A 130,192-nucleotide genomic window follows, 5' to 3' on the forward strand; every position below is an offset into this window, starting at 1 on the left:
AGATATTTCTATATTACTAGGACTGTACTGGAGGAAAACTGAAGGTATTTATAACAAAACAAAGTAAGAATCCAGAAGTCTTAGGAGAAAATCTTGATTGAAATCAAGAAACTTCCATCCATCCATTTTATGTAGCACATATTTATTGAGTACTTCCTAAGTACATAGTTGCATAAATCAAAAACTCTTCAAATAATTTATAACTCAAATAAGAATGTGGGGAGTGGTGAATGGAACTAACATTTATTAAATAAATAAGATACATGTGTCAGACAAGACATATACATGTGAACATTTCAACAGCAGTACAGCAAGAGAAGTCTCCAATTTTGAGATATTTACAAAATACAAAAGTACAAGGTACTGAGATTGAAGTTTCTCGAATTGCGGTACTAGGTACAGTAACAATAGCATAGCTTTTGGAATTTAGAATGCAAAATCACCAGCAGCACCCCAGATCTCCTCCGTACTCAGAGTGTTAGGGCTCAAAATTCTGATTTTGCAAGCTTCCTGGGTAATTCTGATTCCCAGTAAAGTTTGAAAAACACTGATATAAATAAAAAGAGCTCCGACCCTCCAAGAAGGTGAGGGCAGAAGTGGTCAGAGAATACAACTTAGGATCTAAGTTAGACTTGGGAAATGAACCAGAGAAAAGGGCCCCCAAGCAAGGGAGACTCAGAAAGTTCACATGCTATTGAACCCCCGCCAGTGTTTTCTCCTGGATCTTGGAAAACTTGCTTTATTTTCGTAACAAGGCAAATCGCTCATTTTTAGCTGTAAGAGTTGATTAGAGACACTTGAAATGGTTTTAAACCTTTTTTTTTTTTTTTTCACTGCAACAGGTCCTAGTTGCTGCACATAGGATCTTTACCCTCGTGTAGGATCTTTAGTTGCAATACGCAAGTATGATGGGATCTTTCCTTAGCTGAGGCACACGGGATCTAGTTCCCTGAACAGAGATCAAACCAAAGCCCCCTGCACTGGGAGGGCAGAGCATTAGCCACTGGACCACCAGGGCAGTCTCTAAACTGTGGTTTTATTCAGTGGATAACTCAGTCTAGTCCTGGTCCCTGATACCTGATCCAATATAATCTCTCAAAGTAGTTGGAGCAGTTCTTAGCATCTTAACAAGATGACATTAATTCCTAACGCTGCAGATGAAAAGCTCTCCCGGCCAGCCCCTTTCAGGCTGGGATTATCTTGATTATCTTCCAAACTCTCTTCAGTCTCTTTTACTCTCCCCAATAGTGATTTTTTTTTTTTTTTAAGGAAAATACCCTGAAGTACAGAAAACAGACAGCATGAATTTCAATCTACCATCCCAGGCAGAATTACACATTTCAGAGGATTATTTAAAACTTGGATAGCAACTTGTTCTACAGTTGCAGCTGCAACTTAATAACCAATCACAGCAAGACACTGTGTAGGAATTTCCAGCACTTATGCAAATAGTTTTAAGGCTCATCAACCTGCTCCCCCAAAATGCCTCTCTTTTCCCAGCAAAATTTGCGTATCATCTGTCAATACCCTACCCTCCTACACACCCATATTTCTTTCTAGTGCTTCTCAAGGTCCCGGGTAGAGTGAGAACAAGTTACAGTTAAAACTGTATAGTCAGACTTATACAGTATGACAGGAACATGTTTTCCACTCCAAGTTACCCAGTGAAATGGGACAGAGGCCTCCTACATTAGGCAGAGTGCATTATAATTCTCCTTGTTTATTCATTCTATGAACACTTATGAATAATTCCTGTGGGAGAGGCTATCCACCCCTAGTCCCAAGCATTCTGTTTTCTTGCTGAGTTTGCCAGACCACAAGTCTCTTCCCTCTCCTGACACTGAAGATGATGAAGCGGTAACCAAGTGTAACTAACCTGTTCCCCCAGGGAAGGGAAGTAGCTTGTTTCTTGCTGCACTGCTCACTGCTTGCTCAAGAAGATGATGGGTCTTTGGCCCCACGTGCAGTGTGTAGCACCCTTCCTCCTCATCACATGGCACAAGAGCCCTGGGTAACTGGTCCCATCTAGGTAATGCCCCTGCTGCTGCCCCACTATAAGTAATAAACCATATTGCACTGATCCCTGAAGTGTTGTCCACTTTCAGCACCCAGAGAGTGGCAGGAGGTTTGCTCCTTGCCATTTGCTAGGAGACTAGGGCTCCTCTGTGACATCTGCTCTGTACCAGGACCTGTGATAGTCACTGTTTCTCCACATCCCGGCACAAAAGAACCATGGATCCTGTACTCTCGGCTGCACATGGCACTGTAAGGGATGTTGGATGGGACTCAGACTGATGGGCAACATTTTCCAGATCTTCTGGCAAGGCCTTATGACAACATGAGTCCAAAAGAAAAAGAATGAGGAGATGCAGTGGCGTCCATCCTTGCGGGAGACATGGAGATGGGTCACCCAGACTCTCCTTCGAGGAAAGGAGGGAAGTGCTGTCAGCACAGAGACCCCAGCTGTTTGTTCCTCCAGACCTGCTTTAGCTGCAGAGTCACCACCCACAACCCCATCCCCACCCCCGAGACCATGTCCTCCCCCAGGCAGACCATATCCAGTGACTGAGCAGCACTGGGGTATAGATGACAAGCAATTGTAACCCCGTGTGGGACAACAGTGATGGAGAATTTTTAACATTAGGTCCCTAAAACCTGCTGTTATCCACTCTCCACTTAAACCCTAACATGTCCTCTCGACCTGTTCAGTTACCCAACTTCTGCTCATCCTTCATTCATGCCCTTAATTTCTCTTCACCTTTCACCTCAGTTGATCTTAACAGTTCAGTATCCCCATCAAGAATCTACTAGAAAAGAGCCCTTCCAGCTTGACCCAACTCCCACAAGTCTCTTCAGCATAATGACTCGTTCATATATTCATTCAATAGTTACGTAGTAATGATTAAATGCCAGGCAGTGCAATAGGCATACAGCAGATAATCACCTCAGATATGCAGATGACCCCACCCTTAAGGCAGAAAGTGAAGAGGAACTCAAAAGCCTCTTGATGAAAGAAAGAGGAGAGTGAAAAAGTTGGCTTAAAGCTCAACATTCAGAAAATGAAGATCATGGCATCTGGTCCCATCACTTCATGGCAAATAGATGGGGAAACAGTGGAAACAGTGTCAGATTTTATTTTGGGGGGCTCCAAAATCACTGCAGATGGTGACTGCAGCCATGAAATTCAAAGACGCTTACTCCTTGGAAGAAAAGTTATGACCAACCTAGATGGCACATTCAAAAGCAGAGACATTACTTTGCTAAGGTCTGTCTAGTCAAGGCTATGGTTTTTCCTGTGGTCATGTATGGATGTGAGAGTTGGACTGTGAAGAAGGCTGAGCACTGAAGAATTGATGCTTTTGAACTGTGGTGTTGGAGAAGACCCTTGAGAGTCCCTTGGACTGCAAGGAGATCCAACCAGTCCATTCTGAAGGAGACCAGCCCTGGGATTTCTTTGGAGGAAATGATGCTAAAGCTGAAACTCCAGTACTTTGGCCACCTCATGCGAAGAGTTGACTCATTGGAAAAGACTCTGATTGGGGGCAGGAGGAGAAGGGGACGCCAGAGGATGAGATGGCTGGATGGCATCACGGACTCGATCGACGTGAGTCTGAGTGAACTCCAGGAGTTGGTGATGGACAGGGAGGCCTGGCAGGCTGCAATTCATGGGGTCACAAAGAGTCGGACACGACTGAGCCACTGAACTGAACTGAGATATAAGAGAAACAGGATTGCTTTCATGCGGTGGGAGGACAGATAATGAATAAATAAATAAGCAAAATAACTCTGAAGAATAATATGAAGAAACTAAGTAAGATGAAGAAACTAAGTAAGATACTATGAGAGATTATGATAGAAAATAAAAATAACTGGGACAAGGGACATTCAATCCTTTCTAAATGAGTGCAGTTCCTGGAAGGTGGAAGCATCCCAGACCTGTTGAGTCAGAATCTACATTTCAACAAGAAGCTATCAGAGACCTCCCTTGACCAGCACTTGGACTTACACACCTTTAACTAATATAGAAACAAAGGAGGGCAAGAGGAGGTGAAAGCTAGATCATGATCTTCGTTGTGAAAAATATGGAACCCTGCCTCAGGAGGAGGGAGCCCAGAGTTGAAGCTATAGATTTGGGAGCTAAAGTTTCTAGAAGGAATCAGGGTATGAGTTTCTGATCTGCTCTTCAGCCATCTGCCAGTCAGTCTGATGATCTGGTGGTTCTCAACATTACCTGCACATTAGAACCATTTGAGAAGCTTTGAAAGATACTGACTCTTGGGTCTTGCCCCCAAAGATTCCGATTTAAGCAGTGGGAGGTAGAGCCTAGGGATATTTTTAAAATATATATAATTTATGTTTTATTTTTGGCTGTGCTGGGTCTTTGTGGCTTTGCACAGGCTTTCTCTAGTGGCTTCTCTTGTTGTGGAGCACAACTTCTAGAGCAAAGGCTCAGTAGTTGTGGCCCACAGGCTTATTTGCTTCATGGCATGTGGGATTTTCCTAGACCAGGGATGGAACCCATGCCACCTTCTTTGGCAGATGGATTCTTTTCCACTGTACCACCAAGTAAGTCCTGAGCCTGGGGATTTTTTTAGGGCCTAGATCTGATAGATAGACTGCCTGATGAACTATGAAATGAGGTTCGTGACATTGTATAGGAGACAGGGATCAAGACCATCCCCATGGAAAAGAAATGCAAAAAAGCAAAATGGCTGTCTGGGGAGGCCTTACAAATAGCTGTGAAAAGAAAAGAAGCGAAAAGTAAAGGAGAAAAGGAAAGATATAAGCATCTGAATGCAGAGTTCCAAAGAATAGCAAGAAGAGATAAGAAAGCCTTCCTCAGTGATCAATGCAAAGAAATAGAGGAAAACAATAGAATGGGGAAGACTAGAGATCTCTTCAAGAAAATTAGAGATATCAAGGGAACATTTCATGCAAAGATGGGCTCAATAAAGGACAGAAATGGTCTGGACCTAACAGAAGCAGAAAATATTAAGAAGAGGTGGCAAGAATACACAGAAGAACTGTACAAAAAAGATCTTCACAACCTGGATAATCACAATGGTGGGATCACTCACCTAGAGACAGACATCTTGGAATGTGAAGTCAAGTGGGCCTTAGAAAGCATCACTATGAACAAAGCTAGTGGAGGTGATGGAATTCCAGTTGAGCTATTTCAAATCCTGAAAGATGATGCTGTGAAACTGCTGCACTCCATATGCCAGCAGATTTGGAAAACTCAGCAGTGGCCACAGGACTGGAAAAGGTCAGTTTTCATTCCAATCCCAAAGAAAGGCAATTGCCAAAGAATGCTCAAACTACTGCACAATTGCACTCATCTCACATGCTAGTAAAGTAATGCTCAAAATTCTCCAAGCCAGGCTTCAGCAATATGTGAACTGTGAACTTCCTGATATTCAAGCTGGTTTTAGAAAAGGCAGAGGAACCAGAGATCAAATTGCCAACATCCACTAGATCATGGAAAAAGCAAGAGAGTTCCAGAAAAACATCTATTTCTGCTTTATTGACTATGCTAAAGCCTTTGACTGTGTGGATCACAGTAAACTGTGGAAAATTCTGAAAGAGATGGGAATACCAGACCATCTGACATGCCCCTTGAGTAACATATATGCAGGTCAGGAAGCAACAGTTAGAACTGGACATGGAACAACAGACTGGTTCCAAACAGGAAAAGGAGTAAGTCAAGGCTGTATATTGTCACCCTGCTTATTTAACTTCTATGCAAAGTACATCATGAGAAACGCTGGGCTGGAAGAAACACAAGCTGGAATCAAGATTGCCAGGGGAAAGATCAATAACCTCAGATATGCAGATGACACCACCCTTATGGCAGAAAGTGAAGAGGAACTAAAAAGTCTCTTGATGAAAGTGAAAGTGGAAAGTGAAAAAGTTGGCTTAAAGCTCAACATTCAGAAAATGAAGATCATGGAATCTGGTCCCATCACTTCATGGGAAATAGATGGGGAAACAGTGGAAACAGTGTCAGATTTTATTTTGGGGGGCTCCAAAATCACTTCAGATGGTGATTGCAGCCATGAAATTCAAAGACGCTTACTCCTTGGAAGAAAAGTTATGACCAACCTAGATGGCACATTCAAAAGCAGAGACATTACTTTGCCGACTAAGGTCCGTCTAGTCAAGGCTATGGTTTTTCCAGTGGTCATGTATGGATGTGAGAGTTGGACTGTGAAGAAGGCTGAGCACTGAAGAATTGATGCTTTTGAACTGTGGTGTTGGAGAAGACTCTTGAGAGTCCCTTGGACTGCAAGGAGATCCAACCAGTCCATTCTGAAGGAGATCAGCCCTGGGATTTCTTTGGAAGGAATGATGCTAAAGCTGAAGCTCCAGTACTTTGGACACCTCATGCAAAGAGTTGACTCATTGGAAAAGACTCTGATGCTGGAAGGGATTGAGGGCAGGAGGAGAAGGGGACGACAGAGGAATGAGATGGCTGAATGGCATCACTGACTTGATGGACGTGAGTCTGAGTGAACTCTGGGAGTTGGTGATGGACAGGGAGGCCTGGTGTGCTCTGATTCATGGGGTCACAAAGAGTTGGAAACAACTGAGTGACTGAACTGAACTGAAGTGAACTGCTTTGAAGAGAAGATTGACAGACACTGTAAATCAACAACAATAACAGTGAAAATGGGCCCATGCTCAGCATTTGAGACCTGGGGTAAGCCTCTCCTTGTAGGAAATTGCTCTACACGATTTTTACTGTCATTTATGGAGCACACTAATCTGACTAATGTTAATTTCAGTTGCCCAGTCCACAAATATCTCTTCCTTAAAGTCACATAAAAGAAGAATTATTCAGAAGGTTATTGAAAAACCCCTTTCCATGAAAGTAGCCACAGGTAATCATATTTTAACTAATGATATCCACAAACATGGTCATTAAATAAGCAAGGAAGTAAATTAATAAGTCCTTGTTATTTGGTGCAAAGTGATGAACAGTGAAGAGATCAAGTGATTTTTACAACTTGAAATTATGTTGCTTTTGGTCAAGAATTCTTGTAATTGGTTCTTTTCACTTCAAAGCAGCATGTCAGATTTTAGCCTGGCATGAAGAAATAACATCACCCAAAAGGCTTACGGCAGTGTGGTCCCCCATAGCACTACTACTTAAGCAACCAAGCAGTCTGAAGCTAGAATTCTAAATTAACCTTCAATATTGAAAGTGAAAGTCGCTCAGTTGTGTCTGACTCTTTGCGACCCCATGGTCCATGGAATTCTCCAGGCCAGAATACTGAAGTGGATAGCCTATCTCTTCTCCAGCGGATCTTCCCAACCCAGGAGCTTCTAAATCTTGGTTGAGAATAGCCCTCCAAATTTGAGATCTATCTTAAGTTATCCATGAGTAACTTTTAGTGATTTAAGTTCTTCAGTCATTCAAAACTCTTTATTATAGTTTTTTTTTTAACTCATCATCATAGTATACAAGGGATGATATTTGAAGGAGAAAATCCAAACAATTTATATGGACACTTGTACTTCTGGGCTTCTCAAGACCCTTTCTAAAATGGGGATGGGGGACGATACACAAATGGAAGACAGATCTGCATCCTCCTCAAAGATAGAGGGACATTCACTCTTTCAGAAACCTGGCCCCAACGGCTCAGCTAATCGGATGCGCCCACCTGAGCCTGCCAATCTTAAGGGAGTGACTCAAAGGCTCAGGGTTGATCAAATGTGATGAAGCCAAAGGAACCCTGAGATGGTTTTGACTGGTTGAAGCCTGAGAATTGGAGAACTATAGTTATCCAATTCTTCATTTTTTTCTTCCCACACATCCCTTAGGCTGGTGGTGCCCCAAGTGTGATGGGGCTACATTTGGTTTTCTGGCTATGATAAAGCTCCAGAAGCAATGTATACACACATACATACATATATGTATTTATATATATATATATAATATTGAAAGTCTTCAGTATTTGAACCTTGTACGTCTAGGTTTTATTGACATCCAGTTACTCTCTCAGTTGATGTGATGTGTTTCCTGATCATTAACAGAGCTCTATTGTTTAAAAAAGGAATTAGCAAACAAAAGCACTGACACAGTTAAAGTTTGAACCTGCAAAGTCTTTTTTTAAGGAATCTCTGTGTTACCAAATGAGGCCTGTGATTGCAAAATCACAAACAGAACTTCCAACACTACCTATATCTAAAATGGAAAGAACAAAGAGAGAAGGAATAATGGAAGGAAGGAAAGGAGAAAAGGGAGGGAGAGACAGAGGGAGGGAGGAAAAGAGGACAGTCAAAGTCAAAATAGTCATTTATAATGCATGAATAACAGCAGCCTTTTTTCAAAAAAATATATATATATGTCACAAGGTTCGGCTCCTTTTGTTCCTGCCACCACTAAAGCAATCTCCTCTACTTGCACAAAGAGGTTCTTAAGAGAAAGAAAAGCTTCCCTTTAAGCCAGAAAAGCTCTCTCCTGGGTCCTGGTACCTCTCTGTCAAAAAGGCAGCATCTTCTGAATCTGGAAGCTATTCAATTTAAAGGTACCATGTGTTATAATCACAGAGTGACCCTCGGGTATCACCCAGGAGCGAGCAGTGGAATAAGGAGAAAGGGCAATGGTGACTCCAGAACCCAAACAGCGTCTAGCCAGGGGTGTGTGTGTGTGTATGTGTGTGTGTGCATGTGTGTGTATGTGTGTGCGTGTGTGTGTGGTGGGGAAGGGAGAGGTGTCAATTTAAAAGTCTAGGCTTGTGTTCCATTATAGAACCACACTTCTGGGAATATTTTTAAATTTTAACTTATTTATTAAATGTGTAATCCACACTCATAATATCAAAATTTAGAAAGCTCTAGTGAAGCCTACTAGAAAGCTCTAGTAAAGGTTCCCCAGTGGCTAAGCAGTAAAGAATCCACCTGCAATGCAGGAGACTCGCAGGTGACGTGGGTTCAATCCCTGGGTTGGTAAGATCCCCTGGGGAAGGAAATGGCAACGTACTTCAGTATTCTTGCCTGGAGAATCCCAGGGACAGAGGAGCCTGGAAGGCTGCAGTTCATGGGTTCACAGAGCTGGACACAACTGAGCAATTAAACAACAACAAAGTGCAGTCATAAACAATAGGTCTCCTTCTCATTTCTGTCTCCTAGTAATCCCACTGCTTTCCCAAGAGAGTTTGTAAACTTCGGGGATTTTATACATCCGCAGGCAAATGTGTGTGTGTTGAGGAATATACTCTTAAAGTGGAAGTGTACTATACAGATTGTTCTTCATGCTGGTATTTTTCTTCCTGTTTTACTGAGATATAACTGACATACAGCACTGTATAAGTTTGAGGTATGCAGCATAATGATTTGACTTACACACATTGTGGAATGATTGTTATTTTTCCTTAACAAAATATTTTGGAATTAATTCCATACCAATATATAAAGATATACTTCACTTTTTCTTTTTTTAAACTCTTTATTGTATTGGAGTATAGCCAATTAACAGTTTCAAGTGGACAGCAAAGGGACTCAGCCATACATATACATGTATCTATTCTCCCCCAAATTTCTCTCCCATCCAGGCTGCCACATAACATTGTACAGAGTTCCCTGTGCTATACTGTAGGACCTTGTTGGTTATCCATTTTAAATACAGCAGTGTGTACCTGTCCATCCCAAACTCCTTGATTATCACTTCCCTATACCCTTCCCCCTTGGCAACCATAAGTTCATTCTCTGTGAGTCTGTTTCTGTTTTGTAAACAAGTTCATTTGCATAATTTCTTTTTAGATTCTGCATATAAGGATATGCTTCATTTTTAATGGCTGCATCATATACCACTGTGCACATTTGTAATATTTGTTTTAATCCATCCCTTCTTGATAGACATTTAAATGGTTTAAGTATTCTCTGAGGCCTCCCTGGTGGCCCAGAAGGTAAAGAATCTGCCTGCAATATGGGAGACCTGGGCTCAGTCCCTGGGTTGGGAAGATCTCCTGGAGAAGGGAAAGGCTGCCCACTCCAGTATTCTTTCCTGAAGATTACACATTGGTAATATTTGCTTTAATCTATCCCCTCTTGAAAGAGATTTAAATGATTTAAATATTCTCTACCATGCTGCAATGAAGGATTGCCTACATCTGTCGCTTTATACTTGCATGAGAGTAACCGTAGGATAAAGTTCTAGAAGTGGCATATGCAGGCCGGAAGGCACATGCATTTGTAATGTATATCCATGCTAGCAAATTGGTATCTAAGGAGTTTGTACTCCCACCATCAATCTGTAAGAATGTTTATTTCCCACACCTTCTTTAACAGACACTATCAAAACAGTTTTATATTTTCTAATTTAATAGGGGAAAAATGATGTCCTAGAATTCACCTTGTAATTTCTTATTAGGAGTAAAAAAGCAGTGGGCATTTGTGCATATGTTTGAACCTTTTTTATCACCTTAAACAGTCAACTTATATCTTTTGACCATTTTACTCTGGGCTTGTTGCTCTCTCGTTAGATTATAGGGACTTTGAATATGTTAGGGAAATCAGTGCTCAGTCTATGATATGAGTTATTTTCATTTGATTGTCTTTTGATTTTGATTATACAGGACTTTGCCTTGCAGAAATTTAATGCTTTTATATATTTAAATTTATCAACAATATCTTTTCTGCTTCTGGGTTTTTTGTTACATTTTAAAGTCTTTCCCACTAGTAAAATTTTTTTAATTCTTCTGTAGTTTTTCTGAGTACCTTTAATGGTCAGGTTTAAATATTTGCTCCACTGTGAACTGACTTATGGTGTAATGGTGTATCTCAACATACTATTCATTGCATCATCTATCTCTACTGATTAGAACCAAATTACAAAAAACTATAATGTTTTATTAAGTTTATAATAAGTATTATCTTAGCACTAAAACAACTATACTTACATGTGTTAAAGTATTTTATTATTAAATATAAATGTGTGAATTCTACCACAACTTTTAAGATCCTATCTTGGCAAGTCTTTACTTTTAAAGATGCTCTAGCAGGACTTTGAGCTTTCCTGGGGGCTCATTGGTAAAGAACCTGCCCATCAATGCAGGAGATGTGTAAGTTTGATCCTGCAGTCGGGAAGATCCCCTGGAGAAGAAAATGGCAACCCACTCCAGTATTCCTGCCTGGGAAATTCCATGGACAGAGGAGCCTGGCAGGCTACAGTTCATGGGATCCAAAGAGCCAGACGCGATTTAGTGACTAACCAACAACAACAGGACTTCCCTTGTGGTCCAGTAGTTAAGAATCCACCTTGCAACATGGGGGACTTGGGTTTGATCCCTGGTCGGGGAACTAAGATCCCACATGCTGTGGAGAAACTAAACCCAAGAGCCACCATCTGTGTGCTGCAACAAAAGATCCCATGTGATGCAACTAAGACCCAACATAGTCAAGTAAATAAATAAAAATAAATAAAGATGCCCTAAGAACCTCAGATGGAGCTGCACAAGACTTTGCTTCATTGCTGAGGGACCCTGGAAACATAATCAGTTCCCTTGAACTACCACCTATAGCAATATCCACTTAGTTTTTCTTCTTTCTTCTCCTTCCACCAGCTCAGAAACATAGAGGAAGAGTCCAACTGTCTTAGAGAAGAAAGTGTTGCTTCTAGAGACTGTTAAACAAAGATCTAGATATTCATGTCACCATGGTGACAGCTGTGGTGACTCAGAGCCCATGACGGCAAGAGATGATGACATGCAGAAGATGGGAGGGGCCAACAAAAGCATCTGAACTGCTAACTGTTATATCCACCGCTAGATAGTCTTCAGAATCACTGACAGCAGAACAGCGAGGAGAAGATTCTGACAAGCAGGAGAGAATTTGACATGGGAGGTGTTCCAGTCCCTCCCTGGCTCTGGGCTACATCAGTTCCCCAACACAGCACATGCCCCAAATGAGAAAAGTGTGTATATTTGTGTGTGTGCATGTGTGTGTGTGTGCATGTGTGTGTGTGTGTGTGTGTTGGGGTTGGAAGGCACCTGTTTTTGTTTGTTTGGAGGTGGTTTGTCGTCTGGGGCAGATTTGGGGGTTGGATTTCGATCTTGCTGTTTGTTCCACACAGTGGGTTCTGCACCTGAATGTCTTTCTTTCCACCCTGACTTGTTTTGACTGCTTCACAAGATGCTTTCCCCAAGGGAAATTTTGGTAAGGAGCTTAGAATAGTTAAATTGGATCTAGTTCTCCTGATTATTAAATGGCAGAGACAGGATAATACAAACTCGCTTTTTACTTTTTGCTCTCTTGCATCTGAAACAAGTTTACTGCTGGAAATGGCTGCAGATAAAAATACATTCAAGTGACTGGGACTTGGAGTAGGCCACAGAAAAGGTTCTCCTATGTAATGTCAGAATGCAAAACAAGCAAGATGTTGGGGTTTTGGAATGAATGTTCAGCAATGATGTTCATTCCTCTTGGAGGCAGGTAGGTAAAGGAGACAGGTAAATACTCCAGTCCTCACTCCAGGAGAAGTTAACATATAAAAGACTGGTGAACAAAAACAGATAGTGCTCTGACCTCCTCTAGCTTACAGTCCAGAGATTGTTAGGCCAGCAGCAGAGAGAAGAAAAGGCCTTCATTTCTCATAGTACAATAACTAGAGTTATCTATTTGGATGCTTCATTTTTACAGGCAAGGAAGCTACAGCCATCTCCAAATAGTTCATCACCCCTCAACACGACCTCACCACCATGGAGTAGACTGCAGTTAGGCCCATTTTCAGAAAGATTCAGTCTCTAGGTTATCAATAATAACTAATGAATGAATGGATGAAGAATTCTAATGCATTCACTCTGCTGTCACGTGGCTGTCTTATTCTTTCTCCAGGAGCTCTCCTGACAGGTCATCATTCCCTCATGGAGCCTGATCCTCTTCCGGGTTCCCTGTCTCTGTGAATAGCCCACCAAGCTCCACAGGCACAAGCCAGAAACCTGGGCGTCTCCTTAACCCCTCCCCTCTGACACCCACCTTGAGAGTCCTTCACCAAGTCCTGCTAGCCTCCTCTCTCAGAATTCTCCCGAATGCATCCCCAGCTGTCTACCTCCACCACCTCATCCTTGTCCAAGCTGCCACCACCTCTGACCTGATGACAGCGGCCACCTCCTAACAGGATCCCCTCGCTCCATGGACTCTGGGCTCCCTTCAGTTGTCCTTCCACATTATAGCAAGGGTGCCCTTTGCAAAAGACAAATCTCTTCATTCTTTCCCTTTTTCTTTACCTTTCTCTCCTGCACAGTTCAGGAGCAAAGCCGCTAGGTGGGACATATCAAAGCAGGCATCCCAGCTTGAGATCTAAGAAGCTGCTGAAAATGAGACTCTGAGGAGGCAACCTATGGTAATACAGTTACACAGGACCCAAACAAGCTCCACTCAGCTCTTTAACCCCTGGGACTGGGGATTAAAATCAAGAATTCCCATAGTTATGGAATCTGCTGACACACTCTAGTGGGACAAGAGACTGAAGAACCCAGCCTAAGCAAAGTGTTCAACATCGGCTTCTCAGCCTCTAGGTTCTGATGTCATCCATAGGTCCCCATCTTGTGTTCTTCTGTGTTCCCCTCCTTGCCCTTCCCACTGAGCCCTTTGCCAACAGCCTTGCCATATATGGGCTTCCCAGGTGGCTCAGTGGTAAAGAATCTGCCTGCCAATGCAGGAGACACAGGGAATGTGGGTTTGATCCCTGGGTTGGGAAGATCCTCTGAAGAAGGAAATAGCAACCCACTCTTGTATTCTTGCTTGAAAAATCTGATGGACAGAGGAGCCTGGCAGGCTATAGTCCATAGGGTCGCAAAGAGTCGGACATGACTTAGAATGTAGGCACTTGGTTTTAGAGGCTTCCCTGGTGGCTCAGAAGGTAAAGAATCTGCCTGCAGTGTGGGAGACTGGGTTCAATCCCTGGGTTGGGAGATTCCCTGGAGAAGGGAGTAGCTATCCATTCCAATATTCTTGCCGTGGAGAATCTCATGGACTGCGGAGCCTGGTGGGCTACAGCCCATGAGATCTCAAAGAGTCAGACACGACTGAGTGGCTAACACTTTGCCATATTCCCTGGTGGCTCAGATGGTAAAGAATCTGCCTGTAAGGCAGGAAACCTGGGTTTGATCTCTGGGTCAGGAAGATCCCCTAAGAAGGAAACGGAAATCCATTCCAGTATTCTTGCCTGGGAAATCCCACAGACAGAGGAGCCTGGCAGGCTATAGTCCGTGGGGTTGTAAAGAGTCAGATATGACTGCATGACTAACACTTTCTTTCTCTGCCATACATGTTAATTCATCAGAAGGCTGTCCAAGCTCATAGTAGTATCAACACCAGACTGCCCCCAAGCACAGATATTAGAAGATTGCTAAGTTAACACTTAATATGGTCTTCCTTGGTATTCCAGTGGTTAAGAATCTGCCTTCCCATGCAGGGGACACAGGTTCAATCCCGGGTCAGGGAACTAAGATCCCACATGACGCAGGGCAACAGCCTGCATGCCTCAAGTATGAACTGGCATGACGCAGCCAAATAAATATTTTAAAAACAAACAAAAAACACTTAACAGTACATAGTTTACACTCTCAAGGCCTTCATGTTAGGTGTGGGCTAGTGAAAAAGGCAATAATATACTCTCTTTTACATTTAAAAATACTGAAGTATTATCTGGAGGGAGACACAGGAAACTGGTGACAATGGGTGCCTAGAAGAATAGAACTACTGTGCTGGAAACAGGAACTTGGAAACTGTGTCTGTCATTGTTTGCACTTCAAGCAACAAAAACAACTCTGGCTGATTTAAGTCGGAACGGAGTCTTTCAGAAGGATATCAGAAGGCTTAGATATTTTCCGGATCAAGCATAGGGGACTAAAAAGTCAGAAATAGTTCCCTAAATCAATTCTACCTTTTGTGTGAGAAGCAGGCTTTGCCTCAAAAAGAAGACTCCTCCAACAGAGCTGAGTGACTAAGAATCTAAGCAAACAAATCGCAACCCAGCAGTTACACTTACAGGTATATAGCTGAAGAATCAAAAGCAGGAGCTCAAACAGATATTTACACCAATGTTCACAGCAGCAGCACCACACTAGCCAAAAGGTTGAGACAATGCAAATGTCCATCAACAGGAGAATGGGTAAACAAAATGTGGTACATACATACCACGGAATGTTATTTAGCCTTAAGAAGCAATGAAATTTTGATACATGTTAGAACATGGATGAACCTTTAAGGCATGCACAGTGAAACAAGTCAGTTACAGAAAGACAAATAGTGTATGGCTCCACTTCTATGAGGAGTCAAATTCTTGAACACAGAAAGTAGAAGAGTGGTTACCGAGGACTGCAGGGAGGAAGGGGAAATTATTGTTTAATGGGTACAGAGATTTTATTGGGGACATAATGGAAAAATTGTGGATATTGATTGTGGTGGGGCTTCCCAGGGGGTGCCAGTGGTAAAGAACCCACCTGCCAATGCAGGAGACATAAGAGACGTCAGTTTGATCCCTGGGTTGGGAAGATCCTCTGGAGGAGGGCATGGCAACCCACTCCAGTAATCATGCCTGGAGAATCCCCATGGACAGGCTTACAGTCCATGGGGTTGCAAAGAGTTGGACACGACTGAAGCACCTTAGCATGCATCCATGCACACATTGACAGTGGTTTTGATTATACAACCTTATGAATGAACTATATACTTACAAATGGTTAAAATGACAAATATGTATTTTTACCAGAATAATAAAAAGAATTGCAAGTACCCACGACACAATTTTTTTTGCATATTCTTCCATACCTTCATATCATAGGCATGCATTACCTATTTAAAGCACATTTTTAAAATCAAGGAATTAACTTTTATACATTTACAGGAGATGCTTTCAACAATGAAAAAGTATAGTTTCACTGTATCTTAGAAATGGCAAATTATTGAGAAAAAAATCCTAAGAACCCAAAGCTACATCTGTGTGTAAATATATTCATCAATGTAAATAAATTCATCCATCGCTACTGTTCCCTGCAGGAGCAAAGTACAAACTCTCCCCTCTTTCCTCTCTTCACAGCCCAACCCCAGCTTCCTGTCACACACCTCGAGAATTTCACAACTCTAGCTACCTCTCATCCAAAGAAAGGTCCTTGGCACAAGATTCATCACTCCCCCAAATCACAATGCAAATTACATTTTGGATGCTTAGCATATTAATTTGAGAAGGTGAGCAATAATTGCAGAAGTGTCACAAAAAAGACTTTCAGTCTTTTTTTTTTCTTTTTTTCCTAAAATAGAGAACAATGGAGGATGTTGAAGCTGTGACTGGCCGGGAGAGTGCGGACAACCAAAATGGGTTTCCAGCAGCATTAAATGAACCATGCAGGAATGAGCTAGTCAGCCTCTGTTTCTTCCCTGACACTTTGCACCATGATACTATAGCTTTCATCCAAAATATTGGAAATATGGACGCTGAAATAACTTATCAACACACCTTTAAGAACCTGGTAGATGGAGAAGGAAATGGCAACCCACTCCAGTACTCTTGCCTGGAAAATCCCATGGATGGAGGAGCTTGGTGCAGGCTACTGTCCATGGGGTCGTAAAGAGTCAGGCACGACTGAGCGACTTCACTTTCACTTTGAGAATGGAAGAAAATATTTTCGACATATTATGCTTTATTATTTCAAGAGAGGTAAAAATGCAACTGAAATGCAAAAAAAGATTTGTGCGGTGTATGGAGGTGTTCTGACTGATGGAATGTGTCAAGAGGTTTGTCAAGTTGGCGATTCTTGCTGAACGATGCTCCACAGTCGGGTAGACCAGTTGAAGTTGATAGCGATCAAATCGAGACATTGAGAACAATCCCGACATATTTCAAAATATCCAACTCAAATTTGAAAATCAGTTGCACCAGTTTGATTATGTTATTCCCTTTGATGTTTGAGTTCTACATAAGTTACAAAAGAAACCTTGACCGTACTTCTACACACGATCCTCTAATGAAAACATTCATTTTTAGAACAGGAATGGGCAATGTGACAATGAAAAGTGGATACTGTTCCACGAGGTAAAACAGCAGAGATCATGGGGCAAGTGAAATGAACCACCACCAACCACACTTAATTCAGGCCAGTCTTCATCTAAAGAAGGTGGTGATGTAGATATGGTGGGATTGGAAGGGAGTCAGTCCTCTATTATGAGCTCCTCTGGAAAACCAAACAATTCCAAGTGTACCGCTTCCAGTTAGACCAAGGGAAAGTAGCGCTCGACAAATAGTATCTGGAATTGTCCAACAGACAGTGCGTCATCTGCCATCAGCTCACGTTTCTTTGATGATCAGGCAAAACTGACCGCTTGACTGGGAAGTTCTGATTCATCCACTGTACTCACCAGACATTGCACCTCCGGATTTCCACGTATTTGGGTCTTTACAAAATTCTCTCAATGGAAAAAAATGTCAATTCCCTGGAAGACTGTTAAGGTACCTGGAACAGCTTGCTTTGCTTGAAAGGATAAAAGTATTGGGAAGATGGGATTATGAAGTTGCCTGAAAATTGGCAAAAGGTAGTGGAACAAAATAGTGATTGAGATTGTTCAATAAAGTTCTTGGTGAAAACAAAAAAAGAAAAAAAAAAAAGAACCTGGTAGATACCCAGCAAAGTAACTTCAAGTCTTTATCCTACCACATCTATGGTGTCAAATGGAAACAGGAAAAATTTCCAGCTATGCCATGTTCTATGTTGAACTTGACAACAGAACGTATTTTGTTCACTGTTCAATCCCCGACAACAGGAGGCGCTTAAAATATGTCTGAAATGTTGAATGACTGAAGAAAGGAAGGTCCGGAGCCCTTGCCTCATAGGTCTGCGTGCCAACCATTGGTGGCCTCACCTTCAACACTCAGACCACAGCAAGCAGATCATTAGGTCAAGTCGAGCTGTGACCTTGCTGAGTGGTGGGTAATTAGGGATTTCACTCAGAAGCACCTACTGAAAGCCTAGTCTGTTCCAGATACTGTGCTCAATCCTAAGGGCACAAAGGAAATGGAATGCCCCTGAGCACTGGATGCTGATAATCTAGGAGCAGAGACCAGAATGGGAGCCTACAATTACATAAGTCCCTTACATAAGAATGAGTTCTGTTCTGAGAGCTCGTTTGTTAGTCTGACTTGTTTGTAAGTCCAACAAAGTTAGCCTAAGTATCTAACTAAGACAATTAGCTATATAGTACTGTACTATAACGGGTTGATAATACTTTCACACAATAATATTTACTTAAACACAAAAAATGTGGAAAACATTTTTAATCTTTCAGTACAGTGCCTTGAAAAGTACAGCGGTACAGCACAATAGCCGGCATACAGGGGGCAGGCACACCTATTCACATCTTTGAAAATTTGTGACTTGAAAGTTCAAATGTAGGGGACTTACTGTAAGCTGCAGGATGAGAAATGCCACAGGGCAGGGGTGAGCACAGCGCCCTGGGAGCAGCGGATGTGGCCACCCCTGAAGAGCCCCATATTTCAATTAGGTACAGCCCACCTGTGGCGGGGCAGGGACTAGCAGGAGGAAAGGGCCCTCAAGCGGCCTGGAGGGGACATCACAGGAAAGGGGAGCTGGGCAGAAGGGAGCTAGGATGTGACCTGCAGGTGCTGAGGAAGGGAAAATGAATGCCAAGGCTGTGGGTGGGTAGCTAAAGACAAACTCAACTTGCCCTGTGTGTTTCCCCTGGGAGAAGCCTAAAAAGAGGCTGGAAAAAGCCTCAGAGGAGGCTGGGAGGAGTGGCTCATTGTTGGGGGGAGCACCCCAGCAGTGAGCGACGGCTGAGGGTTGGGGAGGCCTCGCCTGGAGTCGAGAGGAACTCTGTGTTATAAGAAAGGAGCCGGATGTCATTGCCCTCCTGTCCGTGGGACACGGTGTCACTCTGAGGAGGTTTCTGACTGACCGACCTCCATCCTCGTGGAGGCATGTAGGGCCTGTAGCTCCAGCCTGGACTGGAGCCAAATGCAGCTGGGATTGTGGGGAAAAGAAGTTGGGATTCCCATATTTTTTCAATCCAGATTTTTCCAGTTTCCCTTCTGGAATTCAGGCTCTGCATCTGTAAATTGGGTGTTTAAATGCCAGTCCATACAACATTTTTCTCCAAGTAAAAATAAATTTAAAAGAAATACTAAAATTATAAAGTCCATTCCAATCCTAATAGGCTCTGACTCTCAGATTTAGTATCCATCACAGGTATAGAAATATATGGTGCCATGGACTAAATCACATCATCTCCCAATACATATGTTAAACTGATAACTCCTGGTACCTCAGATGGTGACTGCGTTTAGAGATAGAGCTTTAAAAAGGTAATTAAGGTTAGATGAGCCACATGGATGGTCCCTAATCCAGTCTGATGGGTGTTCTTATGAAAGGAAATTTGAACACACAGAGAGACACCAGGGATGCACAGAGAAAAGGCCATGCAAGGACACGGGAGGAAGGCAGCCATCTGCAAGCCAGGGAGGGGCCTCAGGAGAAACCACACCCGCCAACACCTTGACCTTGGACTTCTGGCCTCCAGACATGAGACAGAAAATCCCTCTTGTGTAAGCCACCAGTTTGTGTATTTTGTTCTGGCAGCCCTAGCAAATGAATACATATGGTAACAGAACAGTCGCTAAAAACTTTAAAGCATCCAAGAAGAGAACTGCCTCAAGCCAAACAGCTTCTGGTTCTTCTGACATTCAGCCAGTTCACCTGGGCCTCTGTGTCATGACTAATGAGATGCAGCTCCAGACAACAAGCATGGACTGAATACCAGTCACAGTGAGAGGCGCTGCAGCGCGTCTAATCCTCCAAGGTCCATTGGAGGGGATCGGGCAGGGAGGGACGAAGGACAGGTCCATCAGAAATCTACCACCAGGCGGCAACATGGATGGACCTATGGGTCAAACAAAGACAAATATGATGTCACTTCTATGTGGAATCTAAAATATGACACAGATGAGTTTATTTACAAAACAGAAATAGACTTTCAGACATAGAAGACTAACCTGTTGACTAAAGAGGAAAGGGGGAGGGAATAATTAGGAGATTGTGATCAAAATATACACACCATTGTCTATTTAAATATACACACTAGTATATATAAATAGATAACCAAAAGGACCTACTGTGTAGCACAGGGACCTATACTCAATATCTTGTAATAACCTATAATGGAAAAGGAATCCGAAAAAGAATACATATATAGGGCTTCCCCAGTAGCTCAGCAGTAAAGAATCTGCCTGCAATGCAGGAGATGCAGGAACATCCCCTGGAGAAGGAAATGGCAATCCACTCCAGTATTCTTGCCCAGAGAATGCCATGGGCAGAGGAGCCTGGCAGGCTACAGACCAGGGAATTGCAAAGAGTCAGACATGACTGAGCAACTGAACACACACACACATGTAGACATATATACACATACTTAACTGAATCACTTGGCTGTACACCTGAAACTAATACAACATTGTAGATCAATGATATTTCAATAAAATTTTTTAAATGATAAATTTTTAGAAATCTAACACTAGCCAAAACACTCAAATCCCTCCCTCCTTCATGTGTGACCAGAGTCGCAAACAACTGATGGATTCTCCATGCTCAGGACTAGCCCAGTTTCTCCCAGACATGCTGATAAGCCACAAGTACAAAAAGGAAGAACGTATAGACATGCATAAACTCAGAATAGCCATCCGGACAAAGGGGAAGCTGGGGCTGCTCCCCATGAGGGATTCTCCATCTCAAAGTGAGAAGACAATTCAGGAAGAGTAGAGACCTATGACAGCTTCCCAGTGTTTATCATCAGAATGGCTTACTTCACTAAGGCGGGAATTCATTGACTAGGAAAGAATTGTTCAGAAATCCCTTAGATCATTTTCTCAGATATGCCCAGAATATGATGAAGAAAGAAATTTCACATCAGACCTCTTCCTTTAGATAAAAATATGATGAAACGGAGACAAAGGGGACTAGAAAATGGCAATAAGGAAAGAAAGACCTGGGATTTGTTTTATTCTTATAATTAATGTCCTGCCAGAGATGAGCATCTTCAGAAGCCATTCTATTATCACAAAATTTTCAGCCGTCAACAATGTTAAGATGAAATCACAGAGGCTAAACATTCTATCTCAACATCCTAAACATCAGAGTCCCACACATGCCTCTGAAAGTCACACCCAGTAGGAACCTCGGCTCCAAGATCTCAAGAAGGTGACCTCTCATCTCTTGCTTTTCAGTGACAAAGATCTAAGGTCAATTCTAGGAGCTTGGTCCTAGCAGAAGAGCATAGAATAAAGATTTTTTTCTAAATGTTCCTCTTGACACTCTCTGTCTTTATTTATATCCTTTCCTAGCAGAGAAAGACAGCTGCAGTCCTTCTGGGGACCTCTCTCATTTCTCAAGGGAAACTGACAGTCACTTCCAAGATCTGGTCTGTACTTCTAGAAGGTAGCCTCGCCCCACAGTTCAGGCCAGGACCTTCAGCCAAATGAGCAGTCTCAGGCACTCAGCAACCCCAGGCCAAACCAAGGTAGCCACCCACCCATCACTGGCCTGTAGCCTCAGGCATGAAGTCTTCATTTGCCTGAACCTGGGCAGTAGCAAGTGGGCAGGAGAGGCCCTGTGGACAAACCTCTTAGAGAATCAGAAATAGGGTCTGGAATTTGTATAAATGCAAAGGTGGTGGTTGGATCTGAAAGAAATCAAATTGCTAATGAAATATATAACAGGTAGGAATCCTCTCTTGCAGGATTTACTGCTGAAACTAGGTACTTCCCTGTCTGTTCACCCAGAATCATATCAAGCTCCACATCATCCCCACTGAGAATGGAATTAAGTCCACTGGAGCTCCTTCCTGGCCTGGCCTGGATGGGGTACATCCCTTCTCTGGACCTTGGTTTTCTCACAGAGTGAGGAGCCCCTGCTTTACCCTGCCTGGTAGCTGTTCTTTTTCTTTCTTTCTTTAGGGAAGAGCCTCTGATGCTTATCCCTTTTATTTTATTTTTTTATTTGGCTGTACTGGTCTTAGTCTCAGCAAATGGGATTTTTGTGGCAGCATTCAGGATCTGCAGCATGTGGGATCTAGCTTCCCCACAAGGGATTGAATCCAGGCCTCCTGCATTGGGAGCACAGAGCCTTAACTGCTGAGCTACCAGGGAAGTCTCCACCCTGCCTGACCTTTGAGGCTGAGTTGCTTCTGCAAGTTCTGAACCCCTTCTGAACCCCTGCACGTTCCCACAGACCTTCCAGTTAAACCACCGTTTAACTCCTAGTTACTTCCCTTCCTCATCCCTCCCCAAGCTCTGGGCTTGGATGTATCATGAGGAAGTTGAGAGTTCTCAAGCTCAAGGAGGCCAAGACTCAGAGCTCAAGGTTTTAAAGAGCCTCAGGGAAACTGTATGAATCTACTGAAGCGAAACAGAAGTTAATCCCATAACCTAGTGATTCTAGTTTCCCGCACCGGTTCGCTCATCTGCAAAGTGTGGATAATATTACCTACCTCGTGTACTGGGGCTTCCCAGGTGGCATAGTGTTAAAGAATCTGCCTGCCAGTGCAGGAGACGCAGGAGACCTGGGTTCAATCCCTGGGTCAGGAAGATCCCCTGGAGAGGGAAATGACAACCCATGCCAGTATTCTTGCCTGGGAAATCCCATGGACAGAGGAGCCTGGCAGTTTATAGTCCATGGGGCCACAAAGAGTGGGACATGAGAAGATGAAGCAAGAAGCAATATGTAAAGTACTTAGCACACCACCTAACACACTTAAGAGCAAAATAGGTCTAACCTTATTCTGAAATCAAGGCCATCAAAGAGGACTGAGTACCTTGCATACACTGAGTTGTTTTGCTGAAGTGGAGGTTTTCGTGTGCTATGCAGCCTGCTAAATTAATGGCATTTCACTGGGGCATCTCATGCTCTCAAAAGTTTGTTTTCAAAAAAATAACATGTAGGATACTTTAGTGCTTATTGCAAAGAAGTAAGAGGCTAAGAGTGTAACGTGCTGCAGGTACCCAAGCTAACCCCTCCCTACAAAGCAGATAGCAGCAAACTTCATCCTTAGGCTGTTTGGATTTGTTGAATGATAAGTGTGGACAGTTATCAGTGATAAGCTATAAGTAAGAAAGTTCTGAAGAGACCAAAAAGCTTATCAGACTATGTAGAGACTTTCTGGTTGTCAGGAGAGGCAGGTGGGAAATATTCCTTTCTTTTTCTCTCTTTTCATAGAGCAAAGGGAACCATTTCTTACTTTAGAAGTCCTGAACAATTTCCTTCTAGGGCTGATTTAACACCTTGAACGCATTGGCTTCATGTTATCAATATCAAGGTGGTATTTTTAGAAAACAAAGACAGCAAATAATTGATATTGAACACATGTCAGGGCTTTGAGAAAGTGTCTTGTTAAGAGAAAAGGCCAGTTTCTTAAAGTTTATCAGTTTGACATATCATGGCTTAGAATTCCCAGCACAGTCAATAACCAACTTCTTGCTCACATCAGGATCTGCAATAATCCCCATTCTCTAAGGTCAGAGAAATCATTCCATCTACAGTTGTTCAGTTGCTCAGTTGTGTCTGACTCTTTGTGACCCCATGCACTGCAGCTTGCCAGCTTCCCTGTCCTTCACCATCTCCCGGAGCTTGCTCAAACTCACGTTCATTGAGTTAGAAAAAGGCAGAGGAACCAGAGATCAACTTGCCAACATCCGTTGGATCCTCAAAAAAGCAAAAGAGTTCCAGAAAAAACATCTACTTCTGCTTTATTGACAATGCCAGAGCCACAACAAACTCTGAAAAGTTCTTAAAGAGATGGGGATACCAGACCACCTGACCTGACTTTTGAGAAATCTGTATGCAGGTCAGGAAGCAACAGTTAGAACTGGACATGGAACAACAGGCTGGTTCCAAATAGGAAAAGGAGTACGTCAGGAGTACTGTATATTGTCACCCTGCTTATTTAACTTATATGCAGAGTACATCATGCAAATCACTAGACAGGATGAAGCACAAGCTGGAATCAAGATTGCTGGGAGAAATATCAATAACCTCAGAGATGCAGATGACACCACCCTTATGGGAGAAAGTGAAGAAGAACTAAAGAGCCTCTTGATGAAAGTGAAAGAGGGGAGGGGGAAAAGTTGTCTTAAACCTCAACATTCAGAAAAGTAAGATCATGGCATCTGGTCCCATCACTTGCTGGCAAGTAGATGGGAAAACAGTGGAAACAGTGACAGACTTTATTTTGGGGGGCTCCAAAATCACTGCAGATGGTGATTGCAGCCATGAAATTAAAAGATGCTTTCTCCTTGGAAGGAAAGTTATGACCAACCTAGACAGCATATTCAAAAGCAGAGACATTACTTTGCCGACTAAGTTGCGTCTAGTCAAGGCTATGGTTTTTCCAGTGGCCATGTATGGATGTAAGAGTTGGACTATAAAGAAAGCTGAGCACTGAAGAATTGATGCTTTTGAACTGTGGTGTTGGAGAAGACTCTTGTGAGTCCTTTGGACTGCAAGCAGATCCAACCAGTCCATCCTAAAGATCAGTCCTGGGTGTTCATTGGAAGGACTGATGTTGAAGCTGAAACTCCAATACTTTGGCCACCTGATGTGAAGAGCTGACTCATTGGAAAAGACCCTGATGCTAGGAGGGATTGGGGGCAGGAAGAGGAGACGTCAGAGGATGAGATGGTTGGATAGCATCACTGACTCAATGGGCATGAGTTTGAGTAAACTCCAGGAATTGGCAATGGACAGGGAAACATGGCGTGCTGCAGTCCATGGGGGTCACAAAGAGTCAGACATGACTGAGTGACTGAACTGACTGAACTGAGTGTCATCTGAGACCATCCGAAGCCACTCCATCTATAGAGTTTGCTGGAAACTGGTACATGTGCATCTGTGATGTTTCCATTTAGAGTAGCATTTTCTTTATAAAAGCTTATATACAACCCACAAATATTAACATTTTATATTGAATAGTTTTCCCTTGAGCAAATGAGGAATATATCCACAACCTAAAACTCTAGCCCAAATTTTATGATGTGAAAGGACTTAAGTCTTCTCTAAGTTTACCATTTTAAACTGAAAAGGCGAGAATTTCCTTTTTTGTTGTTGTTTGTTGTTAAGTCATGTCCAACTCTTTGCGACCCTAAGGACCGTAGCTCGCCAGGCTCCTATGTCCATGGGATTTTCCAGGCAAGAATACAAGAGCAGGTTGGCATTTTCTTCTCCAGGGGTTCCTCCTGATCCAGGGATCGAACCTGCATCTCCTGCATGGGCCTCATCTCCTGCATTGGCAGACAGATTCTTTACTGCTGAGCCACAAGGGAAGCCCAATATTTCTTCGTTATCATCATGAAAAACAGTGTGTTCACATAAGAATCACGGAGACCCACCCAGTACAGGAAAACCCTTTACAAAAATCCTGCAAATGGTTATCTAGCTTCTCACTTAATGCTTTGAAATGACAGGGAGCTACTCACTAATTTACAGGTATCCTTACGATTGTTTGCCATATTTATACTTATACCCCCTTGACAATTATTATGCTTCTGAAGTCAAAAGAACCATTTCTGATGCTAACCCCTGGATTTAAAAGAGAAATATAGTTCAGTTACCAGCTTACCCAGATGATTTGTTTCAAGGAAAGACACAGTTACAGAGACTGGTTTTGTAATCAACTTACAGATAATGTGGCTGACATAATCCTGCAAAAGATTTATAGTTCCTGGGAACTGGTCTTCAATTTAAAAAAAAAATGACTACCTCTCATAACAAAATACCTTTTCAAAGACATGACAGTTGTCATCACATCCACCCTATCTTTTCTATACCCAGCTAAACTTTTGCAGTACTCTCAGAGATTTTTTCCAGCCCCATGAATATCTGGAACATCTTCTATTTTGTCAGCATCTCTCTCTCTCTCTCTCTCTTTTTTTTTTTTTGATGAGTTGGCATATGGGGTCTTGGTCCCCTGGTCAGGGATCAAACCCATGCCCCCTGCATTGAGAGTGTAGTCTTAACCACTGGATCACCAGGGAAGTCCTGTGAGCATCTCTCTTGACTCTTCACATTAGGAACTGAACTGAATAACCCAGAACAAGATACAGAAGAACTTTCTGGTCATGGGATGTGGCCAGTGGCTTCCAAGGTGGTGTGAGCTTTTTTTGGAGATCATACCACACCATCGGCAACTACTTTAAAAACGTCAGAAAATTAACTGCCTTACTTTGAGATGTGAGATTTCACTTACAGTCTCACACATGATCTCCATTTTCTATAAAGCTACATTTACTGAAATGTTATATTGTGGGCTAGCACTGACCTTGTTGTTGTTGTTTAGTTGTTAAGTCATGTGCAACTCTTTGCAACCCTATGGACTGCAGTACGACAGCTTCCATCCTTCATGTCCCCCAGAGTTTGCTCAAACTCATGTCCACTGAGTCAGTAATGCCATCCAACCATCTCATTCTCTGTCACTACCTTCTCTTCCTGCCCTCAATCTTTCCCAGCATCAGGGTATTTTCAAATGAGTCAGCTCTTCACATCAGGTGGCCAAAGAATTAGAGTTTCATCTTCAATATCAGTCCTTCCAATGAACACCCAGGACTGATCTCCTTTAGGATAGACTGGTTGGACCTCCTTGCAGTCCAAGGGACTCTCAAGAGTCTTCTCCAACACCACAGTTCAAAAGCATCAATTCTTCGGTGCTCAGCTTTAGTCCATCTCTCACATCCATACATGACCACTGGAAAAACCATAGCCTTGACTAGATGGATCATTGTTGGCAAAGTAATGTCTCTGCTTTTTAATATGCTGTCTAGGTTGGTCCTATCTTTCCTTCCAAGAAGTAAGCGTCTTTTAATTTCATGGCTGCAATCACCATCTGCAGTGATTTTGGAGCCCCGCAAAATAAAGCCAGCCACTCTTTCCACTGTTTCTCCATCTATTTGCCATGAAGTGATGGGACCAGATGCCCTGATCTTAGTTTTCTGAATGTTGAGCTTCAAGACAACTTTTTCATTCTCATGCTGTACAGAGTACATCATATACATACATGACCGTTGGAAAAACCATAGCTTGAACTATACAGACATTTGTTGGCAAAGTGATGTCTCTGTTTTGACCTTAAACAGAATCAATTGTAAGAAGTTAATTGCTAATGCTGGACAGGAAATGGTTCTTTTGTTGGCAAGCAGAAAGGTCACTAGATGTCTTGCATAGAAGTAAACTAAAACTGTCTTTCAAATTGGTCATTTTCTATGAGACAGAGAAAGAATGAGAAATGATGTGTACAGCAACTTCCTAGACTGGAGGAAAAATAACAAGCCATGAAAAGCAGGAAAGTCATATAAAATTACACTCACTTTAATTAAGTGACACACTGTGCAAAGACTGGATAAAATAAAAGAGAAGGAAAAGCAACATACCATTTTTGATGTCAACACCCTGATTTCAGAGGGACAGCTCAATCACTGGCTACCCCAGAGGATTTGCTCCAGGGGAAGATGCAGTTAGATAAATGGGTTTTTTAAGTCAACTAGTGGACAATGTGCCTGACAATAATTCTGCAAAAGATTTATAGGGAGAAGCATGTTCCTGGGAAGAGGGCTCCAATTTTTTTAAAAAATTTTAAAACATCCTCATTTCTGTTTTCTCTTTCTTTGAATATATCTCAACTATAGTTGTTAAAACTGTAGGTTGAAGCAGGACAATTACTCTTTAAAGAAGGGTAGCTTACAAAACATGAGCACGTGGCATTAAAATGAGAATGATTATTGTTAAGCAAGGGTCAGAAGCTATGTACTTTCTGATGATGATGTTGACTGGATGTTCTGTGTGTACTCAGTAGTATCTGACTCTTTGGGACCCTATGGACTATATAGCCTGCTAGGCTTCTCTGTTCATGGAATTTTCCAGGCAAGAATACTGGAGTGGATTGCCATTTTCTCCTCCAGAGGATCTTCCCATCTCAGGGGTAGAACCCGAGTCTTCTGCCTCTCCTGTGTTGGCAGGCGGATTCTTTACCCTTGAGTCACCTGTGAAGCCCTGACTGGATGTTTGTGTCCTCTCAAAATTCATATGTTAAAATCCTAACCCTCAAAATGACGGCATTTGGAGGTGGGGCCTTTGGGTGGTGCTTAGGTCATGAGGGTGGAGCCACCATGAATGGGATTAGACACCCTGGAGAGTTTGCTCTGTGTCCTTGGGAAGACACAAAGAACCAAGAACAAGATACCCTTTCCAAGGTCCTCACCAGACAATGAATCTGCCAGCATCTTGATCCTGGGCTTCCCAGCCTCCAGAACTGTGAGAAAGAAATGTTTGTTATTTAAGTTGCCAGTCTATGTTATTTTTGTCATAGCAGTCTGAGTTAAGGCATGATAACCAAGTGTGCTATGAAAATGTTCCAGAAGAGAACCATGAGGTAAGTACTCTAACCATAGTCACACCCTTCAGAAATAAAGATAAGTTTCTTACATTATCAGAGGAGCTTCTGTTTAGTATAACTTCATGTGAACTCCCTCTCCCCACAGGTACCCAAAACCACTGTTTTTAGCCTCCATGGATTATTTGAAGCTTAAGAAGAACATTTGTACCTGACTGATTTCAATAAGTGTAATTATGAAGCACACTATTTGACGTAGGTATTAAGCATGAAGCGTATGGTCTATATCCACTCTGAGAGTTCTCGGACCACTGTTCTTTTTCCCATTATTTTCTCTCCCAAATATCACCATTTGATCACTTTCCACTAGCTCAAAATCACCTCCTGCCTGCTATGGGACTAATCTTCTGGTTGTATGCCTGTATCACAGCTTATTACATACTATTTCTGTTCTCTTGTGTACCTTAAGTGTTAAACCAAGATATTCCCAGTTACATCTCTGAAGCAATGGATTTCAGGCCTACCTGCACATTAGAATCACCGGGGAAGCTTTCTTATAATTCAAGTACCAAGGCTTCAACCTCAGAGATTCTAATTTAATGGAAGGCCCTGACACCAGTAATTCTTAAAAGCTTTTTGGGTGATTCTAATGTGAACCAAGGTTAAAAATTATTGTGCTACTGCTTTAACTTACCTGCAAGCTGTGATGTAAGCCATCAGTAAAAGAATCTCATGATTGCAGTTACTTTAGGGCAGAGAGAGGGATATTCCTAGGATAGATAGTTTCAAAAAGAGTCCCAGAACACCTCAGGAATAAACAAAATCAAGAATTAAATGTCTCATAAAAGATGATCCTAAAAGGCACACGGGAAAATAAAGGCTAAGAAAACACTAACAAGGAAGAGTTCTGGGGAGGATTAGCCTGATCAGATATTAAAACAAACTACAAAGCCTCTGTAGTTAAATCAGTGTAGTACTGGTACACAAATAGAAAACAAATCCAAGAAATGGAATGAAAAGCTCCCAAACAGATTCAGCTACATATAAAAATCAAGCATATGATAAAGATGGGATCTCAAATCACTAAAGCAAAGATAGTCACTTTTAATAAATGAGATTGGGACAATTGGATGGCCATTTGGAAAAAAATTAGATTCAATGCTTATACTAGAGAAAAGAATAAATTTCAAAAGGATCAGAGACCCCAAAAAGTGAAACTACACAAGTATGGGGAAAAAACATGAGTGAATCCTCTCTAACTTCAGAGCAGAGAAAGATTTTCTAATCATGACTCAAAATTCAGAGGCAATCAAAGAAAAGATTGATAAATTTGACTACATAAAGAAAAGAATAAAAACTTTTGCGTGGTCAAAAATACTGTAAGCAGTCAAAAGGCAAATGACAGATTGGGAATGAATATCTGCAATATACATCAAAGCTAATATCCCCAATTTATCTTTTTAACTTTTTAAGTTGAGGGGAAATGTCCAAAAATAAGTAAAAGGCGTGAACAGACAATTCAAAAAAAGATTTTAAAATAAACTTTGAATAAATGTTCACTTACAATAAGTGAAATGCAAAACTTTAAAACTTTACTGAGATCACGTTTATCACCTATCAGTTTGAAAAAAATAATAAAATAAAAATGTTGCAGTGTCCTCGCTGGACAAGACTGTGGGGAAAACAGGCACTCCCACACATTGTTGAAGGAAAAGCAAAGTGAAATAGTCCCCAAGAAGGGAAATTTGGAAATATCTTTAAAAAACGACATCAAACCAGTAATCTCATCAGTGGGAATTTATCCTAAAGATACACCTACAATAATACCAACATATACATGCACATGATTATTCATGACAGCATTACTTGTACCTGCAAAATATTGGAAACTTCCTAAACGTCCGAAACAAGGGAATTGGTTGCATACGTTATGGTACGTACAACCAAGGGAGTACCATGTAAAGAAGAAAGAGGAATCTCCCTATGAACTGAAGCAATTTCCAAGAGACATTAAGTTACAAACATTTTTTAAGGAACTTCCCTGGTGGTCCAGTGACTAAGACTCTGTGCTCCTAATGCAGAGGCCCTGAGTTCAATCCCTGGTCAGGGAAGTAGATTCTGCATGACACAATGAAAACCCAGAGTGGCCAGATAAATAAATAAAAGGAAGTACTAAAAAAAAAATTTAAATAAGTTAGCCTTCATAGGTGAAAAGTAGAAGGGACTTTTCATTGTGCTGGCATTCAAGAACCATTCATATAGTTCACTTTCTCTATTTATATTTATGAGTCCAAGTGGTTACCAGTGGGGAGAGGGAAGGAAAGAGGAGCAGACAGGGGTGTGGGATTAAGAGGTACAAACTACTAATGTATAAAATAGATAAGCAACAAAGAAATATTGTACAGCAACAGGGAATATAGCCATTATTTTGTAATAACTTAAATGGAGTATAAGAATATTGAATCACTATGCTGTACACTTGAAACTAATATAATATCTTAAATCAACTATACTTCAATTTTAAAAAAGAGAGGCACTAATAAACATCCTTTGAACCCTGGACTTTACAAGTTGCCAGGAAGCCCAGAGACCCATCAAGAAACACAGTTACCTTAGTCAAATTTGTATTCCCTGTGCCTGCTGAAGAGTCTAGCATTTGACAAACGTTTGTTCAACTCAACTGAATTGCATGTCTTTTGTTATAAGTCACCCAAGTCCTTTTGTGGAGTGAAGAGGATGAATAAATAGGAAATGTGAAATTTTGTGGGTAGAAAGAAGTAGCTCTACTTCTCGGGAAAAGGAACAGTCCTTCTTAGAAATTCCCTTTTGTAAATCGTAGGTGTCACAGTAGTGAAAAAAAGGCAGGGGCTTTATCTGATAATGAACTGGCTGGTTTGACTTGTGGAAAATAAACCTCTAGTGCCATCTTTCAGGGTGACTGGGATTTTCATGTGAGAAAAAGCAGCTAATTATTCACTGCTTAATTATAGCACTGTCTTGCCTAGAAATGGGAAAAGTAATATATTGAGCTGTGTTGACCTAAGGTGACAGCTTATAGGAACATTAAATTCAATGTAAGGAACAAATCACATTCCCTATAAGTTATATATTGCCCAAACTTGTGTTCTTTGTTTCATTATGGCAGTAATGAGCTACTTGAGTTGTGTTGTTGCTGTTGTTTAGTCACTAAGTCACGTCCAACTCTTTGCAACCCCATGGCCTGTAGTCTGCCAGGCTCTCTGTCCATGGGATTCTCCAGGCAAGAATACTGGAGTGGGTAGCATTTCCTTCTCTATGAGATCTTCCCGACCCAGGGATTGAATCCTCATCTCCTGTGTCTCCTGCATTGGAAGGCAGATTCTCTACCACTGAGCCACCTGGAAAGCCCAACCTATTTGAGTTGTTTTTAGTCGGACACAGAAGAGATTTCTTATCCTTGAAAATTAAGGGGTGAAATGTTCATTTGATTTTGTCACCTCTGAGGAGTTCGTATCTCACTCCTTTTCACGAGGTCTGGTGTTCTTTCTATTCCTATACAGCATTGACAGCTTTTTTGGAATGTGATTATAAAGGCACCACCCCCTTATACATTTGCTATCTGTGTTCTTAACTAATGCCCACTCTACCTTTGCTATAGTTTACCAAGTAGCCTATTTTCCTTTGGGTGAGTGTTTCTCAGTGCCCTAACTTAGGGCATAAAATCTAGTCCAAATATTGATACATTTCAATTCGATGAATTATGCAGTCTGTTTATCTTTGCACCCCAGAGTGTGCAGGTTCAGGGGTTCTTAGAGTCTGACCCCTGCTCCTACCAATGATAGAATGCTATAGTTGTGAGGTCATCTACCTTTCGAGAATTTCCCTGGTGCCCGCCAATGCAGGAGACTTGAGTTTGAGCCCTGGGTCGGGAAGATGGCCTGGAGGAGCAAACAGCAATCCACTCCAGTATTCTTGCCTGGGAAACCCCACGGACAGAGGAATCTAGCCTGGCCGGCTACAGTCCATGGGGTCACAAAGAGTTGAATATGCCTGAGCGACTCAAGAAGAGCAACAACATCAACCGCTCCAGTCTGAGAGATTGAAGCCTGGGCATCAGCAGAAAGGAAGAGCAAAAAGAAAAGGACAGAGAGGAAAGATGGGCAAGCAGAAGGGAGGAGGGGAAAAGGAAGAACCGAAACAGCACAAGGCTGGTGAGGGGCAGAGGAATCCCACCAGGAATGGCCCCTGTAAGAATGCTCCTATTCAGAAAGGGAATCTGAATTGACTTCTTCTAGCAACTACTATCAAATGGCAGAATATTCTACAGCCTAACATCACCTTCACTTTAAAACCAGCAACATATAGAGGAAGTGTGTGGAAATATAGTTTGGAAAAACATGGAATTTGAAGCCAGAAGGCTGGGTTCAGTTCATACTGACCTGACCGTGCAAAGATGCAATAGTAATATCAAGGGTTTGTTGGTTTTCAGTTGCTAAGTAGTGTCTGACTCTTTGTGACCCCATGGACTGCAGCACACCAGGCCTCCCTGCCCCTCACTATCTCCTGGAGTTTGCCCAAGTTCATGTCCATTGAGTCAGTGATCCCATCTGACCATCATATCCTCTGCCACCCTCTTCTCCTCTTGACCCCATGGATTGTAGCCTGCCAGGTTCTCTGTTCATGAGATTTCCCAGGCAAGAATACTGGAGTGGGTTGCCATTTCCTTCTCCAGGGGATCTTCCCGACCCAGGGATTGAACCTGCCTCTCCTGCACTGGCAGGTGGATTCTTTACCACTGAGCCACCAGGGAAGAGGGAAAGGAACTATAACAGGCATCGAATGTCAGGAATGCTGGGTCAGAGGAAAGAGTCAGATATGGCTCCTTATGTGGTCTTCTTGGAAGAAAAGCATTACATTAAAAAGATTCAGATCTATGTTTTCCCACTTCACAAGAGTCTTGGCCCACCAAACACAAAGTAACTCATCACTCAAACCAGTATTTCCATTTCTTCTTGTCAGCCCACACAATCTTATACATTTGGTGTTAAATATTACAGTTTTTTTCCTCTAGTAGAATCTGAATCATCAGAAAGAGGAAAGTTAAAATATTCACAAATAAACAGTGATGACTTTGACAGTAAATGACTGAAGGGAAACTCCTTTGCCTGTGACATCCTGTGCCATGGTTTCCTACCCTAAATAAAAATTAAATAAAGAGCATGTCTTTAAATGCTAGTTTCATACATACATGTATGTATGTATGCATATATATACATATATGCATACATGTATATAATGTATACATACATATATACACATATATACATATACATATATACTGAGGCCATCATAGCTCAGTTGGTAAAGAATCAGCCTGCAGTGTAAGAGATCCCAGTTCGATTCTTGGGCTGGGAAGATTCACTGGAGAAGGGATAGGCTACCCACTCCAGTATTCTTGGGGTTCCCCTTTGTGGCTCAGCCAGTAAAGAATCCACCTGCAATGCCGGAGACCTGGGTTCAGTCCCTGGGTTGGGAAGATCCCCTGGAGAAGGGAAAGGCTAGCCACTCCAGTGTTCTGGCCTGGAGAATTCCAATGACTATACAGTCCATGGGGTTGCAAAGAGTTGGACACGACTGAGTGACTTTCACTCACTTCATATACACACAAGAACACATAGGAAGTTGGTATGTAATAAAGGCAACATTCCAAACTTGGTGAAATGGATGAAATAATAAAAAAACTGTGTTTGTAAAGTTGGCCAACAATTTAGGGGGAATAAATATCTGCATTCATAACTCAAGTTCAGACCTTATAGCAAATAAATGAAATTATATTATAAATTAAGTCTTTCAAAATATGTCATGAAAATCAGAAACCACAAAGAATGCACATTTGAGTATATTAAAAAGTACATATGAGAAAAATACTGTATGATTCCACTTACATGAGGTATCTAAAATAGACTCACAGGAACAGAGTAGAATTGCAGTTTTCCAGGGGCTGGGGTCGGGGAAATGAGCTGCTCTTCAACAGGCGTCAAGTTTCAGTTATACAAGATGAACAAGTTCTAGAGATGTGCTGACCAACGGGGTACCTATAGTTAAGAATCCTATCTATGTACTTAAAATCTTGTTGAGAGGGTAGATTTCCTATTGCGCTCTCACCACAATTTTAAAAAACTACATGTGATGAAACATGCAGTATATAACAAATGTGGCTAATCTCAAATATGTAAAAAGTTCTTAAATATCAGTAAGAATGAATAATCATTGGAAAAGTAGTCAAGGAGCATGAAGTGGAAGTCACATACACAAGCTTCTCCACAAAGGACTAGTAAACAGATGAAAGCCCAGTCCATACTAAACAGGAAGAATCTGTTTTTTGCCCGTTTGGAATTAGGGATGCACCATTGTCAAAACCTTGGAAAAACCATATGCACTGCAAATGGGTGAGTAACCAGTACAGATTTTCTGCAAAGGAGCTCAGTAACCGCCATGAAAATATTACATATAGTTATGCTCTGGGGCTTCCTCGGTGGCTCAGTCAGTAAAGAACCTGTCTCCAATGCAGTAGACCCGGGTTTGATCCCTGGGTTGGGAAGATCCCTAGAGAAGGGAATGGCAACCCACTCCAGTATTCTTGCCTGGAGAATCCCATGGACAGAGGGGCCTGGTGGGCTACAGTCCAAAGGGTGGCAAGAGTTGGACATGACTAAGAGACTAAACCACCACCAGTTACGCTGTTACACATCTCTTCCACCTACAGGCTTTCACCTGAATTAACCACGTGATGAGAATATGCACCAGAGCATTCACCTCTGTTATTTATAATGTTAAAAATGCAAAAACTGGACTTCCCTGGTGGCTCAGTGGTAAAGAATCCACCTGCCAATGCAGGAAACATAGGTTCCATTCCTGCTATGGGAAGATCCCATGTGCTGTGGAGCAACTAAGCTCGTGTGTCACAACTCCTGAGGCCAGAACTCTAGAGCCTGGGAACCACAACTACTGAAAGCCCGAGCACCCTAGGGTCCATACTCTGAAACAAGAGAAGATACCTCAAAGAGAAGCCCACGCACCACCTAGAGAAAAGCTTGTGCAGCAATGAAGACCCAGCAGGGCCATAAATAAATAAATAAAATTAGTTTTTAAATGTAGAAAGTAAATGCCAATAATACAAGACTAGGTTATGTAAAATGATAGTATGTGTATTCTTCCATGTGTGTAGCCATTGAAAGTGATGCAGACCTATATCGGACACCAGGGAAAGCGGTCCAAGTGTTTTACTGAAGAAAAGCAAATTGTAGAACATTATATATAATTTGATCCCATTTATGTAAAAGTATCAGAGAAGGCAATGGCACCCCACTCGAGCACTCTTGCCTGGAAAACCCCAGGGATGGAGGAGCCTGGTAGGCTGCAGTCCATGGGGACTCTAAGAGTCGGACACGACTGAGTGAATTCACTTTCACTTTTCACTTTCATGCTTTGGAGAAGGAAATGGCAACCCACTCCAGTGTTCTTGCCTGGAGAATCCCAGGGACGGGGGAGCCTGGTGGGCTGCAGTCTCTGGGGTCACACAGAGTCAGACACGACTGAAGTGACTTAGCAGCATGAAAAAGTATGTGTGTGTGTGTGTGTGTGTGCACAAATGTTCATATGTAGAGAAGACCAGAGGTATGTTTAGCAAACTTAACAAGTCATCTCTGGGATCTGGCTTTGGCATTAATCTTTTACTTGTCTTGTACTTTCTGTATTGTTGGGGGTTTTTGTTTTTACAATGAGTGTGTATCATTTTCACTTAACCAAAGGTCTCTTTTTGTAAGAAAATGCTAGTTTCATCAAGCATATAATATCAAAAACAGAATGAAAGGATGCTTTCTGCTTTTGGAGTTCATCAGAGAAATAATCATGCAGTATTCAAGGTTTGTCTCCAGTTTCCTTCTTACGAAATGTCCACCCCATCAACCTGGAGCATGTTGCCTGAACACGCACGATGTCAACTGGTGGTCAGGTAACTAAAGATGTTGATAATGTCAGGGCTCAGTTAGCATCATGAAACTCAGGATACTCCTGGCCCTTTCATTGCATTCCCCTCTATTTGGCTAAACAGATCAATTTCCACATAAAAGTCAACTAGATTCTAGGGCATAAAGAAGGCACGTGGCTTTTTTGATGAACTGCAATTGCTTCAGAGATTTACAAAGCTGTAAGTATCATAATGTTCACTAGAAACTATTTAGTTAAGCCTCTCAACCCTAGATGTTTGTTTACATCCCACTTCCAATTCCTGTGTTTACATTCTTACAAACTGGATGTGATGGAGCCTCTCTCAGTCCTACTGAAAATGTGATCTGTGTGGACTAATGCTGATCCATGGACAGTTCACAAACCTCAAAGACAGAAGCAGATATTTTAGGGTAAGCATTTAGAAACCTTTATAGCAGTTTGAAAGAGCAATTTTACGCTGTTGAATCAAAAATAAGTAAAAGAATCCGGGCTTATATTTTGCATGCTTTTTAAAATTTTATTTCTTCAGTAATAGTTGTTATTACTAATAGTGTGTTATAAAAGAATCAGTCCATGATAGATTAAAAAGGTATAAATTTCTAATTTTTAAAGAAAGCTCCTTCACCTCAGTTTAAGGGGTGAAACTTATTTCCAGCAGTCTGAGTATATTAGCATATTAAGTTTCCCATTGCTGCCATAACAAATGACCACCAATTTTAGCAGCTTAAAACAACACAAATTTATTTTCTCCCAGTTCTATGGGTCAAAAGTCCCAGTGGACTTTTCTAGTTTCTCAGCTCAGCCTCACAAAACTAAAATTAAGGTGTCAGCCAGCTACGTACACTTTCATTAGGAATGCATCCAACTGTTAGCAAAATCTAATTCCTTTCGCTGTGGACTGAGCCCTTTCCTCACTGTCAGCTAAGGGCCATCTTCAGTTAAAGGCTCCTCTCCAGTCCTTGTGCTCTGAATTCTTCTCATGTCTGGAATTCTCAGCTTCTCCTTTGAATGCATCTCTCTTGCTTCCATTTGGAGGCTGTTCTCTGCTTTTAAGGGCTTGGGCCTTGCTGTGGACCGAGTATCTGTGCCCCCCAAAATTCATATACTGAAATTTAATGCCCAATATGATAGTCTTAGGAAGTAGGTCTTTAGGAGGTGTTCAGGTCATCAGTGGAAAGCCCCCAGGAACTAAAGGATTAGAGCTCTGATAAAAGGAACCCCATGGAGCTCCCTTACCCCTTCCAACATGGGGAGAAGGTATCAACTATGAACCAGGAAACAGGCTTTCACCAGACACTGAATCTACTGGTGCCTTGATCTTAGACTTCCCAGCCTCTAGAGCTGTGAGAAACACTTTTCTGTTGTTTATAAGCCACCTAGCCCGTGGCATTTCACTATAGAAGCCTAAATGGACTAAAAGAGGCCCACAGGGATAATCCTGGATAATCTTCCTCTTTTGAAAGCCACAGCCTTAATCTCATCTGCAAAGTCCTTTTGTAATGTAACATAAGCACAGGTTAGAGGGATTAGGATGTGGATGTCTGCGAGGGGCTATTATTCTGCTGACTGCAGACAGGGCAAGGTGAAGTCCAGGAGAACTCACATATTTGCTCTTCAAGCAGAGAACCGAAAGGCTAACATGACAGGAATAGACTATAACGAAGGAACGGCAAACAGTGCAGGTGACTGTGGAGGACTCATCAAACTCCTCCAGGAAGCTGCCTGACCGGATCCTGACAAGGTGGACCCTAACTGTCTTGTGTCTCCAAGATGGCTGCTTACTGAGCACTTTGCTGCCGCTGCACCATCAGCGGAATCGTCAAGTGAAGGCAGGCAAATGGGGGTGGCTCCCCTTGACTACCTGAAGGGGAGGCAAGACGCAGGAATACAGCAATGTACACACACGATTGAAACAAGTGAAAAATGGAAAGAAGCTGGTTATGTGTGAAGAAACAAAGAGTTGTCCATGATCTTACCTCCTTATGAGGCAAAGTTGTGAGTAAGAAAGCCCTTCAAAGTCTTCAGAGCAGAAAAAGATGCTGTCGGAGCTGGCTGTTTGAAAAGGAGAACGAAGACCGCCACAACCTCAATTCCGAGAACATTCAGACGGTAGGTCAAATCCTGGTGCTCAAGGACACTCGGCTTTATCCCGTCCCTCCTGCATCACTGCAGACAAGCCTTCATTGCCCAGTTCTCGCCTCTCCAGGCTGTTGCTTAGACGCCCCCGTTTACATCATTGTTATTTCATCCCTTCACGTTCACCACTTCGTTTTAAATCAAACGTGAAACAAAAATTGATTTCCCAACCTTTCATCTTCCTTCATTTTATATTGCAAACCTCTAAATCTCATTTCAGGTTATCACCACACGATAAATTACATACATCTGAAAATTGATTTTTCCAAAGGTCTTTTCTCACCCTTTACGTTTCAACATGACCAAAAAGCATGATTCTAATTACAGCCCTGCACACCTGACCCTCAGCCTGCTAACATTTACGCCCATGATGTTTTAACTTTTCTTTAAATAGAATTCTCAGCCAGGCAAAGCACTCACTAAGCAGCTCACTAAAATGTGAATAGCTTCAATGTCCTGCTGGAGTTGTGAGTGTCACTTCTTTTTGGTTTTTGCTTGCTTTCTCCCTTAACATGTGTGGGTTTTTAAAATCCCACCTGCTACAAAGCACCAGTATCTATCAAGCTTACTGCCCTAGGTTCTGTAGCTGTAAAGTTGATATAATAGTCAAAATTGGCTATATTCTATGGAGAAACCGGAGAAGTTTATATGGTAGACCCATATAATTGTAACTTAAAGAAGTCAAATATTAAGGTAGGTTTTCTTTCCACATGAAGCAAGTAGGGCTGTAAGGAAGGAAGCCTCAAGACAGAACATTCATGAGTATCACAGGCACACCGCACTTAACTATACTTGACTTCATTGTGTTTCACAGATTCCATGATTTTTACAAGTTTAAGGTTTGTGGCACCCATGCTTATGGGTGCCATTTTTCCAACAGCATTTGCTCCCTTAGCGTCTGTGTCACATTATGGAATTCTTGCAATATGTCAAACTCTTCCATTTTTATTATGTCTTAATGATCTGTGATCAGTGATCTTTGAAGTCACTAATATGACTCATGGAGGGCTCAGATAATGGTCTGTATTTTTTAGCAATAAAAATTTATTTTTATTAATTTTTTGATGTGGACCTTTTTTAAAGTCTTTATTGAACATGTTACAATATTGCTTCTGTTTTACGTTTTGGTTCTTTGGCCACGAGACATCCCCAGTTCAGTTCAGTCGCTTAGTCATGTCCAACTCTTTGCGACCCCATGAATCACAGCACGCCAGGCCTCCCTGTCCATCACCAACTCCCAGAATCCACCCAAACACATGTCCATTGAGTTAGCGATGCCATCCAACCATCTCATCCTGTCGTCCCCTTCTCCTGCCCTCAATCTTTCCCAGCATCAGGGTCTTTTCAAATGAGTCAGCTCTTCGCATCAGGTGGCCAAAGTATTGGAGTTTCAGATCAAACCCACACCCCCTGAAATGGAAGGTGAAGTCTTAACTGCTGGACCTCCAGGGAAGTCCCTGCAATATAAGTTTTTTAAATGAAGGTATGTACATTGGTTTTTAGACATAATGTTATTGCACACGTACCAGACCACAGTATAAAAATATCTTGGGAAAACAAAAAATTGGTATGACTCCCTTTATTGGATATTGGCTTTATTGCAGTATTCTGGAACCAAAGCCACATTATCTCCAAGGTGTGCCTGTATGTGTGCTTGCGGGATGAGGAAGGAGGGTGTATAAGTAGACACCAGTCAGTTATCTCCACTCTCTCTTGTCCACAGAACTGACTTCTTCCCCCACCATTACATTATAATCATTCTTATCAAGATTAGTTATAGCCTGCTGCTTCAATTCCACTAGTTTTTGTCCTGTTGGGCTTCCCTGGTGGCTCAGACGGTAAAGCGTCTGCCTGCAATGCGGGAGACCCGGGTTCGATTCCTGGGTCGGGAAGATCCCCTGGAGCAGGAAATGGCAATCCACTCCAGCACTCTTGCCTGGAAAATCCCATGGATGAAGGAGCCTGATAGGCTACAGTCCATGGGGTCGCAAAGAATCGGACACGACTGAGCGACTTCACTTTCTTTACCTGACTTCTCAGCTGTAACTGATACTATCAGGGTCCACCATTCAAGCAGGTTTGAACATTAGCAGCCAAGACGCTCTCCTCTCAGTGGTCCAAGCCTCAGAACTCTTCCAAGATCCTAGATGCTGGCTGCACTCACCTTCTGTGATGGCCCACACTGTCTGTGGAATGTTTCTCTCTGAATAAATCCACTTCTTACCTATCAAAAAAAAAGACCCTAGATGCTCATTACATCTGTCGGAACAGCTATGGATCTCTGAACTCAGCACACAGTTTGCTTTCAGTACCCAGCACACATTGTGATTTAAAATATGTCAACGAACTCCTTGATATTTCCCTCTTCAAGAATGGAGATGAATTCCCTTCTTGTAGACTGAACTTAGTGGTTCTTTTTTTCTTAAGGTCTTTTTAAAAATATGTATTTATTTATTTAGCTGTGCTGGGTCTTAGTTGCAGCACCCAGAATCTTTTAATCTTTGTTGCAACATGCGAGATCTTTAGTTGTGTGCAGCACGAGAACTTGGTTGCGACACGTGGGATCTAGGTCCCTGACCAGGGATGGAACCCGGAGCCCCCTGCGTTGGAAGCTCGGAGTCTTAGCCACTGTACCACCAGGGAAATCTCTGGACTTACTGATTCGTTTCTAGTAGTGTGTCACACAAGGGACAATGAGATGAGAACACAAATATCTGAGGTTAGAACACAAAAGGCAGGGCAACTTCCTTCTTGTTCCCTTGGATCACATGCTCTGGAGGCAGCCAGCTGCCCTGTCACAAGGACACTCAAGCAGCCCTGAGGACAGGCCGACACGGGGAGAAACAGAGGCCAACAGCCGTGAGTGGGGGCCATCGTGGAAGCAGTCCTCAAACCTGCAAGTCAGTGTATCACCAGGACCACCACCCAGATAAACTACTTCCAAATTTCTGACACATACAAACTGTGAGGTTAAAATTTTGTTATTTGAAAATCACTAGTTTGGGGATAATCTATTATGCAAGAATAGAAAAAACAAGTATTACCAGGAGCCTGTATTACATCCTCTCTGAAATACCAAGCTGTCTTTAATTCCTGACTAGACCCAACCAAAACAAATGCCAGTATTTTCTGAGCTAATCACTGGCTGGCATTTTTGGGAATGATTTAATTAAAAGCTAAAGGCTTTGGACTTTTAATTATAACTTTACCACAATTCTAAATGGTTCGATGGCTCTGATTTAGTCTTTCAATGTGTAGGCTGGGAAGACAGATTATATGATATAGGTGGTTTGAATGCAGGTATATTCCATGTGTTCTCCCTATACAATTGCCTTCCCCCTCTTTGCCTCTGTCTCCCTCTCCCCACTAAGTAATTCTAGCGAGGATGAGAACGGGGCTAAGGAAACTGAGGTACACTGAAATTTAGAAACTTGACCAGCTTATACTGCTAGTAAGTAGTGGAACCAAGATTCAAACCAGATCATCTACTTTCAAATCCTGTGCTCATGATCATTGTGCTATGCTGCCTCGTGTGTGTGTGTGTGTGTGTGTGTGCACGCGCACGCACGTGCGTGTGTGATCACATTTCAAGAAATAGGTAGAAGTTCTCAAATTCACCAGTATGTTTACATACGTGGTCTACTCCTTAGTTGATATTTCCTCCCATGGTGCTTAACCTGTTAATAGTTAAATTATTAACTGTTTTATGCAATGAAGATGGACATCTACATACACACACATATACGAATTGGGACACAAAGGACAGTGTAGGCTTTTCTGGAGAAGAGTACCAGATGGCAAACATATAAACAGTGGAATTCAAGTGAAATATCTTTAGATTGCTTTATTATATGCAAATATCATTCCTAGTACACAATCTATGAATCAGTTCCTCAGAGGTATTTAGTGCAATGATAAACACATCACTTTTTACTGTGTTTACTTAAAAAGGAAAAAAAAAATCCAAATCACATTGGGAGATCTTTATTAATTTAAATTGATATTGTTAATTTTGTCTGCCAAGTCCTTAGTAAATAGACCCTTATTTGATACAAACTTCCAGGTTCTGCATAACACAGGATCATCATGAGGACTAGCAGTTATCAAGAGTTTTGTAATGATTAAAATAATGTTCAAACAATTCATAAGTTACTTCACCGAAATACTTAAAAGAATATTCTGGGGAGTGTTTGAAAGATCTGCTTATAAATAGTGACTGATATACTTAGTTAAGTATTTGGTGCTGAAGATAAACACTTCTTATATAAAACATTGTTTTAATACATTGCTCTACTGATGAAACTAGTTTATTAGATATAATACATTTCTAACACTAAAGAATAAAGCTTTATCTTCATATTTACTTTATTCATAAGACTCTTATCAATGAAGAATGCTGTACCCAACAATAATAAACTGGCATACTGCAATAATAAACTGGCATATTCTGTAAAAGTGAAAAAGAAAGCTGCAACAGAACAGACCAGATAACTGCCTTACACATTCTTTACACAAACAGCCCCTTTCGAATAGAAATAAACGCGGACCAAACGCTTTTAGTTTTTATGCCTAGGTGGTAATTACAAAGCTGCACACGCTTAAGAGAAAAGGAACAACAGTGATACAGAACACAGTATTTTTAACAATTATAACACATTTAACATCCTCAGTCGACCACTGGATTCTCAGATCAGATTGGCAACTGAAATTTCACATCCACCTGGGCTTGCTTGGCTAAGGTCACTATCTCAGAGAGCTTCACAACCTGAAAGGAAAAGAAGACAATCTTCGTCTCTATTTTCACAAGAACACGGAATCAGAACAATTGGTCAATGCGAAATTAACTGCATCTTCAATCCTTTTCATTTAAAACATCTGGGCTACTCTGATATTGTTATAAACTACTTCACAGTCTCAGAAGCATCTGCCACTCTGGCATGCATCCATGCTAGGCTGCTTCAGTCATGTCCAGCGGTTTGCGACCCTATGGACTGCAGTCTGCCAGGCTCCCCCGTCTGTGGGATTCTCCAAGCAACAATACTGGAGTGGGTTGCTGGGCCCTCCTCCAGGGGATCTTCCCAACCCAGGGATTGATCCCATGTCTCTCACCTCTCTGGCGCTGACAGGAGGATTCTTTACCACTAGTGCCACACGGGAAGCCCTTGCCACTCTGAGGATGACAGTCAAATCTAACACTTCATAACCTGCATATTATAACCCACACTAGATTCTATTCACATATATAAAATCAGAAGGTATTAGACACATGTCTTATATATGTATATCTCTTTTTCATTGCCCTATTTATATCTTTAATTTTTCCCTCTTTTTAAATTGAAGTTTAGTTGATTTACAATGTTGTGTTAGTTTCAGGTATACAGCAAAGTGATTCAGTTACTCATATATAGATTCTTTTCCAGATTCTTTTCCCTTATAGATATTGAATATAGTTCCCTGTGCTATACAGTAGGTCCTTGCTGATTATCTATTTTATATATAATAGTGGATATATGTTAATCCCAAACTCTCAATTTATTCCTCTCCCCCTCCCTTTTACCTTTTGTAACCCTGCGCTTGTTTTCTATACCTGTGTCTGTTTCTCTTCTGTAAGTTCATTTGTGACATATTTTAAACTCCACATGTACATGGTATCATACAGTATTTGCCTTTCTCTTTCTGACTTCCTTCACTTAGTATGATGATCTCTAGGTCCATCCATGTTGCTGCAAATGGCATTATTTCATTCTTTTTTATGGCTGAGTAGTATTCAATTGAATATATGTGTATGTATATATACTGCATCGTCTTTATCCATTCATGTGTTGATGGACATTTAGGTTGCTTCTATCTCTTGGCTACTGTAAACTTGCTGCTATGAAAACTGAGGTGCATTTATCTTTTCCAATTACAGTTTTCTGCAGATATATCCAAGAATAGGATTGCTGAATCATATGGTAGTTCTATTTTTAGGTTTCTGAGGAACCTCCATACTGTTTTCCATAGTGATTTCACCAATTTACATTCCCACCAAAAACCTGTAGGACGTTTCCCTTCTCTCCACACCTTCCTCAGCATTTATTTATAGACTTTTCAGTGATGGTTTTGCATTTCTCTAATAATTAGCAGTGTTGAGCATTTTTTCATGCGCATGTTAGCCATCGATCTGTATGTCTTCTTTGGAGAAATGTCTATTTACATCTGCTGCTCGTAACTATCAGAGAAGGCGATGGCACCCCACTCCAGTACTCTTGCCTGGAAAATCCCAGGGATGGAGGAGCCTGGTGGGCTGCAGTCCATGGGGTCGCAAAGAGTCGGACATGACTGAGCGACTTCACTTTCAGTTTTCACTTTTATGCATTGGAGAAGGAAATGGCAACCCATTGCCTGGAGAATCCCAGGGACGGGGGAGCCTGATGGGCTGCCATCTCTGGGGTCACACAGAATCGGACACAACTACACAATGCAATACTACACAACGCAAAGCACACCTAAATAAAAGTTTGGGGAATTCCCTGGTGGTCCAGTGGTTAGGACTTAGAGCTTTCACTGCCAGGGCCCAAGTTCAATTCCTGGTCAGAGAACTAAGATCCTGCAAGCCACATAGCATGGACATAAATAAATAAATAAAAGCTGATTTTTAAAATATGTATATAATCCTAGAATGTTGGGATAGGAGCTTGAATCTAGAAGTTACTATTTTACTTCCTGTCAGTAAGTTAACAATTATCAACCTGAATTCCAATGTTCTCTCTATAAATCTATCTGAGAATATTCAGCTGGTACCATACAAAATATACAAATTAAACATATCTAAAACCAAACAACAAATTTAGCTTCTCTCCTCTCCAGCAGAATAGTTAGGAGAAGGTTTTAGACACCTTGAGTTCAGATCCCACTCTGACGTTTACAACATGTGATCCTGAATAAGATTAACATATCGAGCTTTTGTTTCTTCATCTATAAAAGTGGATATTATATCAGCGAACTTACATTAAGTCAGGTAATAGTGGAAGGGGAAAAAAAGGCTTAGAATTGCATGCATAATAAATTATAAGTGGCAGCAACTGCTAATATTATCATCATATTATTAATACCGTCATGACTTCCATAACCTCCTACTCACTAGAAAAACACTACAGACACAACTTAAATCAACTGTTCACTTTTATCTTCCACGGTTTATCTGATCAAGCTCCTACTGATTCTTACCCTTTCTCGCCATGTCCAAAGAGCTTTTCCTAATTCAGGCTCTCACTGCAAACAAGCATATTTTCAGAGAAAAGTTCTAACCTACTCATTCCCTTCACCTCACCTCACATCTAATTACTGAACTAGCCAGACTCCTACTATCCCTCACTCTTTCCTTCAGCAACTGATCCCACATCTCAGTGTCAAAGCAGGCTTTCTGAAACACTTTCTCCCTACCATACCCTTACTCAAAATCTTAATTTAAACTCAGGATTGTGTGTAAGTTCACAATGAACTGTCCATGAACTTCAGATAAAAGTCAAAAGTTGGCATTTAGAAACACCTCTGTTTCCACTACAGAGTATTCACCAAGATATAGTATTAAATAAAAGAAATGAGGTAAGATACATGTTACCATGATGTAATGTGGGAAAGTGGAGAGATATATGTATACACATACATACATACCGTATTTGTGTTTTTAAAGAAAGTGAAAAGATGAACTAAGAAATTCTAATAAAAAAAATAATCTGATTACCTATGGGGAAGGAAGAAACAGTAATAGGTATAAAGGCTAGCTTCTCTGAATATATCTTGTTTTATACTTTGACTTTGGAACCATGCAAATATTTGCAACAAAAAAAAATTAAGCAATTACTTTAAAATAAGGAAATGAAACTGCATCAAAGTGGGATAAAACAAAGAACTATTTCACAAGAATTTTAGAATCCAGCAAATTTGGGGAAATACTTCAAAGGACAAAAAGAACTGTGGACACAAATCTACTACTCTACTTTCAGTAGACATATTGTTGGTATCATTATTATAAAACTGTTCTGTTTGTATTGAGGGACAAAGCAATGAATATTTATGTTAGCATGGAATGGGAAAAAAAAGAGAAACACATCAGATAAAAAAAATAAAACTGTACTCCTGGATTTGGAAATATCAGTACGTGCTCATGTATTTCTCTCTTTAAAAAATATGTATTTTCCTAGACTTGTAACTTAAAATCTAGAAACCATGAACAACCCAAAAGTTATAAGTACCCTTAAGGTTTAAATTGTGATATATAAACACCATTTGGCTGATTTCAGGTCAGCAGCAAGAAATGTAAAAACGAGCCTGAAACACCTCATTACACCAGAAAGCATATCATAGGACGTGTGAGGAGTCAACGTGAAGAGGTTCTCACTGACCACAGATGGGATAATCTAAGAATCAGTAAAAATAACTAAAATGGACTGAACCACATCAAATGTATTGAAATCCATGAGTTCAAAATAGGATGTGCATACATGCATGCCATGTAACACACAACACACACCTAAAAACAAAAACTAAGAAACAAAAAAGCCTGTGTTACTGTCATAAGCCATACTGGAGGCACTGATACCATCAGCGCCTTAGCATCATCAACTCATGTACCTGAAATGATTTATGCAAATTTAAAGGTTTTAAATATCTACACAAAATCATTTAAAATTTACTTATCAATAAAAGCAAAGAATCAAGTAAGTATCCTGCCTTTTCTAGGCAAAATGGGCACCATGACAATAAAATAATTGATACAAGAAAAGTTTCACTTTTTATATGTATTCCATATAATAAATAATTACAGAATTAGAAAAATCACCACTTTTGCATAAAATGTTACATCTAAGTTATAAGTGTCAAGGACTGCTAGTATTATCTGAGCAGTTACTTGACATTTATATACCTCTTTATGTACTTACACAAAATCAACAATAAAATATTCTTGCTTCCCGCTCCCCAAAATCAAATACATATACGATCAAGCCTACAGACTGAACTACCAGTTTACAGGGAGTATAGGAGCAAAGGAACATGTTAACACATTACTGACCAGGGGATTTTTTGCAGAAACTAACACCTGTGTCAGACTTTATTTTTGGGGGCTTCAAAATCTCTGCAGATGGTGACTGCAGCCATGAAATTAAAAGATGCTTACTCCTTGGAAGGAAAGTTATGACCCACCTAGATAGCATATTCAAAAGCAGAGACATTACTTTGCCAACTAAGGTCCATCTAGTCAAGGCTATGGGTTCTCCAGTGGTCATGTATGGATGTGAGAGTTGGACTGTGAAGAAGGCTGAGCACCAAAGAATTGATGCTTTTGAACTGTGGTGTTGGAGAAGACTCTTGAGAGTCCCTTGGACTGCAAGGAGATCCAACCAGTCCATTCTGAAGGAGATCAGCCCTGGGATTTCTTTGGAAGGAATGATGCTAAAGCTGAAACTCCAGTACTTTGGCCACCTCATGCAAAGAGTTGACTCACTGGAAAAGACTCTGATGCTGGGAGGGATTGGGGGCAGGAGGAGAAGGGGACGACAGAGGATGAGATGGCTGGATGGTATCACCGACTTGATGGACATGAGTTTGAGTGAACTCCAGGAGTTGGTGATGGACAGGGAGGCCTGGCGTGCTGCGATTCATGGGGTTGCAAAGAGTCAGACACGACTGACCAACTGAACTGAATGCCTGTGGCCAGCAATATATTATGTAAGTTAATACTGAAACATTCCAGTGAATAGTGTTCAGGTAACAATGTATTAATACAACTCTGGTCAATAAATTGTTAAATGTCACCCCATAGATACAATCATTAAAATCCAGACTATAGGAGACACTACTAGCCCATCAGCCTGTTTTGTTTTCAACAAATAAACTTAAAAAGGGGGGTGGGGGTGGGCAAGGGGGAATCTATAAGGAGAAATTTAGTGATATATTAACCAATTGCAAGCATAGATTTATTTTGATCCTAAATCTAACAAAGATCGTAGGCAAAGTATATTTATGAAAATCAGAGACGTTTCAACACTGACTCGATTCTTTTTTATAAAATATAAACCTAATACCACTATCCCACCTGAAATAACAATAATTCCTTTATATCATCAATACTTTTATCTTTTATAGGCACATGATGGTATGTATGAAATGATACAGTGTCTGGGATTTGCTTCAAAATAATCATGGGCAATGGAAGGAAGTAGGTAAAAATTAGATGAGACGAGGTTGGGCATGAGTTGGTAACTGTTTAGGATGTTGGGATATGAAAGGTATATGGGATTCAATATTCCTAGTATTTAAGTGAAACACTAATTATTAGCAGTATTAGCTGTTCACTTTAGAATCGAAGTGCCTGTTAACCTTTCAGACACTGCAAATTTTTCCTTAGATCAACATAACCCGTTTACCATTTTAGCAGCTTCGTCCAAGTCATCACAAGCAAGAATTTTAAGTCCACTGTCCGCTATCAGTGCCTTAGCATCATCAACTCGTGTACCTGGAAATGATTTATGCAAATATAAAGATGCTTTAAATACATACACAAAATCATTTAAAATGTTTGTCACAATATACTACAAATATAAAAGTTCAACCAACTTCTGTCATTTAATACAAATGCTTCTAAACCAAAGAAAATACTGTAAAAACCTGGAGCCATCTTGTAAAATACTTTGCCTTATCACATTAATGGTAATTCTGACAAGTCGGAACTCAAGACAACGCATAGCAAATAATGTATCAATTTATACCAAACAAAACTATCAATAATTTTGTCCCAATGTTAGATTTTTTTTAACTCACATTTTAAAAAGTCTCTATTATACACTCTTATTTTTAAAATACAGCTATTTATTTTTAATAGCTTCAACTGTAGGGCTGACTTTTTTTTTTTTACTTTATTTTACTTTACAATACTGTATTGGTTTTGCCATACATTGACATGAATCCGCCACGGGTGTACATGAGTTCCCAAACATGAACCCTCCTCCCACCTCCCACCCCATATCATCTCTTTGGATCATCCCCGTGCACCAGCCCCAAGCATCCTGTATCCTGCATCGAACATAGCCTGGCAATTCATTTCTTACATGATAGTATACATGTTTCAGTGCCATTCTCCCAAATCACCCCACCCTCTCCCTCTCCCTCAGAGTCCAAAAGTCCGCTCTACACATCTGTGTCTCTTTTGCTGTCTCGCATCAGGGTCATCATTACCATCTTTCTAAATTCCATATATATGTGTTAGTGTACTGTAAAAATACAGCCATTTAAAACTAAATTTAAATGAACTAAACTCCCTGGAATTACGAACTTTTAATAATGAACTTTTAAAAGTTTAAATAAAAGTTTAATTATGAACTTTTAGAGTTAGTGAAACAACTACAAGATACCTTTTACACTCACCTTGTAACCGTACCACGATCGGTATTTTAATTTCCAAATCCTTTACTGCCATGACTATACCCTGTGCAATAACGTCACACCGCATGATTCCTCCAAAAATGTTGACCAAAATAGACAGTACCTGTCAATAAAATGTTTTGGGAGGTTAAAATTTTAAAGGAATGACTCTTTTTCCTTCCTTCTCAGGAACACACTCATATCTGGGCCTTGTGTGTGTGCTCAGTCACTTCGGTCATGTCTGACTCTCTGCAACTCTAGGCCTACAGCCCACCAGCTCCTCTGTCCATGGGATTCTCCAGACAAGAATACTGGAGTGGGCTGCCGTGCCCTCCTCCAGGGCATCTTCCCCACCCAGAGACTGAACCTGCATCTCCTGTGTCTTCTGCATCACAGGCAGATTCTTTACCACTGAGCCACTGGGAAAGCCCTATCTGTGCCTTACAGAAGCTAACCCCACAGAAACATTTTCAGACCAAACAGCCATACTGTCTGCGTGCAGCTCTCCTCACTGAAGTCTGGCAGTCCACTACCCACCAAAATTTCCTTCCCCTCCTTGGGTAATTTCAACACCTAGTTCACAGTTTCTTCTCTCCTGTTCCACATTATGGAGAAGGCAATGGCACCCCACTCCAGTACTCTTGCCCGGAAAATCCCACGGACAGAGGAGCCTGGTGGGCTGCAGTCCATGGGGTCGCTAAGAATGGGACACGACTGAGCGACTTCCCTTTCACTTTTCACTTTCATGCATTGGAGAAGGAAATGGCAACGCACTCCAGTGTTGTTGCCTGGAGAATCCCAGGGACGGGGGAGCCTGGTCTATGGGGTCGCACAGAGTCAGACACAACTGAAGTGACTTAGCAGCAGCAGCAGCAGTTCCATATTAACAAGACCTCCGGATTCCGTTTACTTGCTTCCTATTAAGCAAAGCCATTAGTCCAGGCCACGTGGTAAGACAACGTTATGTGCAAGATCTCCAGCTTAGTCCTCACGATTTCTCTTCATTCTTCCCCATCAACTCTACCAACTTTCCACAAACACCCCATCCCCCAAAGCACTCAACAATGTGGCCACTCTTTGAATACAGGCCACATTCAAACCTCAGGGCTCATTTGGGTCATCATTCTTTCATGATCACATAGTCAGGCCACGCTGATTCTCCCAGTTTATCAGCTCTGTCTTCTGTTCTTCTATAGCACTACATTCAATTCATCAGCCTCAACACACTACAGAAGGCCTTGAAGGGAAAAACCATGTGTTCCTAAATCCAAGCCCAGTGTCCAATACAAAGGGACAGATGTATACAGCTACTTCCATGCTATCCACGTTGTCACCCCGGGCTCCGGGCCTGCTTCCGACTCCAATGCCCCAGCACAGGAACTCTTCATGTGCTTCTCTCCATTCTTGTACACAGGCCTCAAAAGCCATGCTTAGAGATATAATAAGAACTCTAGTTCACATTATTGGGATTCCCTGGTGGCTCAGACAAGTAGTCAACGGTTAGGTAATTAAATAATGCTCTGCTTTTAGAGTTTTTGCCAAAGGAAGCTACAGGAATATAGTTCCAATAAAATTTATTTTAAAAAGAATAATTATAAAACAAAAGAAACAAAGCACATTTTGTATCTCATTTTAGTTTAATGCTCTTTATAACGTTGAATATGGCAAATAAGTCCATAGACTCAAAGGGAAAGGGCAATAAAATGAAAAATTTTATTAAACAATTCTAGAATCTAACACCAAGAAAAAATACACAGCACCATCAATAACAAATATTTATTAATGACCTATGTATGCTCAACAAGTAAAACTATGTACTCTACTAATTAATCAAGTTACTTCTTACCATTCAAATCTAAAACACAGGTTCTGCCCTTACCTTTTTATCTGAAGTGATAAGTTTAAACGCTTCTGTTACTTGATGGACTGTGGCACCACCACCAACATCAAGAAAGTTAGCTGGAGTCCCTCCATGGAGTTTTATTATATCCATCGTAGCCATAGCCAAACCAGCACCATTCACTATCAAGAGAGGAAAATGATTTGTGTACGCGACAAACATAAAGAAAAGAAGATTAACCAGTCCACCTCTAACATAAGAACACGTGGTACCGAGACAGCCTATATTTCCGTCAAGGCCAATGTAGTTGAGATCTGCCTTAGCTGCATCTTTGTCCCTTTCATCTTCCTGGGTCCAGTCCTGCAGGTCAAAGATTTTCTTCTGTCGGTAAGCTGAATTAGCATCAAAATTGATCTTTGCATCCATACACAGCACTTTAAAGGAAAAAAAGAAAGCGATTTTAATTTCAAGATAGGAAAAAAAAACTATACAATAACCAAATTTTTTTTTTACTTTAGGGGAAAAACACATTTTGTTACTTACTGAAAGTTTTTCAACTCATGTTCACAACCGATTCAAACTATCTCCTGAATAAGAATATGTGAGAATTTAAAACTGTCCCATCAAAGTTACTGCTTCTACATCTGTCCTAAGCAACAGATAAGGAAGAAAGAAAAACCTCAGAAGCATTTAATGTTCTTTTTAATCACCAAGAAATAACCGTCCATGCTCTTAGCTAATTCTATTGCTTGGGTTCTGGGTCCCAACTCAAGGGCACTGTCACAGCAATTCTGCTTTTCCAGCACCATAAATTTCACTCCACTTTTCCATGGGCTAAATTAAACTGGCTTGCAAAAAAGGCTATCCTTTCCCCCACCTAATGAAAAGAAAGAAGAAACTCTTTTACCCACTACCTCCCTGCTTACTCTCCTCTTCTTATACAGCATTATTCACAGAAAAAGTTAGCTGTTTAAATCTGGAGTCAGCAAACTATGGCCCATGGGCCAGAATCAGCCTGTGCTGGTTTTTTAATGGCCTGTGAGCTAACAAAGGGTTTTACACTTTTATGAATAAAGTTATCAAGAAGAAAAAACAAAGGGTAAAGGAAGGAGAAAAACAGCAGCAACTGAGACTATACACGGCCCACAAAGCCTGAAATACTTATTTTCTGCCAATACCTGTGCTTAACTCACTGCACCAAGTTTTCCTCCTGCCATTCTCTCTTAAATTCACTCTAGTCAAGCTTTTACCTGCAGCGCTCTACCAAAATGGTCCTTACGAAGGCTAATTCTCTGACTTCATCTTTCAGTATTTTATCCCTTCCTTGCTCCAATCTAACTACAACATTGTCCTTATTCCTGAATGGATAGAGATGAAAAGAACCAAGCAGTTTCAGCTGCTGCCCAAAACAAGAGACAAAGTTCGGAGTCAGCCAAGTTAACTAACAACAACAAAAGCCAACCATTCTTTCAGAGGAAGAAGACAGAATTCAGCCTCCCAAAATGTCCAGTATAAAAATTACTACATCTCTTAAGAAACAGGAAAATGTAACCAATGGCAAAAAGGAAAAGCAGTCAAAAGAAATAAAACCCAAGACGACTCAAATTTTAAATTATCAGAGAACTGTGAAACGGCTTTTTTAAACATGTTTAAAATGACTTAAAGGAAAATATGTTCATAATAAAGCACTAGATAAGAAATATCATCAGAAAATAAAACTATGAAACGAACCATATTGGAAATCTAAACTGAAAAGTACAAGATGTGAAATCACTGGTGAATGATAATATATATGTTTCTCATATGCTTCAGATCCCTTGTATTTTCATAATCACTTACAAATTTATAAACTGTGGCATATCTATATATGTTTCTTATATGCTTCAGATCCCTTGTATTTTCATAATCACAAATTTATAAATTGTGGCATATCTATATACGACAGGATTACAAACATTAAAGTAAATGTTTTAGAATATTTCAGTAAACACAAAAAGTGCTCAAGGTACGTCCCCCCAAAAATCTGCATATAACTTTATAGACAGCCCTCCGTATCTGTAGCTTTGCATCCACAGATTCAACCAACTACAGAATGTGTAGTACTGTTGTACATAGTTACTGGGGAAAAAAAATCTGTATATAAGTGGACCCTCACAGTTCAAACGCATGTTTTTCAATGATCAACTGTGTATCTATTTTTTTTTAATGAGGATTACATGGATTACATTACTAAGGAACGAATCCTTAGTAGGCCTCCAAGGCATACAGACTCAAGAAGATCAAGACAGGCTCACTAAGTTGAGGGTGATTCTCCAATAAACACAACCTGGGGTGAAATACCTAGGAAGCACATTTCCTAGGCCTGAGCTCTGTAACAGTCAGTAGAACCAGCCACTGACAACTGTGCTAACTAAGCAAGGGTATGTGTAATAGCAGCAAACAGAGCCCACGCTCAATTCATAGTGTTCAAAAGAGGGAAAGCTTTTAAGAGATGTACATACGGTTTTTCACCCCTATAAATCACAAATACCAAATTAACTGCCAAAATCACTAGGCCAAAATTAATTTCCTGCTCAAAGATTTCTCTCAACTGATTTAAAGTCCACAAGTAAAATAATCACCCGGCATCCTGGTAAGACTAAAATCAATCCACTCTCCTTTATTCAGCTTTTGCTGAGTCCCTGCCATGTGCTGTGCTGTGCTTAGTCACTTAGTCATGTCCACTCTTTACAACCCCATGGACTGCAGCCCACCAGGTTCCTTTGTCCATGTGGATTTTCCAGGCATGAATACCAGAGTGGGTTGCCATGCCCTCCCCTTCAGGGAATCTTCCCAACCCAGGGATTGAACCCAGGTCTCTCCACATTACAGGCAGATTCTTTACTGTCTGAGCCACCAGGGAAGCCTGAGTTTCTGCCATGACCCTTCATAAAGCGAAGTACATGGTTCTGAGAAATAACTGTGCCTGAGATCACTGTTCCTGGCAGTGGGAATGGCCTGGGTTTGTTTTTTTTCCAAATTTGGTAACGGAGGGTCAAAGCTGTGATAAACTTATATGTATTATTAACCTTTTGTACACCATTAGAATTGAGGTCCATAAGAGACCTGAAATTCAAATAATGCAACTTCTGAGACTACAGAGAAACTCGACCTATTCCTATGGAAAAAAAAAAAAAAAATCCAAACTGCCCTGGCTGAAAGAATTTAAACTGTATCTAGAATTCACAGCCTCTTGTTCAATGAAAATAGTCAAGAAATTAGCAAGAACATTAATTCCTTTGAATTTCTAACTCAGATAAAAGGATCTGACTTGGGACTTCAGTTCTCTAAGTCCTCTGGACTTCATCACATTTGTGTCTTTATGTTTCAAGTGTGTCTTTATGCAGTTTACTATTAAAGTATTTCAGGGAATTTTAATGCTATATAATCTAATCTCACCCATGAACTTCTGATACTCCAATAGATGACTGGACATAATCTGGAATCAGAAACAGAAAAGAGTAAATTTCCAGAATTAAGCCTAACACCTTCTTAAACAGCTGACACTGGTATACTGTTTTGACCCATTTTGGAAATTTCTGGGGGTAAAAATTCAAACTACCTATAAGGGAACCCATAACATCCAAAGGAACAATGGCTGGGACTGGAATGACAGCCTCAAAATCAGAACAAGACAGCAAACAGACAGCTAATCTCTCTCCCTCAAAATTTCCACATCCACGCTGATAGATCACAGGCTTGATGGCTGAGCTCAGTGGGTAAAGAAAATACTGTGGAATGTTTGGGAGCAGGTGAGCAAATCCCCCCACTCTGGATGCTTCCTTTCACATCCGAAGGGCTCACTTAGTGTAACATCTGTCTTGTCACTGCCTCTTTACTTACTTCTTCCCAGAGGAAGGGAAGTAAATTAACTGTCTAGTTAATCTAGATATTATAAAACCAGACATGCATAATTTAGCTCAATCTTTCTTCCTTTTGGGAGTAAGCTTCCCACAGGGAACAAGCATTTCCAACTGCTATTTCCAAGGCATAGCCTATCCCTGAAAGGACTGCCCTGTTAAAGCCTCATATGTAAATAGATTTATTAAGTCTGTCTAATTGTAATTTAGCTGTCAGATCCATTTTAATTAGAACTCAGGCAGGGAAGACGGGTAGTCACTGGAAGATCTCTCAGAAACCCCAATGACAGCAATGGTATGTCAAGCTATTTAAGCAATTCTATTCAAATACATATGTATATTTTTATATTATCCTATGTTTTCAGAGCATTACTAGGAAAGTAAGTCTACAGTCTACAAGCTTGCATCTTAAAATTATTCAAACAATTAAACCAGTACAAATTAACAGGTATACTTCAATTCTATGCAGCAGATATGTTCCAAAAGAACTGTGCACAAAGGAAATAATTCCAAATTTAGTCATTCAAAATGTCCTTAAACAACTATTTTAGAGAATACTATGATAATTTCCCCAAATGTATATACTATCTTGTCATATGGTAGCTTAGTACAAAAGGAGATAAATATCTTTATTTCCTATTTTTTTAAAATATTACTTTCAAAACTCAGTATGTACCTCATAAATAAAACATATCAATCTGTAGATGTTTAAAAACTACCCAGAGTACACTGATCTGAAGCCTCCATTCAAAATACATAAAAGAAGGTACCATGAGAAATGTAGATGTGTTAACAGAGCCTGAGCTTGAACTTGTCTGTAAAATAAACCCTTCTCTCCACTCCCACTGCCTCTGTTACCTTCTGTTTGGACTACTACTAAGCTTCTCAGCCTAAAAGACTGCTGTTGTTTAGTCGATAGGTCGTGCAACCCCATGGATTTTAGCCTGTCAGGCCCCTCTGTCCATGTAATTTCCCAGGCAAGAATACTGGAGTGTATTGCCATTTCCTTCTCCAGGGGATCTTTCTCACCCAGGAATTGAACCTGGCCTCCTGGCTCAGTGGTAAAAAATCTGCCTGCCAATGCAGGAGATTCAGGAGATGTGGGTTCAAGAAGATCCCCTAGAGAAGGAAATGGCAACCCACTCCAGTATTCTTGCCTGGGAAATCATGGACAGGAGAGCCTGGTGGGGGTCTACAGTCCATGGGGTCACAAAGAATTGGACTGAGCACACAGCACACATATTCTCCTGCATTGGTAGGCAGATTCTTTACCACTGAGCCACCAGGGAAGTCCCAGCCTAAAAGATGACCCCAACAGCTAATCCCTTACTACTCCAGTACTGCTGATAGACTACTCTCTACCGAAAATATCCCTGTCATACAACTGTGTCATATCTAAGAGTACAAATTCTGCAGTGGACTATTTGGATTCACAGTCCAGTGCCGGGAGCCAGCATGAGGAATCCCACCCGTGACAAGGTCATGCGGCAGAGATCTGATGGGCAAGGTCGAGTCAGATCTCAGGTTTTCCCCCTGGTATTTCCTGAGCGTGTACCCCCCCAAAATAAGAATATGCCTGCCTGGAAAAAGTCATCTCAAGGCTTTAGTCTTCTGCATTTGAAAGGGTGTTTCAATCCAAAAACCCCTCTGATGGCTTTTTAGCCTGCCTGCAGGACTCCTATAGCTGCGCATGTGATTGTTTGAGGCCTCCTGACTGCAGGAGGCACAGGAAGCTTAAAACATCCTAGGAATGAAGGGGCTTCCGAGGAGTCAAAATCATCAGAATAGGACTGATTAAAGGTTTCATTTGTTGAGCCAATACTTGCTGCCAAATTTTCATATCTTTTACTTGTTGATAATAGTTGGTATATAGAAAAAACAAGTAGCAACATTAGATCTTTGAGTTAAGTACCTTCTTTGTTATAACCCACTGCGCCTTTGTTCTATAGAGATGTAACTTTAGTGCTTTAAGGAGATGCAGATTAAAGAAAAACACTTCAGGGGAAACAAAATTAACATTCATTAAGGAAGAGAGCCAAACAGTGTTAGCAAGCCTCTCCGCCAGAAGATAATGTAAATCACCTGAGACCTTTTGTATACAAAAAGATATACAGAAAGAGTCTGGGCTGCTAAGGCTACATAATTTTGTATTACCCATTGATCTCTATGTATAATCAAAAGTATAAAAGGCCTTGAAGGAAAATAGAGGGGGGGCCAGTCATTGGAAGGACTGGTTTCCCCCGTGTCTCCTCTTTACTCTAATTTCAGGCTGAATTCCCATCTGGGGCATGGAGGCTCACCATGTATACTTACTTGTCCCCCGGAAGAGAGCCCAAGGCGGGGCACTCTCCGATATTCAAACGGACGGACGCCGGCGGCCTAACGTAGATAGTGCAAGTTCCTCGTCTGGAACTTTATTGGTTTTCCACGTAAATCAAGTTAATCAGCCTCTTTTCTCCACTTAATTTTCCTACTATACTATTTCTTCCTAATCTATCTTATATTAATAAATAAATAAGTCTTTCCTCGCCAACGCCGTCCCCACTTCGAATTCCCTGGATCCACCGGGGCTGGCCCCTGGCAGTCCAGCTCTACCATTAGCCATGTGTCCCTGGGTAAGTCACTTAAACCTCTTGATAACTCAGTTTCCTGCCCTATAAAGTAAGGATAGTAATAGTACCTACCTTGCCAGAACTGTTATAAACATCTAATGAACTACAGGGTCTATATTTGAAAAGCTCTTACAATAGTGCCTGGCACTAAGTATTTCTATGTTTTTGTTTATAGAGGGAAAATATTTTAAAAAAAGAAAAAACTTTACTGTAGGAAACTAAATTATACTTAAAATGTCTATTTTGCATGGTCAAAATTCAAAACTATATACTATGAAAGAAGAAATTGGGAACAAACCAAAACATGGGAGACAAGCTGAAACACAGTAGAGATATTTTTCACAGACTAAGGAAAACAAATAAAATGACAGAATTAAAATCAACAAATGAAGAACAAAATCAAAAGCCTCTGTATAGCAACAATGAACAGTAAGAAAATACAATGGCAGAAAAAAATCCTATTCAAAATAGCAACAAAAAATATATTTCTACAAATAAATCTAAAAGGAAATACTTTCCAAAAGATGCCTTATTTTAAAAAATATAAATGGAAAAAACTGTATTTCTAGTTGGAAAACCTGACTTTTAGAAAGATGTCAATTTTCCCCAAGAATTTATAGGGATGATACAATTCCAATAAAATTCCAGCATGATTGGTTTTGAAACATGAAGAAAAGATTCTAAAGGTTGCCTAGCAATAGGAATTAGTAATTTGACATCCAAGTACCAAATGCAGGACTAAAGGCTTTAAGGAATCTGAGAAGCTCTAAACCACATGAAAGTTTAGACTTCTACAGTGCATATGCACACGCACCCATGGGAACACTGGTTCGATTCCTTGGTGAGTGTTACTCGCTTTCATACAATTTCACTGCATTTCTTAAAATTAGTACTTGACCCACAATGGGTTAAGTAATGCCAATCTAAAAGAATAAATAGGTTAAGAACTGTCTCCCTAAAAAAAAAAGGGAAAAAAAAGTTTTATACAGATTCTCCTACACAAATTATTAAAATTTCATTTTTAAAATGTGTATCAGCCCTCACTCTTTAAAAAGTTTAACTATTTTAGTTTTATAAACTACCTCTATAATCACAAGAGAATTTACTCCTTTGTCTTTATATAACCTTATAAATGACCACCTAAAAATTGATTTCTACAATAATAAACAGAACTCATTAGAAGTACAAAAGTGAAAGAGTTCTACAAATGCTTAAGGGGATTAGAAATATCCGAAGAAATGTGAAATAAAATCTAACAAATCACAGCAAGAGAAGCAATTCACATGAAATAGCAAGAAAAACTTAGGCTACAATAAAGCAGCTTATATTTTTAGAATATCTATACAGGGAAGGGATGGTAATTCAAAATCTGACTTGCCTTTTAAACACATATAAAAGGAAAGCTGTCAAAGTGATAAGCTAATCTTTTCTCCCTAATATTAAAAGGATTCCAGTATCAAAATATACTCTTTGTACAAAAAGAATCATGTCTCTAAAGTCTGAAACCTGGGGAGATTAAAATGGCTAATTACCCCAAACTATAACTATCCACTTCATGGGAAATAGATGGGGAAACAGTGGAAACAGTATCAGACTTTATTTTTGGGGGGCTCCAAAATCACTGCAGATGGTGACTGCAGCCTTGAAATTAAAAGACACTTACTCCTTGGAAGAAAAGTTATAACCAACCTAGATAGCATATTCAAAAGCAGAGACATTACTTTGCCAACCAAGGTCCATCTAGTCAAGGCTATGGATTTTCCTGTGGTTATGTATGGATGTGAAAGTTGGACTGTGAAGAAGGCTGAGCGCCGAAAAATTGATGCGTTTGAACTGTGGTGTTGGAGAAGACTCTTGAGAGTCCCTTGGACTGCAAGGAGATCCAACCAGTCCATTCTGAAGGAGATCGGCCCTGGGATTTCTTTGGAAGGAATGATGCTAAAGCTGAAACTCCAGTACTTTGGCCACCTCATGCGAAGAGTTGACTCATTGGAAAAGACTCTGATGCTGGGAGGGATTGGGGGCAGGAGGAGAAGGGGACGAGAGGATGAGATGGCTGGATGGCATCACCGACTCAATGGACATGAGTCTGAGTAAACTCCAGGAGTTGGTGATGGACAGGGAGGCCTGGCGTGCTGTGATTCATGGGGTCGCCAAGAGTTGGACACGACTGAGCGACTGAACTGAACTGAAATGATAACTATCCACTACAGCGCTAAATACTCTAATCCAAAACTGCCCAGCAGAACTTTTTGCAAAAATGAAATTGTTCTGTATGTGTGTTAATGCACTAACCACATGGGGCTACAGAGCACCTGAAATGTAACTAGTGCAACTGAGAAATATTTTAATCTTATACCATTTCATTTTAACTGCCACATGTGACTGTTAGCTGGCATACAGTACAGCTTTAATCCCTCTGTGCGTAAATATATAAAGTGTTTGTTTAATGTGTCTCTTTGTTCACGTTCACTCTTTTCATTATAACACAAGTTTCTACATAGGAATGAGTTCACTTCCTTACGAGTTCAATTCCTCAGTGAAGCATATGATAGGGGCTAAACAGATAATCAATGTTTGATGAAAGAAGATACTTTACCAGCTCCATCTGAATCCTCTACCATTGGATTTATTTCTACCATGGTTGCATCGTATTTCAGAAAAAGGTCATAAAGCTTGATCATGTTTTCTGCTGCAGAATCCACAATACTGGCTGGAAATCCCATCTTCTCTGCAAGCTGAAAGCAATATGTCTCTTTATTATAGGAATGCTGCATAATATCCAATCAACATTAAATTGTTACAAATAAATAACCTTGTAGTTTATTATTTAAATAATAAGCATGAATCATTTATGATCAAATATTAATCAATATTATCAATAAATGGTTAAACAAAACTACTCAAAATCCTCACAAAGCAGATAGTATGCCCATTTTACAAAGAAAGAGATTCCGAGAGGTCAAGTGACTTGCCATTCAACTCAATCCCTGTTCTCATGTTTATCCCATAGCCTCCATACTGCTACTAAGCCTTACAGCGAACCTAAACTGAACAAAGAGGCTTATATTTCATTAAAACTACATATAAAAGGTAGACTACTAATCTCACTGGTCTAAAAACAATGGCCAAAATACTAACCCTATTTTACCTTTTAGGTAATTTATGAAGAGTGTCTGCTGCTGCTGCTGCTGCTAAATGGCTTCAGTCATTTCCGACTCTGTGCGACCCCATAGACGGCAGCCCACCAGGCTCCCCCGTCCCTGGGATTCTCCAGGCAAGAACACTGGAGTGGGTTGCCATTTCCTTCTCCAATGCATGAAAGTGAAAAGTGAAAGTGAAGTCGCTCAGCCGTGTCCGACTCTTACCAACCCCATGGACTGCAGCCTACCAGGCTCTTCCGTCCATGTGATTTTCCAGGCAAGAGTACTGGAGTGGGGTGCCATTGCCTTCTCTGATCAAGAGTGTCTACATTCAGTAAAATGACTAGTAAAATGAGTATCATCCTATTCATTCAAAAATCTGCTGCTGCTGCTGAGTCACTTCAGTCGTATCCAACTCTGTGCGACCCCATAGATGGCAGCCCACCAGGCTCCCCCGTCCCTAGGATTCTTCAGGCAAGAACACTGGAGTGGGTTGCCATTTCCTTCTCCAAAGCATGAAAGTGAAAAGTGAAAGTGAAGTCGCTCAGTCGTGTTCGATTCTTTGCAACCCCATGGACTGCAGCCCACCAGGCTCCTCCATCTACGGGACTTTCCAGGCAAGAGTACTGAGTACCTAATAAATGCTAGATTCAAAAGATATCTTAAACCTAAACTTCCCTGGTGCCTCGGCTAGTAAAGAATCTGCCTGCAATAAGGAAGACCTGGGTTCGATCCCTGAATTGGGAAGATCCCCTGGAGAAGGGAAAGATTACCCACTCCAGTATTATGGCCTGGAGAATTTCATGGACTATATATAGTCCATGGGGTTACAAAGAGTCAGACATGACTGAGCGACTTTCACTTCAAGCTTCTAATCTAGTAGAAGAGTTCACAGTCTTGAGCAAAGATTTCTTGCTAAATATACCTGAAGAGCTTTTTAAAAAATACATACACCAAGGTCTCAACCCAGAGGCTGTGATTCACAGGTTCTACAGGCGATCAAGTATCTATAATTTTTTAAAGTTTTATAAGCAATTTTGACCCTACAGAAGAAGCTACATGCATGGAAGTTACATGTCTCTTTTTTTAATCCTAAATGCCACAGCTGCTCAGAAACCCTCTGGAGGAGTTTTCTCCTGTTTTCCAATTGTTATCTAAAACTACAATACATTTAACTTTTAATAACAGAAAATACTAAATTCTTTGAAAGTGAATGTGATTCTGCAAGAAGTCAAATGCAAACAATTAAATACAAATAAAATAAATTGGATGATCTAATTGACAAATGCCATTTGGGGTTAAGACATTTCAAAAAAAAACAGTAAGAAGAATTAAAAGTACCCTTTCATTTAGAAAGATTTCAGAGGTCACAATCTACTGTTTTAAATTTAAACATCTGAAAACTGCAAAAGAATTCTGATCAGCCTAGTATGACATCAGTTTGTCTCACATTATACTGAGTAAAATTTCCATTCATCCATCACTCAAAAAGCTACAAACTTAGTACACTATTTCTTCAAATATTGTTGTAAATCAAATGTTTTCTCTCTCATCTAAATTCAAGATTCTAGTTACCACTCTCATATAACTATCTAATGAGTCAAATCTCTGTCCCCGTTAAACATTTATACCACTCACTTGCCTAAATGATTTGCTTCACGCTTTATCGGGGAGGTCTCTGTATCAGTCAAAATTCCTGCTCTACTGTACTTCAATACCATTAGCTTCGTTTGACAGTTTCCTGATAAGAGATGTTAATTTCATTCAAACTTTAATACTCAAACTTCTTTTTAAGATGGGTCACTTATTTTTTATATATAAACAATTTAATAGCAATATTACAAACATTACCAAGCAACTCTCACACACCATAATTAACTTCATACTTAAGTTTTTGTCTTGGAGAGCTCTTTTTGAGGGGGGAATGTAATGAGAGGCAGAGGCACACAAGGATGGTATAGAAAACTAGTGTAATTGCAGGCAAAATTTATTGTGCATGTGAATACACTGAGAGAAAGCCCACAGCTTTAATCAGATTCTTAAACGCACCCATAAAACCCCCAAAATAAAATCACTGATCTATCACAGGGATATATGAGACAGTGTCCCTACCATTCCATATAGTGTATAGGAAATAAAGGGGGGACAGGAACATATTAAATGCCACCATGCAGATGTAAAATCCAGAGTATCACTCCAGGTTCTTCAACAAATGAAAGAAAATGGATGAAGAAAGTGAAGAAAAGGAAACTATAAGCTATTAACAGAAGACCTATGACACCTATTAACCAACTGCAATGAAGGAACTTATGTGGATCCCAACTCAGATTCTAAAAGGAAAAAAAAAAAAAAACACGAGACAACTAGGGAACTGGAATGACTGGGTAAGTGACAATACTGAGTTTACTAGGTATGGCTATGAAAAGTATAGTGGCTCTTTTAAAAGAATCCTTATCTTTAAAATGTTTTCAGAAGTTTTATCAAGCACTTCACTTACATAAAGTTAATTCTCTTTAAGTGTTGCAATTATCCAATTAAAAGCTAGAAATGTTTCAAAACAACATACCCGGACAGCTTGTTCCTTTTTGATGCCTTCTACGATATCGATAGGCTCTTTAACTATGGCCTCAGGAGTCTCAGCAGCAACATCTTCAATGTTGACACCACCGTGAGAACTTCCTATTAATACAGGACCCTAGCAGGAAGGGAAACAGAAAAAACATCTAGATTTTATTTTGGGCCCATCAATAAAATCTTAAAATCTATTTATGCATACTATCAAACTTATACATCTGTCACTTCCCACTATTTTTAAACCCCCTTGAGAATTTATCCTTGCATCTCCTACAGTGTTCTTCTAAACATTTAATTGAAATAATGGAAAGGCGGAGGAAGACATTGTCTTACCTGTGAGGGGAAAAGGATTAAAAATGTACACAATGTATCCAAACAATATAAATATACACGTATATGTGAAATATAACCTCTACATTTCTCACAAGAATTGCAGGGACATTAAACTATTGTTTAAAGAACATTTAAAAAATAATAGAAACAGTTTACTGATACTTAAAAGGGAAAATCTAATGAACAAACGTTCCGATTTATAATCTCTAGGCTATTGGAAGTCAGTGAAAAAGACAGCTGCTGCTGCTGCTACTAAGTTGCTTTAGTCATGTCCGACTCTGTGCGAACCCAGAGACGGCAGCCCACCAGGCTCCCCCGTCCCTGGGATTCTCCAGGCCAAGAACACTGGAGTGGGTTGCCATTTCCTTCTCCAATGCATGAAAGTGAAAACTGAAAATGAAGTCGCTCAGTCATGTCCGACTCTTCGCGACCCCATGGACTGCAGCCCACCAGGTTCCTCCATCCGTGGGATTTTCCAGGCAAGAGTACTGGAGTGGGTTGCCACTGCCTTTTCCGAAAAAGAAAGCTATCTACCTTCAAAAAAGAGCTCCAGCTATTATCATGAACAATATAATAAGACATAAAGACTAACCAATTAACTTTTAAGTCTCCTAAGATCAGTTAAGGAAAAAACCTTGAAGCAAAATTATCTAATAGATTTACCAATCTATGGACAAAAGTGGAAATAATCTTAATATGCAAAAATAGGAAATGGTAAAAACATACTGAAGATTATTTAATGCTTCTGGAAAGGAAAATGATTCAGCAGTATAATCTGGGTGAAAAAAGGTACAAAACTCTAGATTCTATACTCAATTTTTTTTTAACATGAAATGTGTTTAAAAGTGCACCCTCCCACAATTCACAGACACACAAAAAGATAAAAAATAAAACATTAAGTAAGACTTCTATTATTTTATTTTGTTATTTGTGTCACTATTTGGTGACTGAACAACAACATTTTCTAAAAAAAGAAAATTTCCACAGTGAATACACGATTCTTAATTCAGGAAAGAAAAAAATAAACCTAAAGACTAATTTCACTTTTCTACCCAAGCATCTAAATGTCTCAGTAACAAATTCATTTCAAGATATAAAGTAAAGAAATAATATTATTGGGTTGGCCAAAATCTTTGTCCGGTTTTTAAAGTAAAAATAAAAGGCACATTTGATCTCTATCAACTTCAACTGGTCTACTCGACCAAGCAGCACTGTCCAGTGAAAAATATCCAGCACAAAACTTCACAAACCATTTTTGACTAACTCACCCCGTCACAGCACCTTATGTATACACTGCACAAATCTTTTTTGTGTATTTCAGTTGCATTTTTACTTTCTTGAAACAATAAACCATAATATGCCAAAAACATTGCTTTTTTTCTTCCATCTTCAATATTAAAATGGCTATACAAAAATTCACCAATTGTGATTTTATTATAAGCTCACTGATCTGACAGCTGTCACAACACATCTAACAAAAGTGTTTCAAATGAAATTAAAAACAACTTAGCCACTGGAGAAGGGGATGGCAAGCCACTTCAGTATTCTTGCCCTGAGAACCCCATGAACAGCATGAAAAGGCAAAAAGATAGGATACCACAGGAGGAACTCCCCAGGTCATCAGGTGCCCAATATGCTACTGGAGATCAGTGGAGAAATAACTCCAGAAAGAATGAAGGGGTGGAGCCAAAGCAAAAACAATACCCAGTTGCACATGTGACTGGTGATAGAAGCAAGGTCTGATGCTCTAAAGAGCAATATTGCATAGGAACCTGGAATGCCAGGTCCATGAATCAAGGCAAATTGGAAGTGGTCAAACAAGAGATGGCAAGAGTGAACGTCGACATTCTAGGAATCAGCGAACTAAAATGGACTGGAATGGGTGAATTTAACTCAGATGACCATTACATCTACTACTGTGGGCAGGAATCCCTCAGAAGAAATGGAGTAGCCATCATGGTCAACAAGAGAGTCCGAAATGCAGTACTTGGATGCAATCTCAAAAACAACAGAATGATCTGTTTGTCTCCAAGGCAAACCATTCAATATCACAGTTATCCAAGTCTATGCCCCAACCAGTAATGCTGAAGAAACTGAAGGTGAATGGTTTTATGAAGACCTACAAGATCTTTTAGAACTAACACCCCAAAAGATGTCCTTTTCATTATAGGGGACTGGCATGCAAAAGTAGGAAGTCAAGAAACACCTGGAGTAACAGGCAAATTTGGCCTTGGAATGTGAAATGAAGCAGGGCAAAGACTAATAGAGTTTTGCCAAGAAAATGCACTGGTCATAGCAAACACCCTCTTCCAACAACACAAGAGAAAACTCTACACATGGACATCACCAGATGGTCAACACCAAAATCAGACTGATTATATTCTATGCAGCCAAAGATGGAGAAGCTCTATACAGTCAACAAAAACAAGACCAGGAGCTGACTGTGGCTCAGATCATGAACTCCTTATTACCAAATTCAGCGTTAAATTGAAGAAAATAGGGAAAACCGCTACACCATTCAGGTATGACCTAAATAAAATCCCTTATAATTATACAGTGGAAGTGAGAAATAGATTTAAGGGTCCAGATCTGACAGATAAGAGTGCCTGATGAACTACAGAATGAGGTTCGTGACACTGTACAGGAGACAGGGATCAAGACCATCCCCATGGAAAAGAAATGCAAAAAAGCAAAATGGCTGTCTGGGGAGGCCTTATAAATCGCTGTGAAAAGAAAAGAAGCGAAAAGAAAAGGAGAAAAGGAAAGATATAAGCATCTGAATGCAGAGTTTCAAAGAATAGCAAGAAGAGATAAGAAAGCCTTCTTCAGCGATCAATGCAAAAAAATAGAGGAAAACAACAGAATAGGAAAGATTAGCGATCTCTTCAAGAAAATTAGAGATACCAAGGGAACATTTCATGCAAAGATGGGCTCGATAAAGGACAGAAATGGTAGGGACCTAACAGAAGCGGAAGATATTAAGAAGAGGTAGCAAGAATACACAGAAGAACTGTACAAAAAAGATCTTCACGACCCGGATAATCATGATGATGTGATCACTCATCTAGAGCCAGACATCTTGAAATGTGAAGTCAAGTGGGCCTTAGAAAGCATCACTACAAACAAAGCTAGTGGAGGTGATGGAATTCCGGTTGAGCTGTTTCAAATCCTGAATGATGATGCTGTGAAAGTGCTGCATTCAATATGCCAGCAAGTTTGGAAAACTCAGCAGTGGCCACAGGACTGGAAAAGGTCAGTTTTCATTCCAATCCCAAAGAAAGGCAATGCCAAAGAATGCTCAAACTACCACACAATTGCACTCATCTCACGTGCTACTAAAGTAATGCTCAAAATTCTCCAAGCCAGGCTTCAGCAATACATGAACCGTGAACTCCCTGATGTTCAAGCTGGTTTTAGAAAAGGCAGAGGAACCAAAGATCAAATTGCCAACATCCGCTAGATCATGGAAAAGCAAGAGAGTTCCAGAAAAATATCTATTTCTGCTTTATTGACTATTCTAAAGCCTTTGACTGTGTGGATCACAATCAACTGTGGAAAATTGTGAAAGAGATGGGAATACCAGACCACCTAACCTGCCTGTTGAGAAATCTGTATGCAGGTCAGGAAGCAACAGTTAGAACTGGACATGGAACAACAGACTGGTTCCAAATAGAAAAAGGAGTATGTCAAGGCTGTATATTGTCACCCTGCTTATTTAACTTATATGCAGAGTACATCATGAGAAATGCTGGACTGGAAGAAACACAAGCTGGAATCAAGATTGCCGGGAGAAAGATCAATAACCTCAGATATGCAGATGACACCAGCCTTATGGCAGAAAGTGAAGAAGAGCTAAAAAGCCTCTTGATGAAAGTAAAAGAGGAGAGTGAAAAAGTTGGCTTAAAGCTCAACATTCAGAAAATGAAGATCATGGCATCTGGTCCCATCACTTCATGGGAAATAGATGGGGAAACAGTAGAAACAATGTCAGACTTTATTTTGTGGGGCTCCAAAATCACTGCAGATGGTGACTGCAGCCATGAAATTAAAAGACACTCCCTGGAAGAAAAGTTATGACCAACCTAGATAGTATATTCAAAAGCAGAGACATTACTTTGCCGACTAAGGTCTGTCTAGTCAAGGTTATGGTTTTTCCAGTGGCCATGTATGGATGTGAGAGTTGGACTGTTCGCACCGAAGAATTGATGCGTTAGAACTGTGGTGTTGGAGAAGACTCTTGAGAGTCCCTTGGACTGCAAGGAGATCCAACCAGTCCATTCTGAAGGAGATCAACCCTGGGATTTCTTTGGAAGGAATGATGCTAAAGCTGAAGCTCCAGTACTTTGGCCACCTCATGCGAAGAGTTGACTCACTGGAAAAGACTCTGATGCTGGGAGGGATTGGGGGCAGAAGGAGAAGGGGACAACCGAGGATGAGATGGCTGAATGGCATCACAGACTCGATGGACGTAAGTCTGAGTGAACTCCGGGAGATGGTGATGGACAGGGAGGCCTGGCGTGCTGCAATTCATGGGGTCGCAAAGAGTCGGACACGACTGAGCAACTAAACTGAACTGAACTGAAGCACTACTGCTGCTGCTGCTGCTGCTGCTGCTGCTGCTGCTGCTGCTAAGTCGCTTCAGTCGTTTCTGACTCTGTGCCACGGAGTCCCATAGACGGCAGCCCACCAGGCTCCCCTGTCCCTGGGATTCTCCAGGCAAGAACACTGGAGTGGGTTGCCATTTCCTTCTCCAATGCATGAAAATTAAAAGTGAAAGTTAAGTTGCTCAGTTGCTTCTGACTCTTGGCGACCCCACAGACTGCAGCCTACCAGGCTCCTCCATCCATGGGATTTTCCAGGCAAGAGTACTGGAGTGGAGTGCCACTGCCTTCTCTGTAGCACTACTACAGCTGTCTTAATGGAAAAAACTGAATGAACCTCTTGGCCAAACCAAAATATTCATTACTGTTTGGAGAACAATACAGTGTTTTAAATCCTCAAAATACTGCAACAGCCAAAGAGATGAGGCTGGGAATATTTATTATTTTTTTAAAAGAGAGTTACTATACCTAGGCAAAAAAAGATTTTTAAAAAGTATCAGTCTTAGAGGAAAAAAAACTGTGTGGTAGAGGAACAAGGGTAGGTGGAAGATTTATACTTCCCTGTACATCTTTGTACCTTTTAAATGTAATATTACAGGACTAGATTTCAATACTGTTGTTCCTGTTCAGTGGCTAAGTTGTGTCAGACTCTTTGCAACCCCATGGACTGCAGCATGCCAGGCTTCCCTGTTATCACTATCTCCAGGAGGTTACTCAAGCTCATGTCTACTGAGTCAATGATGCCACCCAACCATCTCATTCCTTGCCGTCCCCTTCTCCTCATGCCCTCAATCTTATTCAGCATCAAGGTCTTTTCCAATAAGTCGGTTCATTGCATCAAGGTGTCCAAAGCACTGGAGCTTCGCCTTCAGCATCAGTCCTTCCAATGAATATCCAGGGTTGATTTCCTTCAGGATTGACTGGTTTGATCTCCTTTCTGTGCAAGGAACTCGCAAGAGTCTTCTCCAACACCACAATTCGAAAGCATCGATTCTTCTGTGCTCAGCCTTCTTTATAGTCCAACTCTCACATTCATATGAATACTGGAAAAACCACAGCTTTGACTATACAGACCTTTGTCGGAAAAGCGATGTCTCTGCTTTTTAATACGCTGTCTATGTTTGTCATTGCTTTTCTTTCAAGGAGCAAGAGTCTTAATTTCACGGCTGCAGTCACCATCCATAGTGTTTTGCAGCCCAAGAAAATAAAGTCTGTCACTGTTTCCATTTTTCCCCCTTTTATTTGCCATGAAGTGATGGAACCAGATGCCATGATCTTAGTTATGATACAAATAAAAGCAGTTGAAGACAGTAAATTTCATATTCTATGTTTCTGACCACAACTTAAAAAAATGACAGCTCTAGACCACAAGCTCAGTGAGCTTCTGAGGTTGCACAATACTCTGTGTGTTGTCATATATCAGTATGTGAGGAAGGTGACACAATCCTGAAGCAAATGAAAATTTTATGTGTGGGATTCTCCCAGACCATGCCCTGTGCATCTCCATTTGGCTGGTTCTGGCTTTTATCCTTTGGCTATAATAAAACTGTAATCACAAATACAGTATTTTCCTAAGGTCTGTGAGTCATTCTAGCAAATTATGAACCTGAGGGATATTGCTGCTGCCAAGTCACTTCAGTCGTGTCCGACTCTGTGCAACCCCATAGACGGCAGCCCACCAGGCTCCCCCGTCCCTGGGATTCTCCAGGCAACAACACTGGAGTGGGTTGCCATTTCCTTCTCCAATGCATGAAAGTGAAAAGTGAAAGGGAAGTCGCTCAGTCATGTCCGACCCTTAGCATGGACTGCAGCCTACCAGGCTCCTCCATCCATGGGATTTTCCAGGCAAGATACTAGGAATCCCTAAATTTGTTGCCAGTTAGTCAGAAGTGAAGGTGACCTGGGGACGCTAAACTTGCAACTGATGTCTGAAGTGAGGGCATTCATGCAGAGGAATGTGCCCTTAACCTGTGAAGTCTGGCTCGCCTCTGGGTACCCTGCTGTCAGAACTCACTGCAACACACACACACACACACACTTTAACAAAATAATTCACGGTGCCTTTCTGAAACTAAAGAAAACAGAAGCAAGCTCAAGTAAAGGGAAATGTTTTAAATTAAAAGTATAATTTTTACTTTCTCTACTGTCAGGAAGCAATTAACAGGAGGCTTCCCGTGTGCTGAATATTCAGGAATTAAGAGGAGAGGCAAGCCTCTCCAGGGGGCTGAGGAATCCAGGCATTTCCTTCGTTAGTTTTTCTATATGGTGATAAATACCCTCTTCCTTCTTGTGAACTATACGGTAAAAGTGATTATTTACAACTCTCTGTCTCTTTAATATGGATCGCCTATGTTTTGTAAGTCTGGAATTTTAATCTTTATCTTTGCTGAGAATAACTACAGTATATATGCCCACACCATGTTGATTAAAACACCTCTGCTCCATCAGAGTTCTGGCACCCATGTCCTGCTTTCTCTCTCTCTCTCCCTCTTTCTCTCTCAGGTGATTTCTTCAGAGCACAGAGGCTCTCTGAGTTCACTTTCCTGCCTGGGCTTCTAAGACACACTTGAGAAGGCGCTTTGCGCCTTCACCCCATCGAGAGGGTGCCTGAGGCCTCCGTGAACAGAGCAAGCCCCATGCCAGGGGTTTTATTGGCTTTCTGTGTAAACCAAGGAATATCAGCCTCTTTCTCTCTCCTTTACTTTCTTATCAGTCGACTCCAGACCACCAGGTTCTGGTCCATTAAAGGACCTCAACAAGTGGAGCCCAGAACAGGAGCTTGGTACACGTATGCAGATTCGGACGGAGTGACCCCAGGGCCTATTGAGGCCGAAGTATTAAGACATGAGCAAAACGGCGGGAAAGCCCCGTCACTTTTCTACTTTACTTCGTCACTTATTTAAAGTTCAGGGACTTAATGAAACGTATGCTGATTTTTCAGCTAGATTACAAACTGCTATTTCCTGTACTATAATTGGAGAAGAAGCCAAAAGGCAACTAGAGAAATTACTTGCGTATGAAAATGCAAATCAGGAATGTCAAAAAGCTATAGCTCCAATTCATGAGACAGGGACTATTATTGATTATTTGAAGGCTGGTTGCAATCTAGGCTTAGAAACTCAAAAGATGCAAATGCTAGCTGAAACAATGTTGCTGCCTTAAGAAAGGGAAATGAAGGATGCTTTACATGTGGAAATAAGAACCATTTAAAAAGGGACTGCCCTAAGAGAGCTACAAAAAAAAAAAGAAAAAAATATATAAAAATAAAAAACCTCCAAAAATCTGCCCTCGCTGCCGTAGAGAAATGCATTGGGCCAAAGTCTAAATTTGACATTGAAGGAAAATCTATTCCAGGAAACTCCAAGCAGGGGGGCCCCCAGGTCTCCTTCAACAAAAACCTGGGGCAAATTCCATCTTTTCTCTCAAACCCTCAACATCCGGCAGTGCTGCCGTCATATACCAGCTTTGTTTTTAGATAATATGAAGTTAATGAGCTCTATTTAAATTCAAACCCAGTGAACTGAAAAATAGTAAATATAATGTTTATTTAAATATAAATATAATTTAAATATAATTGTTTGCTAATCTAATTAAGACATGTCTTAAGTCATCAACATTATATAATACTTTTATTATGCCTAGGTTTAAGGTAAACTAAATTTGTCAACAAAAAGGTAACTCTTTATATATATATAAATATATAAATGAGATGAAAACTTTTAGATAAACAATATTTAAAATAATTACATTTTTATAATTATATTTTTATAATAGATTATTCTATATTTCTAATAATAATAATAATAATAATCTATTATTATAATTTATTATTATAATAATCTCTTCAGTTCAGTTCACTCACTAAGTCGTGTCCGACTCTTGGTGACCCCGTGAATTGCAGCACACCAGGCCTCCCTGTCCATCACCATCTCCCAGAGTTCACTCAAACTCACGTCCATTGAGTTGGTGATGCCATCCAGCCATCTCATCCTCTGTCGGCCCCTTCTCCTCCTGCCCTCAATCCCTTCCAGCATCAGAGTCTTTTACAATGAATCAACTCTTCGCTTGAGGTGGCCAAAGCACTGGAATTTCAGCTTTAGCATCATTCCTTCCAAAGAAATCCCAGGGCTCATCTCCTTTAGGATGGACTGGTTGGATCTCCTTGCAGTCCAAGGGACTCGCAAGAGTCTTCTCCACCACAGTTCAAAAGCATCAATTCTTCGGCACTCAGCTTTCTTCACAGTCCAACTCTCACATCCATATATGACCACCGGAAAAACCATAGCCTTGACTAGATGGACCTTTGTTGGCAAAGTAATGTCTCTGCTTTTGAATATGCTATCTAGGTTGGTCATAACTTTCCTTCCAAGGAGTAAGCGTCTTTTAATTTCATAACTGCAATCACCATCTGCAGTGATTTTGGAGCCCAAAAAATAATTTCTTAAGATTGGGATAACTTAAATTTCTGGAGTTGTACTAAAGTAAATAATAAAATTTTATTAAATAACTAGGTCATTTCCAAATAAAATAAGATTTTAAAACATTAATTACTGAACATTAACTTCCTCTTACAAAAAGTTTTTCTTACAGAAAAACTAGAGATTTTAAACTATTAATAATATATAATGTATAATATATACATTTATATATAACATATATTATAATATGATATAATAAATATATTCACCAATCTATAAAATGCTAATATATAAGACACTTCATAGTTGCTAAGAAAAAGTCAGATATATGCATAACTTGGAAGTATGACCAGCCTATTTGGACAGAGCAGTGGCTCCTCACGAAAGAGAAATTACAGGCAGCTAAGGAACTTACAGATATACAACTAGAATTAAAGCATATTGAGGAATCTTGTTCTCCTTGGAACTCTCCGATTTTTGTCATAAAAAAGAAATCTAACAAATGGCGTCTCCTAACAGACCTCAGCCTATCACACAAGGTATTAAGCCTCACGAATGCTTTTATTTGGGACACACCTCTTCGTGGTGAAGCTACACAGCACGTTATAACTGACTTAATTAGCTTTTGATGTCATGGGAACTCCTATAAAAACAGACAATGGCCCTGCCTATATTTCTAGACACTGTAATCAATTTTTACCATCTTTTTCTATTAAATGTATTACAGGTATTGCTTATAAGCCACAGGTACAAGGCACAGTCAAACGAGCACATCACACACTAAAGTTCAAATTAAAAAATTTTTAAAGGGGGAATACACAGGAACCATATGGTAAAAGTGATTATTTACAACTCTCTCTCTCTCTAATGTGGATTGCCTATGTTTTGTAAGTCTGGAATTTTAATCTTTATCTTTGCTGAGAATAACTACAGTATATATGCCCACACCATGTTGATTAAAACACCTCTGCTCCATCAGAGCTCTGGTACCCATGTCTTGCTTTCTCTCTCCCTCTCTCTCTCTCCCTCTTTCTCTCTCAGGTGATTTCTTTGGAGCACAGAGGCTCTCTGAGTTCACTTTCCTGCCTGGGCTTCTAAGACCCACTTGAGAAGGCACTCTGCGCCTTCACCTCATCGAGAGGGCGCCTGAGGCCTCCATGAACAGAGCAAGCCCCATGCCAGGGGTTTTACTGGCTTTCTGCATAAACCAAGGAATATCAGCCTCTTTCTCGCTATTTTCTTTTCGGTCAACTCCAGACCACCAGGTTCTGGTCCATTAAAGGACCTCAACACTCTACAAACTTCAAATGAAAAGGCATTCTTCATTTCCTCCCTAGAAAGGCAATTCATAATTATAAGCTTTTACAGAGATCTAAAGAGAGAAGAAAAAATTCAGATTTAAGAGTCTATTTACTACTGTCCTGCTACTGAAGTATAATATAGATGAATTAATGTACAGATAACTCCCAAATATGATTTTACTCAAAAGAAGAGGTAGAATGAATAAACTTTTAGAATTTGAACATTTTATTTTAGTTGTACCATCCTTTTCTTCTCATAGCTACCAATAAGAGAAGTGAAAAGCCAAATAAAATGCAGCGCTACTGGGGGAAAATAGTTAATATTAAATTCTCACTAAAGTAATGATTAGATCTCCAAGAACTGGCTATAAGTTAGAGACAAATCTAAAGAAATACATAAGAAATTAAATATATAAACAGAAAGTGAACTGCTCTTTGTACTAATTCCCTAATTAGAAAGAAACCCTCAAATCTGTAGCCAACTGTTCAGAAGAAAGCTTACATAGGAAAATTAGAAAGAGATCTGTTAAAACAATGGCTGTAGTTTTGCATATGGTCATGCCTGTTGAATTAACTGGCAGTTCAAATAATCAAATTTCAACTCTGAAATTTTAGTGATTAACTTTCAGAACAGTAAGTTCTGGCAAAGAATTATAATTTCAAATAAATTAATAATGCTACTTTCACATTCTTAACCTGAATTTCTCTTTTTTTTGTTGATCTTATGAAAGGTTTTACCTTAAAATGGAACTGGATTTAAAATTATATGACAGAGGGCGGTCCTAAGATGGCGGAGGAATAGGACAGGGAGACCACTTTCTCCCCCACAAATTCATCAGAAGAACATTTCAACGCTGAGTAAATTCCACAAAACAACTTCTGAATGCCGGCAGAGGACATCAGGCACCCAGAAAAGCAGGTCATTGTCTTCGAAAAGAGGTAGGAAAAAATATAAAAGACAAAAAAAGAGACAAAAGAGGTAGGGAGGGAGCTCCGTCCCGGGAAGAGAGTCTTAAAAAGAGAGAAGTTTCCAAACACCAGGAAACAATCTCACTGCAGAGTCTGTGGCGAGCCTTGGAAGCACAGAGGGCAACATAACAGGGAGGAAAAATAAATAAATAATTAAACCCCACAGATTACGAACGCAATGGTAACTCCCCAGAGGAGAAGCAGCGCAGACGCCTGCATCCGCCACTAGCAAGCGGGTGCTGGGCAGGGAGGCGCAGGCTGCATTGCTTTTTAAGGATCAGCCTGAATGCCCCAAGGGTAACCAGAGTGAACTAACCTGGGCTAGCAAACCAGACTGTAGGATAGCTACCAAGCGAAAAGCTCTAACATAAGACACCACCAGGACCGTGCACAGAACAAAGGACAGAACAGAATTAGCCGGCTGCCAACCATTCCCCTCCGGTGACAAGCGGCCAGAACCGGAAGGGCCGGAACAGGGCAATAGCAGCCCCAGAGAGACATTAACTACCATACTGCAAACAGGCTTCTTTATTAAGACTTCTTGGGGCTCTGGACAGTCATCATCCACCTGAGAAGGTGCGCCAGTTGTACACCCAGAAAACTGAGCAGCAGGGATGGAAGAGGTGATAAGTCACAGAGACTGCGCTCGCCAAACACCTGAGCTACTCGGACCTGGGAATGGCACAAAACGCAGGCCCAACCGAGTCCGAGCCTCTGAGGACTACCTGAGTGCCTGAGCCTGAGCGGCTTAGACCAGGGAGGTGCATGCAGCCCAGGGCTGGCCTCAGACGGTTCCCGGCAGAGCAACCTAGAGCCTGAGCGGCGTGCACCGTCAGCGGTGTGCACCGTGAGCGAGGGCAGGCCCCATGTGGCTGAGACACTGCAAGCACACGCCAGTGTTACTTGTTTGCAGCGTCCCTCCCTCCCCACATCACGACTGAACAAGTGAGCCTAAAAAAAGTGTCCACCACCGCCCCCCTTGTGTCAGGGTGGAAATCAGACACTGAAGAGACCAGCAAACAGAAGAAGCTAAAACAGAGGGAACTGCCTTGGAAGTGACAGGTGCAACAGATTAAAACCCTGTCTTTAGTACCAACTACATAGGAAGGGCCTATAGATCTTGAGAAATATAAGCCAGACCAAGGAACTATCCAAAAATGAACTGACCCCACACTGCCCACAACACCACCAGAGAAAGTCCTAGATATATCTTTACTATTTTTACGATCATTCTTTTTTTCTTTTTTTTTAACTTTTTAAAAATTTTAAGTCCTCTATTACTCCTTTAATTTTCATTTTTATAACCTACTATTTCTTTTCAAAAAAAAGACCCTATTTTTAAAGCAAACTTAATATATATATTTTATATTAATTCTTGTGACTTTTGTTTTCTTCTTCTTCTTCTTTTCCTTAATATTATATTTTTGAAAATCCAACCTCTACTCTAGATTTTTAATCTTTGCTTTTTGGTATTTGTTATCAATTTTGTACCTTCAAAAATCCAATCTTCAGTACCCATTTTTACTTGAGAGTGAGATTACTGGCGTGATTGCTCTCTCCTCTTTTGGACTCTCCTTTTTCTCCACCAGGTCGCCTCTGTCTCCTCCCTCCCCTTTCTCTCCTCTATCCAACTCTGTGAATCTCTGTGAGTTCCAGACGGTAGAGAACACTTAGGGAACTGATTACTGGCTGGATCTGGCTCTCTCCTTTTCATTCCCCCCTTTTATCCTCCTGGCCACCTCTGTCTCCTTCCTCCCTCTTCTCTTCTCGTATATGTGTTCTCCGTGAACATCTCTGAGTGGTCCAGACTGTGGAGCGCACATAAGGAAGTGATTACTGGCTAGCTTGCTCTGTCCTCTTTTGATTCCACCTCATCTCAGTCAGGTCACCTCTAACTCCCTCGTCCCCCTTCTCTTCTCCATGTAACTCTGTGAACCTCTCTGGATGTCCCTCAATGTGGAGAAACTTTTCATCTTTAACCTAGATGTTTTATCAACAGTGCTGCATAGAAGGAGAAGTCTTGAGACTACTGTAAAAATAAGACTGAAAACCAGAAGCAGGAGGCTTAAGTCCAAATCCTGAGAACATCAGAGAACTCCTGACTCCAGGGAACATTAATCGATAGGTGATCATCAAACACCTCCATACCTACACTGAGACCAAGCACCACCCAAGGGCCAACAAGTTCCAGAGCAAGACATACCACGCAAATTCTCCAGCAACACAGGAACACACCCCTGAGCTTCAATATACAGGCAGCTCAAGTTACTCCAAAACCACTGACATCTCATAACTCATTACTGGATACTTCATTGCACTCCAGAGAGAAGAAATCCAGCTCCACCCACCAGAACTCCAACACAAGCTTCCCTAACCAAGAAACCTTGACAAGCCACTGATACAACCCCACCCACAGTGAGGAAACTCCACAATAAAGAGAACTCCATAAACTGCCAGAATACAGAAAGGCCACCCCAAACCCAGCAATATAACCAAGATGAAGAGACAGAGGAATACCCAGCAGGTAAAGGAACAGGATAAATGCCCACCAAACCAAACAAAAGAGGAAGAGATAGGAAATCTATCTGATAAAGAATTCCAAATAATGATAGTGAAAATGATCCAAAATATTGAAATAAAAATGGAATCACAGATAAATAGCCTGGAGACAAGGATTGAGAAGATGCAAGAAAGGTTTAACAAGGACCTAGAAGAAATAAAAAAGAGTCAATATATAATGAATAATGCAATAAATGAGATCAAAAACACTCTGGAGGCAACAAATAGTAGAATAGTGGAGGCAGAAGATAGGATTAGTGAAATAAAAGACAGAATGGTAGAAATAAATGAATCAGAGAGGAAAAAAGAAAAACGAAGTAAAAGAAATGAGGACAATCTCAGAGACCTCCAGGACAACATGAAACGCTCCAACATTCGAATTATAGGAGTCCCAGAAGAAGAAGACAAAAAGTAAGACCATGAAAAAATCCTTGAGGAGATAATAGTTGAAAACTTCCCTAAAATGGGGAAGGAAATAATCACCCAAGTGCAAGAAACACAGAGAGTCCCAAATAGGATAAACCCAAGGCAAAACACCCCAAGACACATATTAATCAAATTAACAAAGATCAAACACAAAGAACAAATATTAAAAGCAGCAAGGGAAAAACAACAAATAACACACAAGGGGAATCCCATAAGGATAACAGCTGATCTTTCAATAGAAACTCTTCAGGCCAGGAGGGAATGGCAAGACACACTTAAAGTGATGAAAGAAAATAACCTACAGCCCAGATTACTGTACCCAGCAAGGATCTCATTCAACTATGAAGGAGAAGTCAAAAGCTTTACAGACAAGCAAAAGCTGAGAGAATCCAGCACCACCAAACCAGCTCTCCAACAAATGCTAAAGGATATTCTCTAGATAGGAAATACAAAAAGGGTGTATAAACCAGAACCCAAAACAATAAAGTAAATGGCAACGGGATCATACTTATTAATAATTACCTTAAACGTAAATGGGTTGAATGCCCCAACCAAAAGACAAAGACTGGCTGAATGGATAAAAAAACAAGACCCCTATATATGCTGTCTACAAGAGACCCACCTCAAACCAAGGGAAATGTATAGACTGAAAGTGAAGGGCTGGAAAAAGATATTCCACGCAAATAGAGACCAAAAGAAAGCAGGAGTAGCAATACTCATATCAGATAAAATAGACAACAAAGGCTGTGAAAAGAGACAAAGGCCACTACATAATGATCAAAGGATCAATCCAAGAAGAAGATATAACAATTATAAACATATATGTACCCAACATAGGAGCACTGCAACATATAAGACAAATGCTAACAAGTATGAAAGGGGAAATTAACAATAACACAATAATACTGGGAGACAGTAATATCCCACTCACACCTATGGACAGATCAACTAAACAGAAAATTAAACAAGGAAACACAAACTTTAAATGATACAATAGACCAGTTAGACCTAATCGATATCTATAGGATATTTCACCCCAATACAATGAATTTCATCTTTTCCTCAAGTGCTCATGGAAACTTCTCCAGGATAGATCACATCCTGTGCCATAAATCTAGCCTTGGTAAATTCAAAAAAACTGAAATCATTCCAAGCATCTTTTCTGACCATAATGCAGTTAAGATTAGATCTCAATTACAGGAGAAAAACTATTAAAAATTCCAACATATGGAGGCTGAACAACATGCTTCTAAATAACCAACAAATCACAGAAGAAATCAAAAAAGAAATCAAGATATGCATAGAAACGAATGAAAATGAAAACACAAAAACACAAAACTTGTGGGACACAATAAAAGCAGTGCTAAGGGGAAAGTTCATAGCAATACAGGCATACCTCAAGAAATAAGAAAAAAGTCAAATAAATAACCTAACTCTACACCTAAAGCAACTAGAAAAGGAAGAAATGGAGAACCCCAGGGTTAGTAGAAGGAAAGAAATCTCAAAAATTAGGGCAGGAATAAATGGAAAAGAAACAAGAGAGACCATAGCAAAAGTCAACAAAGCCAAAAGCTGGTTCTTGGAAAGGATAAATAAAATTGACAAACCGTTAGCCAGACTCATCAAGAAACAAAGGGAGAAAAATCAAATCAATAAAATTAGAAATAAAAATGTAGAGATCACAACAGACAACAAAGAAATACAAAGGATCATAAGAGACTACCATCAGCAATTATATGCCAATAAAATGGACAACGTGGAAGAAATGGACAAATTCTTAGAAAAGTATAACTTTCCAAAACTGAACCAGGAAGAAACAGAAAGTCTTAACAGACCCATCACAAGCATGGAAATTGAAACTGTAACCAGAAATCTTCCAGCAAACAAAAGCCCACGTCCAGACGGCTTCACAGATGAATTCTACCAAAAATTTAGAGAAGAGCTAACACCTATCCTACTCAAACTCTTCCAGAAAATTGCAGAGGAAGGTAAACTTCCAAACTCATTCTATGAGGCCAACATCACCCCAATACCAAAACCTGACAAAGACGCCACAAAAAAAGGAAACCACAGGCCAATATCACTGATGAACATAGATGCAAAAATCCTCAACAAAATTCTAGCAATCAGAATCCAACAACACATTAAAAAGATCATACACCATGACCAAGTGGGCTTTATCCCAGGGATGCAAGGATTCTTCAATATCCGCAAATCAATCAATGTAATTCACCACATTAATAAATTGAAAAATAAAAGCCATATGATTATTTCAATAGATGCAGAGAAAGCCTTTGACAAAATTCAACATCCATTTATGGTAAAAACTCTCCAGAAAGCAGGAATACAAGAAACATACCTTAACATAATAAAAGCTATACATGACAAACCCACAGCAAACATTATCCTCAATGGTGGAAAATTGAAAGCAATTCCCCTAAAGCCAAGAAAAAGACAAGGGTGCCCACTTTAACTGCTACTATTCAACATAGTTCTGGAAGTTTTGGCCACAGCAAAAAGAGCAGAAAAAGAAAAGGAATCCAAATTGGAAAAGAAGAAGTAAAACTCTCACTGTTTGCAGATGACATGATCCTCTACATAGAAAACCCTAAAGACTCCACCAGAAAATTACTAGAGCTAATCAATGAATACAGTAAAGTTGCAGGATATAAAATCAACACACAGAAATCCCTTGCATTCCTATACACAAATAATGAGAAAGTAGAAAAAGAAATTAAGGAAACAATTCCATTCACCATTACAACAAAAAGAATAAAATACTTGGGAATATATCTACCTAAAGAAACTAAAGACCTATATATAGAAAACTATAAAACACTGGTGAAAGAAATCAAAGAGGACACTAACAGATGGAGAAATATACCATGTTCATGGATCGGAAGAATCAGTATAGTGAAGATGAGTATACTACCCAAAGCAATCTACAGATTCAATGCAATCCCTATCAAGCTACCAGCAGTATTTTTCACAGAACTAAAACAAATAATTTCACAATTTGTATGGAAATACAAAAAACCTCGAATAGCCAAAGCAATCTTGAGAAAGAAGAATGGAGGAATCAACCTGCCTGACTTCAGGCTCTACTACAAAGCCCCAGTCATCAAGACAGTATGGTACTGGCACAAAGACAGAAATATAGATCAATGGAACAAAATAGAAAGCCCAGAGATAAATCCACACACCTATGGACACCTTATCTTCAACAAAGGAGGCAAGAATATACAATGGAGTAAAGACAATCTCTTTAACAAGTGGTGCTGGGAAAACTGGTCAACCACTTGTAAAAGAATGAAACTAGAACACTTTCTAACACCATACACAAAAATAAACTCAAAATGGATTGAAGATCTAAACATAAGACCAGAAACTATAAAACTCCTAGAGGAGAACATAAGCAAAACACTCCAACATAAATCACAGCAGGATCCTCTATGATCCACCTCCCAGAATGCTGGAAATAAAAGTAAAAATAAACAAATGGGATCTAATTAAAATTAAAAGCTTCTGCACAACAAAGGAAACTATAAGCAAGGTGAAAAGACAGCCTTCTGAATGGGAGAAAATAGCAAATGAAGCAACTGACAAACAACTAATCTCAAAAATATACAAGCAACTCCTGCAGCTCAATTCCAGAAAAATAAATGACCTAATCAAAAAATGGGTCAAAGAACTAAATAGACATTTCTCCAAAGAAGACATACAGATGGCTAACAAACACATGAAAAGATGCTTAACATCACTCATTATCAGAGAAATGCAAATCAAAACCACAATGAGGTACCATTTCACGCCAGTCAGAATGGCTGCGATCCAAAAGTCTACAAGCAATAAATGCTGCAGATGGTGTGGAGAAAAGGGAACCCTCTTACACTGTTAGTGGGAATGCAAACTAGTACAGCCACTATGGAGAACAGTGTGGAAACTGGAAATAGAACTGCCTTATGACCCAGCAATCCCACTACTGGGCATACACACTGAGGAAACCAGAACTGAAAGAGACACATGTACCCAATGTTCATCGCAGCACTGTTTATAATAGCCAGGACATGGAAGCAACCTAGATGTCCATCAGCAGATGAATGGATAAGAAAGCTGTGGTACATATACACAATGGAGTATTACTCAGCCATTAAAAAGAATACATTTTAATCAGTTCTAACGAGGTGGATGAAACTGGAGCCGATTATACAGCAAAGAAAGAAAAACACCAATACAGTATACTAACACATATATATGGAATTTAGAAAGATGGTAACAATAACCCTGTATGCAAGACAGCAAAAGAGACACAGATGTATAGAACAGTCTTTTGGACTCTGTGGGAGAGGGTGAGGGTGGGATGATTTGGGAGAATGGCATTGAAACATGTATAATATCATATAAGAAACGAATCACCAGTCTAGGTTTGATGCAGGATACAGGATGCTTGGGCTGGTGCACTGGGATGACCCAGAGAGATGGTATGAGGGAGGTGGGAGGGGGGGTTCAGGATTGGGAACTCATGTACACCCGTGGCAGATTCCTGTTGATGTATGGCAAAACCAATATAGTATTGTAAAGTAAAATAAAAATAAATAAAAGAAAAAATAAATAAAATAAAATTATATGACAAAGAAGCCACTTTATATATCTCGTTTTAAAGAAATAAAAGTATGGAAAATAAAATTTGGAATTCTTGCAGCACATTTTATATCTAAGCAAGTAAAAAAAAAAAAGAAAAAGAAAAAACTGACAGAGTTAAATGTACCATTCATTTACAGCAGCCTGCAATGTTTTACTAGAAAAATTAAGTAGCAAATATGATTTGTTAAATTAGATTTGTCTCAGCCCAAAAGTACCCAACTGGCACTAGGCAAATGTTAAGAAATCTGTTTTTAAAGTGCCAAAATACTGAAGAGGAACTTAAAATCAATTTTGGGGGGCACATCAACCCTATGGTACATATCTGCTCAGGCTTCCTTATGTGATACACACTAAAGAAGACCAGCAGAGCTTATGATTCATCTCCTGAAAACAGATAAGCAACCAAATCAATTTTTAAAGATCTATTAACTTAGAAGTATTTGACTTTAATTCAATCAAAATGTACTTCTCTTTTTAATTTAAGTGGCTGACTTATTTTTTGTTGCTTAATAAGGAACTGTCCACAGGGATCCCCAAAATAGTTCATTTTACCCGCAAAAGTAACATCAACCAACTCCACATTGGTCTAACATGATAGTATCAAAGTACATTATAATGTCTTTGGCTGAACAGTTCAACTAGTACTACTGAATTTTTGCATGAATTACTACAACTATATATTACTTGTACAAATGAAATAAAAACAGTTTTCCTTAATAAGACTCTGAGTTCTCTAAAAATTCAAGTTCTTAAAATGAATTCAAATTTGATCCTTTTCTCTATTGCTTTAAAATATCTTTAATAAAACATATTCACAGTGTTATAGCTGTATCTTTAAAACATATTCAGTTTGCTACCTTTATTCCCATCAAAATGAGCTACTCTGAATATGCAATATAACAGGACTCATTATCTCAAACTGTTTAGGCACATGTATCCTGTTCCTGGCTATAACAAAAAATAAAAACATAATAACTAACAGAATGATAGATGTTGATATATAACATCACTGAAAAGGAAAAGAAAAAGTAGAAAAACATAAATGAACTTGTAAAAACATAATTTTTATAAATGTTTATAATATACAAGATTACTGTCATGGGATTTCTAAAGCAACTTACAAAAGTAAATTCTATCACATGAAGAAACCTAGAGGTAAAGACATCATTTCCAAACAAAACAATGCTTTTTATCTTATATCCTGAGTGGGTTTTTACTACCATCTAGTGTTATACCTTAAGAAATACTTTCTTATAAAAATTAAAAGTTACAAAAGACATTTTATAATATCACTCAAAAATTATTAGAAGACTTAATTAAATGTTAAAAAAAAACAGTATGGAAAACAGCTATTTTTTTAAAAGATGTTTTATGTAAGAAAAGAGTTTCATGACTCTTAAAATTTGTCATATTACCAATTATATAATTTAGTGATGTTCTACATCAAATCTTGACCAGGGCTATGAACACAGTCTGCTTCAAAAGACAAGCTAGTTAGCACACAGATTCAGCTCATAAAATTTAACCAATGCACTCAGAAAGCCAGATAATTATACTATAAAATGACTCTCAACACCCTCTCCAAGCAGGTCTACAAAAGAAATTTCTCGCTCCGTGATGCCTTAAATTCATTGCTAGTATATTAAGTTCCATAAAGAAAGCAAGGCAGAATAAGGTTATGTTCCGTAGAAGCATATTGTTTGCTACTGAATGTCTTCCTTGAACTTACCCAGTAGCAGGTCATCACAAAACAAACCTCAAAGTATAAAAATACCAAAAAGCTGAAAAAGACAAAGATGAAGCCAGGGGTACACATTCTCTTAGTGGATACGGAGACTTTCTCTTTGGTTAGACCATTTTACGGTGCTAGAAGTTCTTTTCTCAGTTTACGGAATCTAAAGGTGAATTAGAGATGATTTAAGCTGCTCTTAGTAAATTAACAATTTAGAAATTCTGTGGGTTTTGCTTCAGCACAGTTTTACCTACAATTTTTATTACACAAGATTCTATTAAGTTTTATGGCATTAATCATGCTGGTTTTTTAAACAAAAACACTGTTCTCCTGACATATACAAATAGATTATGGACCATACCTTTTTAATCTTTCCCATACAAATAGAAATAATGATCAACTTTTGATACTGAATGTAATAAGATCATCCTAAATGCATCATGTCTACAATTACTCACTTGAAATGACCTTTCCATTGTGATTGCAAAGTAGTATTCTCTCCTGGGATATCTTCGTTCACAAACCAATACTTGATTGCATATCCTGCCCTTTTCTCCTGTTTGCTTGGTAAACAACTTTTTCCCAATCATTTGTGAGGAAACAGCTTTTGCTTCTTCTGGACTAAAATAAGAAAAAGAACTCAAACTCTTTTCTCTTCCAAGTGAGGTAAATATAAGCACATGACAGCCAAAACCTTATCTCACCTACTACTTAAATCTCAGTATTTTTATCAATTCAATAGGGCATCTTTTATAATATTCATTATTTCTTTAATAGCGATGATTAAAAAAAAAACTTACGAGAAAACTATCTTCACTCCACCTTTGAGGCCACTTTCAAATGTTCCTTTTCCTCTGCCACCAGCCAAAACTTGCGCCTTTATCACAACATCTTTTGAACCTAGAAGAAAAACACTTCTATTAGATACGAAGCATGGAGCAGCACACAACACGCAATACTTTGCTATTAAACATACACATTTAGCAATATTACTAAACATAGTAAATTTAAGATCCATTTACTCACAATGTAGAAAAACGAGGCACTCCACATACATAGATTTTCTAGATTAGGACACTAAAATATTCACCACCTAAAGATTACTTTACCAACTAAGGTCCGTCTAGTCAAGGATATGGTTTTTCCTGTGGTCATGTATGGATGTGAGAGTTGGACTGTGAAGAAGGCTGAGCACCGAAGAATTGATGCGTTTGAACTGTGGTGTTGGAGAAGACTCTTGAGGGTCCCTTGGACTGCAAGGAGATCCAACCAATTCATTCTGAAGGAGATCAACCCTGGGATTTCTTTGGAAGGAATGATGCTAAAGCTGAAACTCTAGTACTTTGGACACCTCATGCAAAGAGTTGACTCATTGGAAAAGACTCTGATGCTGGGAGAGACTGGGAGCAGGAGGAGAAGGGGACGACCCAGGATGAGATGGCTGGATGGCATCACAGACTCGATGGACGTGAGCCTGGGTGAACTCCGGGAGATGGTGATAGACAGGGAGGCCTGGCGTGCTGCGATTCATGGGGTCGCAAAGAGTCAGACACGGCTGAGCGACTGAACTGAACTGAAAGATTCACAAACTTAAAAAAATCAGCCACTCATATTAAACCATTTATTAAGCATACTGAAAACAAGTTTACCTTTATCTGGTACTTTAAATATTAATTACTCTGCTGCTGCTGCTGCTGCTAAGTCACTTCAGCCGACTCTGTGCGACCCCATAGATGGCTCTACAAAGTACTAAATTTACAAAATTGAGAGTCAAATACCTTCCTAACAGTTTCCTCCCTCTCTATTGACATGTAAACTTGCTATCCTATGAAAATTTGAGGTATAAATGCTGCTTTGAGTAGAAATGTACCATGACTTTGAGGGAAAGTTCCACTACTGATAACAGCTCACACCATCCCACTGACACTCTCCAGCTGTACTGTTGTGAGGGGGATGATAGGAATTAAGGTATGTTAATCCAAAGATTCCAGAATGTTATGCTTCCAAGTCTTTAAGACATTTTTTCAGAAAATAATCTGAATTTTTCTTCTTTAACAGGTAAACTGATCTCTTTTCCTTTCTTTTCTAACATGATGAAGAAAATTATCTTAGGTACTACTCTTCATGATCCAGAGCAACACTTTTTAGAGGTGCATTCTGTCTCCCGAGACAGGCAGAATTTCAGAGCCTCCTCATTTTGCTTCTCATAGTATTTGCCCATACTCGGGTGTTACCGCCTGAATCCACAGAATCCACTTGCCAGTGCAAGTGGATGATCCCTGGATGGGGAAGAGCCCCTGGAGGAGGAAATGGCAACCACTCCAGTATTCTCGCCTGGAAAAATCCATGGACAGAGGAACCCGGTGCACTACAGTCCATAGGGTCTCAAAGTCAGTCATGACTGAGCACAGATGCGTGCTCAGTTACACTGTTACAGCAGTGTAACACCACTATTACATTATGAAAAACAATTAACCTTTGAGGTCAGGATTAAGGACATTGTCATCTTATTTGTTGTATCCTCAGCACAAAGAGGTCCCCGGGATGTAACGACCACTCCATAAATGTGTATCTGAATAGGCTAAAGATGGGAATTCTACCACCAGGAAAAGCCAGTCTCTAACATGCATATACCAAGCCAAATGAGAGGGAACCCTCACCTGATCAAGGAGGTAACAAATACAGATTGTAATCAAATTAGAAATGATCAAAAGTTTACACTGGAACAATTATTACAAAATGTTTAGACTTCCCTGGTAGCTCAGCTGGTAAAGAATCCACCTGCAATGTGGGAGACCCCAGTTCAATTCCTGGGTCAGCAAGTTCCCCTAGAGAAGGGAACGGCTACTCACTCCAGTATTCTCAGGGTTCCCTGGTGGCTCAGTTGGTAAAGAATCCGCCTGCAATGTGGGAGACCTAGGTTCGATCCCTAGGTTGGGAAGATCCCCTGGAGAAGGGAACAGCTACCCACGCCAGTATTCTGGCCTGGAGAATTCCATGGTCTGTATAGTCCATGGGATCACAGAGAGTCAGACACGACTGAGCAACTTTCACTAATGATATGAATCTGTTCACACTGGAAATGTACACAAGTCAGAAGACAACTCTGTGAGTCAGTCCAGGCAGTGTTTTTTAAAAAAGTCCTTTCTCACACTCCACTATCCATTCAGTCAGGAAACCACACTAGTTCCACCTTCAAAATATATCCAGTCTCTTGACAACTTGTCATCACCTCCAGTTTCGGCCCTCATCCCAGCCACCATGACATCTCACCTAGATTACCCTCATCCCCAAGAGGATATTCTTGGCAGCAGCCAACGTGAGCATGAAACTCCTCTACCTAAAACCTTGCAGTGATTGCCCACTTCCCCACGAGTTACCGGCAGAGTCCCTACAATGGCCTCAAGGCTCCGTATAATCCCCCAGAACCCCTGCCCCTTATCACCTCCTCCTCACTGTTCACGCCCCAGCTACTCTAGTCTCTCTAGTCCTGGGCATGTTCCTGTCTTCCTTCAGGATCTGGCTCCCAGCAACCTCTCTCCCTGGAATACTCTGCATACAGGTATCCATTTAGGAAAGGTACCCATTCCTTTTCAGTTTTTCTTTAAGTCTAAACTGTCCATGAGGTTCACCCTGATCACTCTACTTAACACTGCAACTGCCCACCGTGACCAATCCACCTTACCCTGCTCTTTTTTTTTTTTTATAGAATTCATTGCCTTCAAACAAAATTTTCTCATGTCTATCATTTTTGTTTTGCTCCCCAACTAGAATGTGGACTCCAGAAGGGCAGAATCTTGTTCAGTGATATTTACAAGGTCCTGGGAGAGTTCCTAGTACACAATATATTCTGAATGATGAATAAAAGAACATTTACAAACCAAGAGAATTCTTATGAATCCAGATTTTCCACTGCTCTTGAAAAATCTGAATTGGAAATCTTGGGCCCTACAACCAGAAATGACTAAAAGTGTTTTGTTTACACAGGACATTATTTCAATTTGCCACAGTCCCCACCATTCCCAAATGTAACAACTAATTTTAGATAAAGATTAGAGAAAGTTTAGAAATTTCCTTAAAACTGAAAATAATTTCCTTACTGAGAAAACAACAGGTAGCCTCAGGGACTACGGCAAATTAGAGTACATGCCCAAATTATTGATAAAAGTAGCAGCCACTAGTCATTTTTACCTGTTTCTGGTTACCTGTCGAGTCAGTTTTCCAGTACTTAAATATTCATTTAAATCCAAAGAGGATATCTGTAATCCAAACAGTATAAATATAATATAAAAATGGACAACAGTTAAACTGGTGCTTTGCTGGGCTAAATTCAAACATTCCTATTCATCAAGCTGGGAACTTAACATACTGATCTATTTAAGTAAGAGTAATGAAGTTCTATTTCTTCAAAAACATTTTACAAAACAGAAAGCGCTTCCCCCAAAGTATCAATTTTCTTTTTCTTAGGAAAATAAACTCCTTAAGGGCACAAAAGATTCTTTAAAAGTTCCTTCTAAAAAAGTCCTTCACAACAAAAGAAGAGCCAAAAAAAAAAAAAACAACCCCACAAGTAATGACATACAATCTCATCAGCTAGCAAAACAGGGAGTATTAGAAGATAAATCTGAGGACAAATGATTGAAAGAAGATTTTATTCAATTCCATTAATTCAATCAACAGTTACATCTACATACGAGATACTGTGCTAGAGTTCTTGATACAATAATGAGCAGAGAGCTCAGTCTTACTGGATTTGGCCCTTTCTCTAGTCAGACAAGAGCAAAATTTGTGGGTCTCAAGATTATTTTTAAAGTTTATTCACCATCCCTCCTAGCTTTTGACATTGACATTGACAAGTCGCTCAGTTGTGTCCAACTCTTTGCAGCGCTATGGACTGTAGCCTACCAGGCTCCTCTGTCCATGGGATTTTCCAAGCAAGTACTGGAGTGGGTTGCCATTTCCTTCTCCAGTGGATCTTCCTGACCCAGGGATTGAACCTGGGTCTCCAGCATTGTAGGCAGACGCTTTACCTGAGCCACGAAGGAATCTAGTCATTCACAAACGTTGTTAAGCACTCCTCATACACAGTCATCTAACAGACATCAGTAAAAGGAAAAGGAGGCAAAGTCCTGTTGTATGCCAAAAGAAATCTGCCTCCAGGCTGACATTCACTAATCGGCACCCTCTGCATGTTTATTTAACCAGAGAGAAATTCTATCTCAACTATACTAGAATCCAAACTATATTTCTACAATCAACAGGGAAATCATAAGAATTCTACCAAATGCCTTAGTGAAATCATGTTTTCTTAAAGCAGTAACTGTAAGAAGGAGATGGGAACCTGCTCTTAGAACTGACCCCAAATTATAACTATTTCATTTCTCTGTGCTTAACAACCCTTTGATAATCCATTCCAGAAATGCCTGCATTATGTTCCAGCTTATCATCCTTCATTGTGCGGACTCCTATGAGTCTTAAAATACTGGAAGTAGATTTCTTTCCAACTATTCTCCTATCCCTAACTTCAATTATTCACAATAGGTAAAACTTGCCCCTAGGGCAGTATTTTCAAACTTTCATCACATCATGACATGCCAGAAAATGATAGAATTTGTAGAGAATACTGGGGAAAGAGGTCAGAGCTCTTTTGAAAGCAGTTACCAGCTACAGGGTTCAGTGGCCCCAGGCCTCATGCTAACCAAACTTCTCTTGCCACCCACAGAACTGAAGGGAAGCAATACTCTGTCACATCTGTAACACATTTTTGCCCTAGTTTATCAGTTGGTAAGGTAAGATTTAAAAAGAAAAGTGGGGGGAATTAACATTTTATGAATTTTGGAGTAACTGAGAAGCAAAAATTAGCCAAAATCGACACTGAAAATTGCTAGCTAGATGGAAAGAATCAGGTGTATTTCTAGCACACCTCGTAACACAACTTGTACAATTATATCCCATAATTGGTATCTTCTGATATTAATGACTCACCACAAAAAACAAAATTGTTTCAACATTCTTAAAGTAGTTATGAAATGCATCTTTTAAAATGTAGTGTTTCTGATCCTTTAGATTTAAAGGTCCTATTTATCACTAATCCTGCTCCTTACGACAATCATCATTTGCAGCCTTCTTTGACAAAAGCACACTTTCTAGATAAACATGATGCCTTCTGTTCCAAGGGCCTCAGAATCAGAGCTGCTTATCTGCTCCTTACTACTTCTAAGTCCTGGATCCAGAGAACTTGCCAGAAATTTCACAGCTATAATATATCCTACATATTAACTATTCTTTCTTCCACAGCTAGAAATCATTCAAGATTTTTACAGTGAGTAAATAAATCAAGAGACTGGCATCTGAATAAATCCTGCTTGTTTTATGAAAAAGTTTGTACACAAATTATTTTTTTTGGACAACACAGTGAAATTTGACTAAATGAGAAAATATACGGAAAACTACAAAAACCAATTATAATAATTTGGAAGCAGAAAAAAGAAACACTAACTTTAACTGACTTCATTAAATCTGGCCCTTTTATCACATAAAGTGTATGGAAAACACTTTATGCCTTCAGCTTTATGAAGAAGGAAAGAACTAGTAAACAAAAAATGAATCACTCAAAAAATTAACAAAATTAAAAGAACAAAGTCAAAAGTCTGAAATTCATCCTTAAGTACAGAAGGGTAGAATAAGAAAAACTTTTGCTTCCTAGTTATCTGGGTCTTCTTTAGAAATTAACATTTAGGTCACATATCTAAGACTGAATCTCAAGAGGATAGTTATTAAAAAGTGCCTTTGCAAGAAATACTACAGAATTATAATCATGAGTTTTCTTTAAGCCGTGACCCTTAAAAGCCCCTAATATACATGATGTTTTAAAGATTAAAATGAGGTACATCTTTTACCATGGACAAGTTCAAACTGCACGTTACCATTAATTAACAAAAATTTCACCAAAATTAGTATGAATTTACATCAGACTTTTACTGAATAGAAATAAGTTTGCCTGTAATCTGAATAAAAAGAATTGTTTTTCTGATTAAGAATAAACAAAACTGTAAATTAAAAATCGTACTTCCAAGACAAGGAAATCAAGAGTGCCCCATTCAAAAACATATCATAGGATATATGACAACCTTCTAATCTTCTACATGCTTTCACTTTTGAAACAAAAACCCATCCTAGAAACCAGTAAGTACAAATAGAGATGAAAACTTTTACAATTTTCAACAGTTTAAAATGTTCCACATCTTTCCTAAAAAAAATAATAAAAGCAAAGTCTTCACCAAAACACATTTAAAAGCATATTAATCAAATGTACATACAAGAGAGATTATGATAATTATTAATACATAAATTGGTGTGATTTTAAATACTACTAAAAAGAAAATGCAGTGTAGAGCTAGTACATTACTCATTAACATGTTCTCTTATTAGATCCTTAAAAATAAAAGTGAAGCACTTTCCAAACTCCAAATTTATTTTTTAATTAACATAAATTCAAATTAATCAAAGCTATTAAGGTTTCTATTATCAATAAAAGAATCTAATAAACATGGGCAACTATTTAATTCATTTAAAAATATTAACATTTCTGTTAATATTGATTACCTAAGTGTCAGGCCCTCTTCTAAGAGACTGGGGTCTATTAGTGAATAAAAGTCAAAGAAACCCTGCTCTCATAGAGCTTACATTCTAATGCTAAACTTCTTTTTTTCTCCTCCTGATTCTCTATTTCTAATGTCAAAAAAAAAAAGACGGGGAAACACTGTACCTCTCTTTGTGTTCTCAGTCAGTCAGTCATATCTGACTCTTTGTGACCACATGGACTGCAGCCCGCCAGGCTCCTCTGTCTGGGGAATTTTCCAAGCAAGAATACTGGAGCCGGTTGCCATTTCCTACTCCAGGGGATCTTCTCAACCCAGAGTCTCTTGGGTCTCCTGCACTGGCAGGCAGATTCTTTACCACTGTGCCACCTGGGAAGCCCCAGACTTCTCTTTACAAATACATAAACAGCTAAGATCTCTCACCATTCCCTGAAGAATCAACAGAGACAGAATTTCCTTCCCTAAAGGACTTCAGCTCAAAAACTAAAAACAGGACTTCAGCTTCTTGAAGCTTTGATTCTTAAGATACGAGCACTATGGGAACTCAGAAAATCTCAATAATTTTAGCATGTCACCAATCATAAGTTCCACCTTCTCTTTTACATTAATAAAACTTATTTTTAAAAATATAAAAGCCAAAAGTTGTTATTAAGCCAGAAGTAAAGTTCATATCTTATCTGAGAACTTATTTCTTAATTTAGTACCTAATTTTTTGGCAATTGCATAAGCTTCATCTGGTGACTTAGCCACATGTCCTTTGGGAATAGAGACGCCAGCTTCCTGCAACAATTCCATACTCAGGTATTCATGCAGCGAGAGATTCCTTTGCTGTTGATGCTGTATTTGGACTCCATGGTTGTTAAACAATCCAAAGCTTCCCAGGACCTAGAGAATTTGGGGACATATTTACATAAAGAGTGATTTAGCAGGAATTCTTGGTTAAAAACACTTCAAAATACTTTAGAGTACTTGATTCTTCAAAACTATAATAAAATTGTCGTAGTAAAACATCAAAATATCATATTCAGAGTAAATTACAACACAAAACTAACAGCTAATCTACTAGCTAAACATCAAAAGTGACCCTTATAGTTTCAAATTTTTCCTCATTATCTCTAGTCTTTAACTTTCACTTGAGCTTTACAACCATATCCCTAATGATCTACAGAGCATTTCTACCTCAAAGCCAAATTCTGCAGATCTAAAACCAAATCAAAAATCCTTCCCATCTTTCTTCTCTCCATCATTCCTCCAGCACCTAACAAATTGCCTGACACGAGATATGAGGTACCCGTACGATGCGGTACGATCAATCTTTCATACTTTCAAAATTCAAACCCCGACTTCATCAGCACTGCACATCGTGGTGTGCCGTCCAGATCCCCCCTCAGGACCAGGGCATTCATGGCCCCAGCTGCTGGGAGGGCTGGCAGCGGACAGGCCTCAGCTGAGTCCCCTCATTGGAGCCTTTCTGCCCAGTCATACTCCTTTCCCACTGTCAGCCTATAGCCAATGACTGGCCAATGAGAATTAAGGTAAGGATGTAAAAACCCGGTGTGCGTGTGCATGCTCAGTCTCTCAGTCAGTCGGGTCCGACTCCTTGTGACCCTATGAACTGAGGCTGCCAGGATCCTCTGTCCATAGGACTCTACTGGTAAGAATACTGGAAAAATTGGGTTGCCATGCCCTCTTCAGGGGATCTTCCTGACCTAGGGATCGAATCCATGTCTCTTATGTCTCCTGCATTAGCAGATGGGTTCTTTACTGCTAAGGCACCAGGGAAGCCCAAATACCTGGCACCTCACCCCAATTTGGGACAATTCAGGACCTTCCTAGTTGCAGACCTCTCATAGGAAGAGCAGAGGTCCCACTGCACTGCACTGGAGTTGCAGTCAATCCTCCTTCCTTCACTCTCCCACAGGTACTGATCCTGCGATCACTTTTCAATAAACTTCCTCCATGAAACTCTCCATCGAATACTCAGCAAATTACAATCTGCAATATTATCTTTAATGCATTCCTTCTAAACAATTCCCTTTAAAAATCCCTTTAGGTGTATGTGCTTCACAAACAAACTGTGAAAGCTTCCAAGAAAGAAATGCCCCACCAACTCCCCTTTTTCAATCTACGTAAAACATTCATTCACTCAAAAACTCACTGAGCACCTAGACACTGGAAATAGAGAGGTCAACCCAACAAAACCCTTGCACCTAAAGCTTACAGACTAGTATGTATTTGTATGTCGGGGGTTGGGGGAGGCAAAAACAATAAAGAAAGAAAATGTGCCAAACAGCAATAAAAGTAAAAAGATAGAAAATTAAAAAATAAGAAGTGCTATTTTATACAGTTGCAGGAGTTTTCTCCACTAAAATATCCCTCGGGGCCGGGGGGGAGGGGGTGCTGAGTTAAGAATTATCTTTTCAAAAAGAAATAAATAGGAAAGAGAAACAAGATATTCCTCTACAAGCTCACTAAGTCACTGCTGAAAGACAAAGGAGTGAGAGTTGTCAGCGTCTGGTTGCAGCGCCACAACAATGAGAAGTACTGAAAGAAGGATGCAATCAGAAAGACCTCAAGCATCTATGGGTCCCAAAACTTCCCCCTAAGTTAGAGCCTAGTCTTAAACCATCATTAACACCACACAGAAACACTTCTCAACCTTTTTCCAGACTCCTCAGTTCTATCAACTTTATATGGCAATATGCAGAACAAATTAAGTGCTACTGCAATCACACATTTAAATGTCATCCATCCATACATTTCCATTATCTCCACACACAATGCTGAAACATTGTTCATATGAAACACAGGTATCATAAGAAATGAATTTAAAGGAATTGCATAGAAAGTAGTCTGCTTCTTAAAGAGGGTTCATGAACCACCTGCATCAAGATTCCCTAGGAATGCCTCCAAAATGCAGATCCCAAGGCCCAACTCTCATTTATAAAAGCAGAATCTCTGGACTGTGCCACAAAAAATCTGCATTTGTAAAGTTATTCAGTTGATTCTTAAGCACTCTACAGTTTGAGAACGAATAGTCTAACAAATCAATCACATAGAAGAGCAAGCTATTTCTGATTCATTTGGTAAGCTAAAACCCTGGATAAAATTTCTCTTGGTAGCTCAATTCCCTGATTTAGTTTCACTTCAGTATTAAAAACTAAAAATCTCCCAAACTTCAGTGTACGTCTACCTTGTGAAATCCCACTCTTGGGTAAAGCCTCAGGAGAAATGAGTACTTAGTCTATCAAAAGGCATATATAGCAGGCTTATTCATAAGAGACAAAAAAAATGGAAACGACCTAACTGCTTATCAGCACAAGAATAGGTAGGAACTTCCTTGGAGGTCCAGTGGTTAAGAATCCACCCTTCAATGCAAGGAACATGGGTTTAATCTCTGGTAGGAAAAATAAGATCCTACATGCTTTAGGGCAACTAAGCACCAAAATGAAGACCCAGCACAGCCAAAATAGAAAAACAAATAATTTAAATTGTTTTAAAAATAGAAGAATGGGTAAAATGTACTATATCAATAGAAGGGAAAAGAGCCAAAAAGGAAAAATGTATTGCTCATACAACAATGGATTCATCTCACAAGTACAATTTTAAGGGAAAGAAGCCAGACACAATAATACAAACTTACACGATTTTTTTAAATATAGTTCAAACTCAGAATTAACATACAGTGATGGAAGTCAGAATAAGTGGTTGGTTACCTTCTGTTGGTGAGTACTGATAAATAGAGTGCCTTCTGAAGGCTAAAAACACTATATATATATTATATATATATAGTATATATATATAATATATATACACACACACATACATACACACACACCACGATTTGAATGGCAGCTACACAGACGGATCCATACATACAAATTAATCTAGCTACTCACATGGGATCACAAAGAGTAGGATACAACTTAGCAACTGAACAGCAAAAACTGAAGTTATACATAAATTATGTACTTTGCTGTACAGAAATTATACCTCAAAATAACAAAAATAAGAGGGCCAAGGGGGAGTACCTAGCATAAACTTGGTAAAAATAGCCATACACTGAAACATTTTTTGGATGCCTATATATCAGACACTGTACTCAGTTCAGTCAGTTCAGTTGCTCAGTCGTGTCCGACTCTGTGACCCCATGAACCGCAGCACGCCAGGCCTCCCTGTCTATCACCAACTGCCAGAGTTCACCCAAACCCATGTCCATTGAGTCAGTGATGCCATCCAGCCATCTCATCCTCTGTCATCCCCTTCTCCTCCTGCCCTCAATCTTTCCCAGCATCAGGGTCTTTTCAAATGAGTCAGCTCTTCGCATCAGGTGGCCAAAGTACTGGAGTTTCAGCTTCAACATCAGTCCTTCCAATGAACACCCAGGACTGATCTCCTTTAGGATGGACTGGTTGGATCTCCCTGCAGTCCAAAGGACTCTCAAGAGTCTTCTCCAGCACCACAGTTCAAAAGCATCAATTCTTCGGTGCTCAGCTTTCTTTACAGTCCAACTGTCCTAGGAACACTAAAAGAATGAGATCAGCTTGGTCCCAACTACAGAGTTCACAGATGTGTAAATAAACAGCTGCAACAAGTGTAAGAGTGAGCATAATCACCAGGTGGTTAATTATCTAGACAGACCAGAAAAAAATACTAGAGGCTTGATTCCAGTTTAAAAAAAACAAAAAACACTAACAGCTAAAAAGGACATTTTGGGGACAACTGGGAAAATACTGCCCTATACATTAGATATAAGTACTATGGCAATTTTATATTTCTAAAGTATGATAACTGTATTGTGGTTATTTGTATTTCTCATTCTTAAGAGACATACATTGCAATATCTAAGGATGAAGTGCCATGATAGCTGTAACTTATTCTCAAATACTTCAACAAAAATATATGAATGTAATTTATACATACACGCATATGTACATAAATTATATATATTATATATAAATTAATATATTTTAAATGATATAATTTATATAAATTATAGTATACAAATTGAATAACATAAATTTTTAAAGATAAAGAAAATGTGGCAGAATGTTAAATGAAGGTGAGGGTAATATGGGTGTTCACTGTATAGTTGAAACATGTATTTCAGTTTGAAATTTTTCCAAAAAAGCTTGATGATAAATCCATGACACAAAACTCTATTTTTATGGTTTCTTTCAAATGTCTAAAAGAATTAGTAGTACTCATAAGGTGTTGCTGATAGCTTTTCAGACCACATTAAGGTTTTTTTTAAATATCAGAAATATTTTGATAATCCTTTCCTTGTGCCACTAGAAGCTATAACTTGAAATATCATCGGCTGGGAATCATGACGGTAATATAAATCCCTGCATAATCACAAAGATTCCCGACACTGATGCATTTTTCTTTCCTGATATATCACTTAGAAGATTCCTGCTGCCAAAAGGCCACCAACTCCTGACCAAACTCCTACACCACCACCTCTCCAATCCATACTGAGTTTAAGTAATACTTACTCAAATGTGGGGAAACGTAGTTACTAGGGAGTATGATTCACAACGAACAAGAAGATATCTAAAATTGTTTAATATGCTCATAACTTGAACTACTTTTATCAAGTATACACTAGGCAAAAGATACAGAGAAACAAGAAGAGGGTCAGAGCACTAAACAAAATGTTTAAGCGAATTTGCTAAACTCAGCGGGTGACCTTGAACAAGCTTCCTTAAGCTCTGCACCCCTATGTCCCCATCTACAAAAGCAAGGGGTTAGACCCAATGTTCTTGACAGTATTATTTACAATAGCCAAGATAATGGAAGCAAGTTAAATGTCCACTGTCAGAGGACTGGACAAAGAAGATGTGGTTCATCTATACAGCGGAATACTACTCAGTCATAAAAAGAATGAGATATGCCATCGCATGAACATGGATGGGTTTCAAGGTTACTATCCTAAGTCAGAGAAAGATAAATATATGGTATCACTTACATGCAGAATAGAAAAAATACAAACAAACTTATTTACAAAACAGAAACAGACTCAGAGACTTCAAAAACAGTGTTATCAAAGGGGAGGAGGAAAACTTGGGGGGGAAGGATAAATTAGGACAAGGGTCCCCAACCTCCGGTATCTAACGCCTGATAATCCAAGGTGGAGCTGATGTAATAATAATAGAAATAAAGCATACAATAAATATAATACACTTGAATAATCCCAAAACCATCCCCACCCCCAGCCCGTGGAAAAACTGTCTTCCACAAAACTGGTCCTTGGTGCCAGAGAGGCTGGGGAACACTTAATTAGGAGTTTGGGATTAACACATACACACTACTATATATAAAACAAATAATCAATAAGGACCTACTCTATAGCACAAGAAACTCTACTCAATATTCTATAATAATCTAGATGGGAAAAGAGTCTGAAAAAGAATGAATATATATATATGTGTATACCACACACATATATATCCATATATAATTGATATATATAACTAAAATCGAGTATTTTATATATATATATATATATAATTGAATCACTAAGCTATACCTGAAACACAACATTAAAGATCAACTGTACTCCAATACAAATTAAAGATTAAATTAAAAATAAAAGCAAGGGTAGACTAAGGTGAATTCAAATTCCAAAGCTGTATTTCTTAATGTGAGAGTGGAAGAGATGTTTAAGACAATATATTAGGCATCTCTATAAGGAGAAATAAAGACTTTTAAAGGAATTTCCAAAAGTATAAAGACAATTAGAAGGGAAACAGATTTGTTCACCAAAGTCTCATTTTCTAAAAACCAGACAGCACCCTTTAAGACCCAAAAGAAGGAAGTTTAAGGCTTTAAAAAAAAAAAAAATCACTTCTCCTATTAGGAAGCAAACTCACAGAACTGACTAGATTGAAAGAATGAACAGCTTTAAAAAGAAAAAAAAAAGTCTAAATTCATTTACAGCATGTCTGAGGCTACTTCAGAACACAACCAAAAGCTCTAGAAATGACTTATGAAGCCAATCATACCCTTCCACAAGTTTATTAGTGTCAACAATATTGGGAAGAATTGTCTAATTTTTATGCTCTAGAAAAAGACTGTAGAGCAGATTCAAACACAGACTTTGGAGCTACACGCTTCCGGAATGAAGGCTCAGCTCTAATCTCACCCGCTTGGTGATCTAGACCAAATTACTCCTTCTCTTAGCCAGAGTTTCTCCATCAGCGATATGGAGATTAACGACTTCCTTACAGTGTTGCTCAAAAGCCTAATTCAAGACTACATGTACAATGCTTGGCACAGTTCCTGGCATACAGCAAATGCTCCAACACACAGGAAACCAAGGCCTCCTACCACCAAATTCCCTTACTGAATTTATGATTAACCTCTTTACCAAAACTTTATTCCCTTTCTTGTCCCCTCCTACCTCAATCCTGTGCTATCTGAACACTAATCAACCGGAGTTTGATGACTAAAACTGCTGTGTGGATAACATCATTAATGTCCTAAACCTGCTACTGCAGAGACCAGCATTAAAGAACAAACTCAGGCTGCTTCTCCAGGGCAAGAGGAGCTAACAGGCCCCAAGCCTTGGACCATTTGATCAGAGAATCGTAAATCATAGACAACTCAACTCCCTGACACTAGAATCAGAAATGTCACAGAAATTACACAAACCAATGATTAATCCCAGCTTCTTTGTTCTCCCCCTTTAAAAAGAAAACTCCTTAAAAAAAAAAAAAACGAACTCCTAACTGAAACATCAAGTTGCAGTGGATCTGTGAATTGTCTCCCACTCTCTTGCCTGGTGCCCTGCAAATAAACCCATATTTTACTGCAAACAACCCCTGTCAGAATTTGGCTTTCTATGCCACGGACACTCAAGCCCTTGCTCCGTACTTTTACTTACACACACACACACACACACACACACACACACACTTACACACACACACAAACTGAGGCTATGATGCTATGGTGTATGCAGAAAAAAAAAAAAGTGATCCAAAAGATTATTTTCCCAACTGATAAGATGGTGAACATGATCTCATTCTATTCAACAACTACCTGGGGGAAACGGGAAGCTTCCCGGCCTCCTCTCAGGAAAGGCCAGTCAGCAAGCAGTGCTGGTTCTGCGAAGCATCCAAGAGACACAAAAGTGTATCTGAAGGGCATGCCCTCCTCCTCAAAGAGCCGCGGAAGCCTCGGCCCACCGCGCGGGAGGCAGGAGCAAGCAGCAGAAGGTGCCCAGCCCCCGCCTCTCCTTTTGGAGCCCACCCTGGCTCCCCGCCGCCGGCGCCCTCTCAGCAGCAAGGTGAGCAGCCCTGGCCAGATGGCCAGAGCTCCTCGCTGACTTCAGGCTGCAGCAAAAAGGCGCAAACCTGAGCCCGTTCGCAGGCCTGGCGGGCAGCACTCCCGGGCAAGCCGCCCGCCACGCCGGCGGGGCACCCCCTGTCACCCAATGTCACCGACTGCGGAGTGACCCGGAGCCCGGGCCCCCTCACACCTCGCCCACCGGAGCCAGCCCTCCACCTCGCCCTTTCTCCTGCCAACCCTCAAAGCGAGCGCGGGCAGGGCCTCAATACCTGGGCGGCGGCCGGCAGCGCCGTCCGGGGTCGGTGGCTCCTCAGGGTGGCGGCAGCCAAGAGCCGGCTGTAGAACACGGAGGCCGCCATTTCTCAGTCCGACCAAGTCCCCTGGGCGCCGCGCGCAGGCGCAGAACCTCGAGACGGCCGGAGACGCGGCGGCTCCCTACGCGCGCACCGCCCCTAGCCCCGCCCATGGGGCGGGGCCTCGGATTAACTGCGGTGGCGGCCATGGGCAAGTGCAGCAGGCGTTCCTGCTGACAAGCTCGCGTAGGCGGACAGAGAGCAAACTTTAACCTTTGTAACTGGACACCGGAGCCTGAACATCAGACCTGAGGTCGGCGCTCAGAAACCCGAAGCTTTCCTAGCGAAATGTAATGGAGATGATCAACGCCACCACCTGTGTGATCTTAACATCTCCGAGTCTCAGGTGCCTCATCTGTAAAACGGGGTTCGTTCAGAAAACAAGAACTTGCATTCCTGTTTTTGTGCCAAATACTGCCTTTGGGATAAATATCCCATACTTTGTCCAGTATGGCCACCTGATGCAGAGAACTGACTCTGGAAAAGACCCTGGAAAAGGCTGGGAAAGATCGAAGGCGGGAGGAAAAGGGGACAACAAAGGATGAGATGGTTGGATGGCATCACCGACTGGATGAACATGAGTTTGAGTCAACTCCGGGAGTTGGTGATGGACAGGGAAGCCTGGCCGCGCTGCAGTCCATGGAGTTACAAAGAGTGGAACAGGGCTGAGCGACTGAACTGACTGAATACGTACAACAGAATGATTCTGTCCTCAAAGGGAAGATGATCAAATACTAGTTACTGAGGACCCTAGCCAGGAGATAACTTCTCAGATAGCTCTGAGGAACTGCTCCCAAAACGTAAAGAGAAGCCAGGATGTACAGGACTTTTTTGCTGGGGGAAAAGAACATGTAGTTAAACATATAACTGCTGCTGCTGCTGCGAAGTCGCTTCAGTCGTGTCCGACTCTGTGCGACCCCAGAGACGGCAGCCCACCAGGCTCCCCCGTCCCTGGGATTCTCCAGGCAAGAACACTGGAGTGGGTTGCCATTTGCTTCTCCAATGCATGAAAGCGAAAAGTGAAAGGGAAGTCGCTCAGTCGTGTCCAACTCTTCACGACCCCATGGACTGCAGCCTACCAGGCTCCCCAGTCCATGGGATTTTCCAGGCAAGAGTACTGGAGTGGGGTGCCATTGCCTTCACTGCTAATTAAAGAACAGACATCTCAAGTTAATGATTTTAGAGCTTTTCTAGGTATAGGAAGATGTAAGGATCTCGGTTGATTGAAATTATTCCTCAGAAATGCATATTAACTATCTGTACATACAGTCCATGGAATTTTCCAGGCCAGAATACTGGAGTGGATAGCCTTTCTCTTTTCCAGGGGAATCTTCTGGACCCAGGGATCAAACCCAGGTCTCCCGCATTGCAGGCAGATTCTTTACCAACTGAGCCACAAGGGAAGCCCAAGAATACTGGAGTGGGTAGCCTATCCCTTCTCCAGGGGATCTTCCCAACCCAGGAACTGAAGGGGATGGGGGCGGAGGTGGGGCTGGGGTGGTTCTCCTGCATTGCAGGTGGATTCTTTACCAACTGAGCTATCAGGGAAGCCCCTTAACTATCTAGAGCCAGTATCCAGAGCACAGAATGCTTTGGTTTTTGCCATCCTGATTTCCCTTCAGGGCACACCAAGGAGAGGAGGTGTGTGTGCTTGTGCGAGGCTGCAGTGGTTTAGGATAGCTTGATCCTTTATAAGTGGAATCAGGGGGTGACATTCCACATTATCAACCCAGAGGGCATACCAGAATCACCTGGAAAGCTTCTCTCTTTTTTTTTTAATGTGGATCATTTTAAAAGTCTGTATTGAATGTGTTACAGTATTGCTTCTGTTTTATGTTTTGGTTGTTTGGCCCCAGGCATGTGAGATCTTAGCTTCTGACCAGGGCTTGAATCTGCACCTCATGCATTGGAAGGTGAAGTCCTAACACTGGACACCAGGAAGTCCCTGGGGACTTTTGTGAAAAACACCTTCACCAGAACCCATCTATGGAGCGGGGTCAGGACATCTGTATTTCTTTGAATCAGATGTACACACTGTGCATGGAAAACCTGAGATGGCATGTGCCCCACCAGAGAGTTGACCACTGGACAAATGACTGGATGTCTATTCTGCTCTGAGCAGCGAGCTTTGAAATATGTCAGAGCGATTTCTGTGGGCAAGATCTTAACCTAAGAGCAAGTGGACACTGCTGACAGGCATCAACCAGGCTCTGGCACCTACCTCTGATGCGTAGTGACCCAATCCACTGAATGGCACTATGTAAAGAAAAAGTGAATCCAAATCAAGGAGCCTATCGATTTAGAGAATGGAGGGGAGCTTTTTGCATCTCCCACAGCTCTTAAGTTCTTAAAGGCAGGGATGGTCTTAAGGACTTTATTGTTTCATTGACACTCATGGGGGACTGACCTCAAGGCTCAGCACTAATTGATATTCTTTGCAATTAAAAACAGGGAAACGGGAAACAGTAGTGGTTCAGATGTCTCTTACTCCTCCTTTCTACTGCCCAATCTAACCAATCAAATAAAATCTGGATAATCAGTCCCCCAAATTGGCACTGAGACCTGCCAGTTTCTGTTAGGAACATGTATCCCATTAGATATGTATACAGCATACTTATTGGGGCTTCCCCAGTGGCTCAGCAGTAGAGAATCCGCCTGCAGTGCAGAAGTCACAGGAGACACAGGTTCTATCCCTGGGTCTAGAAGATCCCCTGGAGGAGGGCAGGGCAACCCGTTCAAGTATTCTTGCCTGGAGAATCCCATGGACAGAGGAACCTGGCGGGCTACAGTTCATAGGGTTGCAAAGAGTTGGACACGACTGAAGCGACTTCACGCATTGTCAAACCAGCTCTTTTTAACTGTTAGTAGACACAGAAGTTGAGCTACCAAGTACCACCCACCATCTGAGCCCAAGGCCAGTTATTTAAAGGGCACCAGGGGGAAACCAGAATAAGTCAGCATACTAAAATAAGATGTAATGCTATAGCCCTGTTAGGATCCTGACTGGGTTAACTTTGCTTCACAAGCTTCAAGTCGGTCATAGTTGATTCATTAAAGGAAACATCTCCACTGCCATGCCCTCTGTAATATTGGCTCAAAAGCAAGAACAGCAACAGCAGAAGTAACCAATAGGAGCAGGAGTGAGAAAGAGAACATGTAGGTCCCCTGGGGTCCAGCTCTTTTGGAAGCCTACACAAGGCAGGGGGAGGGGGCAGATTCCTCCCACAGCACTTCTTGGCTCTGCTCAGAGCTCTCTACCTCTGGATACCTCCTTAAAGAACTAAGTAGGTAACGTGATGGTGGGCCTCCTACCTAAGTGCTTCACCACCACACAACCAGCCTTAAAAAATGAAATCACTTTATCAAGAAACCACCTTTTGCACAGCAAAAAACTTTTGCAGTCCTTATCTGCAAGGATTTTAGAAACTAGTAGACACGGGTTTGATCCCTGGGTGGTGAAGATCCCCTAGAGGAGGGCATGGCAATCGACTCCAGTATTCTTGCCTGGAGAATCCTATGGACAGAGGAACCTGGTGGGCTACAGTCCATAGCATCGCAAAGAGTTGGACACAATTGAAGCAACTTAGCATGCACACAGTGGGCAGTAAAGGATAGCAGAATATGATTAAGTAAAATAGATGCTAAGGGGTTTTGGTTTAATTTTTTCTTAACTTCAGGGAGGTAGGAGGAAGAATATTTGAGGAACAGGGGAAAGAAAGAATTGTTCTTCAGGTACAGTGGAATTACAATCCTCAACGTTTAGGCTCCCACTTTGTCTGTCTCTTTTTTCTACTAGGAAATTAATGGTAGGATGGTATGCAGGGGAAAAAAGGGAAAATAAATTTCCTGAGAGACAGAGTGGCTTTAATTTTTTTAACAGTGCTTTAAAAACATTAAAGTTATATACCCTTCACATCTTGATGCCCAGAGCAAAGCCTTGGCTAAACTGTTCTAAGTTAACTATAGAAGTAATAGAATTACAAAGTGCCATAGAAACAACTTGCAATATATCTGCTTACTTCAACCCTTCTGAGGGCTGAGATGAATAAAAGCCATCTTTCCAGAAAAACATCTATTTCTGCTTTATGTACTATGCCAAAGCCTTTGACTGTGTGGATCACAATAAACTGTGGAAAATTCTGAAAGAGATGGGAATACCAGACCACCTAACCTGCCTCTTGAGAAATCTGTGTGCAGATCAGGAAGCAACAGTTAGAACTGGACATGGAACAACAGACTGGTTCCAAATAGGAAAAGGAGTATGTCAAGGCTGTATATTGTCACCCTGCTTATTTAACTTCTATGCAAAGTATATCATTAGAAACGCTGGACTGGAAGAGACACAAGCTGGAATCAAGATTGCCGGGAGAAATATCAATAACCTCAGCTATGCAGATGGCACCACCCTTATGGCAGAAAGTAAAGAGGCACTAAAGAGCCTCTTGATGAAAGTGAAAGAGGAGAGTGAAAAAGTTGGCTTAAAGCTCAACATTCAGAAAGTGAAGATCATGGCATCTGGTCCAATCACTTCATGGGAAATAGATGCAGAAACAGTAGAAACAGTGTCAGACTTTATTTTTTGGGCTCCAAAATCACTGCAGATGGTGACTGCAGCCATGAAATTCAAAGACACTTACTCCTTGGAAGAAAAGTTATGACCAACCTAGATAGTATATTCAAAAGCAGAGACATTACTTTGCCGACTAAGGTCCGTCTAGTCAAGGATATGGTTTTTCCTGTGGTCATGTATGGATATGAGAGTTGGACTGTGAAGAAGGCTGAGCACCGAAGAATTGATGCTTTTGAACTGTGGTGTTGGAGAAGACTCTTCAGGGTCCCTTGGAGACTGCAAGGAGATCCAACCAGTCCATTCTGAAGGAGACCAACCCTGGGATTTCTTTGGAAGGACTGATGCTAAAGCTGAAGCTCCAGTACTTTGGACACCTCGTGCGAAGAGTTGACTCATTGGAAAAGACTCTGATGCTGGGAGAGACTGGGGGCAGGAGGAGAAGGGGACGACCCAGGATGAGATGGCTGGATGGCATCACGGACTCGATGGACGTGAGTCTGAGTGAACTCCGGGAGATGGTGATGGACAGGGAGGCCTGGCATGCTGCAATTCATGGGGTCGCAAAGAGTCGGACACAACTGAGCGACTGAACTGAACTGAACTGAACTGAACTGAACACTTGGCTCATATGTTAGTGTCTGCCTGCAATGTGGAAGACCCAGGTTCGATCCCTAGGTCAGGAAGATCCCTTGGAGAAGGAAATGTTAACCCACTCCAGTACTCTTGCCTGGAAAATCCCATGGATGGAGAAGCCTGGTAGGCTACAGTCCAAAGAGGAGTTGGACACGACTGAGCAAGTTCACTTTCACTGAACACTTATTTTTAAAGCCAGATCGTTTGTTGTTGTTCCCTGACCAGAGATGGAACCCACGGCCTCTGCAGTGTTAGCATGGAGTCTTAACCATGGGATCACCAGGTAAGTCCCTAATGCCAGATTCTTTTATATATTTTCTTTCTCTTTTCTTTTTTCTCCTATCCTTCATTTTGCCATGAGACATTTCCAGAATTCTCTGGTTTTCATCTTACTCCATTTTACCCGTCCAGCCTCTGCAAGAGAAAAAAACTAACCAGATATATACAATCTCTTGAACTAAAGTCTGGGGATGAAGGAAGATCAGTAACACAACATGAGACAGTTGGATGTTTACACGAGGTTTCTCTTAGTTCTCTTGAAGTCTCAGCAATTAGGAGGAACACTCAATCTAGACCACCCTTGAATGGCAATGCCAACAAAGCAAGATACATACATTTGCACATTAATCCTCACAACAAATCCTGCATTTTGCAGAAGGGAAAATTGAGGCTCATAAACAATAAGTAACTTGCCCAGTGTCATAGCTTTTACTCAGCTGTTCCAGCACAATATTCAAACCCAATTCTCAGTGGCAGGATGAGTATTTGAGAGAACAACTGAGATTTATACCCTCCTATTTTCTTTAATCCTTCACTACTTACACCATTTAGCTAAAAGTATTCATCATCTAAAGAAAAGGATGATAGTGCAGACCAGCAGAGAACAGGTTTTGAACTGCAAGTTCAAGAGCTTTGAACTGCAAGAGACTGAACTTTAACTCAAAGTCCAGTAGGACTCAGGGAAAGTTTATGCCTCAGAAATGGAATTGGAAGGATCCCTGCCCCCCAAGAAAATGGAGACGAGCATAGAAGAAAAGAAAGACAGTCTCTGGTGGTTCCTTAAGGAAGGTCCCCTTGCTGTGTACTCGCCAAGGCCATCATCTCCAGGCCAAAATTTAATCCTACACCCATAGAGATTCGGGAATCTCAAAGAAGGAGCACTAGAGGGAGACTGAAAATCCTTGACTCCAGGGATAGCACGAGGGTGGGAACCTCTGGCAGGCTAGTGCCTCTCTGCAGATGGAGCTGAGTCATATTCTCAGTATTTGGGAGAGTCTGCCAGGGCTTTCTGAACCCTCTTCCAGCTTCCAGTGGATGCTAGCTCTCCATAGCCTGTAGCCACGTGACTTCAACTTCGGCCTCCTTCTCTTCAATCTGTGTCAAATCTCCTTCTGCTCTTTTCTTACAAGGATACAGGTACATTGAGAACGAACCATAGTCTAAGATGATCTCATCTTAAAACCCTAGTTTAATCATACTGGCTAAGTACTTTTTGCCGTGTAAGGTAAAAAAAAAAAAAAAAAATGTAAGGTAAAGGTAGTTAGGAGCAAACTAAAACAAATATGTGAAAGTTCCTTTAAAATGTTAGACAAATATTGTACAACCTGTAATCGTATTGCCAGTTTCCATGACTTGGCTTTTAAAACCTCCAGGGATGTGTGCTGTGCCCCTGGCAACCTCCCAGCTCCTCTCCTGGGATATCTTCCCTGGAGATCAAACCAGCATCACCCCATGTCTATAGTCTCCTATGGAATTAGAAAGCAAAGTGACCCCATCCTCAGGACACTTCGCTTCTGCCTGTTGGAAAATTAACAAAATACATATAACCATCTCTCAAAGACTTGTAAGAGGAATTAAGCAAATAGTTAATATATTAAAAATAGTGGGATCCAGGTTTTTCTGTATCAAAGAAGGAAGTTAAAATACAGAAGGAAAGAGTTTTCTCTCAATTGGAGTTAATTGTTAGCATAAACTCATGGTTTTCAATATACAGATATATAAATAAGTATAAATATTGTGTTAGGAGTATATACTGTTAGGAGTCTCCAGAGAAACAAATCCAAATAGGATATGAATAGAGAGAGAGATTCATTTTGGTAAATTAAAAGTGTTAGTCACTCAGTCGTGTCTGACTCTCTGCGACCCCATGGACTGTAGCCCACCAGTCTCCTCTGTCCATGGAATTCTCTAGGCAAGAATATTGGAGTGGGTAGCCTTTCCCTTCTTCAGGGGATCTCCCCAACACAGGGATAGAACCCAGGTCTCCCGCATTGCAGGCAGGTTCTTTACCGTTTGAGCTAGCTCATTCAATAATGGAGCTAGATTCTGGATTTGACCAGAATCTAAAGAGTGAGTCATCAGGCAGGAAACCCTAGCAAGAGCTGATGTGGTCGTTCAAGTTCAAAGGCCATCAGCAGACACATGAAAGAGAGAGTTTCGTTCAAGTCCAAAGTCCATCAAGTTGGAGAATTTCCTTTTTCTTGGAAGTGGTGAGTCTTTTGTTCTAGTCACGCCTTTAGATGGTGGGGTAAGGCCCACCCACACTATGGAGGACAGTCTGCTTTTCTCAAAGCCCACTGAGTTACATGTAAATCTCATACAAAAACACCCTCATAGACACATCTAGAATAGTGGTTGACCCAGTATCTGGGCACCATTGCCCAGCCAAATTGACACATAAGACTGACCATCACAGATATAAATATGTATGTGTGCTCTGTTCACGGAGAAGACCTGGGAGCAGTAATAACAACATCAATACAGCAATAACCACCAATAACAGCAAGCACATCTAGTGCCCATGTATAACTACCCTTCTCCACTGGAGGGAAGTCGGATTTCTTAAAGAAATGGCTGCTTAAGGATTGAGCAGGGAAAGCATATGATGAGCCTGGAATATTTTGTTAGCCCAGAAAGTTAGGGTGTATTGAAAGAATGATGAAAATGCATCAGAAATATACAGAAGCCAGTTTGAAGGGTCCCCCAGTAGCCAGTTATGAGACAATTTGAACAACAAAATAAATAACAGTGGGGAATATGGAGTACAAGTACTTTTCCTATTCTTCCCAATTAGTTCGACTAAAAACTGTAGGCCTTATATATAAAACAATCAAAACAAGACTCTGAGAGCAGGAGAGAAGAAGACAAGCCAGCCAGGGATCCCTAGAACCAAGGAACAACATGGCGGTGAGTTCCCTGGATTTTCTTCTCTGTCCTGTATATCCCAAATCGGTGCTAAAGAAGCTAGCAAGCCAGAAATGCCACTGGGTACAGATCAAAAATAAAAAAATAACCCCCACCAAAGTCTGTTCTCTCTAACTAAAAGGCAGTGTACAGCCTAACAAGATAGAAAATTGTCAGACAACAGCATTCTGCTCTGGCCAAACACCACAAGAAAATCTGTGGCCCCTCGTCCACCAATGCCAACAAAGTTTGAGTACAGCTTCAAGAGTTCCATCCTTGGGACTTTCCTGGCCATCCAGTGGCTAAGACTCCACCATGCTCCCAATGCAGGGGGCCTGGGTTCGATCCCACATGCTGCAACTAAGACCTGGCACAGCCAACTAAATAAAGAAATATGGGGGCGGGGGGAGGATTCCATCCTTGCAAACTATAGCTAGGTGCTCCAGCACCCCACTAAGGGTGGTGTCAGAAAAGAACACTGAGAACCGTATTTTCACTGACACTGAGCCCCCTCACCCCTCAGTTTCAGTGGAGATCATATGGGGAACCTGGTCTTCTGCCCCAACCCAAAAGTAATGAGGTTCTTCTCTCCCTCCTGACCTGGGTGGTGTCAGAAGAGACCCGACAGAGTCAGTACTTTCACCCTTGTAGAGTGGTAACAAAACCACCTCCTCTCTGGTGCTGGTGGAAATCAGGACTCCCATTCCCACCCAGTAGTAATAAGGAGCTCCCCACCTTGGGAGTCAGTGAAGGCCAAGAGGAGAACTTGGTCTCTTCCCTTTACCTGGCAGTATCTAGGCAGCACCCCCTTTTCCTTGAGAGAGCAGTGTCAAAAAAACAAACAGCTGAACAGAAGGTTTTAATAAAACCCAAAATCTCATAACATCATACAAAATGTCCAGATTTCCAAATGAAAGAACCACACAATCTCAAACTGAATGAATGAAAGACAATTAATACATGCCAACACAGAGCTGATACCAACATCAGATTACCTGACAAAGATTTTAAAGCAGCCATGATAAAAAAAATGCTTCAGTGAGCAACTATAGACATGCTCGAAACAGACGAAAAAATCAAAACCCTCAGCAAGTCATCGGAGATAAAAGGAGGAACCAAATGGAAACTTTAGGAGTGAAAAATACAGTAACTGAAATAAGGAAGTTCGGTGGTAGGCTCAACAGCAGAATGGGAGCAGAGCAAAGACTTTGTGAACTGGAAGAACCGGCCTCCTCACTGCATTTTTGTCTGCCTGCACTGTGATTACTCCAGGATAATTTCAATTTGTCTTCTGAACATGCACCTTTTGTCAGTGCATGAATAACACACGTGTGATATAATGAAAAGAACACAATCATACGGTTCATCTCTCAGGGGGATAAGAGCATGGGATGTAGAGCTAGACTGCCTGGACCCAAATCCTGGCTCTACGATTTGCCTGCTCTATAATTGTGAGAAATTTCTTCAGCTGTTCATGCCTCAGTTTCTCTACTGTTTATTCATTTATTCTGCCCATGTGGCATGTAGAATCCTAGTTTCCTGACCAGGAATTAAACCTGTGAGTCCTGCATGGGAGCATGGAGTCGTAACCACTGGACTGACAGGGAATTCCAATTTCTCTGCCTTTGAAATAGATGTACATCAAAACCAGCCCTAAAGTAATCATGCGTACAAAGTGAGTTAAATTGTATAAAAGTGCTTGAAACAGTGGCTGGAATAAGTGCTCGACAAATGTTAGCCCAAATTGTGAAGGAACATAAAGAAAATATGAAGTTAATAGTTCTGGAATCCAGATTTATTTCCGTTAGGATGGTTTCCACTGAAAAATGGATTATATTTTAGTCCCTCCCCCGAAACAGAAGACTGGTATGGTATCAGGATACTACAAGATTAAACAGTGCTGCGTTTCTCTGTGTTTAGTTATTAAGTGGAGCTGCCTGTTACAAACAACTCAACTACCATTGTCTTGAGAGCTCTTTACCCTTCCCCTAGGCAGTACTAAGAGCAATTTAATTTGGGGTTTCCTGTAATAGAGAAACCCAAGGAGCCAGGTGACTAGTAAAACCAGAAATGTGAGTTCGTGGTGAAGAACATACAATACCAAAAATTACCAAGAAGAAAGTAAACAGGGAATCTAGTCTCCCTCCTTTCCAACCCCTGCCAAACACACACACACACACATACATATACATACAAGGTAAATGGTAGAAGTCACAGCAAGAAGTCCACAGGGTCGGACTCAGATATAGCTTAGCAACTGAACAACAATAGCAGCAAGAAGCTGGTGTCTTTCCTCCATTCCCCATCCTAATATAACGAGGGTGTTACTTTAGAAAGAGGCTGAAACTAGGAGAGTGCAGTGATGTGTTGGAAGAATTTCCTTGTCAGAAATACATAGTATTTAGAACAGTGCCTGGTACCTGGCTCTCAAAACATATTACTTATTACTGTTGTCATTATTCTCATCTATAGTTCCTCAGTTTCCAAACAAATACCCCACTTAGGAATTACATGATTATACTTAGAATATAGAGTATAAGCGTAAGAATTTTGTCTTTTTCATTACGCTGGGACCTTTAACAGGGCTTCTCAAGTGGTGCAGTGGTAAAGAAACTGCTTGCCAAGCAGGAGATGCAGGTTCGATCCTTGGGTTGGGAAGATTCCCAGGGGAAGCAAATGGTTACCCACTCCAGTATTCTTGTCTGTGAACTCCCATGGACAGAGGAACTTGGCAGGCTACAGTCCAAGGGGTAGCAAAGAGTCGGACACAACTGAGCAACTGAGCATGCCTGCCTGCACAAAGGACCTTTAACAGTCAATTATGTATTTTAGACACTCAATAAATGTTCACTGAATAAGTCAATGACTTAATTAATGAAATTAACCTACACAGCAGGTTAGCTAGGTTGCATGGGTAATTTTCAGATTGTTGATTTGAACGTAAATATCAGTTTTGAGTTTATAAATTTTATCATGAAACTGGTAACGGAAATTTGTCATTTTAATTTCTTGTCTTTTTATTATCTGAGCAAGAATTTTATAAAGTTTATTCCGATAAGTAGTAGGACATTTCAGCATGGGGATGTTGACCTGATAGCTCAGTTGGTAAAAAATCTGCCTGCAATGCAGGAGATCCTGGTTCAATTCCTGGGTCAGGAAGATCCGCTGGAGAAGGGATAGGCTACCCACTCCAGTATTCTTGGGCTTCCCTGGTGGCTCAGCTGGTAAAGAATCTGCCTGCAATGCAGGAGATCCTGGTTCAATTCCTGGGTCAGGAAGATCCGCTGGAGAAGGGATAGGCTACCCACTCCAGTATTCTTGGGCTTCCCTGGTGGCTCAGCTGGTAAAGAATCTGCCTGCAATGAGGGAGACCTGGGTTCGATCCCTGGGTTGGAAAGATCCCCTGGAGAAGGGAAAGGCTATCCACACAGCATTCTGGCCTGGAGAATTCCATGGACTATATAGTCCATGGGATTAAAAAGTCAGACATGACTGAGCAACTTTCACTTTCAGCATGGAATTACAAAACCTTGGGCAAGTGCATTATAACCAAAGTATTTCAGAGTGGGATCCAAGCATTGTGAAAAACTGTTAAGAAATGGTTTGCAGCCATCCTATATATTGCTCAAGAACTGATCATAGAATTTACGCATCAACTGAAACAGAAGTATCATTTCTATGACAAATCTACACAAGATAGTATATGCCTGAATTAATTGTTGCATCTCCTGTGTTACTTTTCTGAGGTAGTATCTAACTTGATAAATGAATTAATTTGTCTCCTGTACAGTTGATATCAGCAAGCATTTGAAAATAAATCCATTCAGACCTTAAATTTAACTTTAATTATTGTAGATTGACCTGTAGAAACATAACACATTTATATTACAAACTATAAAGGTACTTATGTGACAATTACCAACATTATAGGTAATTAATACACTAAAAGAAAAAGATAACTCAGTTGAAAAATGGACAAAAGAGGTTTACTTAATTCTCAATGGAGTATAGGATATCAAAATTGTACATATATCCTATTCTAAATGAGCCTTTAAATTAACTCTCTGTTTAGGAAACTTTATCTAAAATTACTTCATAAGACAATTCCAAATGGTTTTAAGATTTGAAATCCATCTCATAAACATGAAGAATGGCTTCCCTTTGGCTCCTGGTCATGATGAGCGCTGTTGTATTCTTCGGTCCATTGCACCCTAAGTGAAGGATACAGAAGCGAAGGCAAAGTCTCTAATGTCCACTCTGTCGCCTATGAATAGTAACAGCCAGCTGGTGTGAGCCCTAACTCTTTGGCTCTGGTCCTGATAAGGACTAAGAATTCCAAAGGAGATAAGTTTACAATCATCATAAGAATCTAGGCTAGCTATGCAAAGCAGACAAAACCAGCAGTTCTCAAACTTTCTGGTCTCAAAATACTTTTACACCCTGAGACTTGTTGAGGATCTCAGAGAATTTTTGTTTGTGTGGTTTTATCTCTCAATGTTGTATACCATCTTAATTTGAATTGATAAAATTTAGATTTACTTTAAAAATAACTAAAATAACCTATCACATGTTAACATAAATAGTATGCTTTTATGAAAAATAATTATTTCCAAAATAAAAAGCATTAATGAGAAGAGTGGCAATGTTTTACATTTTTGCAAATCTCTTTAATGTCTGGCTTAACAGTAGATGTTAAACAGTAAGATTCTCATATGTATTTCTGCATTCAATCTACTGTAGCATGTGTTTTGGTCCAAGGGTATGAAGAAAACATGTACAGATATGTAACTGGGAAAAGAGGGGAATATTTTGTTATTTTTATTATTTTCAGATAATTATGGATATTTGTCTTTGACACTACCCTGAAACTCAAAGGATGATAGTTTCCTAAAGATGTGCTGCAACGTAGAATCTGAAACTATGTCAGTGAATTTCTCAGACTGTAATTTTGAAGTCCATTGATCTATTGCGACTGTTGAATGAATCTTTACCTATGCATGATTTTGTACAGGCATGAATTGATCATTTGAAAAAAAGTACTGGTTCACTGAGTTATGTATCATTTGCCGCATCCAAAACTTAGCTCCTGGGTTTCTTTCCCAAGCCTGCTCCTCCTGAAAGTTAATGCCACGTATACTTTTCTAGTTACTCACATCCCACATTTTCTTGCATATCCAATCCATCAGCAAATTCTATTGACTCCCCATTTGAAATACCTCTAGAATCCCACCACTTCTTAGTCCTTCCATTAATACCACTGTTGGGCTTCTCTGGTGTCAAGTGATAAAGAATCTACCTGTCAATGCAGGAGACACAGGTTCGAACCCGGGTCTGGGAAAATTCCACATGCCATGGGGCAACTAAGCCCGTGCACCGCAACTATTGAGCCAACACTCTAGAGCCCAGGGGGCAGCAACTACTGAGTCCATAGTGCCACAACTACTGAAGCCCAAATGCTTTAGAGCCTATGCTTTGCCACAAAAGAAGCACCACAATGAGGAGTCTGCACACCGCAACTAGAGAGTATCCCCCGCTTGCTGCAACTAGAGAAAAGTCAATGTGACAACAAAGACCCAGTACAGACAAATAACTAAAATTAAAAAAAGAAATACCACTGTTGTCCAAGTCACCATCATCTCTTACCTGCATTACTGCAACAGCGTCTTAACTAATAACCCAGCTCCACCCTTGCTCCCGGCAGCCAAAGTGGTCCTGTGAAAATACAAGTTAGATCGTGCCACTTTGCACATCTTAGGGTAAAAACCAGACTTCTTCGAAATGGCCTGCAAAGCCATGGTTAGACCTACTAACCACTAAGACTGAATCTCCTGTTACTCTCCCTTGCTTTTTCCACTCCAAGCATGCCAGCCTCCAGGCTTTTCCTGAAACACATCAGGCATGCTTCTGCCTTGACCTTTAGACAGTTGTCGTTCATTCCAACGAGAATGCTCTTCACCCATAAGCTGCCTGACTCACTCTCGCACCTTAAAGTGAAATGTAAAAAGAGGAGGGGAAAGGTCAACATTTAGGCCAGGAATAGCACTGAAAGTATGTTGGCAATAATAATCCCTATTAAGAAAGGACCCAAACCAGATCCATAAGCCTTTCTGTAGACAACTAGTGAGTTATGTAATTTGATTGTAGATACATAAATAGGTCATTGCTCAGGGTCTTTACATTTGATATTAAGATCAGGCAAGAGTTTCTTACCAGGATCACTGTAAGGTCACATGGGACATAATGGAAAACATATTTTTCAGTTCTACTGAGAAATAGATATACATCACTATATAAGTTTAAGTGTAGAGCATGATGGTTTGATTTACATATATTGTGAAATGATATCACAAAAGGTCTAGCTAACATCCATCATCCCATATAGATACCATAAAAAGAAAAAACAGTCACTATAATGAGAACCCTTAAGATCTACCCTCTTAATGACTTTCCTATACACCATACAGCACGGTTAACTATAGTCATCATATTGTATATTATAGCCCTAGTACTTATTTAACATTAACTGGAAGTTTGTAGGTTTCAACCACCTTCCTCTAATTCCCCCTACCCCGGCTCTATCCCACTGCTCACCTCTGAAAATCACAAAACTGATCTATTTTTCTATGAGTTTGGTGTGTATGTGTGTGTCAAGTGGGGGTTGGTTGTTGTTTCTGAAATGAATTTTTTACAATATCGTTCAGTCGTGTCCAACTCTTTGTGACCCTGTGGACTGTAGCCTACCAGGCTTCTCCTGGGATTCTCCAGGCAAGAATACTGAAGTGAGTTACCATTTCCTTCTCCAGGGGACCTTCCCAACCCAGGGATCGAACCCGGGTCTCCCATATTGGAGGCAGATGCTTTAACCTCTGAGCCACCAGGGAAGATGTACAATATCCTTAGAGTAAGTAAAAAAAAAGCAAACTGGCTATCTGAGGAGGCCTTACAAATAGCTGTGAAAAGAAGAGAAGTGAAAGGCAAAGGAGAAAAGGAAAGATATACCCATTTGAATGCAGAGTTCCAAAGAATATCAAGGAGATATAAGAAAGACTTCCTCAGTGCTCAATGCAAAGAAATAAGAGGAAAACAATAGAATGTGAAAGACTAGAGATCAGTTCAAGAAAATTAGAGATACCAAGGGAACATTTCATGCAAAGATGGGCTCAATAAAGGACAGAAATGGTATGAACCTAACAGAACCAGATGATATTAAGAAGAGGTGGCAAGAATACACAGAAGAACTATACAAAACAGATTTTCACAACCTAGATAATCATGACAGTGTGATCACTCACCTAGAGACAGACATCCTGGAATGCAAAGTCAAGTGGGCCTTAGGAAGCATCATCATGAACAAAGCTAGTGGAGGTGATGGAATTCCAGTTGAGCTATTTCAAATCCTCAAAGATGACACTGTGAAAGTGCTGCACTCAATATCCCAGCAAATTTGGAAAACTCAGCAGTGTCCACAGGACTGGAAAAGGTCAGTTTTCATTCCAATCCCAAAGAAAGGCAATGCCAAAGAATGCTCAAACTACCACACAGTTGCACTCATCTCACACGCTAGTAAAGTAATGCTCAAAATTCTTCAAGCTAGGCTTCAACAGTACATGAACCGTGAACTTCCAGATGTTTAACCTGGATTTAGAAAAGGCAGAAGAACCAGAGACCAAATTGCCAACATCTTCTGGATCAGAGAAAAAGCAAGAGTTCCAGAAAAACATCTATTTCTGCTTTATTGACTATGCCAAAGACTTTGACTGTGTGGATCACCACAAACTGGAAAATTCTTAAAGAGATGGGAATACCAGACCACCTGACCTGCCTCCAGAGAAATCTGTATGCAGGTCAAGAAGCAACAGTTAGAACTGGACATGGAACAACAGACTGGTCCCAAATAGGGAAAGAAGTATATCAAGGCTGTATATTGTTACCCTGCTTATTTAACTTACATGCAGAGTACATCATGAGATATGCTGGGCTGGATGAAGCACAAGCTGGAATCAAGATTGCTGGAAGAAATATCAATAACCTCGGATATGCAGATGAAACCACCTTTATGGCAGAAAGTGAAGAAGAACTAAAGAGCCTCCTGATGAGAGTGAAAGAGGAGAGTGAAAAAGTTGGCTTAAAGCTCAACATTCAGAAAACTAAGATCAAGGCATCTGGCCCCATCATTTCATGGCAAATAAATGGGGAATCAATGGAAACAGTGACAGACTTGTATTTGGTGATTGCAGCCATAAAATTAAAAGATGCTTACTCCTTGGAAGAAAAGTTATGACCAATCTATACAGCATATTAAAAAGCAGAGACATTACTTTGCCAACAAAGGTCCGTCTAGTCAAGGCTATGTTTTTTCCAGTAGTCATGTATGGATGTGAGAGTTGGACTATAAAGAAAGCTGAGCGCCAAAGAATTGATGCGTTTGAACTGTGGTGTTGAAGAAGACTCTTGAGAGTCCCTTGGACTGAAGGAGATCCAACCAGTCCATCCTAAAGGAAATCAGTCCTGAATATTCATTGGAAGGACTGATGCTGAAGCTGAAACTCCAATACTTTGGCCACTTGATGCAAAGAACTGACTCATTTGAAAAGACCCTGATGTTGGGAAAGATTGAAGGCGGGAGGAGAAGGGGACAATAGAGGATGAGATGGTTGGATAGAATCACCAACTCAACAGACATGAGTCTGAGTAAACTCTGGGAGTTGGTGATGGACAGGGAGGCCTGGCGTGCTGCAGTCCATGGGGGTCGCAGAGTCGGACATGACTGAGCGACTGAACTGAACTGAACTAGAGTAAGTGTAGTGTTAATACTCCCATGGAGCTGTTTCATGTAGCCCTCAATTCAAAGGTCAATTTAACTTAAGAAATAAAAACAAAACAGAGCAAAAAATAAATAGACATTGGAGAGGTGGGGAGAATAGTACACTGATAACCCAAATACCCAGGATAGTACAGAGATTTACTTTGGAGCCTGGATTAGGAGGTGAACTTAATGTAGGTCTTTTTCTCTCTTGACCTGGAACATCATTTATCTCTCATTTAATAAATTTTAAAAGACGGCAAGCTGAAGGTTTAATTGTGACCTCAAAGAAGCTAGTCTGATATTGCCAGTTAAAGATCAACTTAGGGCTTCCCTGGTGGCCCAGTGGCTAAGACTCCATGCTCCCAAAGCAGGGGACCCACATTCCATCCCTGGTCAAGGAATGATTAAGAGATCGAACAGGCCACAACTGAGTTCTCATGTCACAACCAGCTAAGACCGGCCATAGTCACATACATAAATACATTTAAAAAGAAGAAGAGGAACCCAAAAGGGGTCTCCAGATTCTCCCAGTCATTCTTCAGTCCATCCTCCATACAGGAGTAATCAACGCAGATGTTGTTGTTGTTGTTGTTTAGTTGCTAAGTCGTGTCTGACTCTTTTTTGACGCCATGGACTGTAGCCCAACCAGCTCCTCTGTCCATGAGATTTCCCAGGCAAGCATACTGAAGCGGGTTGCCGTTTCACTCTCCAGGGGATCTTCCCAACCCAGAGATTGAACCTGCATCTCCTGCTGGGCAGGCAGATTCCTTACCACTGAGCCACCTGGGAAGCCCAAATATAGCAAATACAGCATCACAATAGCTTTTAGAGGTGTGGTTGTGTTTCCATGTATAAAGACCATCAGTGGTTCCTTGAAATTCCAAATCTCTTCATCTCCCAGCTCCTTCCACATTCTTACACAGTCTGGAGACTCACTGAACTCCTTACAGTTAGAGGTCTTTTGCAATTAAAGGTCATGGCCCTGAGGCCAGTGTTCCTGCTGTTCCCTGTCTTCCTCATCACTCACCGGGCAACTGCCACCTCATTGGCTCTTAGGACTTGACACAGTGCGTACCTCTTCTTGGAACCCTTTCTCAACTACCTTTACCTGCCTTTTCTCACGCTCCACTCCCAACCAGGCTGAAGTTGAAGCTGCTATGCTGTGTATGACTTTTGGTACATATCACATTATACTGAAATCACTCAAGGGTTTGATCTTTTTTCCTCACTGAACTTGAGTTCTTTGAGGCAAGGCAAATTTTTATCTTTGGTGCTTAATTCAGTGCCTGGCAGCTGGTCAAAAATGAACTGTTGAATGGATGAAGGACTTCAACACAAAATATCTATTGATTGAATGTCAACTCTGTTCAAGCAGCTGTGGATCTGGGCACCTGGGAAAACAATGGAAAGCAAAAAATTAACACAGCATCACCTCTCATATGGCTTACACTCTGTTGGACGAGCAGGCATGAGCTAAATACCCACAGTAATGAATAAATAGCTGAAACTAAACTGTGTGTTTTGAAGATGAGGAACACAGTTTAATGAGAGCAGTTAAAAAGGACCCTGATCTAGACTATTATGTTCTGTTCATATTCGTTTGTATGGTTTTAGATGGAAAAGATGTGAGTATATTTAGATTGGATGGGAACAATTCAACTGAGTGAAAGAGGTTAAATAATATACAGGAGAGAAGACAATTAAATAACATCACACTTCTGGAGAGGGTATCTTACAACCCTCGTGGAGGGACTGGCCTCTTCTGAAGCCACAAGAGGGAGCACTGAGAGTGGATACGGAAGTAGCAGGGTGGCAGGTTTTGTACCGGAAAACTGAATGAGGTTTGATCCAAAAGCTTGGATTTTCTGAGGGAGAGGAGTCACAGCTGTCTACTGGGAAAAAAGGCAGAAGGTGAGAAAGTCAGAGATCTGAAGAGACTGGAGAGGCTTTGAAGCTTTCATCATGGACTGTAGGAAAGCAAGTCAAGTGAGAAGCCTCAGGACAGTTGGGCTGTGTTAAGAAGAACCCATCTGAAGGCGGTGATGCTGACTATATACTGACGACAGTCTGCCTATTATGCCATTTTCTCCAGCAGACACAGAGGCTCAGGGGCAACCACAGAGACAGCGCACAGTTGGTTTCACTCCGGGCTGGGTTTTTGTCACATGGAGATGAGAAAGTGCGAGTGGGTGAAGGGAGTTTAGTATAATGTTAAGAATGTTATGGAACTAAGAAACCATGGAACCCAAGAAGAGAAGCCTGATGGATTAGAAAGTGGGAGGGGTGTCAGTGGACCAGAAGGCCCAAGGAGGAAGACAGTGGACATACAGACGGCAGGAAGGAAGGACGGGGCAGAGCTGGAAGACGGCGGATGGAGCAGCTACCCTTGATCACATCCTCCAAACAGAGCCTCTTCCACAAAACATAGATACTAAGAGATAATGAAACAATACTAGAGGAAACAGCATGAAAACGAGGCAGAGAACCAAGCCATCAATGAAGTGGTTAAGAGTTGTACTTATTTAGCTTCCATTTTGCTTCTCTGTCAACCATGAGCATAATAAGCCCCAGACCTCAGCCCACACACTACCCTTTCCCAGGTTTCTTCTCCCCAGTGTTGAGCCTAACTAGGCTGTTGAAGAGGGAAGGACACAATTACAGGTCCTTACACATTTATCAGGGGGTTTCCCTGGTGGCTCAGTGGTAAAGAATCTGCCTGCAATGCAGGATTTGCAGGAAACCCAAGTTCAATCCCTGGGTCAGGAAGATCCCCTGGAGGAGGGCATGGCAACCCACTCCAGTATTCTTGCCTGGAGAATCCCATGGACAGAGGAGCCTGGTGTCGGACATGACTGAAGTGACTTAGAATGCACACATTTATCAGTACTTAAATTTGTTACTTTGGAAATAGTTTCAAATGATGGTAAGAGTTGGGGTGTGGCTATAGGAGCTTGTAACAGAAGTGGAGAAAAGGCCACTGAAAATGAAGAAGCCAAAGTCTTGGAGGGTCATCCATGGAGGGGGATGGCACATGCAGTAGAGAAGGCCATGAGTTGAGCATCAAAGTCTTCACTGAATGACAGAGTACAACCACAGGTGGGCATACGACAGGGACTTGAAGACAGATGGGAGAGCAGATCAAAAGGCATGAACCTTAGTAAAGGAGAATGTTTTTGCAGGAGAGTGAGGGAGTAATGGTCTGGAAGAGGCAGTGAACAGAAGGCAGACAGAAACTTAGTCACTCAGTGGGTCCAACTCTTTGCGACCCCACAACCTGTTAACCCACCAGGCTCCTCTGTCCATGGGATTCTCCAGGCAAGAGTACTGGAGTGGGGTGCCATTTCCTTCTCCAGGGATCAAACCAGGGATCTTAACTCAGGGATTGAACTGGTGTCTCCTGCATTGGCAGGTGGATTCTTTAGCACTGGGAATGCTGATTCCTGAGGCCAGTGGAGTCTAAGGGCATGAACAGCCAACATTTAATCTAGGCAAAGGCACACATGAGAAGAACATTCCCTAAACTGTGACCCAGTGGACTGTATCAGCCCAAAAGGCATGGCGTTCAGGTCTGCCAAATGCACCCTCCAGGTTCATTGTGACCTTGGCTGGGAAAGTGCTGACCCAAGGAAGAGTCAGATTTCAGTTAAGACAAGGAGATGGAAGGGGTGGCAGAGAAACGCTGATTAGGGTTTAGCCCAGGGTACAGTCTAATAAATAGTCACTCACTCACTTAAGAGAAAACTTAACACTAGCTCTCTCTAAGGTTTTATCTCTCGATTAAAACCTGGATGGACAGGCTGCATCTTGTTAACCACAGGGCCCAGTACTATCTCTAGCAGATAGCAAGTTCCTGAAATATGCTTGTTAAAAGTAGGAATGAATTTCCTGTTACCACAGTTGTAGTATGGAAGGGAATGGGGGACTTCCCTGGTGGTCCAGTGGCTAAGACTCCAAGCTCCCAGTGCAGGAGGCCTGGGATTTGATCCCTGGTCAGGGAACTAGCTCCCACATGCCACAACTAAGAGTTCATGTGCCACAAGTCAAGATCCCTTGTGCCACAAAGAAGACTCAACACAGCCAAATGAACAAATAGAAATTTTAAAAAGGAAGGGAAATGGGTGAGCAAAAATAGTGATACACACGTTACACCTCCATCAGTAGAAATAAGGTGTGGATGTGACTGGTGATAGAAGCAAGGTCCAATGCTGTAAAGAGCAGTATTGCATAGGAACCTGGAATGTCAAGTCCATGAATCAAGGCAAAAGGGAAGTGGTCAAACAAGAGATGGCAAGAGTGAACGTCAACATTCTAGGAATCAGCGAACTAAAATGGACTGGAATGGGTGAATTTAACTCAGATGACCATTACATCTACTACTGTGGGCAGGAATCCCTCAGAAGAAATGGAGTAGCCATCATGGTCAACAAAAGAATCCGAAATGCAGTACTTGGATGCAATCTCAAAAACGACAGAATGATCTCTGTTCGTTTCCAAGGCAAACCATTCAATATCACAGTTATCCAAGTCTATGCCCCAGCCAGTAACGCTGAAGAAGCTGAAGTTGAACGGTTCTGTGAAGACCTATAAGACCTTTTAGAACTAACACCCAAAAAAGATGTCCTTTTCATTATAGGGGACTGGCATGCAAAAGTAGGAAGTCAAGAAACACCTGGAGTAACAGGCAAATTTGGCCTTGGAATACGGAATGAAGCAGGGCAAAGACTAATAGAGTTTTGCCAAGAAAATGCACACTGGTCATAGCAAAAACTCTCTTCCAACAACACAAGAGAAGACTCTACACATGGACATTGATTATATTCTTTGCAGCCAAAAATGTAGAAGCTCTATACAGTCAACAAAAACAAGACCAGGAGCTGACTGTGGCTCAGATCATGAACTCCTTATTGCCAAATTCAGACTTAAATTGAAGAAAGTAGGGAAAACTGCTACACCATTCAGGTATGACCTAAATCAAATCTCTTATGATTATACAGTGGAAGTGAGAAATAGATTTAAGGGCCTAGATCTGATAGAGTGCCTGATGAACTATGGAATGAGATTCGTGACATTGTACAGGAGACAGGGATCAAGATCATCCCCATGGAAAAGAAATGCAAAAAGCAAAATGGTTGTCTGGGGAGGCCTTACAAATAGCTGTGAAAAGAAGAGAGGCGAAAAGCAAAGGAGAAAAGGAAAGATATAAGCATCTGAATGCAGAGTTCCAAAGAATAGCAAGGAGAGATAAGAAAGCCTTCTTCAGCAATCGATGCAAAGAAATAGACGAAAAGAACAGAAGGGGAAAGACTAGAGATCTCTTCAAGAAAATTAGAGATACAAAGGGAACATTTCATGCAAAGATGGGCTAGATAAAGGACAGAAATGGTATGGACCTAACAGAAGCAGAAGATATTAAGAAGAGGTGGCAAGAATACATGGAGGAACTATACAAAAAAGATCTTCATGACCCAGAAAATCACGATGGTGTGATCACTCATCTAGAGCAAGACATCCTGGAATGTGAAGTCAAGTGGGCTTTAGGAAGCATCACTGTGAACAAAGCTAGTGGAGGCGATGGAATTCCATTTGAGCTATTTCAAATCCTGAAAGATGATGCTGTGAAAGTGCTGCACTCAATATCCCAGCAAATTTGGAATACTCAGCAGTGGCCACAGGACTGGAAAAGGTCAGTTTTCATTCCAATCCCAAAGAAAGGCAATGCCAAAGAATGCTCAAACTACTGCACAAATACACTCATCTCACATGCTAGTAAAGAAATGCTCAAAATTCTCCAAGACAGGCTTCAGCAATACATGAACCGTGAACTCCCTGATGTTCAAGCTGGTTTTAGAAAAGGCAGAGGAACCAGAGATCAAATTGCCAACATCCACTGGATCATGGAAAAAGAAAGAGAGTTCCAGAAAAACATCTATTTCTGCTTTATTGACTATGCCAAAGCCTTTGACTGTGTGGATCACAATCAACTGTGGAAAATTCTGAAAGAGATGGGAATACCAGGCCACCTGACCTGCCTCTTCAGAAACCTGTATGCAGATCAGGAAGCAACAGTTAGAACTGGACATGGAACAACAGACTGGTTCCAAATAGGGAAAGGAGTACGTCAAGGCTGTATATTGTCACCCTGCTTATTTAACATATATGCAGAGTACATTGTGAGAAATGCTGAACTGGAAGAAACACAAGCTGGAATTAAGACTGCCAGGAGAAATATCAATAACCTCAGATATGCAGATGACATCACTCTTATGGCAGAAAGTGAAGAGGAACTAAAAAGCCTCTTGATGAAAGTGAAAGTGGAAAGTGAAAAAGTTGGCTTAAAGCTCAACATTCAGAAAACAAAGATCATGGCATCTGGTCCCATCACTTCATGAGAAATAGATGGGGAAACAGTGGAGACAGTGTCAGACTTTATTTTGGGGGGCTCCAAAATCACTGCAGATGGTGATTGCAGCCATGAAATTCAAAGACACTTACTCCTTGGAAGAAAAGTTATGACCAACCTAGATAGTATATTCAAAAGCAGAGACATTACTTTGCCAACTAAGGTCTGTCCAGTCCAGGCTATGGTTTTCCTGTGGTTATGTATGGATGTGAGAGTTGGACTGTGAAGAAGGCTGAGCACCGAAAAATTGATGCTTTTGAACTGTGGTGTTGGAGAAGACTCTTGAGAGTCCCTTGGACTGCAAGGAGATCCAACCAGTCCATTCTGAAGGAGATCAGCCCTGGATTTCTTTGGAAGGAATGATGCTAAAGCTGAAACTCCAGTCCTTTGGCCACCTCATACGAAGAGTTGACTCATTGGAAAAGACTGATGCTGGGAGGGATTGGGGGCAGGAGGAGCAGGAGACGACAGAGGATGAGATGGCTGGATGCCATCACTGACTGGATGGACATGAGTCTGAGTGAACTCCAGGAGTTGGTGATGGACAGGGAGGCCTGGCTTGCTGCGATTCATGGGGTCACAAAGAGTTGGACACAACTGAGTGACTGAACTAAACTGATAGACCACAAAAGAAATGGAAAGTCTCTGCCCTCAAGAAAAGCTCTGCCAAGTGCCCTTGTTCCAGGCAAAGTCACTGTTCCAGAAGTGGGCTGTACCCCAGGATACCTCCACCCAAGAGGAGTTTTCAAGTACTGCAGTAGAGGCTGAGCAGTAGTTAAAGTTGGGGAGAGGGAGGAAGGGTAGAGAGAAAAGGATAGAGAGTTGGATCTATTAGAAGCGGGTGTATCCAAGACCCAATTGATTTTACCCTGTTTCATATGAAGGAAGAAGGATAGATAGATAAGATGCTTATTAGTTTTCCAGTGGTGTCTTAGGAGAGGAACTGGAGATATACAGCATTAATGCTAACCATAGTCATCTCTGGCTGGTATATTTGGTTTTCTCCTTTGTACATTTCTTCATGGCTACATTTTCTATATTGACTATACCTGACTGATTTTTTTTTTTTAACTGTAGAAAAATATTATGCCTCTTCTAAATTTCTCACAGGCTCAGACTATCTACTCTTAGGGCAAAATTGGCTGCAAACTAAAGGGATTATAAGACTTCAAAAGAAATAATCTCTAGTCATTTCAGCAGTGGTGCAATTGTGAAGAATCAATAGATACCCATTTAATAAAATGAAATGTGTTAGAAAAGTAAACAACTTGCAAAACACCAGCTGTGTGGCTTAATATTGATATTGATCTACAGTATAGAAGAAGGAAAATTCAAGGCTACAAGAAAGTTTGCTACTCATAATGGGGGAAAGACACATTTTTAGTTAATCTCAGGCAATGACAAGTTACCCAAGGGAAAATAACTAAACTATTATTATAAATAGTCTGAGTGATACAAGTTTGAAACTAGATGAGAAATTCTGAAATTAAACAGAAGTTTTTCTTACTTGAAGTATCTACAAGGATACATCCTCTATTCCAACTGAGAACAAGAAATATGTACTTGACTTCGCCAGATCGTGCTGCAGTAACAAACAGCCCCACAAATCTCAATGGCTTACAAGTGTATTTCTCATTCATATTACATGCGAAGGGCTACAGGCTGGCTATGGCTCTCATCCATTTTGCTTCTCATTCTAGGACTGGTGCCGAAGGAATAGTCTTTATCCGGATCTGACATTCTCATGGCAGAGGAAAATATTAAGTGAGTTCGTAGAAAACAGCAATGGTTCTTAAAGTTTCTCCTAAGAACTAGCACATTGTAATCTCCTTTTGGTTTGGTTTTGGTTTTGGTGGAGTTTTGTTGTTATGTTGTTGTTGTTAAAGAAAGTGACGTGGCTAAGCCTAGTGACAGGCACCTATACTCCGTCCGGGGGATGCAGTGCCGTAGACAGGAGTGTATAATCATTTTACAAGGAAGGGATCTGTGGATATTTGGGAATAACAATACAACCTCTCACAAAACGTATTCACTTACACATGCCATGAGGACGCAAACATTCTTGTATCCTTAGGAGCACAAGGCAGAGCTGCCTAAGAGTGCCTGCTGTGGGGCATTTGTTGTTGATGTTTAGTTGCTAAGTCATGCCCGACTCTTTCCAACCCCAAAGGTTGCAGCCCGCCAAGCTCCTCTGTCCACGGGATTTCCCAGGCAAGAATACTGGCGTGAGTTGCCATTTCCTTCTCCAGGGGATCTCGCCAACCCAGGGATTGAACTCGTGTTTCCTGCATTGGCAGGGGGTAATTCTTTACCCCTGAGCTACCAGAGAAGCCCCACTGTGAGCCATATACCGGAGCAGACCCTCTACTCACTGTGTCCTATGGAAGTCTTTCAATAACCCTTTCAGCTGTCATAGGTACTCATTATTCTCATTTTACCTAAGAGAAAACTGAGTTGGCTAACTCTACCAAGGTCTCTCTGGTAGATTATGAAAATGGCCACAGTCTTCTCTTGGCATCCACACCTCACAGTGTCAGTCGGCAGACGTTCCCATTGAGGAGCCGAGGCTATTTTCTCCACTCTTAAATCAGGTTGGCCAGCCACGTGGCTGGCTTTGGCACATGAGACGTTAATAAATGTAATGAGCTTGAAAAGTGCTTGTGCACAGGGACTTGCCTTTTTGCTGCTCTTGAATCACTCACCATGAGAACAAGTCCAGGCTGCCCTTCTGAATGATGAGCGACAAGTGGCTCACTGCTCCTCTTGTCCCAACCCCAGCCGACTAATCACAAGTAAGGGAGGGCCCCCTACATCATCTAGTCACCAGACAAACCACCGCCTGACAACAGACACACGAAGTGGGTACAGAGATTGAGTTGGCAGTGCTGAAGCTTTATTGATGCTTCTTAAGAAACAGTGAGGGAAAACGATTGAGCAGGGGAGCCATCAAACAATAACCTGACAAGACTGCTAACCCAGTAGGGAGCTCTGGAGCAAAAACGGCCTGTTAGATAAATTCTATGTGGGATAAAAGTGCCTTGTACCTCTGCCTCTAACCGTGATCTCAGTCACTGGCTGAGGAACACCACAAGAAGGTGACCTCAGTTGAAACACTGAGGGTGGGAGGATCTGAAGGAGCTAACAGCTGGACAATGCTAGTTACCCACACAAGGGTTCATATCTTGGATCTCTGTTCTATTCCTTTGGTCTATGCATGTGTGCTAAGTTGCTTCAGTAGTGTTTGACTCTTTGCAACCCTGTGGACCATAGCCTGCCAGGCTCCTCTGTCCGTGGAATTCTCCAGGCAAGCATACTGGAGGGGGTTGCCATGCCCTTCTCCAGGGGATCTTCTCGACCCATGGATTGAACCTGGGTCTCCTGCATTGCAGGCAGATTCTTTACCATCTGAGCCACTGGGGAAGATCAGATAAACTTCTGGTAAAAAACCTGACTCAACTATAATAAATAAATAGAAAATGTATAGAAAATAAACAGGATTTCATTAAAATAACGATGTATTGAAGTTGGACAAAAGAGTCAGTCTGGAGGATTTCCAGCACCCTCCCTGGTGGGCATTTAATACTTTTGCCTGGATGGGTGGGAGGAGAAGTGTGCCCTCCCAGGAAAGTCCTCGAACTGGGCATGGGAGTCCCCTGTGCCTGAGAGCCGTACCCTTCAGCTGAGAATCTAGGTAAACTAAAAAGAGATGCAGTGATAAGAAGATCTGTCGGGTTCCAATGCTGCAGGAACTATTGGTATGCCCTGTTCAATGGGCTGGTGGTCCTGCAGAAAGGAATTGTGGTATGCGGATTGTCTAATTAGAGTAAGTAACATCCATGTGGGCTGATTTATATTTCTCTTGTAGGACCCCTAAACATCAGGTTGGTGCCTTTTTCCTTTCATAACCATTTGTATTTCATGTCAATCAGCATAAAGATTTTGAGAAAATTTTTTTTCTAGTTTCCTTAAATGATAATGTGGACAGTAGCTTTTGTTCAAGTATTCAAGTATAGGGCACTTACGTGTTAAGTATAGCTTGAGTACATAGTGCAGTGAGATCAAAGACTTTGATCAAATGGCTTTGACATTTGATGCTCTCTCAAAGCTCTCTGGCCTGATGCCCTTCTTTTTTCTTTATTCCTTCATAGGAGGGTAAACTCAGGCCCATCCTAACTCTTCAAGACAAGTTAAGACAAGGCTGTAATGTATAACCAGACTTTATTGAAGGCTTCAGGATAGTAAAATGAAATTACAGCGTAGTAAGGGAAAACTTTGGGCTTCCCAGGTAGCACAGTGGTAAAGAATCCACCTGCCAATGCAGGAAACAAGAGCCGTTCAATCCCTGGGTCAGGAAGACCCCCTGGAGGAGGAAATGACAACCCACTCCAGCATTCTTGCCTGGACAGTTCCATGGACAGAGAAGCCAGGCAGGCAGGCTATAGTCTATGGGGTTGCAAAGAGTTCAACAGAACTGGGCACAGAACAAAGGAATACTTCAAACTGGCTACTAAATGTGACTTCTTCTGAATCTCCTTATCTACCCACTCCTATTAGCCCCAGACTTCCTACTGTGTTTTAGGAGTAGGCTACCCTCCTTACCAAGAACCATGAACATCACCCACCAGAGCTCAGGCTCCCTGAATCTTCTAAGGCCCAGTGAGCAGGAAACTCCTCCCCTTATCTCCAGTGTAACGCTAGCTTTCCAGGAGATGTCATCACTTCCACAACTCCATCCACAAGGATGACAACTTCAGGTATTGTTAATAGAGCAGTTTAGCTCTGAAATGTCTTTTTTTTTTTTTTTTGCTAAGCCGCCAGCATCTGGGATCTTAGTTCCCCGACCAGGGATTGAACCCATGCCCCTTGCATAGAAAGTGCAGAGTTAACCACCAGGAAAGTCCCAAGCTCTGTAAGATCTTGACTCTTACCATTGCTAAACTGCATCTTGACTTTTCCTTTCTCTGACTTCCCTGGTGGCTCAGACAGTAAAGCATCTGTCTACAATGCGGGAGACTGGGGTTCAAGCCCTGGGTTGGGAAGATCCCCTGGAAAAGGAAATGGCAATCCACTCCAATACTATTGCCTGGAAAATCCCATGGACAGAGGAGCCTGGTAGGCTACAGTCTACGGGGTCACAAGAAGTCGGGCATAACTGAGCCACTTCACTTCACTTTCCTTTCTTCAAGTCCAAAGTGCACTATGCTTTTTTGTTTTCTTTTAAGTCAGATTTAATGAGATTTAATGTACATAAAATAAAATTCATCTACTTTAGTGTATAGTTCTGAGCTTTGACAAACATAGCCATGTTACCACCACCACCACAATCAGGACAAAGGACAGTTGCTTGACTCCCCACCATCCGTCAGGTCCCGTTGTGCTCACCCTCTTT

At 40.8% G+C, this 130,192-nt stretch overlaps 1 protein-coding gene across 1 annotated transcript; it reads right to left on the reverse strand.

Annotated features, from left to right (window-relative positions):
* Window positions 1–42,337: 42,337 nt before the first annotated feature.
* SUCLA2 (succinate-CoA ligase ADP-forming subunit beta) lies at window positions 42,338–101,309 on the reverse strand. The gene is made up of 11 exons (XM_069601314.1): window positions 101,128–101,309; window positions 93,268–93,448; window positions 85,763–85,862; window positions 85,421–85,583; window positions 63,972–64,100; window positions 60,862–61,000; window positions 52,024–52,185; window positions 51,791–51,933; window positions 49,915–50,035; window positions 48,918–49,006; window positions 42,338–43,273 (listed from the first exon to the last, which is right to left on the reverse strand). Exons 1-11 carry the CDS (start codon window positions 101,215–101,217, stop codon window positions 43,199–43,201), a joined length of 1,392 nt encoding a protein of 463 aa, XP_069457415.1. The 5' UTR covers window positions 101,218–101,309; the 3' UTR covers window positions 42,338–43,198.
* Window positions 101,310–130,192: the final 28,883 nt, after the last annotated feature.

Source organism: Ovis canadensis, chromosome 10 (assembly GCF_042477335.2).
Source record: "Ovis canadensis isolate MfBH-ARS-UI-01 breed Bighorn chromosome 10, ARS-UI_OviCan_v2, whole genome shotgun sequence".
NCBI lineage: Eukaryota > Metazoa > Chordata > Mammalia > Artiodactyla > Bovidae > Ovis > Ovis canadensis.

Coding starts and splice junctions, on each gene's coding strand:
- SUCLA2 (XM_069601314.1), bottom strand. CDS start 101,217: ATGGCGGCCTCCGTGTTCTACAGCCGGCTCTTGGCTGCCGCCACCCTG. Junction 85,863..93,267: donor TGCAATTGCCAAAAAATTAG/GTACTAAATTAA, acceptor TTTTTCTTCTAG/GTTCAAAAGATGTTGTGATA. Junction 51,934..52,023: donor CGGAAATATAGGCTGTCTCG/GTACCACGTGTT, acceptor CTCTCTTGATAG/TGAATGGTGCTGGTTTGGCT.